General features: G+C 39.9%; 1 protein-coding gene across 3 annotated transcripts; it reads right to left on the bottom strand.

Annotated features, from left to right (window-relative positions):
- Positions 1–31,952: 31,952 nt before the first annotated feature.
- On the bottom strand, positions 31,953–141,442 carry LOC117962641 (noelin-2-like). Of its 3 annotated transcripts, none has more exons than XM_059007006.1 (6): positions 140,823–141,442; positions 60,254–60,403; positions 50,080–50,235; positions 43,512–43,731; positions 39,468–39,574; positions 31,953–32,881 (listed from the first exon to the last, which is right to left on the bottom strand). In XM_059007006.1, the coding sequence occupies exons 1-6, from the start codon at positions 140,877–140,879 to the stop codon at positions 32,204–32,206; spliced, it is 1,368 nt and encodes a 455-aa protein (XP_058862989.1). In that variant the 5' UTR covers positions 140,880–141,442; the 3' UTR covers positions 31,953–32,203. The 3 variants fall into 3 exon arrangements, with proteins under 3 accessions (XP_058862989.1, XP_058862990.1, XP_034771823.2); XM_059007007.1 differs by lacking the exon at positions 140,823–141,442 and adding an exon at positions 116,465–116,489; XM_034915932.2 differs by lacking the exon at positions 140,823–141,442 and adding an exon at positions 87,960–88,465.
- Between the last annotated feature and the right edge of the window lie 2,737 nt (positions 141,443–144,179).

Below are 144,179 nucleotides of genomic sequence, written 5' to 3'. Positions count from 1 at the left end.
GTGAGACGTTGTTGTAAGTGACTCCGCAGCTGATGCATAGTTCACACACCCTAGTCTCTGTGAGTCGCCTTGGATAAAAGCGTCTGATAAAATAAACAAATAAAAATAACGTAGTGTCGTTTTTAATAAAAATACTTGTGACTTCTAGGTAATGTTGCATTTTACTCGCCAAAAATACATTTTACTGTCTAAATTGGAGAGCAAATTACTCAATGACTCAAAAGCCTCATCTGGAGCGCTGGCAGTATGTATAATTGATATTGTTTTTGAGAGTACTGCGCTCTTCCTACACATCTCTGGAGGCAGCCCTGTCTGCAAGCAAGGAGACTTTGCTGCACAGCCTTCAGCCAACAGCCTAGATTTGATTATTCAGACTCCTTATTACTTTACAAACTGCAAAGACATAAAACCAGAGGCTCCTCCGTGCAGCGTATCTGCTGCTTTGCATTTCATTTAGTCAACTCCATCTTTCAGAGAGAATAATTAAAAAACTAGAAACAGGCTGTTGAAATTCAGGTTTAAATTCAAAGGCAATTGTGTTTTTATTTAAATTTTATCTTTAGCTTCAGGAACTCGCAACATTATTTAAATATCCGAGTAATGGAAGTCAGCCAAAATTGTCGACGACGACAACAACAACAACACTAAATTATAAATATTATTACTGTAATACAAAAAACTGACAAGATTACAGTACAGTGTATTTTATAGTTGGCGTGTAGTCGATTAGATGAGAATCGACTACAGAGGGTAGAATGAGGGGTGAGGAGTGGTGAGGGGATGGAATGGGTTACCTAGTCATGTTGCTGAAGGAGACTCTTCTTCACACAGAGAGTGGTGAGGGGATGGAATGGGTTACCTAGTCATGTTGCTGAAGGAGACTCTTCTTCACACAGAGAGTGGTGAGGGGATGGAATGGGTTACCTAGTCATGTTGCTGAAGGAGTCTCTTCTTCACACAGAGAGTGGTGAGGGGATGGAATGGGTTACCTAGTCATGTTGTTGAAGGAGACTCTTCTTCACACAGAGAGTGGTGAGGGGATGGAATGGGTTACCTAGTCATGTTGCTGAAGGAGACTCTTCTTCACACAGAGAGTGGTGAGGGGATGGAATGGGTTACCTAGTCATGTTGTTGAAGGAGACTCTTCTTCACACAGAGAGTGGTGAGGGGATGGAATGGGTTACCAAGCCATGTTGTGGATGCTGAATCATTGCGATTCTTTAAGACCTGAGGAAGTTTTGATATTAATACCATACAAATTACAAATGATTTAATATGCGCTTGCTTCAAAATTGGGCCCTTTGTAACTATGAGCTATAAAAAAAAATACACCTGAAGCAAAAAGAATGTTATAAGCAAAGCAAAAATCATATATATTTTTTGTAATACATTTAACATGCATATCCCTGCAGTGCTGATATTTTCTGAAATAAGTGAAACCCAAGATTCAAAGGGAGGGGACGCACGTCTTCACCGTTCACGCAGCATTAGAGATAAATCACATCAGGGCTGGAATCTCCTTCACCACTTTTAACCAAGCCGCGTAGGTGACCCTGGAATAAGCTGACATATAAAGCAGCAGATTGAGCTTCCTAATCACACTGCAGGATGCATGCACCTACTCCATTTAAATGTTAATTCGGCTGGAGCCAATGCATTTGATTCATTGCTGAGAACCTGTCTGTATCTGTAAAGGCAATAAGAAAGATGGGTGCGTGAATGCATGAATGAATGAAACGACAGCAATACAATGAACTGTGAATTATTGATTATGCAAATGTTTGCTTTACAAGGCTGGACATTGTATAACGTTTGCAAGATACATGTTTTTTTTTTTTTAAGTACTAAAACAATCGTTCACACTCGTCATTTGCCGTGATTCTTTCTCCCAGCCAGAGATTTACAGTACAGTAAAAAAAAAAAAGACTAGAAGAAACTTAAAAAAAAACAAAAAACTGACAAACATTTCGACTGGAAATCTTTCTCAATGTCTTTAAGTTTCATAACGAAACGTTTGTCATTTTTTTAATTAAGTTTCTTTAAATATTATTCCATATATCTTGCTCTTATTGTATTACTTGTATTGTAACACTTGAAATGTATTTGCTTACGATTGTAAGTCGCCCTGGATAAGGGTGTCTGCTAAGAAATAAATAATAATAATAATAATATTACTACAGTTACGGATGAAATACAGTATCTATTTGTAAGGAAACAGTTACTGAAAAGAATATAAGTACTGAACTATGATTGAGATCCAGCTGTGTTGCTGCTATGTGGGCAGTGTATGCTGCTATCAGGGGAAGGCTGTTTTATTGCCTGGGAAAGAGGCGATAAAGTGAACAGAACTGACCTCACCTGAGCCAGCAACTAACCTTTGCACGCAAAGGGGCATAGAGACTGCATAAAGCAGAGGGCACTTGGAGGTGCAATCAAAAAGCGTACCTGAGTCCTCTCCTGATAATTCACCATCCCGTGCCTGCGCTTCTTCCAGAGGATTAGGTCACTGATCACTGCTTCATTTCCGTTTATAGCTAGGTGCTGCATTGTCGTGACTGACGTTAATGTTTAAGCAACATGTGTGTAACTTATTGGAATCAATAACAGGAAACGTGTTGAATGTACCTTAAATCCTTGTTGTGTGCCCTCCTTCCCACACAAATGCATAAATAATTAAGTTTCCCTACAAGGATATACAGCTGTCCTTTACAAACAGGCACAGCTGAGAGCTTTGACAGCTAGTGAAGGACCAAGCCAGAGGGTCTGTTATTATATCTCTGGAGACTACCAGGAAATCAATGCATTTTGAAGGACTGCCACGGTTCTTTTCTGCAGCCTGTCAGTTTTCCTGCGACTTGATTCCCCAGCAATTTCTACACTGTGCTGTTCTCCCGGAAACAACTCCTCTATCATTCTGCAAAGGACCCTTCAGATAATCAAGTACCAGACAGACCTCTCACGATGTAGCTAAGACACTTCTGTATTGGCGAGGAACTGTGGTAATCAACCCCCCTCCCCCAAGCCTCTGCACACCAACGGAAAACAGTTTTGTTAAAATCCTGTAGAGTGTCTACATCTGTCGAAAGTAAGATTGGATAAAAATCTACCCAATCTACCCAGATGCAAACAAGAACCTGCCTCACTCACTCATACACACTGGACCTGTCCCGGTTCTGGTTCCATTCTGCTCATCTTAAGTTCTTAAAGTACCCATCGATCCAGCTCTCGTTGGTGTTGTGCCCAGTGATACTTTCTTAACAAAGTTACAATCTGACACCCTGCCCTTTGCCACCTTGTTGGCAAGATGTCTGATTTGGATGGTCTGGAAGCAAGCTGCCTGCCCTCTCATATACATTGGGTTAGGCATCTTCTATATTTCCTGGAATTGGAAAAAATCAAATACACTCTGAGGTGATCCAGGGAATGTTCTTCAAAGCATGGGAACCTTTCTGTTGTATGTTGACCAACCATGTTGTATGTTGACTCCAATCCCATAATCTGAAACCTAGTCTCCTTAAAACTGTTCCAAGCGACAAGGTGTCTTTGTGTTCCCTCAGCCCAACTTTGTGGTTTTACTGTAGAGGTAGGTATGGTGGTTCAGTGGTTAAATAAAAGGATTTGATACCAGGAGGTTCCCGGTTCAAATCTCGGCTCTGCCACTGACTCACTGTGTGTGGCCCTGAGCAAGTCACTTAACCTTCTCTAAGTGCAAAAGAGCCGGGCTCGTCTGTATTCGTGGATTTTAAGATTTACACTCATCTCACCGACAGGGTACACAATCCGTAACAGCAGTGCAGCATACAACGCTGCCCGTTATGTGGTTTTATTCTCCTGTCTGTTCTCCTCATTGCGATTCTGACTGCTTGGTATGATGCCTAAAGGTTGGTTCATTATCTTTGTGTGTTTTCCTATCCCAGCATTCTCCCTGTGCCCTCTAACTCAGAGACGAGGCCCTTTCCTGTTTTTCAATTTCCAATTCCTTTTTCAGATCAATTCCTAATTCCAATTTCAATTTCCATTCCCTTTTACCCTTTAAAAGAACATCTGGGGTGTTTGCACATGTTTTTTTTTGTAATTAATATCTCCGACAAGGTATTCTGTTGAAGGTTAATCAATTCCAACACATCAGTGATCAAAATTGAACTAGCAGTATTCTGTTAAAATGAGCTTCTCAATGTGGCAACAAATTACTTAAATTGAAGTCACTATTAGTCAATTAAACTGGGTTCAAATGAAAGCAGTCGAACAATTATTAATGTCTCTAAAATATAAATTCCAATTTTTTTTCCTTTGAAAAGGAATTGGAAATAGAATTGGATTTGAAAACCAGGAATTAACCCCAACCCTGCATCTGATGTACTGTATTTAATATGAGGCACACTTCACACAACTTATTAAAACAGATCTTAAGTGTCTGCAATTACTGTGTCTTTACATAGTAGTTACTAAGTAAATACATGCGTACTTACACATCATTACAATGTTATTATGCATGTGCAAATCTTTTTGCATGATATAGTACACAATTGTATCAGAAGAGTTAGGTTTAGAGTTAGGCTTAGAGTTAGGGTTAGGGTAAGGGTTATATCATGCAAACAAATGTACACATTAAGTACATTGTAACCATGCATAATAACATGGTAACTATGTGTAAGTACACATGTACTTGCTAAGTAACTACTCTGTAAATACACAGTAATTCGAGACACTTCATGGAAAGTGTTATCGTTGTTACATTCAATGCACATTGATGACGTGTGGCTCGGATTTTGATATTTATCAAATCATAACGGCTGATTTCTCATTTGTGATTTATGACCAGCTTCTCAGTTCATCCAATTGCCAAGAGCAAAGTATTTGAAACACTTGCATATTCAAAACTGATGTACAAATACAAGCCAAAGAACCTAAATATATCTTAGAAATAATAATATTCCTAGCGTTAATAAGATGCAAGATTTGAAAACTCCTTTCAGTAGGGTTGTATCAGAGGGTCTGATACAACCCTACGTATGTATGTTTTTAATACATGGAGACAGTCCCCCGTCAATCCAGACTCTTTCTTTCTTTTCAAAGTCCCCCATGTAGAGATGCTCTCATTTTACTGTCTCGGTGAAGCGTGCCATGTCAGAACATTGAATAGATAAAACAAATGGGCCATAACTGTAACAACAAGTATGAGGCTTTATATTGTCCTTCACAAATCACACTTAACAGGCTGGAATCACTGGGAGCAGAGACAAACAATTATAATGGCAGTTAATACCTCTTACGCCCTCTAGTCCCGCGGGCGGAACACGGAACTGCACGTAAATATTATATTTCATAACTCATTTTTAATATTATTACAAAAGCAAAAGAGAAAAAAAGCTGACTCGATATCAAAATCGTTGTTTTCCTCCCGTCAAACAGCGAAGGAATTTTTCGAATCCGTCATTTCACCGCTGAGATATCCCATTCGCAATGTGTCTAGTACCCCCATGCATTCAAAACAAAAGCAATCGACTAGCTTGCGTTTTGCTGCTCTGGTCTTACAACCTTGATGACGGTGAAGTCTCCCTGAACACGTTGTAGGGGAGGTCACAAGCTTTCCATTCATACCTTTACTTTGTTTGTAGCCCAATCCATCACAGAGTAATCGATGTGCAAACAAACACGCCCAGCTCTTGAATGAGATAAGGGAAAAAAAAAAAAGCCTTTCAAAGGCAAATGCATGTGGCAATGGATAGCATGTGAGGTGCCAGAAGATACCATCCTTTTTAGAACTTAGTGTATCAATTGACATAAAGATTTACACAATGTTTATTTTTGGAGAGGTTTGGGGACCCTTGGGCTTAGCTTTGTAAAAACTCCTGTAGAATTTGATCCCTTTGTTCAAACAGTTCCAATATGCTACAAGTTGAAAACATGACTATAGAACATAAAAAAATGAAAAGCGTTTGTTGTTTTTTATGTATTTTTTCTGGATATCTCCTTCCAGTGTGGTACTGAGTAAGACTTTTATCACACCTGATTTAGTCTTGATGCCCAAGGGGTTACCTTGAATTCAAGCCCTGAACCATGCCTGTGCTGTCTATACTTTGGAAGATATTGTGATTTATTTAAGGGCACAGCCCCCCAGGCGGAAATTGTCTGTGAGGGGCTGGGGTTTTGACAGGTTAAAACACAGAAATCATTTTAGTGCAATACAGGAATCTCTACAAAATCTGTTCTATTAATATCTTAGGTCAGTTTCAGACGGATGCTCCAGAGGCGTGCCAAACTCAATTGAAATTAAGCACGCATTAGAGCCGCACTTCATTAAATTCGATTAACCAATTGGTTTCATACTGGTGAAACGAAAGCTTATCGCACTTATTCCAAATGTCTTAAATAAAATCACAACACAAACACAATACAAACACAACACAAACACAATACAAACACAACACAAACACAACACAAACACAATACAAACACAACACAAACACAACACAAACACAACACAAACACAATACAAACACAACACAAACACAACACAAACACAATACAAACACAACACAAATACAATACAAATACAACACAAATACAACACAAACACAACACAAACACAATACAAATACAACACAAACACAACACAAACACAACACAAACACAACACAAATACAATACAAATACAACACAAACACAACACAAATACAATACAAATACAACACAAATACAATACAATTACACAGCTAAATTAACCACATTTAACCATTATTTATGTCTCCTTTATTGTAAATAATAATAATAATAATAATAATAATAATAATAATAATAATAATAATAATAATAATACATCTGAATTTAAAAGGTTTTCAGTCTTTAGGGACTGTTTTTACCCTTAAAAAGACCATGATCTATCCACCGCACTACAATCTAGTAAACAACTGGTAAACTAGACAAACAACAAAACATTAAGGCAAGCCTTGATACATCTGTAGCACACAATTTAAACAGTTAAGAGAATCACTAAGCTACTTATTTATTATACCGAATCAACTGCTAAAACATCTTTAGGAATCACACATTTGCCAATCTGCCACCATGCAGGATAAATGCAGTTATTTTTTATGGATACGGTCATACTTGCCAACATTTGGAAACTGTTCAGTGGGACGCTGATCACATCATATAATAGATGTACCCCCCAACTCAACACCACACGACCATCACAACAGTAAAAATAGACATAATGAAGCGTTCTTTCCTTTGTATAAGTTAGTGATCAGCAGATGTGTCAGCTGCACGAAGAGCACAGCGTGTGGTTTTCACTAACTCTACTGTGCAGAATAAATGATTTTTTTTTCTATGGGTAAATATCAGGACTCTCTTCCTATGCATCAGGATGAGGGACATTTGCTAGGAAATCGGGACTGTCCTGACCATACAGGGACTGTTGGCATGTATGTACGGTATCATAAGGCAATAACAAAAACTATCTACGTTACAGCAACTAAAATAATGTTAAAACACACTCATGACAAGTACTTGCATTGTTGCACGTAACCTCATTGATAACTGCACAGAGTGTGACAACAGTAAAGGGAACATAATACAACATGCAGATTTTAACAGCTTAATCTGCAGGAGTTGATTGTTGTTAATCTTGGCCTTTTTTCCACTCTGCTCAGCGGGTGACTCAGTGGGTTCCAGTCTTTGGCTCTGGGGCTGTTTAAAAAAAGCTACAATGGATTTTTAGTGTCCTGTCTTCATTTCTCTTTTCTTTAGTATAGTATGCTCTTCCAGTGATAAAAAATAACAGTTTGAAATACAGTGACTGAATGACGTAGTTGATTTTCATTAGTTAATTTGCCTTGCTACGGTCAGTGCAGCACTAATGTTGGATGACAATGATGGGTGAGTGGAATCCGAGCCTGATCCACTTTGTACAGCCAAACTCTATGATCCGGCTCCAGTGAAACTAAACTCCATTCCTTTTTTTTTTTTTTTTTTTTTCTGTTAAATCATGTTAATACAATGTGCTACTGATCTTATGGTCTGAAGTTCTAAGACTGAGATTTTTTTAAAAGTCAGTTTGCGTAAAAATGACGCAGCATACATTTATCATTTTAAATGATTAAAATTTCCAGAAGAAATCATTGTTCATTCAAAATGTTTTATCGGGGGGGGGGGGGGGGGGGGGGGCAATTTACCCCCCCTCCTGGGATGACAACTGAAAGTGCCAAGGAAATAACCCCATCTCCCCCAACAAATCGCACCCTGCTGACAATTATTGAAATAATCATTGTATTGTTGTTTTATTTCTGTTTAGATTTGCCCGAATGTATAAAAGGATCAAAATAAATGACTCAGATGAAACTAACAGAAGTGTGCGTTCATGTAAATATTTATGCAAACAGGGATATGATTTGCATGGTTTATTTATTTTAGTAATACGCTGTAATACGTATACGGGTATGTGACAGGGTGACTGAGCGGTGACGTCACGGCAGAAGCAGGAAGGAAAAAATACTGACACCAGGGAGTACTGCAGGTAAAAGAAAGAATCGGCTGGCTGACGTTTTTATTAATAACAAAAATAAATAAAATATTTATACAAAAACACTTGCGCTCACAGAGCAAAAATAAAAGGGTTAAACAAAACAAAATCACGAACACAACATAAATAACAAAACCCAGGTCAGGCTGAGCAAATGCCTTCACTGTTCCTGGAGTTTTGAGTTTCGTTTTGTCTTCGCTCTTCAATCGCCGTCTCTCTCCTTCCAACACCCACTCCTCGAGTGCCGAGAGCTGCAGACTCTTATATTCAGGTGACCATCTCCCGATTAGCAACAAAATCAATCACTTAACTAATTCGGGAGATGGCCACCTTCTGCATGAGTTTATCAATTATTGTGGATGGGGTTTCCCATCCACGCTACCAACCAAAATAATCGGCTATGCCGTCAAAATACAAAATAATAAGCCCCGCGGCACTCGCCGTCATATAAATACAAAACAATAAAACAAACAAACAATACAAAATAACACAGGAGCGGAGGGGCACCCCATTCTAAAATAAAAAAAAACAAAACAATGTACAGGGCATCTCGCCCTGTTACAGGGTATAAATAAATAAATAATTAAATACATTAATGTAACGTGTGTTTAGCTAAATCACAGTGCATGTATTTTAAATTCAGTTTGCCTTAGACCTATATTACTCAGAAAAAAATTGAAGCATTTGAACTTGAGAACAATCTTAAAAAGATCTTAACTAATTTCTTACAAACTTTCTTTGCTCCTCCGTGGGCTCTGCCATGATTAATTAGCATTGTGTGGGATACACAATGCTCTTTAGCATATCATTTGTATATCATTTAAGTACATTAGCATTAAATGCAGCTTAGTTCAGTTCGCCGCTGGAGCTCCTTATGAAACCAAGGTGCGGCAGAGGAAGGCGTGCCGCGTCAAAAGAGCGTTGAGGCGAACTTAATTGTTTCAGGTGGCACTCTACTCATGTACTTAATTGGGACTTAGTCAACATTTTGTGCTTGAATTGAGTTCGGCACACCTCTAGAGCGCCCGTCAGTAATTGTCCTTACTTTTTCTAATTTCACAATGAAACTGTATTTGTTTTTTCTCCAATTGTATAACTGTTTTTGTTTTAGACTCTCTTAGTGGTTCTGTTTCTTCAAACTAGCTTTTTTTTTATCTTAGCTTTTACTTATTCTGCAAATGAAACCACATTTTTGTATCTCTTTTTTAATTGGTGTTTGATCGAATTCTGTATTGGACTGCTTTTGCTGTCATGGTTTGATTGTTCCCTTTGTGTGTGTGTGTGTGTGTGTGCGTGTGTGTGCGTGTGTGTTCGCGTGTGTGTGTGTGACGCACTTTGGGATCCTCGTGATGAAAGGCGCTATAAAAAATGTGAATTGTTGCTGTTGTTGGAGAGCTCTGGCTTGTTGATGGCTGTTTAACTTGTCACATTTAAAATAAAAAAGTAAAGTCACTTCGTAACAAATGCACCGCGGGGGCAGGGGGGAGAGGGGCTGACATCTTACCTTCTACAGCAATTTCAGAAAGTTCATGAATTAATAAAGAATCACCTTGAAATGAATGGAAAATAATTGACGGTTTAATTTGCAGCACATGAGACAGCTGTCAGGAAGCCAATCCAGGGTGAATTCTAATTATGAACCGCGAGCGTCTGGGGGCTCATCCATTCACAAAGGCATGTGTTACTCTTTCGAGTTTTATTTTCACCCCTTCCCTGCATGATTTATGTTTCATAAACCCTGAACGAAGCCGGGCCGGCGCTCCGGAAATATCATCATTTTTAATCAGCGGTGTTATGACATTTTTACACTTCATCAATTCAATATTGATACTCAAGCTGTTTGGGTACCTGGAATGGGTGTCAGAGCGTGGGGTGTTATGCACTCGGAGATAATTGCTGGGCATTGCAGACTTGTCACTTGGCAAATCAACCGTTTGAGATTAAGATTAACCTGTTTCATAATGCACAATTTCATTCGGGTTTACACTGTGTTTTCATTGGAACTGCATGAATGAGTTGGCCGAACACAAGTAATTCAAATGGAAGACTACAGGGAAAGTGCATGCCAGTGTATTTAGAGTTATCGGTAACACTTTGCATTAAGTGTCTCTAATGACTGTGTACAGTGCCTTGCGAAAGTATTCGGCCCCCTTGAACTTTGCGACCTTTTGCCACATTTCAGGCTTCAAACATAAAGATATGAAACTGTAATTTTTTGTGAAGAATCAACAACAAGTGGGACACAATCATGAAGTGGAACGAAATTTATTGGATATTTCAAACTTTTTTAACAAATAAAAAACTGAAAAATTGGGCGTGCAAAATTATTCAGCCCCCTTAAGTTAATACTTTGTAGCGCCACCTTTTGCTGCGATTACAGCTGTAAGTCGCTTGGGGTATGTCTCTATCAGTTTTGCACATCGAGAGTCTGAAATTTTTGTCCATTCCTCCTTGCAAAACAGCTCGAGCTCAGTGAGGTTGGATGGAGAGCATTTGTGAACAGCAGTTTTCAGTTCTTTCCACAGATTCTCGATTGGATTCAGGTCTGGACTTTGACTTGGCCATTCTAACACCTGGATATGTTTATTTGTGAACCATTCCATTGTAGATTTTGCTTTATGTTTTGGATCATTGTCTTGTTGGAAGACAAATCTCCGTCCCAGTCTCAGGTCTTTTGCAGACTCCATCAGGTTTTCTTCCAGAATGGTCCTGTATTTGGCTCCATCCATCTTCCCATCAATTTTAACCATCTTCCCTGTCCCTGCTGAAGAAAAGCAGGCCAAAACCATGATGCTGCCACCACCATGTTTGACAGTGGGGATGGTGTGTTCAGGGTGATGAGCTGTGTTGCTTTTACGCCAAACATAACGTTTTGCATTGTTGCCAAAAAGTTCGATTTTGGTTTCATCTGACCAGAGCACCTTCTTCCACATGTTTGGTGTGTCTCCCAGGTGGCTTGTGGCAAACTGTAAACGACACTTTTTATGGATATCTTTAAGAAATGGCTTTCTTCTTGCCACTCTTCCATAAAGGCCAGATTTGTGCAGTATACGACTGATTGTTGTCCTATGGACAGAGTCTCCCACCTCAGCTGTAGATCTCTGCAGTTCATCCAGAGTGATCATGGGCCTCTTGGCTGCATCTCTGATCAGTCTTCTCCTTGTATGAGCTGAAAGTTTAGAGGGACGGCCAGGTCTTGGTAGATTTGCAGTGGTCTGATACTCCTTCCATTTCAATATTATCGCTTGCACAGTGCTCCTTGGGATGTTTAAAGCTTGGGAAATCTTTTTGTATCCAAATCCGGCTTTAAACTTCTCCACAACAGTATCTCGGACCTGCCTGGTGTGTTCCTTGTTCTTCATGATGCTCTCTGCGCTTTAAATGGACCTCTGAGACTATCACAGTGCAGGTGCATTTATACGGAGACTTGATTACACACAGGTGGATTCTATTTATCATCATTAGTCATTTAGGTCAACATTGGATCATTCAGAGATCCTCACTGAACTTCTGGAGAGAGTTTGCTGCACTGAAAGTAAAGGGGCTGAATAATTTTGCACGCCCAATTTTTCAGTTTTTTATTTGTTAAAAAAGTTTGAAATATCCAATAAATTTCGTTCCACTTCATGATTGTGTCCCACTTGTTGTTGATTCTTCACAAAAAATTACAGTTTCATATCTTTATGTTTGAAGCCTGAAATGTGGCAAAAGGTCGCAAAGTTCAAGGGGGCCGAATACTTTTGCAAGGCACTGTATATACATAGTAGTTACTTAGTAAACACAATGTTATTATCTATAGTTACAATGTACTTAACGTGTACATCTTTTTGCACAGGGCAGCAGTGTGGAGTAGTGGTTAAGGCTCTGGACTCTTGACCGGAGGATCATAGGTTCAATCCCAGGTGGCACTTTTTAGGAAAAATGACACATTAAAAACCTGTAATGCTGCAAATAAACTAAATCTAGTGTTCTTTTTTTCATTTGAATCTTATTTTTTCTTTGAGTATTTTATTGTTGCTTTCTGTTATTGTATATAAAAGGGATAGCAAGTGTGGAGTAGTGGTTAGGGCTCTGGACTCTTGACCGTAAGGTTGTGGGTTCAATCCCAGGTGGGGGACACTGCTGCTGTACCCTTGAGCAAGGTACTTTACCTAGATTGCTCCAGTAAAAACCCAACTGTATGTAAAAAATATGTGTAAAAAAGATAATGTAATTGTATGTAAAAATAATATGATATCTTATAACAATTGTAAGTCGCCCTGGATAAGGGCGTCTGCTAAGAAATAAATAATAATAATAAAGTATACACTTGTATCAGAAAAGGGTTAGGAGGTTTAGAGTTAGGTTTACAGTTAGGGTTAAGTTTAGGAATGAGAAAAGCCTCTTGGCTCCTCAAGGCTTTTTGATTATTTACATAAATTCCCAATATGTTACAATTTCAACTTCTAAGAAATCAAACAGAATCTGACACATCCCTAATATCCATCACTTCCAGTCCTACACCATGGAGGTCTGATGTTCTGGTGCTGAGATCCAGTGGCTGGTGGGTGGCCCCTGAGCTCCATCGCCCTGACAGGATGATACAAGGGAGCCGAGCGTCGATTGCGGATGTCAATTTATAAAAATGCAAATGAGAATTGATTCCAGAAAAATGTCACATCGAGTCTCTGAGGTACTCCGTGAACTGGGGCTTCTACAAAGCTTCCAGACACTCACACCTGTCAACGAGGGCTTTGGCTATCCCACTGCTTGACAGTCTCTCAGAGGAGTGAGGCCTTAATTACTCCGCTGAGTGAAAGCTCCCTGTGTCTTAGGGGAATATGTTCACTCGTCGCTCACACAAAAGAAAAGGAAGAAAGGCACGGATAATTAATCTGACCTGCTTAACTGGGATTTGCCTCCAGCTGCTTCTTCCTGGATTAAATCCCCGTCACAACTCACAATGTTATAAATGAATGTGTGTATATATATATATATATATATATATATATATATATATATATATACTGTATATATATATATATATATATACAGTGCCTCTAGAAAGTCTACACCCCCTTTCAAAATGTTCACTTTTTGTAGCCTGGAATTAAAATGTATTTTTTTTTTTTTTTTCATTGATCTACACATCCTACCCCACAACTTCCAAGTGAAAAAAAATATTCTAGAAATTTGTAGAAAATTAATAAAAAAAACAAAAACTGAAATAGCTTGGTTGGATAAGTGTCCACCCCCCTTGTAATAGCAATCCTAAATTAGCTCAGGTGTAACCAATCGCCTTCATAATCACACACCAAGTTAAGTGGCCTCCACCTGTGTTAAATTGTAGTGATTCACATGATTTCAGGATAAATTCAGCAGTTCATGTAGGTTCCCTCTGCTGGGTAGTGCATTTCAAAGCAAAGCAAAGACTCAACCATGAGCACCAAGGAGCTTTTAAAAGAACTCCGGGACAAAGTTGTTGAAAGGCACAGATGGGTGTAAAAAAATATTAAAGGCCTTGAATATCCCTTGTTAAGATGATTATTAAGAAGTGGAAGGTGTATGGCACCACCAAGACCCTGCCTAGATCAGGCCGTCCCTCCAAACTGGATGACCGAGCAAGAAAGAGACTGATCAGAGAGGCTACCAAGAGGTCAATGGCAACTTTGCAAGAGCTACAGACTTTTATGGCCAAGACTGGTCAAAGTGTGCATGTGACAACAATATCCCAAGCACTCCACAAATCTGGCCTGTATTTTACTCAAGAAAGACCACCTTGAATCCCGTTTGAAGGAGGCAAAAAACACTCATGAGATTCTGTAGCCATGTGGCAAAAAGTTTTGTGGTCTGATGAAACTAAAATGGAACTTTTTGGCCTAAATGCAAAGCATTATGTTTGGCGCAAACCCAACACAGCGCATCACCCAAAGAACACCATCCCTACTGTGAAGCATGGTGGTGGCAGCATCATATTATGGGGATGTTTCTCATCGGCAGGGACTGTGGCACTTGCCAGGATAGAGGGGAAAATGAATGGAGCAAAGCACAGTGAAGTCCTTGAGGAAAACCTGCTGCCCTCTGCAAGAAAGCTGAAACTGGGACGGAAGTTCACCTTTCAGCATGACAACGACCCAAAGCACACAGCCAAAGCTACACTGGAGTGGCTAAGGAAAAAAACGGTAAATGTCCTTGAGTGGCCCAGTCAAAGCCCCAACTTAAATCCAATCGAAAATTTGTGGCATTACTTTAAGATTGCTGTCCATCAACGCTCCCCAAGGAACTTGACAGAGTTTTAACAGTTTTGTGTAGAAGAATGGTCAAATATAGCCAAATCTAGGTGTGCAAAGTTGGTAGAGACCTATCCCAACAGACTCACAGCTGTAATTGCTGCCAAAGGTGCTTCCACCAAGTGTTAACTCAGGGGGGGTGGAGACTTATCCAATTGTGATCTTTTAGTTTTGTATTTTTAATATATAATCTTTTTCTCAAGAAAAACTTTTTTCCCCCTTATCCCTTAGCGGTCCATTTATTCAGCGCGTCTCAGGCGCGTCAGGTCCAATTTATTTTCACACGTGCAGTTTATTTTAGACGCGCTGTTTCAAAGTATTTTTTTTCACAGTAAAACAGGTTTAAAAGGCACTGCATATCAACAGGACACTCAGTACTGCATTGTAGCACTAGCTACATGAATGTAGCATAAGTAATTTGCTGCCTGCTGCTCTTAATTGAGTATCAGAATACCTGGCCAGGTTAAGTTAATTCTCTATTCAATTGCTAAATAAGTAATTTTGTCCTTGTTTCTAAAGTGGGCCTTTCAGATTCATAAGGTAAAATTAGGTGAAGCTATATCAATTTACTGTCAGTTTTTGGTAAGGGGTTTATCTCTGCACTGGTCTCTCATTTTAACTGAATGATCTTTTCCTTAATTTCAATATGGAAATTCTAATTGGATTCAGGTGTTTTGTTAATTGCTTTGGCAAAGGGCTTATTGAGCTTGATTTATCATTATGTCTTTAAGTATCTTAATTGGGAGCTCTTTAAATATGGCTATTACTTCCTGGGAACGGTGTGATTCCTTTTTCTGGGGTGATTCTTTTTCGGGTGTGGTTTTTGTGGATGCAGAGTTTTGGAGGAAGGAGCAGGGCTTTGTGAAGAGGAAGGTTGCTGGTCTGTAAAGGAGAGACCAGGAAGCAATGATCTGTGGGTTGTTAGAAACAGTGTATTTTTTCTAATCTGGCATTTTCCAGTTTGAAAGTAACCAGTTATCCAATCTCCTGCCAAATTGAAATGATCCACATCATTCAAATGGTTTATTTTTATCCTAAGAGCAACAACGGTGACTAATCCATTTCTTATCCAAATCATCACTTTTTGTCTCCTTACCTGGTTGGAAACTCCAAGCTCTACAGGACCGAGGAAGAACTGGCTGAGATCCCCTGATGGGGAGGAATCTTATTTTTTGCTGCTGGATTATTTGGGCTGTTCTGACTGTTTGGGATTATCATTCTTGTTTATTTATCGGGGCTTAACGAGTATGAGTGTTAGGATGTACATTACTAAAAGCTTGATCTGTCCTATATGACTGGTATTAATGTGTGTTCTGGTAAACATTTTGACTGGTCCAAATGCTGTCTGATTAAAACCCATGTACACCAAATGTTTGATACATCTGTCTACAAGTATAATATTCCATGCATATTCAATAACATTTTTCCTATTTTCTATGTGTTGTAAACAATCCTGCCTTACCCAGCAATTTTTCGTGGTTCTGTCACGCAATCCTACTGCTTTGGAGAGTTATATTGTTCAGGGTAGTTTATTTGTTTCAGTCACAAAATACTAGTTATTGGACGTTGCTTAAGGATTGGGTTTGTTACAGCATCTCCAGCCCCGCACCACCCCTTTTTCGCTGTATTTTTCACATACCTCTTCATAGTCGTGCATACCGATAAATCATCTCCTGATCACTCGTTTTATCACCAAACTCCTCAATAATGCGATCTAAGTCATTTATTTTATTACTATAACATCTAAAAAAAGCTCTGCAAATGTCTGTCCCCCAAGATCTTGCTCATCTTATTAAATGGAGAAATTTTTAGAACTCTTTCCCAATAGCGTAGTCTTAACCCCAGAGGAATAAAATACTTTTTCATACTCCAAAGCATCCTCAGCGAAAATGAATTGAAAGCTTTTTCCAATTTGAAGCTTACATTTCTGACAGCTGACAGCTCAGAAAGCCGCATTAGTTACAGTAGCAGTTGATGACACTGTTTTTCAAGAAGGGGATATTGTAGTCTGTGGCGTTTTCTTATTGAACTCCATATTAAATCATGGCAACCCAATCTATATTCTGTTAGATATTCCAGAAATATCGGTCACTGCTTTTAAAGAGTGCCACAGCTTCAGAATGACACGTTTACTGCACCAGTACACTTTTTTTTATGTTTGCAATCATTATGAGGTGTTGCTCAAATATTGAGCTTTATTTTTAAGGTGATTACAGTGTTAAGGTGACTTAGTGGACTTAACTGGATTTGTCTTTCATGATTCTTTCAAGACTATGTCAACCAAAAGGGTATGTAGTCTCTATGAACTACTGGCTGTGTGGAGGAATGCGTTTGTGGCAGGGTACTGCCGTGTGGGTGCGTGCATTCGCTGCTGAGTGACAGGCAGGAGATTGAGACGGAGGTTATAGTTGATACGCCCCGCAGGCGAACAGGTTTTATTTACACGTTGTTGTAAGTTACTCTGCAACTGATGCATAATTTACACACCCTAGTCTCGTATCTTTGTGATGGTGGTCCACTATGAAAGGCGCTATATAAAAATAAAGATTATTATTATTATTATAGACATGCAGAACATACAGGAACCCTGTAAACCCTGTAAAAAAAAAAATTAATAAAAGGTGCTGTGAAGACGGCTTGCGCTGCTCCCCAATGCATGGAGGTCTTGCTTATTCACCTCGCTATACTTTATGGGGACATCTCTGAACTCATCTTTACTATTCTAAACACACCCTGACTCCGGCTACTCACTCGGCCATCAATGGTTTCGATGTCTTCTGGTTTACCCTCGCGGCAATCGGAGGCTTTCAGCAAGATGTTTCCCTCTCTTTGTCTGGGTAGAGTGGACGATGTTCAGCCCATTGACTTTGGCTTTGCAGCAGTCCTGAGGTGATTAAATGGAACCTTTTAACACCTGATGTCCCGCTGGAACACACCTACCTGCTGATTAGATTTCACACCTGGTAATCCCACACAGCAGACAGGCTCTCCCAGGAGCGTCAGCTACTTCATGAATTAATTACAGTAAATACACACAATATTTACAATATATACACACAAAAAACCCTCTTGTGTTGCTAGTGTATTTTACCTGTATCTGGTACACCAGAGTGTAACTATTAACCTGTCCCCCTGACAACACTGCCTCTAATAGATGTAAGAACAGTTCCATCCACCGAGTCTATATGGTATTTCTTAGAGGCAGAGTGGTGCGTGATTCATGGTTACATGATTCTGTGAGCTCTACTGAGATGAACTGTAGTGAAATATTCATAGAGAAACTTCAGGGATGACACACCAATCAAAACACATTTTACTAAAGCCCCGAGTCAATAGAGATGCAGTTTTATGCAGCGCAGTATTTCAGTAGTGGTTTCGATTACTGTATACCATGGCTTCGAAGCGCAGGCATTACCGGAGACCATACTAATTTGCTTTACATAACCAAGAATGCTTATCGACCGGAAAGAAAACTTTTTTATTTATTTATTTTTTTTACAGAAGATGGTGGGCTGACAGATCTCTCGGATGACAAACTTCTTCACACTGATTCTAGTAATAAATCTGAAGTAGAACAGCCTGCGCACCCGTTAAACAATTTGATGTAAAATCAAAACCAGACACAGTATTTATAACATTCTTCCTGATATTAGTTCTTTAGGGTTGTGGCTACCACTGGTAATTTTACATATTTTAAGTAGAAGATTGCTAAATTACACTTGAGAACATTTGAAAGGAAAATGGATTTTAAAACAATATATATATATATATATATATATATATATATATTTTGTAGCATACAGTTCTGGTTAAAAAGGGCAGGGTAATTCTCAAGATTATCGTCTGAGGAATTACTTTAAGTGTGAATCCATACTGCTTAGGGATTGCATTGACGATTAAACTGATATGAGGTATTTTATACTGTTATAAGCCATAGTTCATCCACAATCTTATCACACCAATTCAATTAGCGCTGTAGCAGCAACCATGGAAATCAAAAAGACATTTATATTTATTGTGCTTCACTCAACTTTCTTAACTCTTTTCAAGGCAAATATTCAGAGTAGTTTTAATGTTGGCCTTGAAATAGGGCTTATGCTTTACTGCCCTAACACCCCGCTACTCTGTGCTGAGCAGAGAAACAGAAAGGAAGGCTCTTATACTCTCTTAGCAGCCTCCCTCTGCTCTGTATTGGCAGAGAAAGGGAAAGGGAGGCTCTTATACTCTCTTAACAGCCTCCCTCTGCTCTGTGCTGGTGGATCAGGGAAAGAGAAAGGGAGGCTCTTATACTCTCTGAGCAGCCTCCTTCTGCTCTGTGCTGGTGGAGCAGAGAAAGAGAGAGTGTTTAAAAGAGACCTTGAATTTTATCACTTTCAAATATGCCCCTCAACGTACTAAAAAGCATAAACCTTTTATAATCACGATTTGATCACGAGCACATGTAACACAGCCATTGTCCAGCAGACAGACAGTGATGTCAGACGACAGGTTTCAGCGTTTGCAGTGGAAGCTACAATGCGGAAAGATTACTGAGGTTTGAATGCCAGTATTTATCTGAGAGAGCGAGAGCGAGAGCAAGAGAGAGAGAGAGAGTCGGATAGAGAGAGAGCAAGAGCGAGAGTAAGAGAGAGAGATGAGAGAAAGAGGAGAGAGATCACGAGAGAGCGAGAGTGAGAGAGAGCAAGAGTGAGAGAGAGAGAGATCAAGAGAGAGAGTGAGAGAGAGTTGAGAGAAAGAGGAGAAAGAGATCAATAGATCGAGAGAGAGAGGTGCACTACAACAGCTTGGAAATGTCATTAAGTGGCATTTCAGGAGGCTGAGTGGAATGATTCATTCAGGCATCAAGGTTTCAGCGTGGGATGAATGGGGGACAACTGATTGGTCTGAAGCAGAGCTCACCACGCTTCCAATCACAAACCTAATGTCAGAGTGCAGCAGCTGCATCCCCCAGACTGCAACACTCCTCAAAACATTTTTGTTAAATGCGCTTTTGCATTATTCAGTACTGATAAGAAGAGGGTTTTTTTTTATTTTTATTGTACATTCAATGGCTGTTTTTTTCTGGGTTTTTAAATCTCAAAAATCTTAACCCTAACCCTTTACCCTTTTTCAGGTGTCTGCACTCATTCAGAGTGGTTCTTGCTGCAGTTACAAATCATGTATTTAAAAAAAAATATCTGTGTGAATGAATCTGTGTTGAGTTTAGGAGCTGCTCTTCAGTTTCAGTTGCCTGCGATAGATGCAGTGCATGATGAAACACGGGCTAGTCTTTATACAACTAGGGCCAAAAGTTTAGCATCACCCTCTATATAGAATGAACTAATTTTGCTTCATAAAAGTCAAATGAAACCTGCTGAATAATATTAAGTTAGCATATTGAATTACATACTGCTTTGCAGTTTCTCAATATACTTGACATTTAGAAATTGTTTGTGATATGATTTTGTAGTATCTTTGATTACATAATGTTTATGTTTTTAATGATGTCTCCTAAAATTCTAGGTGATGCAAAACTTTTGACCATAGCTGTGGAGGCAAGTGCTAGTTTCCAGAACCATTTGGTTACTACAAGTAGCTATGTAATTCTACTGAGCATGCAACACAGAACACACGCTATACAATATCTGTGTGTAAAAGAAGTAATGAGATTCATCAATAAACAATTTCATGACCGCTAAAACTCATGCAAGCACAAGAGAATTCCTTTGAAAATCTAAGACTTCTTTGTACAGCATAACATCAACAACAAAAATGCACATTTCTATAACGCCTTTCATCACAAGGGTGCCAATTAAAGCACTTCACACACATGAACAATCAAACCGTTCAATTAAAAACCGTCTGATACAGAATTTGATAGAACATAAATAAAAAAAGATACAAAAATGTGGTTTTAATTATAAAATGTAAAAAAACTAAGATAAAAAAAGATTGTAGAAATAAGAGTCTACAACAAAAAAAAGTAATACAATTGGAAAATAATGTACAAAAAAGAAAACGCTGTTTTGATTGTAAAATAGCTTTTCGGTCTTAAGTTTTCCTATTTTGTAAAAATGTGTTTTCAGTCTTGATTTAAAAACAGTCTTATATTTGTCTTGTATGTCCTGTGGCACAGCTGCTCTGATAATCTTGTCTGTCCACCCCTCCATAATTAGATCCAGATGATTGTTTAAAACATGTGCCCTGAAGACACTGTTATGGGAGTCTGCATGGTCTTTACTGATTTACCCTGCAAGAACACAGCTCGGAACACTGAGATGGTTTAGAACGATCGGGAGGTTCCTGGTTCCAATCTGCACTTCACACTATTGGCTTCTGATCTCTATAACATGCAAACTGCATTTACTGCATCACAATGTGCCATTGTTTCCAACCTTGGATACAGAAATACACTATTCTATTATCTGTGTGTAGAATATGGGGTTTTCTCAGTATTCCACGTGTACAAAGTGTTCTGAGAGAAAAGCGTTCAGCTCTAGAGCCCCGAAGTTGTGGAATGATCTGCCACAATTTGTAAGGGAGGCAACATCTCTAACTGCTTTTAAAGTAAGATAAAACGCACATTTTAATAATTTAGCATATTTATTTTAAAGGGAAAATGTATCAGCCTATTTTATACTGTTTCTTTTTTTATTTTTGTAAATGATGTATCTTCTTTTTGTCACTGCTTTTTAAAGTGAGATTAAAAATACATTTCTATTTTGATAATGCAGGTCGTTTAAAGGGGTATTTTATCATCTTCTCTTTGACTGATTCTCAAAATTGTTTTGAATATTATTAATTTTTTGTTGTTGTGTTTTCATCTGCAAAGCGGTTTGAGGCAATTTATCCTGCAAGGCGCTATATAAGAAATAGATTGATTGATTGATGGAGGTCCCTGGTATTGACAGAACGCACACATGCATGCAGTGTGGAGTAGTGGTTAGGGCTCTGGACTCTTGACCGGAGGGTTGTGGGTTCAAACCCAGGTGGGGGACACTGCTGCTGTACCCTTGAGCAAAGTACTTTACCTAGATTGCTCCAGTAAAAAAAAAAACAACTGTATAAATGGGTAATTGTATGTAAAAATAATGTGATCTCTTGTAAAACTGTAAGTCGCCCTGGATAAGGGCGTCTGCTAAGAAATAAATAATAATAATTATAATATTCTCATGTAAAACAGCAGAATCATATATTTAATTCTTCTAGGAAACTGCGTTGAATAGTAGTAACTACTTATATCTTATATCTGTTTCTGCCCTTATAAAAGTTAATGATCTTAAACATTTATCTTTGCTTAAATTAATTATTGACCCTGCTTTACCGCAGCTAACTCTGTTCTGTTGCATGCTTTTTGAACTCCATTATTCTCTGTGCTATCACTATGCGTTACTACTCTTTGTTGGTGTGTTTTTACCACTATACAGTAAACTGCAGTAAACATGTACCTGTATACCATCAATATTTTGTGATAGACACTGCTAACTTTCCCTGCAATGCCTTCCATCTTCCTGAACTCCTCGATCGTTCTATAGGAACAGCCGACGTTGACATAAATACTCTGGCTGGAAATTTCTGCTGTGGTTACCCTGAGCAAATCTATTGATCGCATCCTGAAGACGGAGCAGCTCTCCCTGTTTATTTATCGAATTACCCCAAAAGTGATTTATTCAGGTCACCAAATGGTCCGCCCTGCTCAGCTTTCCAGAGGACAGACCCCTGAAATACAGTACAAGCCCAAGCCATATATCATCATGCTTCAAAGAAGAAATTATTTCTAGCAATTCCTCCTGGCTGCACAATCAATAGCTTGCCATGAGAGCATGACTGGGACGTCAAGCGCTATAAATAAGTATCAGCAAGTATTTGAAAGCTGTTCGGTCCTCATCAGGGCTTGTAGCCCTTAAATAAAGTATCCTGCGGTAAACCATCTCAAAGCATAGCAAAGCATGGTAGAAGAACTGAGAAATTATGGTAAAGAATGGTAAAACGAACATGGATAACCACTGTAAAGCCTTGTGAATATACAGCATAGACATAGGAAAAAGCATGGCAAGCGAAGACAGTTAGCATCCACTTAGGTCCCAAGTTTCATCAACTGGAATGCAGGTCCAGAGTATTTGCTGTGGACAGGCTCAGGACCACTTGGGTGGTCTGCATACACAAGTGTCATTGTAAATTGGATACCACTTAAAAACACGATTATTTGTCCTGGGTCATTTTTACCGAGTAGGACAGCCTTTATGTTATATGTAATTTGATATAATTCTGCTTGGTAGGCCTCAATGTGTTTATTTCTAGAATTGTTTAAATAATATAATGATGTCTGATGCTTCTAGCATATTTCCAGCTGATTTCAAAGATGACAATGGCAATACCAAATAATCTTCAACGGCAGTAAGGGCCTTATAGTAACAATGCAATGCTTCTGTGCCAATGGTAACTGACAAACATACTGCAGAAGTTTCCCTTTGGTAGAATTGGTTCTATTTTGACACATCAGGCTCGTCATCCTTTTGAGAACCACAGCCTCATAGTTCTCTTCGTCAGATGCTGTTTTCTGTGCTGCCATCCAGATTGCAGATGAATGATTCCACAGAGACAGCTGTGCAAGGCCAGCCCACGCTCGGATACTGTATTAAGCTGAATGTTGCTTTTGCAGGCTAATCCCTTTCACTGCAATAAAGGCTTGCAGAAATGAATAAAGACTGCAGAAATCGATAGTGTGTCTTTAGATGGCACCTCTTCAAGTTTTTAAACCCCAGAGATGGATGTGTAAATGCTTGATGGTGATTGATGGGGGTTCATTAGGCTTTGATAAATGCCACACTTGTTCATTTGGAGAAGAAAGCTTTTAAATACTGGTAGAAATCCTTTAGTCGGGACGTGTGTGAGCGGGTCAATATTATGGAAAGACTTAAGGTAGGGAATTACACTTTGAGGTCATTCACTGGAACTCGAACCCGAGTCACTAGGATTTTCTTTAAAGTTAATTTTTTTATTTAAAAGTGTTTTCCCTTATAAAAGTTTCCCATAGTTAAAGCATAGCAAAGAGTAATAAAGCATTGTGAAAGCATGGTAAAGCATAGATAAGCATTGTAAAGCACAGAGGTGTGTGATAAAGCATATTAATAAACACAGCTTATGGTAACTATGCTAAATGCCTGGTTAAAACTTTTAGAAGGGTTTGTAAGCATATTTTTTCTTAGAGCTAGAAAGCTAGAAATATCTTCAGAAAACCCAAGAGCCCTTGAATTAAAATATGTGGTTGCGTATGTCAAATGTCCTTTCTGTTATCAGTATGGTTGCACAGCATGGTGAAAGAGATGAATACTGAAATCAGACTTAAAATAGAGGCATGATAGCTATACAGTGCTCTTGTAACAGTACTGTATTTTAAACAGGTTGAGGCACAACTTGGAATCATCAGAACAAGGTTTATAAGTGCCAGATTTAAATGGATGAATGATTGATGAAAGAAATATGATAGCTAGAAATATATCTCTAATTGCAAATCATATCCCATACGGCGTCGTTTTAAACATCTTCAAAATGTGAGCATTCACCGTGACTTCTACCTATCCCCTGTACAGTAAATTAAAGCAAAATAATTTGGTTTGTTTAAATTCAGAGCACTGTGATTTTATAATAGCCCTGGGAAAGGGGGATTTACTGTACACAGAAGGCAGGAAGACTGTTTGTTTAACCCCAGGGAATAAGTGAGAGTCGTGGGGTAAAGATTATCCGACCGCGGAAGAAAAACAAAAACAAATATTGGCGCGTCATGAAAATCTGCCACTCCGAATGTCATTTAGTAAATTCAAGCAAGTCTCTTTTCTCCCTCTTGGTTCTTAATTAAGTGTCAAGATGCAACAAGTTTTATTGAATGCCCCACAGGAATGGGATTAAAGTAAAGAGGAAAACCCCACTGGCTATAATTCAAATGAACTGCACTGTCTTGGGCACAAGGGAGAATGCAAACTCTACTGCCTCGCTGCCATGTACTGCAGTTAACCGCTGTGTCCTGCATTCAAACCCAGTTTTAAAGTGTGTTTTTACATCCAAGTTGGGCTCAGGATGATCCAGTTTATTGGAAGCACGGTTTTCATGGTCAAATAATGGAGTTGGATTACTTGATGAGCAATGCATTGGATATATTGAAAGGGCACCAGCTCAGTTGACAGATAGCTATACGTGTGACTGCTAGCCTGTCAACCAATCAGAGTGGACTTGGGCGTGACCTTTCAGTGATGGTTCTTCAAAGAAACTGGACGAGTTGGAGCATGTTCAAAGTTTTTCAACGAAATTGGATTGGCTTGGAAGGTGTGTTTTCACTGTCGTACTGGATCCAGTTTCTTTGACTGTGAAAACTCACTAACCCTACAATGATTGTGTTTACTGCAATACATAGTTCTGGGCACTGTTATCAGAAATCAGGCTTTGCTGCCAATCCAGTTTGTTTACTTTCCACAAGAGCAGTTTGAATCGCATCATCACCTTGGAGGTGAAGAGACTATTCAGGTCTGGATGGAACACTGCATATTTTTTTTCCTCCCCTTGAAGGTGTTCTTGTTCGTTTCTGATGGGGGACGTTGTATTTTTTTGAATAGAAATAGAAAAACTCAACCGCAGTAAGAAAAAACCTCATGATATGCTAACAATTATTCATAAGATTAGCTAACCTTATCCCTAATTTGCCATTGGGATTAACTGGTGTTAAATGTTCAAGTTGGCCGCTTCCTAATTGAGCTGCTGATTGAAACGGGATCAGGGATCCATTTCCTGAAGGATTAGTGCTCCGTTCATGAGCTTACTAAGGCCACTAAGCTAATTGGATCATTCCTCAGACTTTACCTGCTGTGCATCGCTAATAAAAGTTTCCATGGCAAAAGCATATCAGTTTAATAAAGCACAGTGAAAGCATGGTGAAGCATAGGCACGCATCAGAAAGCACAGAGAGGTATGGTAAAACACATTAAAAAACAAACCATGGTAAACCAACCCTTATAATGGTTTCCCATAGTAAAAGCACAGCAAAAGCATGGTAAGCATTGTAAAGCAACATATACAAAAAAAAAAAAAAAAAACTATGGGAAATGCATATTATAACAATAATATGCATTTCAATACCAAAACCAAAACGAAAACACATGTATGCTAAACTGCACATATGAGACACACTGTACTGTGCATAGTGAATGAATGCACATAGAGTGGAACACTAGTGCAATTATTTTGTCAGCTCCACTCAGTGAGATGCAGTCTGGGATACAGGCACTTGACACACACCCAGAGCATGTCTCTTTCAAGCTGTGTAAACACTGTCTCAGCACATGCCTTCTCTCTTTAAGCTGTCAGAGAGCAGCTAAGGGCCCCAGGGAAGTAACGTCAAACTTGAAGACGTGTTTCTGTTTTGGCGAAGGCTTTTCAGTCAGCGTTCAGGGCCCCACTGGGCTATTATCTGAGGTTGTTAAACAGGGGTTGCCCTCCCTCCCTCTCCATGCATTTTAAATGACCCGAGTTCGATTCACGTCGCTTTGAAGCAGAGGACAGGATTCATGTTTACTGCTGGCAGACTCGGACAGTGAACAGGGCACATATTTGCTTTACGACTTGGACGGCAACTGCTTGCGATCACTCAGAAACCCACACACAAACTGGGGTGGCAGCCTTCCTATGGAGAGATCATAATTCTGCTGGCAGATTAAAACAGTCATTAAGTCCCTGATTAAAACACTTCACAAGAAAGTTATATAAGCGATTGAAGTATGATTAACTTGGCTGTCCTGGACGCACCCCTGCAGAGTGACTCCATTAAAGCTGCCCAGAGGCTCCCATTGGCCAGTCAGCTTGACAGTGACAGCTATCACAGTAAAATCTAATGTGTGCACAAACCCGGAACGTGAATCATGAACCATACCGAATTTGGAATTTTTACTGAAAACAGGGCGCTAGCTCCATTTACAGTACTGATACACTTTGATGTGTATTTATTTATATGTGTGTTCAGGATTTCAGTAGCTGTTTGGATGCTTATGGAAAATTATGTTTATATCTTAAACAACTTTTGGAGCTTCGGAAAGCTTTTTAAGCGTCATTACTGTATAAAATTGAAGAGGAAAACGGCGCCATATACATCTACTAAATTGAATTATAATTCAGCCTTTTTATAGCATTTAGCTTTTCTTTTTGCAGTGACCCATATGGCCAAGCAGTTCCCTCACATTGTGGAAGAACATGGGCTGGATGCCTTGAGAGAAGATTTCACTGATTACACTATGTAACACAATTTTTGTTCCTGGGTAGTAAGTGTTATTTCCTAATTGCTTATGCCTCAAAAGTATAGAAAATGGCTATTATTCCCCACAAACTTTGCTTTTGTGACCAGGACAGTGATATTTTGAAATTTACCTATTTCCAATGAGAAAACGGGCAAATTTGTGTCTTTTCGTTCACATAAAGTCAGAAAAAAACAACATATGAATCCAAATGAACATGTATTTATACTAAAGTAATACAAAAATGACTACAAAAGATTTAGAAGTGAGTAGTTTTTCGAGATTTACGATTATACTGTAAATCACTTTCACGAATCAGCCCCCAAATGTAGTCTCCCATCATGTTCTCGTTATACTGTCCTTGGTAGCGGCGTTCAAAGTCCAGCATATCCTGGTGGAAGCGCTCGCCTTGCTCCTCCGAGTACGCTCCCATGTTCTCCTTGAATTTATCAAGATGAGCATCAAGGATATGGACTTTGAGGGACATCCTACAGCCCATTGTGCCGTAGTTCTTCACCAGAGTCTCAACCAGCTCCACATAGTTTTTGGCCTTGTGATTGCCCAGGAAGCCCCAAACCACTGCGACAAAGCTGTTCCAAGCCGCTTTCTCCTTACTAGTGAGCTTCTTGGGGAATTCATTGCACTCCAGGATCTTCTTTATCTGTGGTCCAACGAAGACACCGGCTTTGACCTTTGCCTCAGACAGCTTAGGGAAGAAGTCTTGAAGGTACTTGAAGGCTGCCGACTCCTTATCTAGAGCTCTGACAAATTGTTTCATAAGGCCCAATTTGATGTGCAGTGGTGGCATCAGCACCTTCCGGGGGTCCACCAGTGGCTCCCACTTGATGTTGTTCCTCCCCACCGAGAACTCGTTCCGCTGTGGCCAGTCCCGCCTGTGGTAGTGCGCCTTGGTGTCCCTGCTGTCCCAAAGGCAAAGATAGCAGGGAAACTTGGTAAAACCGCCTTGGAGACCCATCAGGAATGCCACCATTTTGAAGTCTCCTATGACCTTGATGCCATCTCAGAAAAATGCAGATACGTATCCACTTAGGCAGTTGGAACTAAACTGAACTGGTGGGCTTAAGGCCCCTGTATTTATACTACTATTTATATTACTGGAAAGTTCTAGAAAGTTCTAGATGTTACTCCAAGTTTACTCAGCACTGAATCTATCTGGAATGTTCTGGAAAATAGGTAAATTTCAAAATATCACTGCCCTGGTCACAAAAGCAAAGTTTGTGGGGAATAATAGACATTTTCTATATTTTTGAGGCATAAGCAATTAGGAAATAACACTTACTACCCAGGAACCAAAAAAAAAAAAAAAAAAAATTGTTACATGGTGTTACCAGCGCACAGACCCTGAAGATCTTCCAACTGAAGAGAAGCTGGACAAGTACTGGGGAAAGGTTGCACAGATGACAACTTGTGCAGACTCATGAAGGCTCTACTCGTCATTCCCCATTCAAATGCCAAGCAGTGAGAGAACATTCGCCATGCTTAGGAAAATTCACACGGTCCAGAGCTGACTCGGGAAAGGACACCACTCAAGGCCTACTTTCCTGCAAACTGAAAACTTAAGGCATTCTATTTTCCATTAAGGTTTTATTGCTTTGATTCTGATGCGGATTTTAATTGCCATGCAGCACAATCTATTTTACAACCAGTTCTGATCAATGATCAGAGAAAAATCTAAGGACAAGAAAGTGTTATTGACAATAACACGCAGTGCACCGCTATTTAAAGTGTTTAACCATATAAACCAGGATAAGGATGGGTGATCTTTAAAGAAAACTATACACAGCAGAGTGTGAAGTAGTGTCGGTGAATCAGTAGGGGGGCACGCTATCTCTCTCGTAAGGGATATCGAAGATCATGTGGCTTTTTTTTTTTTTTTTGCTTTTAATACAGATGTTTAAATCTTGAAATACCTATTTTTAGACAGTGAAATGCTGTGAATTTTTTTTTTTTTACTGTGAAAAAAAAAACAGCCCCAGCTATTCTGGTAATTAGATCTGCCACCCTTAAAATCAACTGAAAGCCATCATTTCTACAGACCACCTTTTTGAGGTGCTGTCAACCAATCACAGTGAAGCATATGCCAAAATTCCAGAACATCCTGTGTACTGATGTCATCCCATGCACAGAACAACCCGTGTCATTAGAATGATCATAAATCAAAACAAAACAGAAATACACATGTACCTATCGCTCTGCAGTCCTCTCGCCCAAACTGCATGGGATGCTATCTCTTACACAATGAGAGACACCCTACACACACCACATATAAACTTATAACAAAGGGCCTCGACGCCTCAGCGATGATGATAGTACATTGTGATAAAGGAGGACCTATACTTTGATGACGAGGCACCCTTAATCAAAGTCATTTCAAAAGCTGAACTTTTGAGAACATGCTGATAGTGGAATTCAATGAACTGTCTCCATCACTCCTCTGAAGCACTGGGGGTTGCGTGGGAATAGTAATGAGAATTATTAACCAGCGTTTGACTGGGTGAAGGTAAAATAAAATACAATAAATGGCTTATACTGTACAACTTGATTCACCCACTTAGCTTCCTCTCTCATTCATTGCTCTCAGTAAATCACAGATGACTCGCACTGTCAATGATTCAAGGCTATTCTTCTGGTAGGGCTCCTCTCTCAATATAGATGTCCTTGCAACCACAGCCCACACTAAAGGATGGTATGCCACCATATTCACACACTGGGGAATGCACCGCTTATTCTTATTTTATTTTTTTTATCTTATTTTTAATTGGTTTTACAGCTAGTTTTCTTTGTAGCTGAGCTTCAAACCGTTGAATCGCGGTAAAGAACGTCTGAGGACAACGAAATATGCATGGCAAAGCATAGGTAGGCATTGTAAAGCTCAGAGAGGTCTTATAAAAACCTGGACAACCATGGTTTGGTTAACAGTGGTAAACTTGTATAAGGGGTCTAACATGGGGATTAAAGTCCTGGTTTAACTTCCTTGACATCACTATTAAACGACACTACGTGGCTGTCATACTGAGCTCTGCAGCTGTCTGTTCAAATACAACCTCAGCTCCCAAGCGTATGTCCGGAGAGGCCTGTGGAGGTAACAGAACAAAATGCACCAGGCCTCCGAAGCGTAGAACTAGCTTGAGTGTTGAATTCGTAATTCCTTGTCGCTTGCTGTTACTGCACAGTTATCCAGAATACACAGCAACAAGGTGGATTCCTTCAGCACACAGGAAAGCTGTTTTGAGTTCTCCCCGTGTTTTTAATCGTTCGCTGTACACGCAAAGTGATTGCAGCTAATACATTCCAGCTCAGCAGTGTCTTCGGATCAAGCATCTTACTGGCTGTGAAGCCTGTCAGTCATTAAAATGCCCATTTGAGACCCATTTAGTGAATGGATGTGTATAGCATGGAGAATGCATGAAATCATTTTGTCTACAATCTCCTAAAGGGGGCAATGACGTTGCAGTGGTTGCATCACACATGTACTGAGAGGCAAAAGTTTACAGAGGTGGGACAAAAAATGACAACCACTTTGCAGTATGTCTTGTAGTAAAGATAGCGACGTCACATACATAAACCTGTATGCACCGCTATGGCCAAAAGTTTAGCATCACCTAGAATTTTAGGATTGAGACATAATGAAAAAAAAAAAAAAAAAAAAGAAAAACCATATGAACAATTTTGATCTTTTATTTAACATGTAAATCAAAGAAACTACAAAACGATATCGTAAAAGTCTACCGGAAGCCATAACAGTAGTACAGTATTTCATGTTAGGTTTCGAAATGTCAAATTTGTCAGTAGTAGAACACTACAAAGTGGTATGTAACCCAATATGTTAACGTAACATAATTCTGCAGGTTTCACTGGACTTTATGAAGCAAAATTAGTTCATTCTATAGGGTGATGCAAAACCTTTGGCCACAGCTGTACAGTTTGCTTGCCTATGGAAGAAGTCAGGATAACAGTATCACCTGCACAGGTAAAATAAAGTCAGGGCATACACACTTTTGTCGAGAATTTGAAGTTTGATTCAGTTCAAACGGTCGTACGTTTGCAGTCCATATGATTCAGAATTCACTGTCAGAAATGGGTGGTTCTTTCATCTGCAAACCATACTCAGTATATAGTGAGTATGTATGTCACATACCATATGTCTGTAGAAGAAAATGTCATTGTAACAGATGGAAATGGCGTCACAGTCAAGTACCAAATTAATTTGTCTTTGAAAAAAATCAGAACATAAGCTGCATTTCTGTAATTTGATACAATACATTCAGGCTTTTGCGGCTCACAAAATTAGAGTAAGTTATCGGAACAATACAGTTTTTAAAATATAACAAATTAAAAATGCTCAATAATTCTCAAATTACAAAGTAGCCTGTTCTGAAATGAGGATAATGGCACTTAATGGTTTAAGATTAGCTGTACTGGTGGCTCTGTACAACACATTATATACTACCTATGGATCCTCAGCTAATGCACTGTCCTTGCACTATTGCACTACTAATATGTCACTGTAGATATAACATTGCAGTAATCCTAACTTGTTGCATCTTATTTCATATTTTAGTAGTATTACTTGCACCTACTGTAAACTATACTGTATTAAAATGTGAGTCTTGCATTGTAACCCTGTTCTGCCCCGTAACACCTGTAAGTCACCTTGGAGAAAGACGTCTGCCAAATAAATTAATATATTAGCTTACTTTAGTGAGTTAAAAAAAAAAGTATTTAAATAACTATTAACTACATAGTAATATTCCTGGTAAGTAATAATTATCTGCGATGTTGGTACAGATTGGGGTCAAAGACTTAGATGTCAGATGCATGTTGAGGAGACATAACGGTATCGCGTTCCGAAACCCTAGAAAATAAAGGAATAAGAAGCTCTTAAATGACAAAGGTAGATGTTTATTTCTTGTCACAAAAAAAAGAGAACCATGCGCACTCACCACAAGAAAAAAAAAAAGTCTTATTTAGTTTCGTAGTTGGCGCTGGCTGTCGTAGTCAGGTTTTTTTTTTTTTTTTGTTTTTGTTACTGTTGTCGATTAATAATAATACTGTTAATATTGAAATATAAAAAAAAATAGACGTGTCTCGTTGGTCAGTCACTCAACCTGGCCAGCCACAATGCCGTCAATTTACAACTCTCCCGAAGTCTTTATAACGTGGAAAAGCGTGACGTTATAGAGGACCTGGTGACCATTGTTCCAAGTGTACAGCACCCTCTCCCGGGGGTTGTAGTCCAACATTGATATGTGCGAGTACTGATTGTGAAAGGGGATGTCCGTGTACTCGTAACTGGATGAATTTGTGTAATAGGCAAAGTAGATCTTAGCCCCCGCCAGGTGGGAGTTAGTCACGTAAAGAGTGCCGCAGATCATGAAGGACTCCCCCGCGCTACGTTTCGGGTACCCTGTGTCCCAGCTCTGCAGGATCTCCAGTGTCTGGGGCTCCAGCCGGCTGATCACGATGTTCCCCGCGTTCTGGTTTGTGGTGTAGACTGCCCACAGGCCGTTCTCGTCGGCCATGAGGTCGATGTCCGAGAAGCCCCCCCAGGAGTAAGGGAAGGTGTTGTTGTAGCCGGCGCTGGCCAGACTCCTCTGGACCAGGATGCTGCGCGAGCGGAATTGGTACTTGATGACGATGTTGCTCTGGTACTTGTTGTAGTAGAGGGAGCCGTTGTACACCAGGTGGCCCGTGCCGGCCCAAGGGTGAGGGAGGAGGTGCTGCACGAAGTTCTGCCCCTTCATGAAGTCGTTCAGGGAGCGATACTCGAGAACCCGCCTGCCTTTGTAGTAACCATCCATGGACCACACCTGGAACGACAGAGATTTCAATTACAGATCTTTCCGTGCCACACCTAGAACGCGCCAGGGAAGAACGCTCAAGAACTTGCTTGATAACTTTGTATCCAAAAAAAAAGGAGAAAAAGAACCACGTCATAAAACGCCACGATGGGAATTGCTTGAGCTTTTTTCCGGTTTATACTAAAAAGAAAAATTAGTAGTGGTTGTACAGTTTGGATTTGTAACACTGGGACCCGTTAGTGCAGAGAATTTACTTTACAGAACCACCCGAAAATGAGGCTCAAGGTGCAACATCTGGAAACAATACCGTTATGGTTAATCATGACAGATTACTAATAAATGAATCAAATGAAATGAATTTACTGTACAATGTTTAAAATACTCATAGTATGAATATAAGTCTGTTCCATCGTTCCTGGCACTGCTCCATGCTTCGTATTTCATAGGGTATTGACGTCATTTATTAGATAAACATCGTATCTAACAGCCTGGAATCGGCTATCCTACAGGTCAGGAGGTTGCCGAACCGTGTCCTGGAGAGCCACAATTCTGCAGGTTTTCTGGATGTCTTTAAATCATCAATAGCTAAAGACCTGGAAAAAATGTTGGTGTTGACCAATGAAGAAAATAATTGGTTCAGTTAAGTAATGTCTGGAATGAAAACCAGAAGACCTTGTGGCTCTCAAAGGACCAGGGTTGGCCACCCCTGCTATAGGTCTTCAGTAGAGCTTAATTGGCAGTCAATGAAAAGTCCTCCTTTGGCGTGCTGGTCCTTTTTTGTGAGCAGTGGTTCCCAACCCTGGTCCTTGGGACCCCCTGTGTCTTCTGGTTTTCATTCCAACTGAGCTCTCAATTATTGAACTAAACTCTTAATTGCACTATTAATTAGCTTAATTTGGCCTTTTTAATTGCTTTCAGCTCTTAAAGCTGGAGATTTCAACTTAACTATAAAATGTTATAAATAACTTGACATCTGCAACTTTTTAGGAGCTAAGAACGATTAAAAAGGCCTAATTAAGCTAATTAGTTCAATTAAATGTTTAATTAAGTAATTGAGAGCTCAGTTGGAATGAAAACCAGAAGACACAGGGGTCCCCTAGGATGGGAGTTGAAAACCACTGCACTAGAGCATTAAATGTGGATGAGACTGCATGTGTACTTGTTAAAATACCTTGAATAAATAACCTTATGCTGCATACAGCTGACCTCTATATTTGACATGCATACTACTGTCAAAGCGTAAGTGGGTAGAGAAAAAACTGTAATGTTTCAAACTTGGAAAACTAATTATTCAAACGCTAAACTATTAACATCCCTACAAGACACAATGGGATGTCATATTTTGTCAAAAGGCTACATCTTTTCTGCATAGCTTTTTTCAACCCCATATAATCTTTACTATGGTATAGCTTTATCTTGACCTGCACAAACAGATTATCGATAAATCAGATCAAGCTTTACAAAGGTGAGGGTCATTGGTGTCGATTGGGCTAATTTACCATTCCAAGTGAAACAAGTGAAGAAACAGCTGCTTGGGTTTGTGAGGATCGCTGCTCTCCACATAGTCAAAGAAAAGCAGAATTCTTCACAAACCCAAGCAGCTGTTTCTTCACTTGATTAATTAGCCCACCCCCCTTGGCTGATTGTCAGCACCTGATTTCTGTGGAGATCCGAATAGCCTGTCCGTGTAGTGGGTTCGGGGGGTGGGGTGTCATTGCAACGGTTTCTGGCTCCACCTTGACGGTTCTGAAAGCAGAGTTGATCCACCCATCCATCAGCAAGGCAATCCTATTACTGTCCAATATTACACACTACTGGCCAGCTGAGACGTGAACTCATCGGAGCTGCCAGCGAGCCATCCTTCTCTGTGACAGCCACCTGCCCTCACTGTCAATCACGGTCCAACGACAAGGAGAGGGAACCATCCATCTCGCTTAAGGGAATATGTAATTGCTTCCAGAGCTCCACATGGCAAAAGCAGGTGCATTGGAGTTATCTGTGCTCGTGTGAATGTGTGGGTGTCTATTCAAGTATGGATTCTTCAATAAATGTTAAGACCCAGGGTTAGTACACATGGCACTAGATCAAAAACCTTCCAGCGATCAACCCCCTTTCAAACACTGATTTATCAATGAATGCCTTATGGGTTCAAAAATACATCTAAAAGAGTATTCATCACATGCAGTTGTACAGCTCTGGCCAAAAGTTTTGCTTCACCCTAATTGTGCTTTCCTAAAGTGGAATTAAACCTGCTGAATAATGTTACATTAACATATTGAATTACACACCGCTTTCTAGTTTTCCATATACTTCATGAAAAACTGACAATATTTGAAAAATGTGACATTTCCAAATCTAACATGAAATACTATACTGCTTTCCGGTAGACTTTTGCAATATAATTTTGTAGATGTTAAATAAAAGATCTAAATTTTGTTCATATAGTTTTTTTGTTTTTTTTTGATGATGTAGGTGATGCAAAACTTTTGGCCATACAGTAGCTGTACATCGACCTGATGCCATCCTAATCTCTTGGGCAGGCAGTCGGAGTAGGGATGGCTTTCCGAGGAGGACAGCAAGGCAGTGGGGGCACCAGCTTCCGACCAACGTGTACTCCTAATTTATTTTGATCAGGTTTTATTTTACTTAATTTAATTGGACAGTCCAGAGCATGCCAAGCATAATTTTATAGTGAAAATTAAACGGGCTGCAAGGTGACTGGCTGGCAAATAAACACAAAGATGTTTGATTGCTTGCTAGGTCTCGCCACGCTCCGCTGTTTAGCCGCACTGCATGGATAGTTTCATTTTTCAGCCACTTTCGCGGAGCTCAGTACAGTAGAACCATTAAAAGGCTGTGCATCACAAGCTTGAAACTAAATTGACAAGTGATTGAGGAAGGTGGCTTTTTTTAACAGTTTGCAGAACGCTTTTCGCTGAGGGCTTGCCATTTATCCATCCAATTTGAATGCCGCCTCTCCACTGTACTGAGACATATTCTAAAATCAAGGGTACAACTTGAGTTACAAAGCTGGAAAAGGATTACAACCGTATTTCTTTCCTGTTACTATTTCAAATAATTTTTTTTGTGAAAAGCAACCACTTTTCTTATTACGTTTATGTGCCATGCTGGTACAGTGTTATTGATTTTTGTGGGGTGTAATTTTCTGTTGAATAGGATGCATACTGCAGTGCAGGTCCGGCAGGAATATATTCAATTCCAGACTTTAGCTGCAGCAGATCCCGCTTGGGAAATATTCAATGGCAATGCAACAGCGACTCTGCAGTTGCAATGCAATGCTTCTGTTCTGAAGGTCACAGGCAACACAAGCGGAGCCCACTGAATTAAATAGAAAGGCAAGGGCTGGACGTCTTACCACTCAGCTAAATCCCTTATAAAAATTTACCATGATGAATTTGCATGGTAATTTTGCACCTATGGTTATACTATGCATTTACCATCATTTACTATCGTTTGCCTTGGGTTTTTTTTTAATATGCATTACCATCTGTCCTTCACAATGCTCACCTTTACCATGCTTTCACTGGGCTTTATTACACTTTGCTATGCTTTTACTGCAGTAAACTTTCATAAGGGAAGCTTTGTATTCGTGAGGGAAGTACGTGTCTTATCAGTATCAATAGCTCATCAACTGCTAGGAGGAGATCCATTACAAATGGGAAGAGGCTGACCTTGGTATCATTCTGGGGATATTTTTATATCAGCATGTTGTGAGCCAACACAGAAGTAATTATTATTTGTTTATTTAGCAGATGCCTTTATCCAAGGTGACTTACAGAGACTCGGGTGTGTGAACTATGCATCAGCTACAGAGTCACTTACAAATACGTCTCACCCGAAAGACGGAGCACAAGGAGGTTAAGTGACTAGCTCAGGGTCACACAACAAGTCAGTGGCTGAGGTGGGATTTGAACAGGGGACCTCCTGGTTACAAGCCCTTTTCTTTAACCACTGGACCACACAGCCTCCTATAATCCACTGTTGATTCATGCCTCCTGGGTCCTACCATCATATCAGGACCACCGCAGTGCAAAATGTAAATTCAAATCCACTGTGTTGCCTTTGCTGGTAATACTGTGGTCTGCCTGTAGTTCTGCTAAGGTCTCTTCAGGGTTATAATGGTATTAAGTGTGATTTTCACTAACTTTTCTGTATTAGCTGGAAGCAGAGAGAAACCCATTGCGTGCTGCTTACAGCAGGGATGAAAATAAGACTCCCATTGCATAGCAGTTCGATCCATTCCTGGTTTTACTATGAGTTTAAGACGACACACCTAGGCTTGTCACCTATACACAGTGGCTAATCAAGCTCGTAGTAAAACCTGGAATGGGTGAAACTGCTATTCAACGGGAGTCATATTTCTATCCCTGCTGTATCTATTTTAAAGGCTGTTTTTGAGTTTTATTGTAACTCACACACTGTAGATTGTGGTTGGCATCCAGGTACCGAACATGGTGTAGCAATCATTTTGAGAACCAAAACGTGAAGCGTTAATGATTGCAATTATGAATCGCATAGCAGAAGCCAAGCAACCAATCACTGTTAATTTGTCAAAATCCCAGAACTTATGATGTCATCCCATGCATAGTTGTACGGCATAGTTCTGAAGTTATATAAAACAACAACAAAAAGAAATATTAATAGTAAAATACAAATAAAATAAATAAATGATCATAATAAAGCAAAAAAAATGTAATTACATTTTTTTTTTTTTAAATTAAAACAAACAAAAACAAATGGAAGTGTCACGGTCTCAGTTAGCTGATCACATGTGTGTGTGTGCAACCGGTCGATTCAATATAATCAGTTCCACTGCTTCCCTCCCTCTCCTGCTCACTAATTCACTCCATGTCTGCTTGTGCCTGCAGGGAAAAAGTTTCTAAAAAAAACTTCAGCAGCAGAATTACATAACAGTTGCAGCTCGAGGAGAGAGAAGAAATTGACCACTTTTCTGTGCTTTAATTAATTCCCCCAGCACCTAGGCAAGCTATGACGTGAATCCCACACAGAGACGAGATTAAGTGCTCCGTGCAATGAGGCCAGGGGATAAATGGTGAAGCGGGTCTCTCCTGCCTCTGCTTAAAGCCATAGAGGCTCTTTCTTTATATTAAAAAGGTGGGTACTTGGAGTCTGCAAATTTAGAAGGGCAAGACCTGTCTTTCTGAGATCTCTCACTGTTTGAAATCGGTGGCAGTGTGGGTTTCGTTTTTCTAAACCAAAAATGTAAATAAAATGAATGTATTTTTGCACCAAATATGTCAGTGCATTTTTTGGCATACTTATCAGCTTTCTATTTAGCTTACAGTGACCTTCTGTACTTTATGGTGGGCTGTCCAATGGATGCTCCCTCCAGTCCAAGGCAGGCTTGAAGTATGGAGACTGAACTGCTCACTCACCCCCTAAGAGAAAATGTGCTCCCTCCAGTCCAGGGCAGACGATGCATGGAGACTGAACTGCTCACTCACCCCCTAAGAGTAAGGGTGCTCCCTCCAGTCCAGGGCAGACGAGGCATGGAGACTGAACTGCTCCCTCCCTTACGCCCCTAAGAGAAAGGATGCTCCCTCCAGTCCAGGGCATGTGGGGAAAGCTCATGCTGTCTGTCCCTGACAACTCACTGCTCTGTGGATAAATCTTGAGAACCACCCTTTCTCTCTCACGCCTACAGAGCTGCCAAGCCAGCAAGAGCACAGCGATTCAAAACAGCTAAATGCAATGCATTAGGCAAACTAGATGGAAACCGCAGGCAAACTACCTCACCAGACAAAGCAAAAATAAATAAATAGTATTGATAATAATAATACTTCTTACAGAACTCTTTGAAGTGCTAATGGCATCCCTGTACTGTGTGTCATTAAATAAGTAAACGATTGAGTGCTGCAGCTGGAAAAAGCTTTTAAAAAGCATGTGACTCTATGTATTCATTGCCTTCAACATGTCCGATGTGGTTGCTGGTTTAATAAAGGTCTGTGGACGGAGTGCCCCTGCCTTATTTGGATTGCTCGGGGCTCGCTGTGATGGCAGCGCTGGTAATTAGAGTGATCATTGGTGCAGACTGTGTAAAAACAAGTCATTAATCCGCGGGCTGGAGCGATCGATTCATCAGTCTGAGAGGTTTGCCACGCTGCACCTTAATGAGAACATAGGGAAGTCGTTAGAGGAAGCTGCTGTCACATTTTGGTATGTTTAAAATACCTTTGTCAAGTGTGTTTGAAAACAAACAGTGGAGGTACTTATAGGCTTTTGATACCATGGTAACTACACTCACTTATCTATATTTAAATATATTAATGTGTTTGTAATGTGTGTTATAAATTACATAGTCATATACTACACACACACACACACACACACACATATACCAGTAGCATTCGAGTTAAGGTGGGAGAAAGCAGTAACCATGGAATTATGGGTAATTAAGATAAGCAAATTTCAGCATTACAAGAGCAAATCAAATTGCATGAAAGTCACAAAAGGCTTCTACATTTCACAGCGTTTTAAAAGTCAGAGCACAGCAACTGCAGGAGTCTTTTGCCGTTTGGGGCTCACAACAGGGCAATGGTCTCTGTTTCCTTACCCGGGTATCTGCACTGGGACTCATGGTGTCAGTCATCCACGATCCGAATCTGGACCCCGACGCTCGGATAGTAATGGGATTACTGACCCCTGTGAGCTTCCCACAGCCTGAGCAAAGAAAAACGAGACAAAACAACGATTAGTATAAAGAACACAGGTGATCAAAACACTGCTGCTGCTGTGGCATACAGAGGCTTTGGTGGTCCAGTGGTTAGAGAAAGGGGCTTGTTACCAGGAGGTTCCCAGTTCAATCCCAGCTCGGCCACTGACTCACTGTGTGTGACCCTGAGCAAGTCACTTAACCTCCTTGTGCTCCGTCCTTCGGATGAGACGTAAAACCTATTGTAAGTGACTCTGCAGTCTCACCCCTTAGTCTCTGTAAGTCGCTTTGGATACAAAATGACTAATTAATAATACTAATTAAAGAAACCCGTTATAGATAGCATGTGATGTAGGGTGCTGTACGATACAAGCTGAGCTCTACTCCACAAGAGGCCAGAACACCTACAGGGTTGCTGGCTTTGAGTGGGTGAAAACGAGCTTCTTACACAGCACCCCCGTGCTGTATGTTTTGCAATAGAGAGTTAATTAAGAATGATTCAAGAATTCAGCTCATTAAAATGTGGCAGAATTTGCAGTTCCAAACAAGCCCTCTGATGCAAACATATTTCAGATGGCTGTATCACAGCAAAGTCATCTTAACGAATGTGTTCTTGTTGTTTGTTTAGAACGACTTTGTATACAGTTTTCTGTTTCAGGCATCACATCCCATGACTAAGACTGGGTCACAGATTTCAAAATAAATACAGCAAACATTTTCCTTATTTTAAGATATCTCAAATCCTTTCCAGAGATCTCTAATTATTTTAAGATATCTTAACATGCCATTTCAGACATCTCTAAATGATCATTTGGCATGCCATAGCTACACTGCATTTAGGAACCTGGCAGCCGGTTTAGTTTGCTTCCAGTAAATTACTGAACACACTGCAGTCAGCTGCATGATTTCTTTAAAATGTCTTCAACACCAGCTGCATTAAAAATCAAAAATATTTCTGCTAAAGATTGCTGTGACCGGTACAAGAAGGGGACATTTCACATGTCTGTTGTTATTTTTACATTTTATTTGTGTTTTTATTTTGTTTCATAATTTCGTAATGGTGAAAAAAAGAAAGTGAAATATTCTACAATTTAGCATTTATTGTTTTTCAGGTAAGCATTTAAATATTTAGGAGCGTGTGTTGTATAATATACATTTTGAATGTGACAATGCTATTATTTTCTACTTTAATAAATGTTACGTTTAATCTTGAAATATCTTAACCGTGAAATACCATGAAAAAAACACAGTCCAACCCATGACTTAAAAAGTCCAAATGTGTCTTATGAATTATTTTCTACAACCACTAGGGGCAGAGTGTTGCAGGGGGGACAGGTTCATGGTTACACTCTGGTGTACCAGCTGAACTTAGAGAGAAGACACATTTGAGAAGCCCTTTGTGTTCAAAAGGGTGGTTTAAACTCCTGAGTTTAACAAAAATCACAGGGATGTGATGAACGAAGCATGAAATCATATCCAAAGGGATTCTCAACAAGAACAACAATACACGTGATATTTTGACCTGTGTCATGTGACAAATACACTCCGCGCCTGATTGTGAAAGGGTTAATTCATCTCTGTATTTTCTCTTACGTCTGGAGAAGTTTTGAACTGCCTCCAGCTTGTTTTTAACACCTGTGATGTTGGCTGCATGTTGTTTTCATCCCAAAGTAGCCATTTGACCGCATAGTGAAAACAGAGATTTGCTGCACTTGAATAATTTATTGGCTGAAACCTTTGGCAACGATGTGCTGAGCCAGCCACTGTAAAATCCTCAAAGGAGCCATTGTCATTGAGGCGCGCACTCAAAGTCAATGGAAAACAGGACTCACCCTCAGTTTCATTTAGCCTGTTTCCCCACAAGACCCCGCAAGCTGTTTAAAATTGCACAACAGCACAAACACAAGAGCTGTTTCAGCGACAGCTTTATCACGAAGCTTCGCGATAAGAAGGTGACTTCTCCATACACCTCAACAAAATGTAAAGACACTATCACAGGGGGAGTCGCACAATCCCTACTGAATGTAATATACTGTTTTCTACAAGCTAAAAGCTAGCATAAATAATAAAATAATAACTGCATCATCTGCTATTAAAGGATTAATAAAAGAAACTGGGGATGACAATAAAGCAAAAGGTCATCTCTGTTTTATTATTCCTTGTAATCTCAATCAAAGCCATCCTACATCTTATAAATATTGTGGCATAGCGGTTATTACAAAGATCTTTCAATGAGATTCCTAGTTGATGTACACAACTCTGTCCATTTCTTTAATACCAGCTCAAGCTGACTACTAAATATACAGCTCTGGCCAAAAGTTTTGCATCACCCTATAGAATTAACTCATTCTGCTTCATAAAGTCGAATGAAACCTGCTGAATAATGTTACGTTAACATATTGCATTGCATACCGCTTTGTCCATGTACTTGAAGAAAAAACTAACAAATTGAAAAATGTGACATTTCGAAATCTAACATGAAATACTGTACTACTATTATGGCATCCAGTTGACTTTTTGCGATATCATTTTGTAGTTTCTTTGATTACATAATGTTAAATAAAAGATCTCAATTATGTTCATATTATATATATATATATATATATATATATATATATATATATATATATATATATATATATATATATATATATATATATAAAAATAAATTATGCCTCAATCCTAAAATTCTCAGTGATGCAGAACTTTTGTCCATAGCTGTATATCGCAGGGTGACCACTGTGGCATTTTTGGCTCACTAGAGGGCGGTCCCCCCCTCTATTGGCTCTGGGCCGGTGGACTGTGCTGCAGCTGTGATATCTACAATGCAGGCATCCAAACATCACAGCATTATTGCTGCACTGTTTTTAGGGTAGCATCCTCCCAGGCTCCCAGGTGAGAACATAAGCCAGTGGGGGAGGGCATATTGTGCTGATCTTAAGACATTAGCAGAATGATGTCACCGTCTGTCTCTGGATCTTCCAAATGAAAAGTTCCTTCAGGGCCGACGGCTCTTCTTTGCTCCAAGATTGACAAGTCGGACATCATTAGCGTCAGCCCAGCCAAGATCTAAACCAGATTAGGTCCTGCTTTCATTTAAAGGAGGTTTGTTATCACGGAACGTTTTGCACAAATGGAGTTTGAAAAATAAACGTAGCCAGTCCCACTCGTGACAAGTTGCTGATATCGGCTGGGGACCCACAGGGAGCTCTGCATTGCTCTGCTGTAGAAGAGGGGAGGAAAGTCCTCTGGGGCTACAGTCATCACCTAATCATGCTTCAGTAATCACAACTGGTCAGGCACCCAACGAGTCCAGGCCTCTATATTTCTGTAGCTTGTTAGCATCTGTTTCTAAGGTTCTGCAGATAAAAATGGGAAGTTGGCTTCACAGTCGCCCACAGATCTTTGGTCCTCCTGATCGGTAAACGCCTTAACCACTGTGCAAAAGGGACAGGTTCGTCTGCATTCATGGTTATAGAGCTTTAAATCTCACAGACACGCTGTGACAGCAAAGCACAACACTGACTGTACTGTTTAATCAGAAAAATTAAAAATGTTCTCAGGGGCACACAATACGAACATTTTTGGTCCGGTAGCCTATTAGTTGCCCAAGTGGACTTGTTAAGTTCTTGTTTTACATGAGGTCACTGTGGGTGAGAGACAGAGCAAGTGCAAAAGAGCAAGAAAACGTTGGGCAGTATTTTCAAAGCGTTTCCTCCGTTCTTTTAATTAACTTTAATTAAGGAGAGAACAAAAATGTTACAAAATGAAAACACATAGAGAGCGCTTAAGAGGACTTGAAATATATAACTTAGTTGTGTGGTTCTAGTCTTGAAAAATAAACACTTAAAAAAAATACTTAAACACTGGAGTAAACCCTTTGAAAATACGTCCCACTTCAACTTTACAACAATAGTTTCTGCTCAGGCTGTGAAGACGGCTCACCCAGTTTCTGCATGCAGGCATGGAGCCTCTCCTCCAGCATCATGACTCTCTGCTGCAGCTCCTCATAGTCATAGGCTCCCATCTCCTCCTGGATGGCCAGAAGGATGAGCGACAGGTTCCTCACATCCTCCTTCAGCTGCACGATCATCCGAACGTCCGACCTGTACTGCTCCAGCACCGGCAGCAGGGGGAGCATCTGGTCCACCTTCACCTTGAGATCCTGAAACACAAAGACACATGGGGACTGAGTGTTGTTTGGGATAGAAAAGGGCTTCATACTAGGAGATGTCTGGTTCAAATCCTGGCTAAGACACTGACTTACTGTGTGTGACCCCGAGCAAGTCACTTAACCTCCTTGTGTTCCGCCCTATGGATGAGATGTAGAACCGAGGTCCTATTGGAAGTGACTCTGCAGCAGCAGTAAGTTATTTCACTGTTATTACCAATTATTGTTCTAATTAAGTAATTTAGGGCACAGTTGGAACAAAAACCAGGAAGGACACAAGCCCTCCAGGACCAGGATTGGACACCCCTGTCCTAGATTCTTAGTTTTCATTCTGTGGACATCTGTGGACTATTCTGTAGGGATTGCCAAAGGTAAAAAAAAAAGTACGTCCTTATAAAAGTTTACCAGGATAAACCCTTATAAAAGTTTATTATTACACAGTACTTTAACCCTGCTTTTCCTGTGTATTTACCATAGTTTCCCCAGGTTTGCCATGTTTATTAATATGCTTTACCATACCTCGCTATTCTTTACCATACCTATGCTTTATTGCACTTTGCTTCACTTTTACCATGGTAAACTTTTCTAAGGGAGTTTCCCCATGCTTTTCCCAATGCACTGGGTTTTATCGTGCTTTGTTTTGTTTATTGCCTTTGCAATGCATTACTACACTCTGCTGTGATTGTGGCTATAGTAGGGTGGCAGCCCAATGTCCCAATATCCATAGACCTTTTCCGGTCTCCTTTCAGAGCAGGCTGGATATTCAACGGGAGAGCTTGCCAACCCTGTACTAGGGTTCTGTTCCCTTTGTGTCTTGTGTCTTGCCACTGATTTTTCCCTCAGTCTTACAGCTGGACAATGTCACTCTGCATCACGTCTATGCGAGGAAGCACACGCTCAACACCAGCAATTAAATGTAATTAAGGTGATGTGCCCAAGACTGAAAAATCGCCTGGAAACCTAACGATGGAGCTGAGCAGCCAACTGCCCAGGGAGCATTTAAAAAAAACGGGTCTTAAAATAGTGCAAATGCAAAATGTGTTTAAAGGTCATGGCAGAGGAGCTAGAACCACCATACTATGAATCCCTTTCAATATCTCCAAAAGCCTGCAGTAATATTTCCTAAATAAAATCACATATCACTTACTGAGCATTAATACAGTGCAGAGAAGACAGGCAGGCATATGCATCCTCTGCAGGAGATGAAAAGGGTATAGCTACGGCACATTGGCTCATAAGATAAGAACGTTCTAAAATATTCATGCAGTATATAACTGTATAGGGGTCTGCATCCTACAGATGTTCTACTGAAAGGCTGCAATAGAAGGTAAGTAAAGCTACAGTGTTCTGTTCCTCTCTTTATGGTTCTTGGAACAGGGTGGAGGCTGGGGGTGAACTGGCTACCCCGGCGCACAGCAAGCGAGCTTCTTAACCACTGTGCAAAAGAACCGAGCTCATCTGCATCCACGGTTATAGCGGTTTAACTCTCCTCTCGCTTCCAATCTGAGGCCAGTATATTCATTTTAATGCTGGTAGAGCAGAATAAACCAGACACTTAAGGAAAAGTAATATGCACACAGGTGCTTCTGCCAACTGCTGATGCTGCAAGATTTTCAACTGAAGCACAGTAGCACAAGGTGTAATCTGATTTCTTATCAATATTCCAGTCTTTTAAAAAGTAATACCTTAATATAAAAAAAAGTTACTCGAAAATGTAATCTGATTACAAGTAATTAGTTACTTTATCAACCCTCACCCTGATCCACCTTGTGTACAGCCTTGCTGTGTATGATCACAACATTGGCGCATTGGCTTGATACTAAATGGGGTTTGCCTCTATTGTAAAAGGCTTATAAAATGCATTTATTCACCATAACAGTGCTGTAGTACAATTCTTGGACACACTTCTAAAATACATGTGCAATGACTACACTGTAGCTACACTGGACTTTTGTTATAGGTTAATGTAGCTGTATTGTGAAGTGCATCCAAACTCTTCATGTCAAAGCTTGCTATGGTCTACAGAGGATATAGAGCATGTACAGCATTAGACACTCACTAGTGCTGAATTTAGAAATACTAAACAAGGCTTAATAAATGACAATCGTGCCTTTCTTGAATGCCTTCAAAAACATCTCCAGGTTGTAGCTGGTGCAGCCTCATCTTGAAAGGCTATGAAGTGTCCTCTAATGAACTGGCTCCGATTAAGACTATTCTCATGTCAGGCAGGTGCGATATTGTGCCGTGTGTATTCAGCTCTCTCCTCTCTGTCACATTAAGGTTGATGCACGATCATTATCCCAAGTATTCCGCAGCATCAGGCATCTGCAACATTAATGAGCAAGCGATTCGTGCTTTTATAAGCGCTTTCCTGCACAGGGCTACACAATAGGAATAGTTTGATGGAGCGCTAACACTTGTCTTTTCGTGGAGTGACTATCTATTTTTTGCAGCTCCTCTTGATTCTGCATCCGTGTGTCAGCTAAAAAGACAAGACACTGAGGTCTATATTGTTAGAGAAATAAAGAGCGCTGTGCTGTGCTGTGCTGTAGGTGAGACTTTTCAATTAAACCAAGGCAGTGAAAAGAAATGTTTACGGTGCAGTGACGGTCAAACCGTTTGTCACTGAATTGTAGAGAACCTTTCTTTAGTATTACTGCAAACAGAATACCACCACTGAATGTTTTATAGTTATGGATGAATTAAACCAAGGTCCTGTCTTAATTCTAATTTTTTTTTTTACGGATTTCACATTTTCCGTGAAATATACCTGTTGCCGTGCAATATGTAGTTCCTCATGAAAATGGAAAGAATAGTGTAAATATACAGATTTTTCATCAATTAAAAATGAATACAGTTAACGTTTGCCATCTGTATGAAGAGGAGTCTCCTTCAGCAACATGACTAGGTAACCCATTCCATCCCCTCACCACTCTCTGTGTGAAGAAGAGTCTCCTTCAGCAACATGACTAGGTAACCCATTCCATCCCCTCACCACTCTGTGTGTGAGGAAGAGTCTCCTTCAACAACATGACTAGGTAACCCATTCCATCCCCTCACCACTCTCTGTGTGCAGAAGAGTCTCCTTCAGCAACATGACTAGGTAACCCATTCCATCCCCTCACCACTCTCTTACCTGGTGATGTTGCTGAAGAGTCTCCTTCAGCAATATGACTAGGTAACCCATTCCATCCCCTCACCACTCTCTGTGTGGAGAAGAGTCTCCTTCAGCAACATGACTAGGTAGCCCATTCCATCCCCTCACCACTCTCTGTGTGAAGAAGAGTCTCCTTCAGCAACATGACTAGGTAACCCATTCCATCCCCTCACCACTCTCTGTGTGAAGAAGAGTCTCCTTCAGCAACATGACTAGGTAACCCATTCCATCCCCTCACCACTCTGTGTGAAGACATGTATCCTACTCTCTGTCCTTAGTTTAGCATCTTAGAAAACTTTGAAAAGCATGGTAAAAGATGGTAAATAGCCATGTTAAAACTGCAAAATTGCCGTGCATATTTACTGTGGTAATCTTTTATAAGGATAAATAAAGAACTACACAGCAGTGTCATTTGACTAAGACTCCATGTCACATCATGATACTGTCCCTGTCTGTAAAGTAAATGGAGGTTTTTGATGATTCCATTCATGCAACCAAAAAGAAAAAAAGGCAGAAGAAGAGAGCAGCCAGTATAACAGGGTCAAGAAAACAGATTTAAAAATCATTCGCAGAACAAAGGGGAGCGTCGCTATTCAGTTTTCACTGTCCAGCATGTCAAGTCTTCATATTAGGGGCATCTAAAAGGCACACTTTTAAAAGGCACACATTGAGATAATAATAATAATAATGAAATGCTCCTGCCTTTCGTGAGCTTTAGTCCCATTTTCCAAGTCATTGTGAAGCTGAATTAATCTAGTTTTACGTGTATCATACAGTATGATCGTCTTTTAGATTGAGGATTCACCTGCTTTGCACCGTGGGTCAAGGAAATGTGCAGCTGCAACAAGAAAGAGACAAACAGCCTCCCCCTGCTCTGTGCTGCTGGAGCAGAGGAAGAGAAAGGGAAGCTCTTATGTTCTCTTAACAGCCTCCCTCTGCTCTGTGCTGGTGGAGCAGAGAAAGAGAAAGGGGGCTATTATATTCTCTTAACAGCCTCCCCCTGCTCTGTGCTGCTGGAGCAGAGAAAGAGAAAGGGAAACTCTTATACTCTCTGAACAGCCTCCCTCTGCTCTGTGCTGGTGGAGCAGAGAACAAGAAAGGGGGGCTCTTATATTCTCTTTACAGCCTCCCTCTGCTTCAGGTCTTCACCAATGATACCAAGAAGCTGCCTAACAATGCTTACTTTGCTTTGCCATGCCTTCACTACCCTTTATTACACTTTGCTTTTACTCTGGTGCATTCTTATAGGGGGATTTGTTTCTGTTATAAAACCCAGTTCTGCCCCTTCAGCACTTTAACTTCTGACCTTTCTTGCAGACAGTCTGAGGAGGCGAGAACGAATGTCTGGAAAGAAACAGGGACAGTGTGTTTTTGACAGCCCGGAGTGTGAAGCAGTGGCTTTTATTTTTAATCTGCACTTCAAGACTCCAGGAGCATTCAATCTTCCCCTGTCCCCTTTATCCATGCGCCAGGCTTGATTTATGGCTTAATTTTAATTATCCACCAAAATGCAATTATAAAAAGGTTCTCGGTTAAGACAAAGGGTCTTATTCCAGACGCTCGTTTGATCACCTTCATTATAAAATGGAGAAAAAGCTACAACCAACTTTTTTTTTCCATTACTGGTATTGCATATGGTTTGGAAGTCGTGGCTTAGAGTGATTACATATAATAGTACTGTAGAAGAATGACAATCAATCAATCAATCAATCAACCTACCAACCAATCAATCAATCTTTATTTTATATAGTGCCTTTCATAGTGGACCACCATCACAAAGCGCTTTACAAGATGCAGTAACAACAAGAAAATCCATAATCCATTAAGTACAGTGGAAAGTGCATAATACATGATAGTAGCATAATACATGAAACAGTAGCAGCAACACAGCAGCTAATCACAGACATCAGGGTTAAAGAGCATGGAAAGCAAGAGAGAACAGGTGGGTCTTGAGAGTTGATTTAAAGCGAGTGACGGTGGGAGCATCACGCACCAAAGCTGGGAGAGAGTTCCAAAGAGTCGGAGCTATGAAGCTAAACGAGCGTTCTCTCCAAGTGTGGTGCACTTATGCTTGGGGATAACAAGCAGTCCAGAGTTGGAGGACCTCAGCTTGCGGGCAAGGACATAGTGGGTCAGCAGGCTGAGGAGGTACTCGGGACCTGTGTGATGAAGGGCATTGTAGGTGAGCAGGAGAGTTTTGAAAATAATCCTGAACTTTAGAGGTAGCCAGTGCAGCTGGGCGAGATGGGGGGTGATGTGATCACGTTTTTTACATCTGGTAAGGATCCTGGCAGCGGCATTCTGGACTAGCTGCAGTCGGTTTATGGTGCGTGCCAGGAGACCACCATATAGAGAGTTGCAGTAGTCGAGTCGAGAGGAGACAAATGCATAACAAAGTGTCGTGGCTTAGAGTGATTACATGAAATGGTACTGTAGAAGGATATATAGACCTGTGACAGAGAGCGAATGAATCCGAGTCAACAATCTCACTCCCGATCTGTGAGGGCACGGTATAATCGAATTTGTCATCACATGGTTTACCCTTCAAACCAAGCTCCACCTTCACAACCATCTAACTAGCAGATTCACCCAGCGCCTGCATTTAGTTAGAGTACAGCGACACCACACAAAAGAGCAATTCAAGTATACCGTGAAGGGTTATTCACAGTGTAATTGTCTGATGCAGTTGGCTAGGCAAATCGTTTAGGATGAGGACAAGGTTCGCTTTGCAAACAGGGAGAAGTCAGACAGCAGTGTGACACTGTTGCTGTGCTATCCACCTGATGTGCTTCCGAGTTAATTCATGATTTACCTTTTCCATGTGTGTTGGGGAGCTGTAACATAGGCAGAGGAAAGGTAATAACCAGGCTAATATGGAATGGCACTCCTCTTGCTGAAGGAGCTACTTCTTTAGCTTACCTGGAACAGTCCTAGGTTGTGATCCTCCCTCTAATAAAGTCCATCATGCATCTTGAAACAGGGAGGTGCCACAGGGTGTCAGGGCAAAAGCTGGGTGTGAACTGGCGACCCCGCGCACTGCAAGCGAGCACCTTAACCACAATGCAAAAGTCATCTGCATTCGTGGTTTCAGAGCCTTTAAACCTCATCTCACCGACCGGAGACCGCAGTGCATCACACAATGCAAAGAAGGTATGGTCAGTTTTAAGGGACACTCTTTGCCATACCTGAAAGGACTTGGGATTCAGAGGTTTCTGGCTGTCAGCTGCCACTTTCAACCTGCTGTCGAGCGCTTTCATCAGAGCCTCTGTGTTCTTCACGTACTGCAGATCCCGGTTTGTTCTCAAGTCAAGCACCTCCATAGACTGGGTGATATTCTGCACCTGGGAGGATAAAACAGAACGTCCGTTAGAGAATGTATAAACCCAAGCTTCATCACGATTCGATCAATGCTTCAGAAGATACTGTACAGCAAATGGTAAAAGATGCATGGTTATACGCATTCGCAAAATACTCTTCCTTAAGAAGAACATAAGAACATAAGAAAGGAGAAACGAGAGGAGGCCATTCGGTCCATCTTGCTCGTTTGGTTGTTAGTAGCTCATTGATCCCAGAATCTCATCAAGCAGCTCCTTGAAGGATCCCAGGGTGTCAGCTTCAACAACATTACTGGGGAGTTGGTTCCAGACCCTCACAATTCTCTGTGTAAAAAAGCGCCTCCTATTTTCTGTTCTGAATGCCCTTTTATCTAATCTCCATTTGTGACCCCTGGTCCTTGTTTCTTTTTTCAGGTCGAAAAAGCCCCTGGGTTGACATTGTCAATACCTTTTAGTATTTTGTTTAATTACGCATGACGTGTGAATGAAATTATCAAAACTATTGGGAATATGTTGAAAAATATATTTCTGTGATGTGGACGACAGCAAATACAGCAAGGAATCAGATTTTGAGTAGCTAGCTGAGGCTGAAAACAGAGCAACAGGCTGACTAATCACTCAGGAATGTTTAACTGAGCTTACAAAATAAAAGCCATGATAATCAATAACCGTTTAATGGATTGATTATTGCTCCATCACTGTAAACCCTACAGCAATCACAGCCCAACGGAAACTTCCGAAGATTTTCTTTCAGTTTAAAAAACATCTGTCTCGTAAAAGTTTATATATTGAAACCGCTCCAATTACTGTAATACTGAGACATGTTGCATTATGTTTGGATGCAATTGTATTTCACATCAAACAATGCCATTCCAGCTCTGTGTTATTCCTTCTCCTTCGGAGATTGCAGTACTTACAGATCTTGTAAACACAAATTAAATGTCGCTTACATGACGGGAGCTTTGTTTTGCGAACATCCCCTGAGTTTTGACTTGTCATCACAAATGTCGCCAAACGAAAACTGATTAATGGTACCAATGATTTTGCCTTTTCTTTTCTGCTTTTATAGAGATAAATAAATAAATGATAAAATAATAAATGGATACAGAGTTATAAAAAGAATGCAATAAGGAAAGCCAGACCTGGATAATAACAGTGTTTAATGCAACTGATCGAAATTAAATGTTATCGCACTAAGTGATTAACTTCTTCCACAATTAACAGTTTTCATGTATTTATTTATAACCCCATTGAGACCGAGGTCTCGAACACAAGAGTGTCCTGGCAAGATGACCAGCAACAGACAGCAGTAATTTCGCATCATCAAAATCAACAGCATCACTGTAAAAGACAATATCATGCATTCAATCTAGGATCAGAAACATTCACACTACGATGATTCTTGGAACCGACTCATTAAGATACATGTAATCTTAGTGGTTGTTCTACGTTTGGGTTATTTATCTGATCAATCCCGGATACTCTGGTCCAGACTATTCCATGCCATAGGGGGCGCTGTGACTAAATGCTGATCAACCAAAACAGGACCTTTTCCAAGGCACTTGATAATTAAGTGCAAGACTAGATCATAATCTGTACTTTGTTATATTTACCGGTAACATCGAGCCTAGGTAACCTGGCTACAAAGCTATTACAGTTTTACACACAAAAGGTACCCAGTGCAATTGCCTTCTACAAATTCAGCGACATCCAGTTTGCAGAAGCCACTAACTGGCAGTGATGGGTTTGAGGGTGGCATTCTAATACAAATCTTGCTGCTTCATTCATTAGTCATGATGTTTGTATGAAGAACCTACAGACATACACCTTCCTCTAAAAGGACGAGTGATTTATTGCAGTATTGTGATCTCCTCTAAAAAATAATAAACACTGAAGAATGCAAGCCCAGTTATAATATTACTAGTGTGGATAAACTGTAAGCAGCGTTGTGTATGAAACTCACATAGTGCAGAGCCTGTTTGCATTGTGTCTGGCTGCGTCTGACAGTGCTTGTAGCTCACAAACAACATAAAAGAAAGAGAAAAATGAGCTGAGCGACTGTAATGGGACTAGACATGCAGGCAAAGCTGCCTTGAGACACGTTAAACCTCTTGACCAGTCAGGGAGAGCATTGATGCGACCTGGATTACGATACAGTGGACTCTCCCTAATCCGAATTAGCCGGGCTCAGACGCTGTTCACATTAAGTCCTAATTTCAATCTGTCTAGCATTAGATACTTGCGTCTCCTCGGATACCAGCAGGAAGCGGGGAGCGCACCCTTTCCAGGTCCGCAGTCTGGTCCCTTGCTCTTGCACCCTGTATCAGGATCCTGTGTGTTTGCGCAGCCAATCCTGAGCCACAGCGTGTCAGGTTTCCTTGGTTATTGCAGCGGTGACGTGAGCATGGGAGCGAAAAGCAGAAGCACTGCAAGTAATCCGGTATGAGGCTCGCCCCACGCTGTCAGAACCACAGCCCTACCCCGTGTGGCACACGCACACACACACACACCAAACCCCCTTTCTGTGCATGGAAAGTCCCTCTGATTGTGCACACACTTTATACACACATGATCACAAGTCCAATAGCGAGGCTCCGAGTGCAAGTGGTGATTTAATACAATAATCGGTGACAGCGGTAGTGCAGTGTAGTCCGGGTTTGATGCTGGCTTAGCGCGACAGCTTCCGAATATTTAGCCGTCTAGAATAACAAATAACAACAGTTAAACAGATAAGACAACACCAAACACTCACGGTACTTTTGGACGTCCTTTACAGGTCTTTCCGTAACCGTAACAAAGGAACAGATTGTTTTGCCACATCCCCTGATACACCCTCAGTCACGCCCCCTTCGGTAGCGAGTGCAATCCCATATCCTCCAATCCATGACTGACACATCATCTATCGCGTTAAGGCGATGACTTCTGGTATTGTGACTCCGCCCCCTTTCTGGATGGCCGGCTTCCAACTGACCCTGGAATGAACTGTCAAACCATCCAGTCCGGGGGAAACTGTTCCTGTTATACCGCGCCCTCACAGGTCGGGAAGGAGATTGTTGACTCAGATTCATTCGCTGTCTGTCACAGTTACCCAACCACATTTGTGAAGCTGAATCATTGAGATGCTTTAAGACTTGACAACATTTTCATATCAATCAGCTACTAGGAACTGGATGAGCATAGATGAGCAAAATGGCCCACTTGTGTTCTTTCATTTGTATTATGTTCGAAGAAAAAGAAAAAAAAAAAAAAAAAAAAAAAAAACAGGGCAGGAGCATCAAAACATTAGCTGGGTCAAATCAGGTCTACTGTTCTCTGAACAACTTCCAATATTCATCACAACTGGATTCTGTAGATGTTAGTCAAAACACACATGCACGTAGAAACGTATCCACACTACCTAAACAATGCACTGTTCGTTTTCAACATGACCCTGCATCATTTCTGCAGGGCAGACAGGGTAGCACGCCATTACATCAGCAAGGAGGCTGATAAAGAAGGAGCAGTCCAAAGGGACAGCTCAACTGCGGGAGAACGATTACAATTAACCTTTGACAAGATCATTACAGTCAGGTAATTGGAGGTCAAAGGGCAGGATTTAACAGGTAATGGAACGAAGCTTTAACACACTGTAATGATTGAAACTTGACTGAAAGGTTTAACTAGTGGAAATTGGTGTTTATTAGTAATCAATGCATCAGGATTGGTGGAGACACTAGGAGAAATATTCGTCTACTTGGCTCTATTTCTTCTTCTTATTTTTATTATGAACCCCTGCTTGTCTCGCTAGAACGGTTTCATGAATATCCAACTGTATTTAATCCAATAAAATGTTACTTAAAGTTCTGTGAAGAGCCCTTTATCTAGACAATATGTGAGGTGCTTCTGACAGTCTCTTACCTATATTATTTTTATAATTTGTTTATTTAGCAGACGCCTTTATCCAAGGCGACTTACAGAGACTAGGGTGTGTGAACTATGCATCAGCTGCAGAGTCACTTACAACTATGTCTCACCCGAATGACGGAGCACAAGGAGGTTAAGTGACTTGCTCAGGGTCACACAGTGAGTCAGTGACTGAGGTGGGATTTGAACCGGGAACCTCCTGCTTACAAGCCATTTTCTTTAACCACTGGACCACACAGCCTCAATTAAATTCGATTTTTTCTCCCTTGCAACGCGCCTGTTGGAATCAGAAGCCCAGTACACAGATCTTAACTTCAGCTTTGCCTGTCTGCTGTCTTTATTAATCTGGCAGCAAAACAGGCCTATTTATTTAAATTAGTTAAAGCTTTGGGGAAAAAAAAATGTTCCATGTTCTACCACGCTGCAGCGAGGTTAAAATCTGCTACCTGCCAATGGATCCAGCTGATTCTGAGATTATGCTTGTTGCTATGATTTCTTCGCAACATCCAGCATAAATAGGTCCGAAAACTGGCGATCAGCAAATCGCAATGTTCCAAATAATGCCACTGCATAGCTGAGCAGATGCAGAGCTAGATCTTAGGGTGTACATTCTGGTTGTATAAACAGAATGATCGTTCGTGGAGTGCTGTGGTTAAAAACTGATTTGTTCCCTTCGCGGGCTCATCCACGTTATTCAGCCATCCTCATTCGTGGAGATCTCCAAGAACGCTCAGGGTGTATCCTTTACATAAGACCACAGGACTATCAAAATGATTCTGATTATGTTTAAAACAGAAAAGCATGGTCAGCAGACAGGCTTGTACATATTACCCACAGGTTTCAACGGTGTGCAAGTTAAAGGATCTCGCAGACTCATCACTTAATAAGTTTGACCTCTTAGCCTAGAAGTTCCCAGCCCAGACTTAAAGTAATTAAGGACGTTCTTAACGAAGAGTACAAATCTCAGCACAGCCTTTCACCCATTCTTTATTCAGAAGAAAAAAGAAATCCCTGTACATTTTTTCAACCCTCCGCTAGCTTTAATTCTAATCAATGAACTTGTTATTATTGAAAGATAACTGTTTGGGATTTATTTTCCCGGATATTCCTTTTAGTGTTCAGAGAGAATAAAAAAAATTAAAAATAAATTAAAAAATAGAGTTCTGAAGCGGCAGGCATTGCTTCATTAAAGTCATTCAAACTGTGGTCTTGTGAACAACTCCTACATATGGGGGGATGAATAATGTTTTAGTATGTCGAGGTTGGCCATGTCTGTAGATATCACTGTTATAATTGGGGGACACTAAATGGTGTAAGAACCTGGTCAGAAGTTTGGATTCTATATTTTGGTTTGTACTGCTTTGTACATTATTAAAGAATTCAACCCATTTGCCAAACATAAAAAACCCTCCGGAGTCTGTTTGTTATTTATAGTAAATCGCTGACAGCATTATCCAAGACACAATCACCATCTCATGGGCATCCATCCCAGTATTGCAGTGCTGCAGAGAGGGAGAGAGAGGGAGATGGTGCTGGGGGAGTCATTCAAGGCAAGCTTCTGCTAGACTCATTACTCACAGTCGGGTGGTCCTGATGTAACTCGGTGGACCCCTCTGGGAGTTCCTGATTTTACGGCCCCCTTCCCCCCCCACCCCCACCCCCACCCCCCACGCAGCGCTAACAAGACCAGGCTAGAACTGTTCAGTGACGCACTGTGCAGAGGATCTGATAAGACTTCAGAAAAAAGTTATTTCAAAAGGATCAGGGGGCGATGATTATTTATTCACTCTCCTCACTCTGCTCAGTGCGATCCGTTTTATTTTTGTATTATGATGTAGGCTCGAGTTGTTGTTTTTTAACATTAAAGCATTTTTTTTTCATCAGCAGTGGAAGAATGCATGCCACCGGCTTTGCAAAGCATTGATTGATCTTCTAAAAACAGAAATAAATTCAAGAGATTCCTGATATTCAAATGCATATTGCTGTATACATACTCCTGGTTACTATGGCTAGGATAACATTTGAGTTATGGCACAGCTATTATTGGTTTTAAAGATGAACCAAACGACAAAATCTGGGATCAAACGTAATAATTTTAGAATTGCTAAAAAATAAGCAAAATCTTCTAATATAAATATCAGAGTTTGTGCTTTGGTATAAAGCTGATATGAAGACAGAGGGCCCTATATTCAAAAATAATGGTTTGTGTGGCTAAGTGTGTAAATACACGTCTCAAAATAAGTGTGCACTTAATAATTTAATAAGGGTAATCTGCTTTGAAAAACTAAATCAATTTATTTTGAATATAGGAATTGTGCACCTAAATGAGAGCACGCACACTAATTAAGCACTTAAAGGAAATCATATAGTGTGCATTTGCACTTTGGCTGAACACAGCAATTTTTCCAATTGCGCACCTCATTCTCGTTAGACGCTTAATTGCCCATTTTAAGCTCCTGTTTGTTTTGAACACAGGGCCCACCCCAAAATGCCATAATTAAAACTTAATTTAAAACAAAAAAAAGTGTGATTATCATATCAAGGGCATAGCTTGTGTTATAAATAACACCCTTGTATTTATTTATTTATTTATTTTTTTGGTCTTGTAAGTGAATTCTTTGTCTACTGTATAAACCATACGGTGCTGTGCCATGCGCTGCCATTACAAATTCTGACCTCTAGTGGTGAAACAATGGAAATGTATTTTTGTTTATGATTGTAAGTCGCCCTGGATAAGGCCGTCTGCTAAGAAATAAATAATAATAATAATAATAATAATAATAATAATAACTGCTGTGCAAACCAGCCAGCACCCTGCCCTGCCACAATAGCAGGTTACATTCTAAAACTTGCGTCATGTTTTGGTACTGTTCCGAAAGTAATGAAGTAACCTTACTCTCTAACTTGTTAGCCCTAGTCCCACACACTTGACTTATTCAGCTGATTTGGTGAATGAATTCCCTCCCCTCTCCAGTTATTGCAAACTCAAATGATTAGTTTCCCCTGGCTTTGCCTGTGCAGCTCAGTGCCAATCTCCAGTAAAATCTCTTCCGATCAAACATCGTTTCCATCTTTTATATCTTCTTTTCCCCCACTCCGGCGCTAATCAGTCCCATTTCCATCCCTCCAGAGGAGAGCCGCCTGGCAAAGTATATTGAAGCCACCCACGGGGGGGGGGGGGGCAGACCAGACCCCTGTATCAATCTTCCAGAATTGAGTGGTTCATTAAATGTCAGCCCCTTTGCTTCATGCCTGCCCTTGAGCAGCTGTTGTAACCTTTACCGGGCTGAGGACTGGGATGTTTTGATCAATCTCTCCATCAGTCTCTGTCCGCAGCCTGTCTGACTCCCAGTAGCGGACATGACGTGAGATGCCTGCTGATTTGAACCAGCGTGGAGCTATTAAGAATTGCGCGGCACTAAAATGGACGACTGCGAACACGAGTCCTGCAAACTGTAAGTCCTCGTTACAGCACAGCCTTGTTCATCACCATTATGGACACAAGTTAGCAATCCACTGGGACTGCATTGCAATAATGCTCTAGTTGTAATTCTCAAGAGCGATCAGGAAGTAATTTCCTATTCGAATATCGGAAAGGGGATCAGAGATGCATTGAGAACAATGTTATATTTCAAAGGTGGCAACATAACTTTTATCACGGGCCGTGTATCCAGAAAACTAGTTTAACCTAATGTGTATAGCGGGACGCACACTACTAAAGAATAATCAGAGTTTAACCCCTAGCTGCAATATTATACATAGGCATATACATATAGGCAAATTCACTTAGAATTACTGTTCATTTTATTTCGTACTGCACGATACACATCACAAACAAAAATATACAAAACAATTAAAAACAAAGCTATATACACACGAATTGCACAATAACACAAAGCAAAATATATACTTGCTGAAGCTGTTTTTATTTTAGCTGACGAGTTGTTGTTCACTTGTAGCAGGTAGCAAAAAGCACAGGGCAGTGACGTCATTTCCCTAGCAACAAGCCTCCTATGTTGGGAATGGGTTCTTTCAATGCAGCTGGGTTTGTGCATTTGAGAAAGGAAGACTTGTGAAATTAGTTGGAGACAAGCCGATGAAAAGCAATTACCCTCTGCAGTACGAATTAAAATGGTGTGTTGCTTTTTAGGCAAAAAATTAGAAAAACCAAGTCAACACACTTAAAAAAAATATTTACGATATACTGAAGTCGGATTAATACACTGGGACACAGTCAGAAAATAAACGGGCCGCATCCGGCAGAAGCAAAAAAAAACAGCATTTGTGTACCTCTAAACCTAAGCCACTTTTTCAGGAAACCTGGTTCCAGGAGACCTAGTTTGAGGCAACTGCTGTTTCAAAACCAAGTCTCCCCTGGTGTGCCGCGCAGTGTCCTGAAACCTAGTCTCCTGAAACCAAGTTCCAAGCCACAAAGTGGCTTTGTGTTCCCTCAGCTTTAGTATTCTGGTGTTCAGTTTTAAACAACTTAAAATGTGCATTTTATTATGCATACTTATAGTACTAATAATTTATGCATTAAGAACACTTTCATCTATTATTATCTACTATTAAAAAGCAACAAAAAAAGCCTAGAAATTTAAGGATTGAGACATATATATATGAACATAATTTAGATGTTTTATTTAACATTATGTTACCAAAGAAACTACAAAATGATATCACAAAAAGTCTACCAGAAGCCATAATTGGTAGTAGAGTACTTCATGCTAGGTTTAGAAATGTCACATTTTTTCAATTGTTGTCACAATATGGAAAACTACAAAGCGATATGCAATTCAATATGTCAACGTAACATTATTCAGCAGGTTTCATTCGACTTTATGAAGGAAAATGAGTTCATTCTACAGGGTGATGCAAAACTTTTGGCCACAGCTGTACTTTGACATGGCTGTTGAACAGGACGTGTTGCCTTGCAGAGTTTTACACTGATTGACAGCTTGTTTGTGATCTAGGGGATGTGAGCTGGACAGTAATTTCTCCCTCAGGAAGGCAAGGACATCGCTTATGTAATAATCACAGCGAGCTTGATCCCTAGATGAGTTTGTGATGTCATTACATCGGGGTGGGGGGCGGCATCGTTTGATGGTCACTGGTAATTGATTTAACTCTTTGATGCCTGCCATTTGTTTTCGGGGCTGCTGCTGACATGATTGTATAGGAGTAGACTACGGGAGGTTAAGGTATGTCAACATATGCTCAATGAATGCTTTGTGCATGATCCAGGGTCCCCAATTATATATTCCAACAACACAACGCGGAGATATATTTGCATGCCACATTTATATTTTATATTAAACCATGTAAAAAGCTCATTTACAACACTGCGGCAAGTTAGATCGTTTTTTTTTTTTATTCCTGAGTTAATTAAGCGATGCCTGAAGAGATACTTGAAGCGACAACAAAAAAAAAAAATGAAAAGTCACTTTCAGGCAATCACTAGGTAGCTAATTGGAAAAACAACGCAAAATGTGAAAGCATGAAGACTCCAACGACAGCAGCACTGGTTTATCACTGCAGTGTGGAAATGACAATTTGACTGTGACAGTACAGCCCATTTACCTTAACGTTTTCAAATGTTTCAGGTGTCAGTATGTGTGGAGTGCAGCGGTGTGGAGTAGTGGTTAGGGCTCTGGACTCTTGACCGGAGGGTCGTGGGTTCGATCCTAGGTGGGGGACACTGCTGCTGTACCCTTGAGCAAGGTACTTTACCTAGATTGCTCCAGTAAAAACCCAACTGTATAAATGGGTAATTGTAGGTAAAAATAATGTGATATCTTGTAACAATTGTAAGTCGTCCTGGATAAGGTCGTCTGCTAAGAAATAAATAATAATAATAATAAAGTGTTTAAGTCAAACAAGGCGTCATGTAATCAATGTAATGTATCTGTAATATATACATAGATAGATAGATAGATAATTAAACAGTCTTGCTAATATTAATGGGACATCATTCCACCTGATACAAACTAATAATACAAAGACATTTCAGATGGTATTGAATGATCGTTCGTGGTATAAGCCCCGATATGTAAGGAAATATTCCTAAGGTCTTTCATTGCCACCTGGTTAAAACCATGCCGACGCTCCCAGGCGTTCTCACCTTCTCCATGAGCTGTCGGAGCTGCTTGCTGCGCGGGTCTCGCGTGCACACGCTCTGCGCGGGGGCCACCACCGTGCAAATACACTTCCCATCCGGGTCCTGTGCTGAGCTGTAGATCTGCCAGCCTTCCTCCGGGCTGGGGAACAGGGTCTGCAATACGCAGGGAGGGAGAGAGACTCGTCAACTACACAATCAGTCAATCAATCAATCAGTCAATCAGTCATTCGATCATTGCAACTGGGGTTTCCAAAGCACTGCTTCAAACCACCGCTGTGCGCGACAGCTATAGCCAAAAGTTTTGCATCGCCTGAAATTTTAGGGTTGAGATGTAATTTGTTTTTAAAAACGTAGATGAACATCATCTTTCATGTAATCAAAGAAATTATAAAATTATATTGCAAAGGTCTACCAGAAGCCTATATATATATATATATATATATATATATATATATATATATATATATATATATATATATATACCATCATCAAAAAGCCTAGAAGTACCTCCACTGTTTGTTTTCAAACACACTTTCCCTTGACAAAGTTATGTTAAACACACCGAAATGTTGGAAAGTTGGCTCTTTTGTGAAAAAAAAACCTTTCAGATAGATAGATAAATAAATAAATAGATGGAGCTAGATAGATAGATACTAACTAAATTGCTTTATTAATGTGACTTGTGTTCATGATAAATCAAATTAAAACCACAATGTCACTGTGTGCCCACAAATGAATTACATTAAGAATAGGTTATGCTGGATTGCATGCTTTATTAAATGGAAACCAATGTCCGATATAGTGGACAAAGTCAATGGGCCAGGTCTCCAAGGGCAGTATCGAAGGAGTTGATAATGTCTCCATCCCTCTGGGCACAGTAGAGTTAAACAATCGAAAGAGAAACGCTTCCCTTCTCCTGCTCATAAAGAACCTCATTCCAATCTAATTAGAGATGCTGCATTGTCCCTCCACACATAATTCAAGCCAGCAGCTTCCTCATGTAGGGTGTTTAAATATTTATGGGCTTTATTCAACGACTGAAGCACAGAGACATCCATCTTCATCTGGCAATTCAAATTCAGCAACACTTACAGCTTGGTGGACCAAAACAAAGAAAAGGGGGTCCTTTGAAAGTAACGAACAGTACTCACTGTGCTTCCTGCTGTTAGCTTGGGAGTTGTGCAAATTGTCTTTATGACAGCAGCTTAAATTCAGCTGGGCAAATTCATTGCTTTATTTTTATTTTTTGATAGACAACTTTCCAAAATGTAACTGCATGGCCCGCCATATTAAAATACAGCTACAGCCAAAGGCTTTGCATCACACTATAGAATTAATTAATTTTGCTTCATACATAAGAACATAAAGTTTACAAACGAGAGGAGGCCATTCGGCCCATCTTGCTCCTTTGGTTGTTAGTAGCTTATTGATCCCAGGATCTCATCAAGCAGCTTCTTGAAGGATCCCAGGGTGTCAGCTTCAACAACATTACTGGGGAGTTGGTTCCAGACCCTCAAAATTCTCTGTGTAAAAAAGTGCCTCCTATTTTCTGTTCTGAATGCCCCTTTATCTAATCTCCATTTGTGACCCCTGGTCCTTGTTTCTTTTTTCAGTCGAATGAAACCTGCTGAATAATGTTATGTTAACATATTGAATTACATACCATTTTGTAGTTTTCCCTATACTTAATGAGTAAATGTCAGAAATTTACAAATGTGACATTTCAAAATCTAACATGAAATACTGCTGTACTACTATTATGGCTTTCTGGTAGACTTTTGCAATCTCATTTTGTAGTTTATTTGATTACATGATGTTAAATAAAATATCTACATTGATTTTTTTTTAAATGATGTTTTAATCCTAAAATTCTAGGTGATGGAACACCTTTGGTCATAGCTGCAGAGCTTCACTGTATTAATGTCCGACAAACATGGTTTGAAAGGGCAGCAATTTAATGAAATGGAATTCTGTTGTAACTGTATTTAGGTGGGTTTTCAACATGCGCTCTGTTCCTTATATTTTCAATCCAAACTTCCAGCCAATTGAGGGCATGCCCTGCAATATCAATAGTACCCAGCTTTGACCTTCCATCTACCCTTCACTGATTGAATGTCACCGCGTGGAAAGCTGTTAAGCATGCACTTCAAAGGTGCAGTGGTTTAAAAAAATCCATTTCGCTGACCCTGTCAGCTTCTGCAACAATGTCACTGCTACCCCTGTCACTGTGGAGCTGAACTTCATTTAGTTCTTCAAAAAGTACTGCCCTATGTTTTTTTTCTTAATTTATTGAATTTCTATGATCATGGGCAGCTGGATCCCACAAAAAATAAGTATTGATTTTCTTATTATTACATTTTTATTCCAGTTTCTAAAAGCATACTGCCGTACATGCTGTACATAGGAAACTTGGTGTTTTTGAAAAGTACTATAGTATATTTTTCATGAAGGATGTTTTTAACTGAATATGAAAGTTCTTTAACCCCAATCCTCATTAACTGCAGCTCCCCCCTCCCCCCCTCCAGCATTATACCAGGAATAGATAACTCAGACATTTAAATGAAGGGCTTTTGAATAGAGTTGTTTTTTTAGTATGTTGCTTTAATAATCCATTGGCCAAACTCAAAGAACACTTGAATGTTAGTGCTTACATAAGTGTACCAAATTAATTATATCACAGTGTTGTTTCTGAGTATGGGTGTACTTTATGTCTGTAATCCATGCAAAAATGAGATAACACAGACAAACATTCGAAAAACAATTATACATGCATTTTAAAGAGTGTCTCAATAGAAATGAACTACTTGAGTATAATAAAAGAGAACAGAAGGCTGAGAGAGTACCACTAATAAAGACATATTCTAAAATGTTACCCAGCATTTCAAAAATAGTTCATAATTCAAAACAAAAATGAACAAAATCTTTTCAAAAGTGCCGGAAGTGGCTTTTAGCAAGTTTGCAAATATACTGTAGCTTGCATTTTGTTCCACAGTAAACATAAATGGATCATACACACATTAAAAGGACATGTAAATATGTTTGCAAAGATAAAAGTGAAATTGCAAATAGAGAAAATACATATTCAGCGTTAAGAAACCTTGTATATGCTATATTTTGCCAAAAATGTTACAAAATTTGAAGCAGAGACAGATACAGCATTATATAACATAATAACATGAATTTGTAGTTTTAGAAGAAATAGTGTGGAGTACTGTTAGGGCTCTGGACTCTTGACCGGAGGGTTGTGGGTTCAATCCCAGGTGGGGGACATTGCTGTTGTACCCTTGAGCAAGGTAATTTACCTAGATTGCTCCAGTAAAAACCCAACTGTATAAATGGGTAATTGTATGTAAAAATAATGTGATATCTTGTAACAATTGTAAGTCGCCCTGGATACGGGTGCCTGCTAAGAAATAAATAGATAATGTACAATACAGAATCAAGAGATATAAATGGATACCATGATGCCTGAAGGTTTATATAGAAAGGAATAGTAGATTGTTACACCATTACACTATGTAGTAAATGACATTACAATCAAATTACTAGATGTAATAGATTTAAATAGGAAAAAAGTGTGTGTAGTTACCATGGCATCAAAAGCCTGTAAGGACCTCCACTGTTTGTTTTCAAGCACACTTTCCTCAACAAACATACGTTGGGAAGCTGGGTATTTTGAGCAAAAATCTAATTATATATATATATATATATATATATATATATATATATATATATATATATATATATATATATATATATATATATATACCTTAAGATATTGCAAGAGGAAGAAAAACCTCTCTATATTCACATTTTAGTTACCTTTTTAAAATGCCATAATTGTGCAGCAAGACTTCTGCATGCTGTAACAGATGGTACATATAAATGTGCTTTGTGCCGAGGGCATTCGGGACTCGGAAACCTTGTAGCAGAGATGATTGTATTGAAATGTATAAGTTAGGGAGCGCTTGCTTGCTGACCATGTCTAATCAAGCAACGCTGGAGGGCTGTAACCAGCAGGAGGTCTACTTTAAAACATTTCTTCTTTTTTTTTAACAGTGCAATGCACATACTGGTATTAAGCGGGGTTTTCTCCATACTTAAAAGCCTACAGCTATGGTCAAGTTTGCATCAACACGCTGCCTCTCGCATGGCAAATCGACGATGTAATTTTGTGATTTAGACTGGACAGAAAAAAAAAAAAAGTTTTGTATTAATTAAATCACATATGTGAGCGTGTGTATGCAAATTATGCTTTACTTATCTTGCTCAGGTATTATTTGTGATATTATAGCAGACGCTGTTATCCAAAGCGAATTACAGAGACTATGGGATGAACTACGCATGAAGAATTGCTGCTGCAGTCATTTACAACATGACCTCGGTTTTACATCTCATCCGACTAATGTACTGAAAAATTTGAATACACTTTGATCAATTATAGACACACAACCGATAGTGTCATTGTCATTACTATTATTATTATTATTATTATTATTATTATTATTATTATTATTATTATTATTATTATTATTATTATTATCGTTTATTAATATAGGTTTATACTTTTATATGGGGGCGACATTTAGTATGGAGGAGAAATCCCCCCCCCCCCCCCCCCCCCTTTCTTCAGTTTGCAGCTCTGGTTGAAGCTGCAGTGTGCATTGTGCTGTATATGTGAGCAGAAAGCCAAGACTGTCTGTCTGACATTTATAATGTCAGGGGATTTAACATCGCATGCTTCTTGTCCATTCGCCAGAAGCGTTTTTCTTTCTTTCATTCATTTTTTTCAGAAACAGCAATGCTCTGAAATTGCACATGCAGCTTTATAGGTTACAACATTACTGTATAGTCGTCACATTATAATGGCCGTCAGTTAATATCCCTGTGCAGTTTGTAAATGATCACAAACCGTTCACCATTTATACTCAGAAAATCGGCAAACGCTAAATACAAACCAGTACTGTACATGTCTAAATATATTTTACTTGTTTAGCGGCCGAGCATGGCGAGTGTGTTCGTGTGAAACTCTGACCGGCGTGTGATTACGACGTTTTATAAGATTCAGCACCACGGACAGCAGCCACTCCGAAATCGACAGCAGTTGTATTGCGTTCCAGAGACCTGAACAGACTCCACTCTCTCCATTGTGATAGTCTATCATACAGTATATCAAACTTTTAATAAATATTATTATTATTATTATTATTATTATTATTATTATTATTATTATTATTATTATTGATGATGATGATGATGATTGCTTTACGACAAGCTGCAAGTATTGTGATGTGCGGTACTGCGCATGATTTGGTCAGGCTGCTGGCGCTGTAGCCTGGTTAATTAAATGCATTGGCTACAATAACGGCTGCTAAACAACTGCCTCCCTCCCACATAAACACATTAAGGAACGCCGTAAGAGGAGAACAGTTCTGTCGATAAAGATAAGTCACCCTGACAAGACCGGCGATTTGTCAATTGCTGTCTCTAAACCCACCCACTAAATACAAGAAATTAACCAATAACTCAATAAAAAAAATACAGAGTGAGGATGGGATCCTGGGGGCGGGGTTACTTAATTTCCTTAAACGAGATAAATGCACAAAACAGAGACAAATATAAAACAGTCTGCATACAATATTCTGCCAACCATTGTGGTAATAATACAGTCCTGGAGTCATTGTGCAAGTGTGTTAATATTGTCTTGCAGCCAGAATTCTGTTTGCCCCTGCTCTAAAGTAGCACTCTGTGCATTATATACAGTGAGTAACACATTATACTGTTGCTTTTACAAAGTTATTGTGTATAAACATTCAACAGTACTGCTGTGCATTCCGATAGGACTACTGTTACCACAACTGCAGCAGGGGAACCTTAAACAAATTAAACTAATGAAACAGGTGGGGCATCACAATTGACGTGTCCATTTCTACAAGTCGAGAAAAGAATAAGAGGGCGCCTGGGGTCTAATTTTTCACGATTAAATCAAACCGAACTGGCACAGTTGTCTCTTCTGCAGAGGCTGTGCGGAGATTATAAATTAGCACTCCTCACCACGCTGTCTCGTCACATTCGCCGCTAGTAAAAGCGCTGACACGCGACGCCGTGATATATTGAGCTATCGGAGCTTTGTGGTCGTCAGCCTAGCTCTCCCGGCACATTCCCTCCCGCCCATCCCTCCCATTCATTAGACCTTGCTCTGGTTGTTACTGCTTAAGAAGTCGTACGGAGACACTGCTTTTTTTTTGTGAAATAACAAAGTGATCCTCTTTAATGGGGGGTCGGGGGTGTTGCAGAAACAATATGACGTTATGCAGCAAATTTGCGCCTAATAATTAATTCAATCAAAACATATGGTAGCGCTCATAAGAAACCAAGTCTCCAAGTGGATTTACATTTCTGACTTGAAAAATATGTTAGTCTTGTTTTTAGTGCATTATTTTTCTCATGAATAAAATGACATCCAGAACCTCCAATGAGAAGCCTCGTTGTTAAAAGTATGGTTTTTCAACTACGGGCTGTGGTGTTGCGGTCTTAAAACGACACCTTCAAAATATTTAATAAGACACACCTGAGCTTGTTACCTAAACACCGTGGAAGCTCGTAGCAAAACCTGGAATGTGCGAAACTGCCATGCAATAGGAGTCTAATTTCCATTCCCCTGCACTAAAATATGATCCCTTGTTCAATCGCTGAGCTGCTTTGTGACTTTGTGGTTTAGGGTTGGACGATGATGGCATTTTCATGGTGATCTTACACCATTATTTGCAACTCGTATGCTCTTTTTCTTTTTTCCCCCTCAGTCTGCTTTTCACTTGTTAGCTTTTTAAAATAAACCTACTGTTGACCCACACTACATGGGCACTGAATTCAAGTACTATAATTTTCCAATGCTGACAACAGGGAGAAGAACAAAACATCTCTTTAGCAGCGCGCTGATCGCTTTTACCTCGAGTTGACTTTCAGAACACATTCATTGCCAATGGTACAATTATCCACAACTGGTAAACAGTGAACAGGGCTGAATTTAGAAATACTAAAAGAAACGTAATACATTCAACGAGGATCTTTTTCAACTAGAATGCATTTAAAGGCACTGAAAAGACTTTAACAGTAGTTGATTAACACATTTAATACAATAATCTAAATACAGACCCTCTCGAACGCTGTCTTCATCCTGCTGCGTTTATTTAAAGAACCACAACATACAAAATAAATACAGTTAAATGAAGTTTGCAAAAAAAATAATAATTCAGCAATACCCCCAGCGAGTGTCATCGAAAATCAGGTTTATAAAAGTTTAGGGTGGCTGTACAGTGATGGAAATAAGACTCCTATTGCATAGCAGTTTCTGACCCGTTCCAGGTTCTCTTACGTGCTCCATTAGTCACAGTGTATAGGTAACAAGCTCAGGTGTGTCTTATTAAACTCAGAGTAAAACCCAGAACGGATCAAATTGCAATGCAATGGGAGTCTTATTGCCATCCCTGCTGTATTAAGATCTGACAATGTTTAGATCATTAAAGTTGACCGGACTGTCTTTTACCGACATGGTATCGTTGCACTGGTACCGTATCGGTGTTGGTGGAGGGATGTGAATCAATTGTGTATGAGGAAGGGTAAGAGTCTGGTTTATTTAGAGTCTGCTGATTGGTTTGTCGATGACATAATGAGAGGGCAGACAAGCCTTCCTCCAGAACTGAAGTTATAAACTTTTATTAATAGCAATAGCCCTTAAATATTACAACATTTACAGCACTGAATTACAAGAAAGCATTTTTTGTCTTTCTCCAAAGAAAGGCACAAACATGACACTCCACTGACAGTGGTTGGCTAGTTCCCTGGAGATATCAATGCCATAATAGAATAAATATCAGCCAAAAATAAAATGGTGCCTCACATTCTTCTGTGTATTAATTGTTCTCATGCACATTTAGCGGAAAGCGTCCATATAGTTTTGTTTTTTAATGATGTCTCAATTAAATAACATTATAGGTTATGTAAAACTTTTGGCCATAGCTGTACTGTACTCTAGTATTTCCACCAGAATACATAAATGGCTGTCTTTGCTCAGACTGACTGAAACGACCTTGAGCGTCTTATAACTAGTATCAACCTGCTCCCCAGTCACACCTGGTTGGGACTGTGATAACACCCAAAAAAACATTGGCTACAATTGTAACTGTAATGCTGCTTTTAATTAACAAAATCCTAGAAGGATATTCTCAGTGACAGTGCCACTTGCTGGGCAAGACCGTCCGAGCGAGCGTCATCGAATCTGTGACCTATTTCTGTTTCATTTTCTTCTCATGGGTACAGATGTGATTTGCCCCCTGGACACACTGGCAGACTGCACCAGCACTTTTAACCCACATCAAGACTGACTCCGCTTTCGCCAGCGGGCTTGTGACTCATTAGTGAGCCAGAGAGTGGTCCAAAATCTTGAAATATAAATTTTCAAAACATCGCTTATTCCTATAGAAACTACAGATACAGCAAAGGTTACTTCTAAACACTACAGTGTGTTCTGTACCACTTTAAGGTCATTTTTAGTGGCGGTCGTAATTCAGGGATTTCAATATATTGTAACACACCTGGTATAGAGTAGGCATAGCTGCACTGCCGTCTACAACACAGCCAAAAGCTTTGCATCACCTAGAAATTTAGGATTGAGACATAATTAAAAAAAAAAAAAAAAAAAAAAAAATCTATGAACATAATTTCGATCTTTTATTTAACACCATGCAATCAAAGAAACTACAAAATGATATAGTAAATGTCTACCGGAAGCCATAATAGTGGTACAATATTTCATGTTGGATTTACATTTTTCAATTTGTCAGTTTGTAATGCTGACATTTGCATATTTCCCGATTAGCATTACAAGAGCCAATCAAAATGCGTGAAAGCACAATGCAGGCGGAGCTCAGTTGCATACAAACACCAGATTTAGCTGGCCAGTTAAATATTTAGCTAAATATTAAATCTTAAGTGATTTAAGATTTAGTTAAATATTTAGCTAAATGTTAAATCTTGTAACTAGATTTATAAATTATATCTGAATGTACACATTTAAAAAATATTGATTTATTTTCACAACATTTATAAATGTGAAGAAAGAATACAAGATTTAAGTTAAATCTGGGTAAAAATATTAAGGTTTTTTTTTTTTTTTTTTTTTTTTACACATGACACCCCATATTCCCTTGTGAAACTAGAGTAATTAATTGTAATTACAACGCATAGAAACTGATAAACTAGTTATCTTAAATTGCGCTTTAATTAAGCTGCTTAACTCAAAGTGCTTATTTGAAAGTATACTTGTGTAATTGTTACTAAACAATTCTAGTCCAGACTTAGCTGTAATTGTTATTAGAAGAATTGCAATTGAGCAAAGTTTTGTTTTACATTTTAACAATAAATGTTGGTGTTTGATGAGTTATTTTCGCCTGTGAGCGGTAGACGCAGGGACACCGTGTAGGTGAGCTGAGGGAACGGTGAGCAGAGTGACGTCATCGCCTTCTAGCAGAGCCGCGCAGCCTGTGCTGAGATTGAGACAGAGGAGTTAATGCACTGTGTTAGAATGAGATGCTGAACCTATACTGGATGTTAGGAAAGCAATAGGCTTCCACTTGTACTGTAGTTTAAATGCATTATTGAGAAACGACACATATAGAAGCATATACATTCAAGGGATAAGTGTTTACTTGTTGATTTTCTAAGTTTTTCCTTTCTGTACCATTAGTATTATTATCTAATAAACTGCTATGATATTTTAACCTACCTTGTTGTGGTTGAGGGTGTTTTGTGTGTTGACTGTAATTCCTCGATCTTATACACGTCATTAAATAAAATGATTATGACAAGGTCTTAATTAACGTGAATGAATATTCAGATTATTTAACAGATAACTAATAGGTTGTCTGTGTTTAGTCGACCTAATATGGTAATGGTCATATAGTATGAATTCAAGTTGATTAACATACATTAATTTGAACTATTGTCATTATTCAAATCAATGATTTTTTAAAAATTGAATTATTAAACTAATGTAATTAGCCCCACAACATTCACACTGAAACAAGCAGTGAAGAAACAGTTGCTTGGATTTGTGTGGATTGCTGTTTTCCAGAGCAAGCTGGCAAACCCAAATGAACAATGCATAAGTAAGACCTCACCTCGAATATTGTGTTCAGTTCTGGTCACCTCATTACAAATAGGATATTGCTGCTCTAGAAAGAGTGCAAAGAAGAGCAACCAGAATTATCCCGGGTTTAAAAGGCATGTCGTATGCAGACAGGCTAAAAGAAATGAATCTATTCAGTCTTGAACAAAGAAGACTACATGGTGATCTGATTCAAGCATTCAAAATCCTAAAAGGTATAGACAATGTCGACCCAGGGGACTTTTTTGACCTGAAAAAAGAAACAAGGACCAGGGGTCACAAATGGAGATTAGATAAAGGGGCATTCAGAACAGAAAATAGGAGGCACTTTTTTACACAGAGAATTGTGAGGGTCTGGAACCAACTCCCCAGTAATGTTGTTGAAGCTGACACCCTGGGATCCTTCAAGAAGCTGCTTGATGAGATTCTGGGATCAATAAGCTACTAACAACCAAACGAGCAAGATGGGCTGAATGGCCTCCTCTCGTTTGTAAACTTTCTTATGTTCTTATTGAGACCAGCTAGTGGCAGGCAAAACGACTTCAGGACACTCGGCTTTGAACTGTACACACTGCCTGTGCTTCTTTCAAACCCGAGGAAATAAGACGTGTATACAGTAGCAAACAGCAATGAGATACTACAGATAAGGGCTGCCTTAACATATCGAAAAGTGTTGAGTGGGAACTGGTGCGCAATCTCATTTGTTCATCAAGTTGCTGTTCTTGACTTGGCTTTTTGAAACCTCAGCGGGGATGCTGAACAAGTTGCTCTTTAAAGACATGTAACTTCCTAACACTTTCTGTATCAACAGGGCTCTTGAGGGCCTCCGTGTGCTGGGCAGTAAATCCGACTTTGGTATCTCCAACAGGCCCAGAAAGCATTCGTGACTGCAGCAGCTGCAGTTGCTGATGATGCATCGTTCGCCCCCTAGTTTGTGTGGTCCAGTGGTTAAAGAAAAGGGCTTGTAACCAGGAGATCCCTGGTTCAAATCCCACCTCAACCACTGACTCATTGTGTGACCCTGAGCAAGTCACTGAACCTCCTTGTGCTCCGTCTTTTGGGTGAGACGTAGTTGTAAGTGACTCTGCAGCTGATGCATAGTTCACACACCCTAGTCTCTGTAAGTCGCCTTGGATAAAGGCATCTGCTAAATAACTAACTATTATTATTATTAAATTATACATTTCAAGCAGGGTAGAGAGAATAGTGCACAGCCTGCCCTGGGATCCCTTATTCTATTTTTGTGCTTCATTTTTTTTTGTATTGAATTTTATAACAATATAACAATAACCGATGGAAAACAAGCTTATCCCGAGATAAAAAGAAATAAAAGAGAAAGAAAAAAGGGAGAAAGAGAAAGGAAGGAGATAAGGGAAGACCTTTTTTAATTTTGAAATCATTTTTAATAGCAATAAGATTCTGAACCCCCCCCCCCCCCCTCTCCTTTTTTATCGATGTTAGCACTCCTGCACACTGTGGGAACACATTCCATACTCGCGTTGACTGATGTTTTCTTTCATTTATACTTGTTTTATTAGGATTATTTAAAGAAGGTTATTTTCTGGCGGTGTGCCCATGTAATTACCTTTAAGAAGTATTTGTCGGCAGGTATTAAATAAATCAATTTATTAACCTGTATATTTTAAAGCAAGAAAAGCTGTCCTTCCCTCACCTTTGCAACTGAGTGACAATCAACAACAATCCACTTCTGCACCGAGTGTTTTAAAAGCCGCTTGGAAGCAGATTTTCTTCTTAATCAGGGCGCTGACGTAAACTCACGTTGAAAATATGTTGAAAAAACTAGCACATTGAAAAAACTAGCAAATGCAACTGATTCGTCACGTAAATGTGACCCTTTCCTTAAACTCAAGAGCCACTGTACGGCTGTGGATCCTGGGATATGTATTTCTTTGTCATGTTTAACCAGAGATTACATTTTGCCCAAGACTACAATCCCAACAAACCACTGCAGAGACGACGCATTTCTAAGGAAAGTGAAATATTTATTTCATATAATCAAACATATAAAAGAAAGGTAAGACCAATAATCTCTTAAAGAATAAAAGAGTTTCAGTTTGATCACGACAGGTTCTATATTAAATAACGCTGTCCGATTAATTGATTGATACTCAATAATTGGGGAAACAGAGGGAACACCTTGTTTAGTGTTGAGTAATTAACATGTTTTATTCCATTTAATTAATACCTAACAACTTAATATTTCTTCATTACGATCATCGGCACTGATTTATTCTGCAGAAATCTGCTTCAGAACCGCCCATTGAAGAACGTAATACCAGTAATACTGTCCCCTTCTGTGTCTACAGCCCTGCTGTTTCTGAGACAGTGTTAAACGCCAGCAGCAACGCTATTTAAATGATTCAAAACTGTAAAGAAAAACAAACAACTTCACACATTTTCTTTTATAAATTGTGGATGAGACATTTGGGTCAAATCGTGGGCTGATTTTGAATTTTTAAAGAGCAGCGCTTTGGCTTCTCTGGGTTTAGACATCACTGTAACGAAACATGACAGGTCGAAGAAGTGCAAGAAAAGGCAGGCATGTGAGGTCATTGCAGCCAGCACACCAGCTGCAATTCCTGTACCGTGTATCTCTTAACTATCCCGCTCAGCATCACATTACACGGGTACGTTTGCACAGGTTCCACTGCTTCGCCCCTGCTTTCCCTGTGCTCTTACAGTACACTGGTTAACCTGGCTGTACATTGACGTATTCATTACTACACTTGTGAATTGCAGTTACTTTTAGAAGTACCGTACTGAAAGAGACCAACGTTTCGACTAGAAGTCTTTAGCAGTGCATTCTGATGGAAACGCTTGGCATTTAACTGTGCTTCCTGTAGTGTTTCTAAATTCAGCACTATTTACGGGTGATATCGTGGGATGCTGTGCTATAAGAAGGCATGGGATGCATTCCATCTTAATTACGGAGAGCAAGGATGGAAGTAAGAGCAGTATCAATAGCTCCACATTAAAAGGTCCCAGGCTGCATTGTAAGATTAATTTATCATGAACTAAAATCACTAAAAGTTTGTAAAATGCCATGTGGGGCCAATTATAATAGCAGTATACAGTATTTAGCATTGTTTCCCCCTCAACACTTGAGCGATGGTCTCATGCAATATCTCCAGTGGCTCATTGAGTACATGGTTCAAAAAACAACATAACGGTTTGAAATGTCGAGTTCCTTAGACAAATGTACAATATATTGTGATCTCGACATAACACATTTATATTCTTTTTCTGCCCTTACTGTCCTTAATGATCCACGGTATTGTACCCCTCCATTATAATTGTAAGACAGTTTGCAGTCTTGCTGCCCTGTCGAATTAGCACAGCAATGGCTGCTCGCGGTAGACCTAAACCCTACTGAGCGGCTTTTATATGCTGTGCTTCTAAACACGGTTTAATGGCATTCGGTTTGAGACAGTATTGCTTTCATCTGTATTGGCAGCCCATTAATCAACGGGTCCTCTCTGCAACAGACGGTACTCTCCCGTGTAAGAAATGTCTTATAAATCAGCAAGGTATCCGTTTCGGACTAAATTGTCTATTTTTCATGCTCACAATGTGAACTAGAACGCAGAGATTGAATAATGATTTTTTTTTGGTTTGTTCTCTTTTAGACAGCAACAAAGCTTTGTAAAAAAAAGTTCTAGCCACGTTTGTAAGATCCCTCTTCTCATCTCTTATTAGCACGAGCAATCAATAGGGCTGTATTATTTTCACGGTAAAAAAATGGCTTATTTCACGGTCTAAAATTAGGTATTTTAAGCTATTTCATGAACTTATTATTTATTAAAAGCAGAAAAATAGCATTGTCACATTCCAAAGTGATCAATTTCTCTAGAGTTATTATACAACAAATGTTCTTAAATATTTAAATGCTTACCTAAAAACAGCAATAGCTAAATTATAAAACTTTTTTTTTTAGGTCTGCCTCTTAAAGACATTCTGTTTTCACCATCAGTGAATTATCAAACAAAATAAAAACATAAATGCATGTAAAAATAACCAGAGACACGTGAAATGTACTGGACAGAGCGATCTTTAGAAATATTTCTGATCTCTGATGTAGCTGGTGTCTTTTACCGGAAGCAAACTAAACTGGCTGCCAGTTCCTAAATGTGGTGTAGCAGACTGTGAGTCAATAAGGCAAACGTTTGCTGTATTTATTTAAACTATTGTTTCAGAAATCTGCAGGAATTTTCACTGGGAACTACATATTACACGGCAATGTGTTCATTTAACAGAAACCGTGAAATCTGTTAACCATTTAAAAAAAAAATAACAGAACCTTGGCAACCCCCGCTCCCCCGCTCCCCCCTCCTCCTTATTTTTTCCTTTTGAGATCTTTGCTTGTATCGTTTTAGTTCCGCCTGGAGCATTCAAAGACAGCTCTATAGAAGTAAAAGTTGCCTCTACTGTACAGTGCTTCCGGGTACTAAATGACTTCCTGTGCTGTAGTTCCGTTTCCTTCCAATGGTGTAGCTGCAATCAGGCCATGTGACACACAGCACAGGAAGTGATGAGATACCAGGAAGAAACATATTTCGGTCTGCAGAATTTTACCAAAAGATCATTGCCACAAGAAAAGAAGGGTGATAACACTGCTATATAAACTGATCAATAATGTTTGGCATTCCTTTTAGTGTTTTGGAAGAGAAGGTTTCCCTTGGTAGATTTGTATTCAGCAGCTTTATTACACTGATCTCTGTTTGTCTACGGCAGGGGTGTCCAGAGTTGTCCCGAGTTGTCCCTTCCACTCCTGGTCTTTGTTCCAACCCTGTTCTAGATTATGTAATTGAACCAATGAAACCTCCAGACCCTAAAGTGGTTCATTATCTCATCCAACCTGTTAAACCTGAAGTGGAATGGTCCTGCAGGACAGTGATTGATTGGGCACCGCTGTTCTACAGTCATATTTAAGTTGTAGGTTTACTGTTTTAAAAAAAAAAAAAAAAAAACTTTTTTTTTTGTTTCAGCTTTCCAGGTTTGTTTGACTGAGCTGTTTTATATAGAACTGGCTGATGGGAAAGAAAAAAACAAAAGAAAAAAAACAGGTGGGTTCACAAAAGGATTAAATAACAAGCTGGAATGGTTGAAGAAGCCCATGCATGGTAACGAGTAGAGATATCATCTCACAGAATTGCTCTGAGGTTCCCCTGTCCGGGCTGTTTGCTGTGCTCTGATAGACGCTGAGATCAGGAAGACCGAGAGCCACAGCCCCGAAGCATCATCCATGATCTGTTACTGCCTGCCACACACAACGCACACATCACACACACACTCAGCCACTGCCCATCTGCCCTTGTGACTCTAATCCTGTATTTATAGATGTATGTATCTGTGTGGCACACAGTCACCCCATGGGCGGTGAATGTACTTTGACAGACTTTAATATTAAAGCTAACGAGATATATATATGTATGTATGTGTATATATATTATATATATATATATATATATATATATATATTAGACACACACACACACACACACACACACACTCAGCTATGGCCAAAAGTAAATGGAAAACTACAAAGCGCCCTGCAATTCAGTATGTTAACGTAACATTATTGAGCAGGTTTCATTCGACTTTATGTAGCAAAATTAGCTAATTCTATAGAGTGATGCAAAACTTTTGGTCATAGCTATATATGTGTGTGTGCTATCTCTGGGAAGTCCCAAGTACTGACCCTTAAAAAGTTTACCATGGTATTTTTGCAGTTTTACCATACATTCCTATAGTTATACTATGCATTTGCCAGTTTGCTGTTGTTTGCCATGTTTATTATTATGCTTCACCATACCTCGCTATTCTTTACAATGCTTACCTATATTTTACCATGCTTTCACTAAACTTGATTCCACTTTGCTATGGTTTTTACAATGGGGAATGTTTAGAAGGGGATGCACATTTTTGTAACATTCCTCCCAAAATAATAACTTTGCAAACAATTAAATCTAAAGGCGAGTAAAAAAAAAAAATCAATAAAAGGCTTCCTTAATTCTAACAGGAGATCGCAGCACTGTGGCCGCTTATTCAGCGTCTGGTGAATGTTAGTGTAGTGTGAGCGTGCTGTATTTCAAATGTGTGCTGGGACTCAATGACTGGTGATAACTCTTGCAGCACACAGGGCGGGAGGGAGGAAAGGAATTGCATTGATCTGAGAAGCACTCTGCTGTACGTGACACCACAGTCACTGCCCTCAATCTTATTAACATCATGATGGAAAACGTTACCAGAGATTCATGCCACGTTTAGGCTGAGGCAATGCAACTGCAGGTCAGGGAGGGGACTGGTATACATCCAGCTTCTACTGATGTGAACAGCTTGCCCTCTCAGCCTCGAGAGAGAGAGACAGAGAGTGTGTGACAAACCCTGCCAAGACCTTTGTGTTAAATTACAAATGCGAGAGGCGGAAAAAATAAATAATAAATAGAGTAGGCTGCAGAAAATTTGTTCAGTTTTTTTGCAAACTTTGACCCTGGTTATAGTGTTGCATCATACAAGATTTGAGCAGCAATAGTAATGTGCTGGATGATAAGAGAAAACCAGGATGTTCTTGAACAACAGTCAAGAAAAAGTTTTATTTATTTAATCCATCAAAACTAACTTTAAAACAAACAAAAAAATCTTCTTCAATTCTTTTTACATAACTCGCAACTTAAAAATGGTGAGTTAAAACTGTGAATAGGGGCCAAACAATGTTATATTAAGTATATTCTTCTAGAGTTTAATCTTTGGTATACAAAAACTGCTCCCTCACCCCCTAAGAGAAAGGGTGCTCCCTCCAGTCCAGAGCAGGCTTGAGGAATGGAGACTCAACTGCTCCCTCCCTCACCCTAAGAGAAAGGGTGCTCTCTCCAGTCCAGAGCAGGCTTGAGGCATGGAGACTGCACTGCTCCCTCCCTCACCCCCTAAGAGAAAGGGTGCTCCCTCCAGTCCAGAGCAGGCTTGAGGCATGGAGACTGAACTGCTCCCTCCCTCCCTCACCCCCCTAAGAGAAAGGGTGCTCCCTCCAGTCCAGAGCAGGCTTGAGGCATGGAGACTGAACTGCTCCCTCCCTCACCCCCTAAGAGAAAGGGTGCTCCCTTCAGTCCAGAGCAGGCTTGAGGCATGGAGACTCAACTGCTCCCTCCCTCACCCCCTAAGAGAAAGGGTGCTCCCTCCAGTCCAGAGCAGGCTTGAGGCATGGAGACTCAACTGCTCCCTCTCTCCCTCACCCCCATAAGAGAAAAGGTGCTCCCTCCAGTCCAGAGCAGACTGCAGGTGCGTGCGTCTGTCTGTCCTTTCTTTCTTTCTTTTGTTCCCCAGTCTCCAGTGCTGCCAATGCAGCTCCATTCAAGGGAATCTAAATTCGTTGTAAAAGGAAAACACAATGGATTTGGTTGTGTGCAATGCATGTCTTTTGAAATCAGATCCTCTTTAAAAAAATAAAGTGAGAGCAGATCAAACAACGTACATGACATCCCTGGGACTGGAGCAAACCTTTGATGTCAAAGAAGAGATTTCAATGAAGACGTCTGAAACTTTTTCTGACTGAAAAGCTGCAGTGCTGTATTTAACACTAACATATACAGTAGAACTTGTCATATCCGATCCTGTAAGATATGAGAACCTCTATTACTGTAACTGATGGACCTCTGGCTTGTGTCATTTTCACATGCTGCTACCAAATGAAAGGCACTGGAGGAAAAGTGATCAATGCACTTTGTATGATGGGTCTAAATCAGTAAATTCAAGCTCTTAGCAGGACAGAATGGATTCAGGTGCAGATAAAAAAAAAATAATACTTTACAAATTTATTTTTTATTCCTTCTTTTTATCTTTTTCACTAAATCACTCCTTTTTAATGCCCTGCCTGTTAAATATTTAAAAACTAAATGGCATGTCTCTGAGACAGTGATAAAGTATACATGAGTTTTCGAAGGCGCAGTATCCCCCAGGAAAGTTACTTTTTTCAATCTTTTATAGAATTAACCTTTAAACAATGTATACGTAACGGGGTGAAGAAAGAACGGTGAAGCAAGAATGCCGCGGGAAAATATATTTAAGAATAAGCTTGCATGAGGAAGCACAGAGAAGTATGGAAAAATAACACTTAAAATAATTTCATCAGCCTGTAGCCCATTGGGATAAACTACAGCTGGGTTTTTTTTTTTAAGAGCATTTTACAGCCCTGGAGAGTCTTCCAGGATTACATCAACCACCCCCATGGTTATCCCGGGGCTAAAACTTACACCTGTGACTTATTCATATGTTGATCAAACCATTGCTGCAGAGTCACTTACAATAGGACCTCAGTTTTACATCTCATCCGCAGGACAGAGCACAAGGAGGTTAAGTGATTTGCTCAGAGTCAGCGGCTGAGCTGGGAACTGGGAACCTCCTGGTATCAAGCCCTTTTCTTTAACCACTGGACCATCAAGCCTTGTGTGTATAAAGGAAGGAACTCCTCTGGGTTCGAACCCAGTCCCACAAGAAGGACCAGCCCAGCATGCTCGGGAGTTAGCCCACTGCAGCACCCGTCTCCAGATTAACAAAGGAGTAGGAAACTTAAAATGAGAGAAATCGAGAGACAAGTCGGCACATAGGATTCGATACACAACAAATAATAAGATTGTGAAAATATACTCCAGATTAAACAACAATATTTCATTTTTACCAACATTTCCACCTTCGAGCAAGACTCACTGTGAATACGGTTGCAGAATCCCAGTGCATAGCAGTTTAATCCATTGCTGGTTTCACTGAGTTTAATCAAACACACATGAGCTTGTTACCTATACGCTGTGGCTAATCAAGCTTGTAGTTAAACCTGGAATGGGGGTGAAACTGCTAAGCAATGGGAGTCTGATTGCCATGCCTGTATGGTGTATTTGTTGAGGTTCTCTTTGTCTTGTTTATCTGGACTGATCAGCTTTGCTTTAATCCTGCTACTCATCCCCCTGCTCTCTTATCCATTCTGTGTCGTATTTATAAAGGATGAGGCTGATCTGATTGCAGTGTCCACAGGAGATGTAGCTTGACCTGCAATCTGCGCTTATGTGCTGCTGTGATAATCCTGGCTGACTTTTTTTTCTTTTTACTGTAACATGGCTGGAAATAATCCTTTCTTTCATTTAATATTGTGAAGGAATATGCAAGCTTGAAAAACACCATGCTCATCCGAGCACTAATGTACAGCTACGGGCAAAAGTTTTGCATCACCGTATAGCAGTGGTATTCAAATACATTCTCTAATGGGCCAGATAAGGCAGTGTCCAAATCTGGGGGGAGGAGGGGGCACAGGGCGCCATGATGTGCGTACAGGTGGGGGGTTGTTTAAATGGTCATGAAAATCTGACTATCCAATCACACTTTACATACAGTATCAGAACGCTGCAACACTACACTTGCACCAATCAGCTAACACATCTCAGAAACAACCACTCCCAATGAACAATGTCTGATCACCATTTAATCATACAAATACAAAGCACATTTTTCTGACAATTTTTAAACATCTTGCAAACAAATCCCACTGTAATGCTATTAAAACAGCATGCTAGTTATTTTAATTTGATTAGAACTAGAAATTTTGACACTCGCTCGTACCGGCTTCGTTTTCAGAAAAGTACAGCGCAGCAAGCATTCAAGTTTAATAGTTTTGTTGTCTCTCTTATTTTCTCTCGCAGTTTGTTGTTTTGTCTGTGTGTCTCTCGCTGTCTGGGGCTGTTGATGCGGAACCACTTTTTACCTCACAAATGTGTTTAAAATAAAAAGCAGAATCGTGGTTCTTTAGCTCAGTGGTTCTCAAACAGTTTTTGGTGGCCGCATTAATACTAAAATTATCATATGAAAAATAAAGAAAATAGAAACATATGCACTTCTAAAGTTTTTCATTTATTTCCTTTTGTTCTGTATACCTCCTAATCCTGGAACTGCGTTTCGATTGAGATCCAGTCTCCTTATCTGCAGGCGGATTGTGAATTGTCTCACAGGGGATTGCTGTGAGGACCTGGCCTCTGCTCTCCATACAAACCACTCAACCCTGAGAGAGCTGGAGCTGGAATGGAATGACCTGGGGGATGCAGGAGTGAAACTTCTGTCTGCTGCACTGAAGGATCCAAACTGTAAATTAAAGAAATTGGGGTAAGTAAACACTGGGTGTTTGTGTGGATATTACATTACTGACAGGGAAGGATGGCAACTTCACTCCTCTACGCCTCTCCTCTTCTGATCTCTCATCTCTTCTCTCCTCTTCCACTCCTCTCCTCCTCTAATAGCATTCCCCCACTCCTTTCCCATAGTTATACACACATACAGGGCTGTTCCTCACATGACCGATTCATGTGTCATGCATATTGAGTCCCTGAAATGTGATCTTGATGATCTTGTAACCATTTTAATGTGAAAGTGATTAAAACCATTAGAATAGAGGTATGATGGGATACCAAGGCCCAATCGATGAGCGCAGACCACAAGCCACTCGTTCCTGAACCTCTCGGAGTTCAAAGGTCACCTCTGCAGAGAGTTACGGATAAATGGCGGATAATTAAATTACAGCAGCCCTTATTGACAGGAAAAGGAAATAAATAAAAAGGCTTGAAAACGACGACAAGCTGGTTACAAGGTTTATTTAGACGGTATTAGCAGAGGCAAGTGCATTGCAGTGTTCCTGGTGCTGATGCATTAGTGTAAAATCGATATGCTTTGACAGACAGCAGTTTCTTTTAAAGGGCCAATGGAATCATGTTTGAGATTTACAGCTATGGCCAAAGGTTTTTGCTTCATAAAGTTGAATGAAACCTGCTGAATAGTGTGACTTTAACATATTGAAATACATACCGCTTTGTAGTTTCCTGTAAAACGAAAAACCGACAAAAATTGAAAAATGTGACATTTTGAAAGTTAACTGTACTACTATTGCGGTAGACTTTTTTTTTTTTTACTCCTTTTTATAGTTTTTTTTTTCTTCTGGGCACTTAAAAAAAAATGTAAAACAGGCCTTGTTCATAGTCAAGTTTGTTAAAATGCCCTGAAGGTAATTTTAGTGTTTGGGGGGGTATACGCTTAGCTAGGGGCAGAGGTTATGGGGCGTAAGCTTTCCCCTCAAAACCTGCAGAATGCCCATAGTGTTTTCAGATGGTACTATAGTCCCTTTTTCTTACAGCAGTACTGTGATACAGTCCACAGTATGAGAATGCCAAGCTTATATTTCTGGAAACTAGAGAGCGAGAGTGAGAGAGATCCTGCCACTTGTGTCATCAATCTGAGTGGCGGTGTTAGTTTGTTATTGGATTGGCGTAGAGTAAAGAGCGCCACCTGGAGAAATGTGATGGAACTGCAGTTTGTTTTTTCACCAGCATTTGAACAGCGCTGCGCTTGTTGTAAGTTCTGCACCTTAGTATGAAATAGCCTGAAGGAAAGTGATTTAAAATTCTTATCCACTCCTAAACATCAACACATGAAACACATGAGTTTTTTTTTTCCCCCCACAGGTTAAATAAATATCCCTGTGATACTAACACAAAGTACCACAACAGTCCAAACTTAATTTCCTCCAGAAACTGAAATATTGATAAAAAAAAGCAAGGGGAGTCAACATGTCGAGATGAAATCAAAGGCAGTGTGGGAAAGTGGGTTGCAGTGCGCAGGTGCAGGAGTGATGCGGAGATCAATGAATGACAGACAACGATAATCCAAAGTGCAACAGTGTTTATTAATAATCCTGGTCTGGTGACCACAACTAATAATCCCAGGCATTACACAGCAATGTGTATGGCAATGTTCTAAATAACGGTTTGCAGTCCCAAATAATAACACAGTCAATTTACACACGCAAATACACACATGATCGCAAGTCCCGAGTGAGTGTGCGTGTTGTGAATTAGAATTTAATACGTGAACAATGGTGCAGTGTTGTCCAGGTTTGTGCTGGCCTTAAGCGACAGCTCCTGGATTGCATTTAGCCGTCTAATAATTACAAATCAAGCACAATATTAGCGACGTCAAAAACAAACAAACACTCACGATATTATCACGCTCCTTTCCTGTTTCGTCTGTAACCATAACAAAGAAACAGACCACTTCACTACGTCCCCGTATATATCGTCAATCATGTCCCCTTGGTTAACGATTGCAACCGCTCTTTCAATCCGCGGCTGCCACATCGCTTCCCTTCCGGGTCGAGGACTTGGTGTACCGTAGCTCCGCTCCCTTTCTAGATGGCCAACTTCCACCTAACCCTGGGAATGAATTGTCTGGCCATCCAGTCCAGGGCACTCTGTTCCCTTTACACAGCACCCTCACAGGTCGGGAGGGAGATTCATCACCAAGAATCATTCTGTCTCTATCACAGACAGAGTCACGCTGTTCAATTGCTCGAAGAAGATCAGTAACAGAGATCAAGCCGGTGTTACATAACTCACTCTTGAGTCCCCTTCAAACAGGGACATGGAATTGTTCACAGCCTTCTGGTTCAGTTGTCATGACATCATAACAAACCCAAAGAGCTCCGTGCCCCGTGGAGTTCTCTGCTCTTCCCTTAGAGAGTTCAAGAAAATACACACACACACACGCACAAATATATGACCCAGCAAAAGTCTATACATGATATAGCAAAAGCCATAATAGTAGCAGGCTCTAGAGCATTTTACATTACAATTTCAAAATGTCAAATTTTTCAATTTGTCATTTTTTTCGTTAAGTACATGGAAAACTACAGTACGGCATGTAATTCAATACGTTAGCGTAACACGGTTAGGGAACTCTCGTCTGGCCGGTTCAAATTGGAACCACTCCACTGACACATGGCCCCCATCTCCTGCACACCTGACTGATTATTATTATTTATTTATTTAGCAGAAGCCTTTATCCAAGGCGACTTACAGAGATTAGGGTGTGGGAACTATGCATCAGCTGCAGAGTCACTTACAATTACGTCTCACCCGAAAGACGGAGCACAAGGAGGTTAAGTGACTTGCTCAGGGTCACACAATGAGTCAGTGGCTGAGGTGGGATTTGAACCAGGGACCTCCTGGTTACAAGCCCTTTTCTTTAACCACTAGACCACACAGCCTCCTGTTGAGTTGTCATCTTGATGCAATGAAAAGAGCATTAGGAACTTCCTCTATTACCAACTGCTGCTTTAAGAACTACTTTACGTACATTCACTAGAGCGCCTGTAGCTTGTTACACCGCAGACAGCCAAGAATGGATTTAATATGCCATGGTCTAATTGGGTACAGGGGGATGCTGCTGGGGATACCAAAGGGTCAGAGCTATTTTTAAGAGCCAGATTGCCCAAGTTAGCGGCAGCTCTGAGACCTAGGGATATTACTTTAGGACTGTCTAGCCCTTATGTTAAAATGATGCTGATACTTATGACGTCTACTGCAATATGAAATCAACTGCAAACAGTTACCATTGTCTGTTGGTTCATATCGACATACTTTTATTGAAACACTGATACAGGTATGTTAGAAATGCATGGGAAACATACAGAAACGTACAGTGATGTTATATTCAGCAAATCCCAAAAGCTGGACTGTTCCTATATTCATGTTTTGCTCTAATCTGTTTTGCTCTAATCTGTGTTGGTAACCTCTAATGTTATTCTGCTGTAGTTTATTCAATACACAAAGCACCTTGATAAATCTTGCTTTTGGAGATGTCTTTTCTCCTATGCCAGCCTGCTGTTAAAATTTTATTTTTGAGAAGCAGAGGAGGTTCAAAGCGTCCTGTTTCTTCTGAGTATCCAAACTTGTTTTTTTTTTTGTTTTTTTTTACAAGCTTCTTTCAGTGACTGGCGAGTACACTCATAAAAACACATCCAGGATGGAAATAAGACTCCCATTGCATAGCAGTTTGAGCCATTCCTGATTATGCTGTGAGCTTAAGACACATCTGAGTTTGTTACCGATACACTCTGGCTAATCAAGGTCATAGTAAAACCTGGAATGGGGTGAAACTGCTATGAAATAGGAGTCTTATTTCTAACCCTAATATAACATGTATCCCACTGTACCTGGTCTCTGCAGCTCATTTAAAAAGAGTGGCAGGTCTAAAACTCTGTTTAAATATTAAATTACAAGCAAACCTAATGTGTTTAATTATACTTACTTTTAAAGATAATAAAAGCTATATTTAACAGACTCTCTCTCTCTCTCTCTCTCTCTCTCTCTCTCTCTCTCTCTCTCTCTGCTGTTGATTTCATCAAAGTCCCCTTTAAAGAATTTAAATTCAGGCAGTGCAATAAATACTCATGCTGCAATTACATCATCAGGCCACCTGGTGTCACTGTGTATGAAGTTACATTCATATCAGACGTGCCTGTTTATAATTAAACAACAACAACAAAGAAATTCTATCAAAACTGGTGACTGTTACAGGTACGGTCATTGTTTCTTTTAAGCCATGTGCTTTCCTCCCACATCCTTATTCTCGATTCGACCATTAAATCTGCAGAGTGCAGACTTCCCCAAAGCTCACTTAAAACCAGCCTAAAATCATCATTAGAAACCTCTTGTTCGCTCAAGGGCTAACGTTCTGCTTGTATTTTCAGTCAGCCCCGCATATGGTGATTGCAGCCTGGCAATAACGCAGAGTGCATTTCCATGAAAACATTTTGTTTAAGAGTACAAGTAATCCCTATAAAAAGATATCATCTTGGATCAGCCGTCCTTTAAATACCAGTCGTGAGCAGAGATTATGCTGTACTGGACATCCAGAACTACAAAAAGAAAAAATTAATGCAAAATAATACGGAGGTCACATCAGTCAATCCCCACATACTGTTCCTACAGTATTAGTTCACAACCAGAGTGCAAATCTTTGAACAGCTCTGCATGATACTTAGTGTTTTTGCTTTCAAATCTATCTATTTAAAAAAAAAAAAAATGCAATTTGCAAAAGCTTACCAGCGGGATACCAATGGTTTACCAGGGGATGCCAAAACTAGAAGCGATTCCAAAACACTAAATATTAAAAAGAAACTTAATCAAATTAAATAAAAAAAAACAAGTTTTTGACTGTAAGTTCTTTCCCAATGCCTTCAACGTTGAAATTTGGGTTTGCATATTTATATGCCGTGGTAAGCAGACTCCATCCCCCCCCGATAGTCAAAATGCTTTCATTTAGTATTGAAGTGTAACGGTTATGGACGACCACACAATTACCAGCAATGGCAACACAATGGAGATGAAAGGAATACTGAGCAATGATACGGCAGCACTCACTGTCTGTGGTACTGCAGTGGGATACCCCAGTGTGCAGTCCTACCACATTGCCAAAATATGAAAATGTTACCGTTTTAGTACTGATAGTGCATGCTGTATTCTTACCACAGATTTGATGATTTTCGTAAGAAAACATCCATTCCCATGTAATATGGAGTTCCCCGTGAAAATTCACATTTCTGTAAGACTAGTGTAAATATACATATTTTTTTTTATCACTTAAAAATAAATACTGCAAACGTTTGTCTTATTGACTCACTGCCTGATACACTGCATTTAGGAACCTGGCAGCCGGTTTAGTTGGCTTCTTCAACGATAAAAAGACAGCAGCTGCATCAAAGATCGGAAATATTTCTACTAAAGATCGCTCTGTCCAGTACAAGAAAGGGGACATTTCACGTGTTTGTTGTTATTTTTACATTTATGTTTTTATTTTGTTTGATAATGGTGAAAATAGAGGAATGTTTGTTTTTGTAGTATAATAATAACTCTAGAGAAAATGATTGATTTTGAATGTGACAACGCTGTTTTTTTTCTGCTTTAATAAATATCATGTTTAATAATGAAATAGCTTGAAAAAGACCTGTTTTTAGACAATGAAATGCTGTGAAAGAAGCCAAAAATACTATTTTATTATAAGCTTAAGTCATTTCACATACCAAGGAATGGTCATATACTGTTATCACTTGCTCAATAGATTTGTGTGAAGGATAGTATTATAGCTACAAAAAGAAGAAGATGAGAACTGATATCAGTGGAATCCATACAGAATGTCTTCTTCATAATCGTGGGAGGTTAAAAATGTGTATAAAATAATCAATTTAGCAGATTGTGCCCAAACACAACTTGAAAGGTTAGGAGTCTATGACACAAATCTGAAGAAGATTTGTGAAAATTCAAGGTGGTTATCGTGTTCAGAGAGACAGACAGACACATAGGTATGGTCGGTGCAAAATCGTTTGAATGAAAACCCTAAAAATGTATTGACCCACACGCCTTTCACATCGAGAGCCTGGTTTAAATATGGCTCAGATCCCAAGTGGTGAACAGAACAATCACTGTGGAACAGGGACCAAGAATCAGACTGATATGGAGACTGTCCCCCTTCCTCACCCTGGAGAAAGAGTGTTCCTCCAGTCCAGGGCAGGCTTGAGACACGGAGACTGAACTGCTCCCTCCCTCACCACCTAAGAGAAAGGGTGCTCCCTCCAGTCCAGGGCAGGCTTGATGCATGGAGACTGAATTGCTCCCTCCCTCACCCCCTAAAGCTTGTGATAATGACACTATGTACGCTGGAAAGGGAATAGCAATGCCTAATATGTGGATGTTTTTTCAGCTTCAGAAATGATTTTAGCAAATGTATTTATTTATTTATTTGTATTTCGCTGTCTTGCAATATAATTGTGCAAAACTGCCCATTTCCTACAGGTTCTAAAGTCTATATTTTATCTCTGCACCAATGCCATTTCTCTTGGATCCGATCAATAATTGTATGTTCCTGTATGTGCTTGTAAAATGCTAATATACTAGAACAGTGTTAACAGAACGATGCAGTGAAAGTTACAGTAATATGAAATAACAGAATCCTATTTTGGTTCTGTGAAATATTTTGTATTAATAACGTACTAGACCTGCATTATGTCACAGATAATGTAATAGTAATAATAATAATAATAATAATAATAATAATAATAATAATAATAATAATAATAATAATAAGTACCAGAACATAAAACTAACATTTAAAGAGTCGAAATTACTGGAAAAAATATATGCAGCCGAGTAACAGAGAGTAACCATGGTCAGAGCATCCCAGCCATTTAGATCTGAATTAAAACACAGTGTCATTTCAGAAGTGAGAGCTAGAATTGACACCATGAAGTTCCTACAGTGAGAGAGGCTTGACAGTTCTGCAGTACTGATATTAGACACAGGGCACTCGGCAATACTGATAATCAGTCCTCCTTATAGTTTCATCTCTGCTCCCTGGCCACGACTGCCAGCACCCTTCTAGCTATAACACCCACCCCCACATTTAGGAGGGGTCAGAATCTGCCCTGCATCAGCCCTGGGCATGCTAACAACACTCCAGTTAAAAGAACATAAACATAAGTCAATAAATAAAAGTCAAGATTAAAAAAGGAGAATGCAGCAAACCTGAAAGCAACAATCCCAGCACACACGAACAGCACGCATGTTCTTATAACGAAAAAAGCTAGAACAAGATTGAAGACATCCACTTTTTTTATTTTTAAAATGGTCCCGTAGCACCGCAAGAGATTTGGGGAACACTCACGATTTTATCTGAGGTCCCGCCACGGGATATCATGGTCCCATTGAGCCCCACCAGGGAAGGCAGCGTCTGTGACATCCAGTTGGTGACCATGGCCATTGTACTGAGCACGGCTCCGATCTTAAGCAGAGGCACAGTCATTTCGAACCGCGCTCCCTTCTGCCCAGGGCCCCTTCCGGCCCCAACCGCACTCCGGAAAATTCCAGCCTGAGGGCACGAGGCTACCCCCTCTCCTGAAAAAACCCACAAGTCAGAGCGAGAAAGAGAATCTCTGAAACCGAGGAGCGGGTTTAGTCCAGTAGCATTCTGCTGCTTGCTCCTCCTGTGTGTGCGCCTGCCTGCTTCCCTCTCACTCACTCCAGCACAGACTGAGCTGGTTTGTGTGCGTCTCTCTCTCTTTATAAGCTGAGGAATTGAAAAGCAGCATCTACGCACATACACTTGCACATACTTTCACTGCACATCATCTTGCTTTATGCCTCTCTTCCTACTCTCTCTCTCTCTCTCTCTCTCTCTCTCTCTGATCTCGCATCGCTGGAGTGCCATCATGTGATCTTTGGACACTAGCCAAGGCTAGCCCTGGTGGGAGGGAACTTCACTTTTAACTAATTGCTCCCAGTCCTCTGGGACAGAGGCTGAGCAATCGAGCCCGATTCCGATTACAGTATTAATAATCTTGCACTGGAAGAGGCACACTTCACCTTCGTGTTTGAACTTGGAATACAAAATATAAACACACAAGTATAAATGTTAATCATTCAGCCTGTTTACATCTAGAGATCTTGTCAGGTAAAATGGACAGTCTAGACAAAATTAAACCACCACACAATTTGTGATTGAATTGCTCCCTCACCCCCCCTAAGAGAAAGGGTGCTCCCTCCAGTCCAGGGCAGGCTTGAGGCACAGAGACTGAACTGCTCCCTCCCTCTCTCACCCCCCTAAGAGAAAGGATGCTCCCTCCAGTCCAGGACAGGCTTGAGGCACAGAGACTGAACTGCTCCCTCCCTCTCTCACCCCCCTAAGAGAAAGGGTGCTCCCTCCAGTCCAGGGCAGGCTTGAGGCACAGAGACTGAACTGCTCCCTCCCTCTCTCACACCCCTAAGAGAAAGTGTGCTCCTTCCAGTCCAGGGCAGGCTTGAGGCACAGAGACTGAACTACTCCCCCCCTCACCCTCTAAGAGAAAGGGAGCTCCCTCCAGTCCAGGGGGGGCCTCAAATTCCGGTCAGGTTTGATGATTTTTTATGTGATTGGACTTTGTGAGGAACTTGCCTCTGCTTGTGCTGCCGCAGCTCTGTGACTAAATCGAGAGGACGCTCTTTCTTTCAGTCTCCTGAATTGTCAATCAAGTGCCTTTCATGAGCACCAAAATAAATCCCAATGCTGGAATTTCTCATTATCGGCTTTCCTAGCTAGTCTAACACTTACTCGGTTTGCTCTGAACCCTGTTCGCTGTGTTTTCTTCATCCTCTTTAGAAGAATTCTCTCAATTTATTCATAGTCAGTTCTGAACATGTGGGGTTAGCGGGGGCACTGTTGTTTTTCTTCAGCTGCTGGTGTATTTGCTCTGGCGTTTCTATAGAAATTGTTTCTCCTGGGATTTCATTCCAGTGAAGTTTCAATAATAAGACCTGCAAGTTTCACAGTGGAAATGAACTTACTATGAAGCATGATATACAGCAGGACAAGATATGTATTTATTCAGTCCTGTGCTATACCATGATTCATAGTAAGATATGTATTTATTCAGTCCTGTGCTATACCATGATTCATAGTAAGTTCTAAACTGAAAACTCACTATTTTAATAATTAGCTACAACGTTTTGGGTTCCGTCCTTTTTCATATAGTATGAGAGACTGATGTTGTTTAAGTTATAGAGCTGTTTGCTATATATATATATATATATATATATATATATACACACACACACACACACACACACACACACACACACACACACACATACAGTGCTGTGCAAAAGTCTTAGACATGTTGCATTTTTTTACTCTGATGCATTATGAGCATCAACAATTTACTCAAAGCCTCCACTAGTGTTTTCTACTATTATAACAACCTTGACTTGCATAAAGAAGGAAAAACATTGAGTGTAGGCTATGTGGTCTAGTGGTTAAAAAAAAGGGCTTGTAACCAGGAGGTCCCCGGTTCAAATCCCACCTCAGCCACTGACTCATTGTGTGACCCTGAGCAAGTCACTTCACCTCCTTGTGCTCCGTCTTTCGGGTGAGACGTAGTTGTAAGTGACTCTGCAGCTGATGCATAGTTCACACACCCTAGTCTCTCTAAGTCGCCTTAGATAAAGGCGTCTGCTAAATAAACAAATAGAAATAGCTTGCATCACTCGATTTTCAAGGTGTGGTATCTGAAGCATAATCAACAAGTACAGAGAAACATCATCTGTAATTGACAAACCCAGGACTGGAAGACCCAAAAAGTAGTCTAACAAGGATGAGCAATACTTGAAGATAATATCCTTAAGGAATAGAAAGAAGACGAGCGTTTAATTGACAACAGAACTGGCAGAAGGCACAGGTGTCGTTGTCCATCAAATCAACAGTATGAAGGTCACTCTTGAAATCAGGACTTAAGGGATGTGTTGCAGTAAGAATACCTCCGTTAAGAAAGGGGAACAAAAGGCTAAAATATACACAAGAACACAGAAATTGGACTATGGAACAATGCTTTGGGCTGTTGATGGATAGACAACGACACCTGTGCCTTCTGCCAGTTCTGTTGTCAATTCAAATTCATATTCAAACTGGCTTTATTAGCATGACAGGAGTGATCCAATGTTGCCAAAGCATTTCAACACAAATATGACATAAAATAAAATGTTAATGACACACAATATCAATCCCTCCCCCGCCCCTCCCTCCTTCTTAACAGAAAGTAAACAATATAACCCCTCCACCCCCTGTCTAATTTAAGAATAAACAGTGCAGTTCTATTGAGTGTCTCCACACTGTCCCTCAGGCTGGGACACACGTCCTGGGCTGCTCGCTCTGCTGTCAGAGCCTCCTCTCCCAGCAGGAACCGCAGTTTCTTAGGGTCAGGCAGGTGTGGAAACTAGGTCAACTGACTCGAGAATTTAGGGAGGTATCTGTCCCTTATTTGGCAGTAATTGTAGCAGGACAGCAGGAAGCGTGCCTCTGTTTCGACTTCTCCCAGCTCACAGTGACTGCACAGCCTGCTTGGTCTGGCCAGCCAGCTCTTTTTATGGCGGCCTGTTTCGACAGCCATGCTGTGGTCACTGAGTCTGTACTTCGTTAGGGTTTGTCTTTGTTTGGGATCTTTTACCTTGATATTGTGCCAGGCTGAAGTCCCTGTTCAGGGCCCGATAGCATTCCAATTTGTTAATTAATTTTGTTTCATTATGCCGATGCTCAATGTATGTCATTTTATTATTGTGATCAATGGGTTTAAATGTTATTGCTGTCATTTTGTCATTGGCTATGTTGCCAGGCTGGTGTTTCTTTGCTAGTTGTCTCAGGGGGTCCCTCTCTGAGCAGAGCTGGTTGCTCTGGGATGCTTTGTGCTCGTAGGAGTGTGGCTCAGCCTGGCTCAGATGAACCCAGAATTTGGCTGCTCTTTTTTCAATGGGTAGCAGTAAGGGGAAGCGACCGAGTTCAGCCCGACACGCATGGTTGGGGGAGTTTCTCCCAACCATGTAAAATGTATATGTAAAATGTTTTTACAAAATTCTAAATGGAAAGTTTCAATTGGACTTTTATCCCATGTTTTGTAAATTTGTCAATTCAACGCTTGTCTTCTTTCTATTCCTTAAGGATATTATCTTCAAGTATTGCTCATCTAATGCACATTGTAGCTATTATCTTTTTTATTATAATATATCATTTTATTTGTATGTTTGGAAGAAAATAAGCTCTTATATAAAAGTTTACTTTGGTCAAAGCATTGCAAAGTGTAATAAAGCCTAGAGAAAGCAGGGTAAACTTTATGAAACCCAGAGAGGTATGGTAAAACATATTAGACGCCATGTCCATGCTAAACGTAACACTGCAAAATTATCATGCAAACGTACTGTGGTGAAGGAGTGGTCACACAGCCTTCTTGAATTTTGAATTCTCATAATGACTGCTCACAATTTGTTTTGCCTTCCAGCCAGATCGCGATACAAGCTGGCAAACAGAATCACAGTCACTGTGTGGAGGCTGAAAGGTCTTCCTTAGACTGGAGCACGGAGGTTGACCTCTGTTATAGCTTCACATGGCATTATAATAGCATGGTAATTCAACTTTTATAACATGACTCTAAGGCATTGGGAAGGGGCTTGGACATAGCGCCGACAGGAGGCGTGAAGAATCCTGTTTTATAATCTGAAAAATGAGGCCACAGCAATCCCAGCTTTAGGGTTGAGAAGGAAAAAAAAGAAAGACAGAGCAAGCAGGTAAAAAATGTATCAAACTGAGGATTAGGGCCAAATACAATCCGAAACGTATTTAGGAGGCAAGGCGTGTGCAGTAAACGTTTGGTGGAGATCGTTGCAAAATGAAGGCAGTTACTGTGTTCACCATGCAGAGTGTGACAGACAGACGGACGCAATCAGCGCATAAGGGAGAATCATTCAAGCAAGACTGCAATAAGTGTTGCTATGACAGCATTATGTCCAGGGTAATGTGAGTTTCATATTATTCTGAGGGCAGTGCAGTGTTTTGTTATTTTGTACTTATGTTTCAATTGCCAATAGGAATGATCCAAGATTATATGCCTTTTTTTATATAAAAGCTATCCGTATTTAATGGTTTATACACAGCTACTCCCCCATAGGATCAGGCAGGCAGGCAGGCAGGCAACTCCCAATACAGGAAAAAGGTATAGGACTAGAAAGTGGTACATCGTCAGAATGTGGTACATTGTCAGAATGTGGTACATTGTCAGAATGTGGTACACGTACCAAAAACTTGACCCGTGTAACTTCTGAAAACGGTACGCTGTCCGTGCTGTGATTGACTGCTGCACAAATCACCATGAACAAGGCAGACTGTAGTTCACCCACGAAATCATGTGTTAATTTTAGATAACCCAATGTGTTGCTCATCAGTTAAAGTCACATAAATTTGGTCAATTGTGAAAAAAAATTATATTAAAAAGAACTTTCTGAGCCAAACTCAGATTGTACCCTCTTTCAGATGGGCGTTTCCTTGTTTTCTGAGCTAAAATCATTTGTGCAAGCCCAGGCAAGTGCAGTACACGGTGTACCACTTTTTAACGCATACCACAAAATAACACAACACCAGTATAGACATACAGCTTTTACCTTTAAGATGATGTTTTTGTCTTATTCTAACTGCTTGAAAGGAGCATGTGCTTTTACTGAGAATCACTTTGACTCCTGTCCATAGATGCAGTACTCTGTAATATGTGTAAAATGAGATTCAATCAGATGAACATTGCCATGGCAAATGAGCTGATTTCTAATTTAATAATAATATTGCCTCTAAACATCCCATTACCAGTCACAGTTATGCTACTTAAGCTTCTCCGGAACAGTGCATATTGATGCACTTGGCTGTAACGTTAGAACTGAAACACATCAACAAATATTTACTCGCCCATTTTCTAGTTCCGTGGCTGAAGCAGAAAGATCTCACATCGCAAAGTTCAAACTGAAACAGTGCTTAAGCCACAGTGCCCCCTTGTGGTCTTTGCTCAAATCATAAGTAAGTGTGCTGCTTCAAGTCCCAGCAAATTCATATCAAGCACGCCGTAATTTTTTTATAACTCAGCCACTCTGCATAGGACCTCCTTAAAATCACCAGGGTCACCTTGGAAATGAGAGGTATATATATATCAAGGGTCCTATCCTAGTTAAATACATTTAAATACATTTCAAATACAGATTGAAAATTGTAATTTGATTTAAAAAAAAAAATGCAAGAATATTGACACACAGCAAATTACATTGATTAAACTGTACATACAGCTCTGGCCAAAAGTTTTGCATCCCCCTATAGAATTAATTAATTTTGCTTCATAGAGTCGAATGAAACCTGCTGAATAATGTTAACATATATGAATTACAGACCGCTTTGCAGTTTTCCCTATACTGACAAAAATTGAAAAATGTGACATTTCGAAATGCATGAAATACTGTACTACTATTAGGCTTCCAGTTTTGCAATATCATTTTGTAGTTTCTTTGATTACATGAGGTTAAATGAAAGATCTTGATTATGTTCATATAGGTTTTTGTTGTTGTTTTTTTTAATTATATCTCAATCCTAAAATTCTAGGTGATGCAAAACTTCTGGCTATAGCTGTGCAGTCGTGTTCAATTATAGATGTAATTCATTGGTTTTATTTTAAACGGCACGCATTGCTTTTAACCTGCAGACGTGCTGATGTCATGGAGGTAAGCTACCAGTGAAACCAGCACCGGACCCTGACCGTACAGGGCAGCAGAGGCAAAACTGTTAAGAAACTTAAGTCAAGTAGACAAAGATTGTCGTACAAAAGCTACTTGAACTATTTCTGTGGGGGGGGGGTGGGAATGTGCACAGACCTATGAAACTTGTAATGAATTGGCATCTCAGCCCACTGAATTGAATGAAAAGACACGGGCTGAACCGCAAACCATACGGCTCAAAGACAAAAGTCTTACCGTTCAGCTACAGAGCAAGCTCTGCGGTGGAGAGGCGAGCCCAGGCTGAGTTCAGGCCACTGGAGGATGTGCAGGACACCCTGGTGCACCCTGGGATAGAGCCTACTTGTGTCAATGTGGCCAAGTCAATGTGCCCTTTACTGCCCTGGGTAGGTTCCCATAATTATGTAATGCATATTTTCTTAATGTTAAATATATTGGCCAGCAAAGGGTTAAACCATGTCCATCAATTGGTTTCCCTGTGGCATTGCACCCCTGGGATGCCACTGAGGCGCAGCAAAGCCATAGGAATAACTGGCAGGCTCTTCTAGAACAGCTGGTCACTCTAACGCTGTGCGAACACAAAGCCACTTTTTAAGGAACAGCGTCTTGAAAGTGTTTCCAGCCAGGAGACCTAGTTTGAGGCAACTCTGCTGTATCAAACCTCAAGTCTAGTCTAGAAATCTAGTCTTCTAAAATCCAAAGTTCCCAGCCACAAAATGACAAAGCCAGATTAAAAAATATCCACAGGGGGCCGAGTTGTTAGCGTAACTCGGCCAGGTAGAAGCTGTAACCCGGCTCGGTCATGCGTGTTGGAAATTGTCAACCTCCACTCAGTCTTTAATTTATTTACACATGGATTCCGGGCACGGGCACAGCCATCCAATCACAGCCCTCCGATCTACATATGCATTATCCCTCATGAATTATGTAGAACCACATACAAAATAAAGCCTCTGGCGCGCATAAACTGCTGAGCAGTCAAGTCTCCTGGCGGGTCAGTAAAAAAAGACAGCTGTGTAAGAACGCGAGGCGATCAAGTGACAAAGATTATGTACAAACAAAATGGGTCACGTTAATATTATAGTGCATCTTGGTGCATATTAAAAAGAAAGATAAACAAACAAACAAACAATACCGAATAATCGTATATTCTTTTCTTTCTTTTTTTTCTATTTTCATATGCACCATATCATGTATTTCATAAGAAAGAAAGAATTATGAATTCTGTCACGTTTGTTGCCTTTCAAATTTCTCAGCGGTCTGCTTGAGTGCTTTCTGAACAGAAGGAGACGTCTTCTCCAGTGCTTGTAGTTACAAGCCTGCGGATTACTGGTAATGTCTTTCTGCCACTGAAGCTGTTCAGGGGGCAGCGAGCCTCTAATCAACACCAGCGTTAAAAAGATTTCAGAGCAGTCTTCTCCACAGAGGGCAGACTCACAAACACACAGACCAGACAAGCAGCGAATGTCATCATATTTTCGACTCACTCTCTGTCCTCGGAGCTGATGCAGCACCTGGCAGTAATAAATTCACTCAAGTGTTGAGATCAAACTGCTCTTTAGCTAATTTGATTTCCGAGACATCGCCTCACAACGCCTAATACCCCCAGCCCAGAGGGGAAAGCGCACGGTTTGCTCAGACCTGACAAACCTGATGATTTAGACCGGAAGAACTGTTGCAAACAAAAACTCCACCCCTTCCATTTCACGGATACCTGCTGATATCCATGGAGTGTGAGTGAGGAGAGTGGTTGCGTGATCGCTACAAACCGGCATTCTGTACAATTTGTGGGTACCAACCAAATCCCTATTGAAATGAATGGTGTGGTACCCTCTGCAATCCGGAACCTGTATATTCTGGAATCCGGTATGATGTTTAAATCGCTTCAGTCTAAAATCCATGCGCAATACGGCACCGGGTCATGGCGATTTTTCACTATGGTTTGCCTTTTTTTTTTTTTTTTTAATATATTCTTTACTATACCTCTCTGTGCTTTACAATGCTTCCCTATGCTTTACCAGACCTCTCTGTGCTTTACAATGCTTCCCTGAGCTTTACCATACCTCTCTGTGCTTTACAATGCTTCCCTATGCTTTACCAGACCTCTCTGTGCTTTACAATGCTTCCCTATGCTTTACCACACCTCTCTGTGCTTTACAATGCTTCCCTATGCTTTACCACACCTCTCTGTGCTTTACAATGCTTCCCTATGCTTTACCACACCTCTCTGTGCTTTACAATGCTTCCCTATGCTTTACCACACCTCTCTGTGCTTTACAATGCTTCCCTATGCTTTACCACACCTCTCTGTGCTTTACAATGCTTCCCTATGCTTTACCAGACCTCTCTGTGCTTTACAATGCTTGCCTATGCTTTACCAGACCTCTCTGTGCTTTACAATGCTTCCCTATGCTTTACCAGACCTCTCTGTGCTTTACAATGCTTGCCTATGCTTTACCAGACCTCTCTGTGCTTTACAATGCTTCCCTATGCTTTACCAGACCTCTCTGTGCTTTACAATGCTTCCCTATGCTTTACCACACCTCTCTGTGCTTTACAATGCTTCCCTGTGCTTTACCAGACCTCTCTGTGCTTTACAATGCTTCCCTATGCTTTACCACACCTCTTTGTGCTTTACAATGCTTCCATATGCTTTACCACACCTCTCTGTGCTTTACAATGCTTCCCTATGCTTTACCACACCTCTCTGTGCTTTACAATGCTTCCCTATGCTTTACCAGACCTCTCTGTGCTTTACAATGCTTCCCTGTGCTTTACCAGACCTCTCTGTGCTTTACAATGCTTCCCTATGCTTTACCAGACCTCTCTGTGCTTTACAATGCTTCCCTATGCTTTACCATACCTCTCTGTGCTTTACAATGCTTCCCTATGCTTTACCAGACCTCTGTGCTTTACAATGCTTCCCTATGCTTTACCACACCTCTCTGTGCTTTACAATGCTTCCCTATGCTTTACCAGACCTCTCTGTGCTTTACAATGCTTCCCTATGCTTTATCACAACTCTCTGTGCTTCACAACGCTTACCTGTGCTTTACCATGCTTTCACTGTTATGCTTTATCTACACTTTGCCATGCTTATAAAACTTTATAAAGGAAGTAACTGCTCCAACCAAATAAAACACTCGCCAGGCTGCACAGCTTTACAAAACTGCACCAGTCAAGTGATTTAAATAAATAAATAAATACATGAATGAATAAATACATTGATGTGCAGCTGCAGCCCATGCCCACGCTGTACTGGCACTCTCAGAATGAGCTGAACAGATGGCCTAGCCATTCCAATTAGCAAAGCTGGCACGATGTTTACTGAGAACCTTGCTGCATGCCGACACCAGTCCAGGCCCTTCACTGACTCTTTGGATCTCTTACAGAACGCCTCATTTCACACTTTAAGCCCTGTTGTCTCAAACCCCTTGGGGCTGTGTTCCACTGGGGGCACATAAAGCATAGTGAAAGCACATCACCCATGTTCAGTCAGGAAAACGCATGCGATAAGAGACCATATTTATTAAAGCTTGCACAACAAATACTACGTCACACACATTTCCATTACATCTTTGACCTCGCCCTTCGAGGTACCCGTGACCATAATGTAGCTTGCTGACAGTGGAGAGGCTGACTGTGGGGAAGCCATGAACAGGGGGGCAGGATAGCTGCCCTCCCCCGTTAGACGAAGCCGAAAAGCAGGTGGAGGCTGGGGAGGAGGAGGCGCACTCTGGCGCACAGTGGAGACGTAATGGATCAAGGTATATACAGCCCTTTCTGGCTGATCATTGGACGAGTTTTTTTTATCGAATGACGAATGAGATACTTGCCATTCAACTGACGAATGTTCTGGAAATGAAGGTGCATAATATGCTTGCTGTTTACGATTTTAATCTAGCTTAAAAAGTGAGTTCCCTGCTTGAACCACCACTTTGCTAAATGAATGCATTGTGGAAGGGGCAATTTGCCTGCCATTTGCAACTTAACACAATGACCCAAATGGTTTGTCTGGCTGTATTTATTACTCCCAACCTGCTACATGTCCAAAATTTAAACTGCAAGGCATATGTTTTTTTTTTAGTTTTTTTTTTTTTTTTTTTTTAAGTAAAGTAAAAGGATATATACCGTAGCTTGCTTTTCATTTTGTATTCTCTTTAATTAAACACTGTCTGCTTCATTTCCCCCAAAACTAATCTACTCAATAATCCAACACAGCTTAATCAGAACAAAACAAATCTGTAAGACTGCATACAACTTTAATTACTGCCTCCCCATATGCTTCATTAAACTTCAAAAATCCATTATTACACTACAGCTTTGCAAAGTGTCTTTTAACTAATTAAAACACATATTAAAAACCACAGGGCTTTTGCGAAGGGGTTAAGCTTAGTCGCTCGATATTGTAGTATAAATGCGGTCCAATTAACAGAGCCCTGTAAACTGGATATCACCGAGTCCCTGTAGGGGTGTATTGTATTTTTCCATTATTGAATACAGCAGGGATTAAACATCAGGATAGATAATGATTATACCTGAAAAGGATTCCTCCAAAAGTCAAGCAAAGTCATTCATTATTCAGCCTTTTAGTTATTTTCTCGCAGCTTAACACAGTACAGCTCTGGCCAAAAGTTTTTCATCACCTAGAATTTTTGGATTGAGACAATTAAAAAAAACAACTATATGAACATAATTTAGATATTTTATTTAACATCATGTAATCCAAGAAACTACACAACGATATCGCAAAAGTCTACCGGAAGCCATAATAGTAGCACAGTAGTAATTTAATTCAGGTCTTTCGGGAAGTCCAGCTGTTAATGTTTCATAACTACTGGAGCGACAAACAACCAGGAAACAGTTTTGAGTCCTCAACAACTTTTATAAAAGTTTTATAAAAAAATAAAAATAAAATAAAAAACCACCAAGCGCTAAGGGCCCTCCTGCAAAGATCTGCAAACTCAACACAACCACGCTTCAAACCAGCGAGCCCCTGACTGCATGACTCATTGCTGGCTGAGCCTCCTGGCCTCTTCCGTTGTGAGCCTGCCTGTCTGCAAAGTGGATCTGTGCTGAATAACTGTGTGTGTTTGTTCTGGATTGCCAGGGTCAGCGCATGAGCCCACATTAGCGCTCTGCAACGCTGAGGCTTTTGTTTTCTTGCCATTAATGGCTCGGTATGGTATGTTTAAAAGCCGCCGCTTGCAACACCGCTCTTTAAAAGCGAAAGGGGGCGAGGGGGCGGGGGGGATCATAATGAGGTATGTTCCAGCTTGTTATTTCGAAAAGTTCACGCGTTGCAGATAAAAGCAAAACAAATCCATGTTCTGCCTGTTTCCTGTCCAGTTTCTTTCAAAGTGCTGTAGGTTGCTGACTAATGGATAGAGAATAGAAAGCATCTCTTTTCATCCTCCTCGGATATCACCCCTTTGAAATGTCTGTGTGCATTTCTGAGGGACTTTAACAGGAGCCTGAACTTTACAATATATCTATATATATATATGTATATATATATATATCTTGGATGCAGTGACAATACAAGGCTATATATTATCCAGAGGTCTCTTAGCAGACCGCAGCATTACCTAAAATAAAGGGATTGGTCTGATATGGCTTTGGCATTATAATTGGATGTATTGCTTTATAGCAGGGTTTCTCAAACCAGGTCCTCGGGACCCCTTGTGTCTGCTGGTTTTCATTCCAACTTAGCTCTCAATCTCTTAACTAAATCCTTCATAGAACTAATAATTTGCTTAATTAGACCTTCAAACTTGTTTTCAGCTCTTAAACAGTTGCAGAGTTCAAGTTAGTCATAAAAATGTTACAGCTAGCTTGAAATTGGCAGCTGTTTAAGAGCTGATAACAAGTAAAAAGGTCTCATTAATACATTATCAGTTCAAGTAAGGGTATAGGTAGGTAACTAAATCTCCAGTTTGCCAGCTTTGTAAATAAAACCACCCCTTCAATCACTGTTACAAGGATGACAATAAGACTCTCATCGCATAGCAGTCTGATCCACTCCTGGTTTTACTATGAGTTTAATAAGACACACCTGAGCTTGTTACCTACACACTACGACTTATCAAGCTCGTAGTAAAACCTGGAATGGGTGAAACTGCTGTGCAACGGGAGTCTTGTTTCAACCCATGTGTTATTTTATAAAACAGACAAGACTTGTAAATGTTTAGCATGGAAAATGTCCGTGGTATATTTGCCGTTTCCCATTACTCTATCTGTGGCTAGGACGACAAAAACATTTTCTATGTCTACTGTCTATATCACCTGACAGAAAAAAAAAAAACTTGGAGCAAATGCAAGATTCTTAATGTTACCAGAGAGACAACCTGTGGTATCTTTTGGTACTGCTGTCGGGTATGAAAATATAGTAAGCCAGTTTTATAAAGTTTCTGAAGCTGTTTTTTTATGTTCGTGCAGTTTGGGTTCAAGCTACTCAGACGATGTGAAATGTTTTTTATTATATCAAGAGATGATACGACATAATAACTTATGATCCCCCTTTTGAAGGAATTGGAATTGACATTTTAGAGACGTAATTGTTGCGATTGTTCAACTGTTTTAATTTTAAGCCAATTTCATTGACAAACAGCGACTTCAACTGAAGTAATTTGTTGCCACCGCGAGAAGCTCACTTTAACAGCATATGACTAACTGCAATTTTGATCAATGATGTGTTGGAATTGATTTAAAGGGAATTGGAAATTGATTTTTAAAAAGGAATTGTAAATAAAAAACAGGAATTGACCCCGGTCGCTCCTGTTCATCAGATTAGTCGCTCCGCTGCTGGTGTTGTTCAAACCTGAAGATTATGTTTAAACACAGCGAGGCAAAGGTCAGCATGCAGCTACCGACACCAACAACAAGACATGAAACCAACAAGCAGAGGAGAACTTGAAGCATATACGGGAGCTGCTGTAACTCAAGGTCAGCACATTACAGTAGGTCTATATACAAAAATGCTACCCGTCTTCCTTAATTATAAGATCAGTAGAATATTTTGTCGCTTATGTTCATTTATGCGTTCAGTATAGTAAATATTAGTGAGGATACATTGAAGGCTAAACTAAAGCAGACACCCATATTAAAGCGTAAAACTGGGCATGTTTTTTTGGATGCAGTCGTTGAAAACTGCCCTAGAAATGCAGGTGTTTTCAATGGACTATGGATATTTCCAACACAGCGCAACGACCAGGCTTGCAAATCAGTACATCAAGTGAAATGGCTTGTCTTGCAAATCTAATACACTCTCCACTTATGTTTTTATAGGGCTGCAATATCAGATTGTGTCACAAGAGGGCAGCAAAGTACAACGAAAGAACAGCCACATAATGCACTATAAATGAAACTGCTGGTAAATTTAAAAGATATAGCAGAAATATATATATATATATATATATATATATATATATATATATATATATATATATATATATATATATATATATTGCAATATATCTCTTGCAAAAGATTTCTGTTAATTGAATTTAATTCCCTTTTGACCTACTGAGAACAAAGGCCCATAAATAAATAAATTCTTACATTTTAGGAAACAGTACCAGAAAAACAAGAACAGCAGGGATATTGGACCACATTTTAATACCCTTACTGAGCTTTCAAAGTGGATTGGTTGTCAAGAGAATCAGGCAGATCAAGCCATGCTGGTAGGGTAACTTATTCCTGTAACAGGCAGTGTTGTGTGATGCCGTTATGGATTCTGTCTCCAGTCGGTGAGACGAGAGATGAGGTTAAAAGCCCTAGAATCACGAATGCAGACGTGAATAATGAACTGTAATAGTGCCCAGGTGTTCAGTCTGTTTCCAGACTGTTTAATTTCTCTCCCCCAAAAGTAATCCGATTTTTTTTCTGAAAGCCCTGTGCACGCGCATATGCCTCATAATCTCCGAGTTCAAATTGATAACCCTTCAATTTGCTCGGTGAAGCACTCGTGAAAAAGTGCTCAGTAAGATGAGCAGTAGAAACGTGTGAATAAAGCGCCAGTGCAGTCTGCAAGGTCTATAGGAGACGAGGAGAATGTGTTAGAAACTCAAGATAGTTCTTCTACCATGTAGAGTGTGACAGACAGACACGATCAGTGGATGTTGGGCCGCAGTTTAAACAAGGAACCTTATATGTCCACAACACTGCCTGATGCACTCTTCCCCCTTTGATCTTTAACCTCAGGATCGACCACAGCCAACCTGTGAGATCCGGGTCACAGAACCAAAATAACAGGGCGGAGGCTGGGCCACACACACTGCAAACGGGCGTCTTATCCTCTGTGCACAAGAGCCAGACTCGTCTGCATTCACTGCGACAGAGCTTCATCCCATCTCACTGACAGCAGTCAGAATTCACAAGGGCAATGCATCACGCAACGCTGCCCGTTAAACTTGAAAGCTGTCTCCTTTTCACAGGTACCTGTCTCATCAAAGCAACATTTCAAGACAGAACAGATACAGCTCTGAAGAAACCAGTAGAGCTTGTATAAAACGATTCAATTACTTTTTATTTAAATTAGTTTTTTCTTCTGCAGTATTACCAAGACCCGATCTACCTAAAAACGGCTTGTGAAAAAGTATGAAAGTGCAGTCATAAAACAACACTGTTACAGCCCAGCTGGATCGGCAACCAGAAGTCTTGCTTGCATTGCTCAGGTAAATATCAAGGAGCTCTTGAGTGAGCTAGAGTCAATTTCTCCGGATGGATTATTCCTTAACTACAACACAGGGTTAATCTTCTGAGGGTAATGCAACCTCTCATTAGCCACAAACTTCCTGAGACACAGGGTAAGGAATCTCATCTCAAAGGGTGACCCAAAAAGAGAAAGCTAACCAAGGCTTTCAAAAATCCATTCCTTCCCCTCTTACGGGTCACATGATCACTGTTTATTAATTTTATTTTACTTAAAACACCATAGATTCCCGGTACCTAATTACTTCCTTTTAATTTTGGTCACGTTCTGGAGGGAATCTGACCTAGAACCAAGCCCCCATCATGGCTGATCACTTAACAATGCTGACATCTGCCTAAGACATGTACTTACATCACAACCGCTCACACCCAGCCCTTGCCTTTCCATTCAGTTCAACAGGCTTCATTCCAACAGGAAGTGATTAGGTGCCAGGAAGCCACAGCCAGCTCATCCAATCACGTGTCAGTTTCATCAAGCTATTGTGATGGACGTGTTTTTGTGTGTGTTCAAGGCGCTGGTTCAGCCTTATTGAGTGTAAAGACATCTATGTGTATATAAACCAGAGGTCACAAAACATCACTTAGCGTATAACATTACACAGCAAAACAGATACAAACCACAGTGTTCAAAACGCAACCTCTATCACTCTATAGCAGTGCTTCTGAAAGCCTATATCATGTACTCTATACACTGCTTTTAACACTGTGCAAAATGCAATGTTCTCCAGTTCAGCACACCTCAGTGACACTATGTTAGAATATAAAGAAGCAGAGAAACAGTCCTTACGTGTGCGCGGGGCGCTTATGGTCACTGGGGGATTCTGGGACTTCGGAAGTTCCAAAGGCAGGCTGGGAATTTCGTTTAAAAACAAATGACAATGCTGTCACATCCTGCGGCTGTCACCCCATACAATGTGTGTGGGAGGAACTTAATTTATATCGAAAACAGTTGAGCCACATTGGATAAAAACGCAAACAGCAAAACAGCCAGTGGATGCTAATTGCAAGGCTGGGAAATGGCATCTCCCTTGAGGGGAATGAGAGCTACAACACTTTACAGCACAGTACATGTATTTATTTACACCCACAGACACCCCTGGGGATTCTTAAATCAGCTGGCTGGAAGATCTGTGGGGCTGTGAGTGAAAGGGAATGTTTCAGTCGTGAAGGAACGTGGCTCTGACAAGTCTGTCTCGGAGAAGCTTTCTTGTGCTGCATTTGTGTGGGAAATAATACGACAGAACCTTCCCAGATCAACGGGCAAACTTCCATCGCTGCAACACTGCATCGCATTGTCTATTATCGGCCGCCAGAATTTATTACTGTCTGCTCCATTAAAAACTAAAGAAGGCGTAAAAGAAATATTGATTATTATTTATTTTTATTTTTTTCCCCTCGCCTTGTTGCTTAGGTCGTTGGTAGAAAATGTACAGTGCACCAATTCCATTGCTCTTCTTGGTAACTGCTTCATTCATCTCGCCCTGCTTCGGTTTACAGCTCTTACAAATGAGCCATCAATCCCTAGACCTGTTTCCACATGGTCAGTCTCAATGGAAGTGGCACTACAGTCAGCACTCACATATCCGACCTTGTAAAATTGTGACTTCAGTGACGGTTAAAACGAGTGTGACGCATATCTGATTATTGGACTCTTGACCGGAGGGTCAACTGTATAAATGGGTAATTGTATGTAAAAATAACGTGATATCTTGTAACAATTGTAAGTTGCCCTGGTTTTTCATTAATCCCAAGGTTTTTCAGCAGGGGTCTCACTGGTGTTGACATGTCTGTGGAGGAGTTAGAGAACACATTGAAATGACTTTGATAGTAAATGACCTTGACTGGATTTGATCTGTTATAAGACACTGGTACCTAAAAGAGAGGTTGCATGGAATGACAATCCTGAATATTTTCAAATAATAAAAGACAACGCTTCAGGGCTAGGTTGATTTTAATAAGAGGTATGAGAAAAGTCTTTACATTGAACGAATTGTGGATGTCTCTGCTGTTGTTGAAATGTGTTTTTTCTACCACAAATTACAGTTTAGATTCATCAGAACCATGAGGGCAAATGATTGCAACTTCTCAATCTGGAACGGTAGCACTCCCTCTACTAAAAGAAACACAAATAGAAAAACGGTGATTACAGTATTGGCAAATCATCAACACACAAAGAGCTTGCCCAATCAAAAACGCTCGAGACCCAACAGAATGACCCTTCTTCCTTTCTGCACACTTGTCTTTCCAGTTGAAGATAAGCCTCCCAATTAGGCCTTAAAACACTCCATCGATGCCTGTCCAGGATCCTCAAGCTGACAACCAATGAGAATGCGCCTCCTGGGGCTGGAATGTTCCTCGGTTCCCATGGAGACAACTCCGGATGAAACCTCTTAGTGCAGAAAACTTAAGTCTGAATTTTAAGAAGTGCCTTGGCTGCGGCCAATAAACATTCACTGCTCAAGGGTCTGGTGACAAATTCAGCTACGACTGCAGCAGTAAGCAGGAAAGAAGCTTTAACACTGGAGAATCTGCCGATAGACACCCAGCTCCTAGTCCTTTTGTTGCTTACCTGCAACTGCCCCCCAAACACATGATCTTCAGTTTTGTATTGAGGGGCAAGTGTAACGCAAGGGCAGCTCCCATACCCGCCATTGGCAAGCTGACACCACAGTTGGGAACACTTATATTTTGACATAATGTAACAAAGCTTGTTATAGATTGATGGTACCCCTATTACCCATTAAGTGCCATTGTCCTCGTTTGAGCACAGGCTACTTTGTAATTTTTTTGCAGCATTTTTAACTGGCATCTGCCTGTTATTTTAAGGTTCTCTTCAACTGTATTGTTATGATAACTTAATCTATTTTTGTTAACCGCAAAAGTCTAAATGTAACTCTGCAAATACAGCCCTTCGGATGCTTTTATGACTCCTCAATATAAAATAAGAGGCTGAAGCCTACAAATTATATATCTCTCTGTGTTTTCCTCCCCACAGTGACAATAGAGCTCCATTTTCTGTGTGTTGAGCTTCATAGCCGGTGTGAAATTTCACTGCTCTGATTACGGGCACGTCTAACTTGACTGCCCTCAAAATAGGGATGCAGCAGTTTGCAGCCAAAACTGAGGATTTACATTTTTTTTTCTGTGAAGAAATACCGACTTGAAATGTATCAAATCACATAAATTCAGCTTGTGCTCTGGCTTTTTCAAAGAAAAATTAATTTAGAGTTGCTTAACTGTAAGGCTTTTGCATATTTCTGTTGCCCCTTTAAAGCTCTATTCACACTTACACTTTTATACCGGCATCGTTGTTGAACAGTATCGCAGCGCCTGTTCACATCTGAGAGCAGCTTAATCCAACACCGCTCCACTGACCCTCAATAGAAAATCTTCTCCCGAGCTCTCTATATCCCACAACCCTTTGCCCGCAGTGAGACGGAGTATCTTGATGTCATACAGAATATCTTCGATGTAAGCGAAGCAACATAAGACAGTTTAAATGTGGACAGGTACATCGCAACACTATCGGTCTTGTACTGGTGTTGAAAAGTGAGAGTTAGGACAGAAAGTGGTATCGTATCGGTATATTCTGAACTAGAACAAATTTTACTAGTATCGTTCCTATACAAGTGTGAACAGGGCTTAAGTGACCAGTGACCCCAGAGGCTTGTGGGAGCAGATAATGGCAATGCACCACAGGGCAGGCCTGACCCAAAGCATCTTCGGATCTTTGTACCTTCTGAGCTGGCTGGACAAGTGCGGGTTTACCCCCAGAAGACACTTTACGATACCAAAGACATCCCGATGGTATCACTAATATACACTGCAGTAGCATGGCGCCACATCAGAAGCAGACAGGCGGATCAATCGATTGTGTTGATATTTACTTGCTTTCTTTTATTTATCCTGTATTATTGTAAAGAGCCTTTGATGCTGCACTACGTGAAAGGAGCTACAGAAATGGAATTGGTTGATGATGGTAATGATGGGATCTGCCACGGCTTGGGCTACGCTATCTTGTGTTAAAATAAAAAACGTCTGGGGCTCCCGAGTGGCACATCCAGTGTTCCACGTGGAAAGCAGGATGCGCCCTATAGCCTGGAGATCGCTGGTTCGAGTCCAAGTTATGCCATCGCGATCATGGCTGGGAGTTCCCAGGGGGCGGCGCACAATTGGCCGAGCGCCGCCCGGGAGGGGAGGGTTCAGGTCGGCAGGGTAATCCTTGGTTTACCGCGCACCAGCGACTCCTGTAGCTGACAGCGCGCCTGCGGGTCTGCTGTAAAAGCCACTCAGATCTGTGTTGTCCTCTGGCACTATGGGTCTGGAGGCTTTACTGTAGACCTGCAGGGTGAAAAAAGACGGCTTGGCAGGACACGTTTCGGAGGACACGCTGTTTCCCGAGTCGGCGCGGGGGTTGCAGCAAATAATAATTAGGCATTCCAAATTGGGGAGAAAACTGGGGTAAAAATCATTGGCGACGACTAAATTAAAAAAAAAAAAAAAAAACACCCGATAATTACGTCCCGTCATCAAGACCAAACCTGATTTATCCTCTTGTCTTTCATCGGCCAGTACAAATAATGCAAGCCTGCTCTTTTTTTTTCTTCTTCTTTTTTTAAAAAAAGGTTTGATCTCATCTGTCTTAAAAGCCTGGGCTTATCACTGTAAACCCCCTCACTGGCATTCCATACTAGGTCTTTCCCACGAACTAATTGAAAATTGATTTTTTTTATTTATTTATTTATTTTTTTTTTTAAGGGGGTTACCGGCGTCAAAATGTTTGAGGCGGCACTAGCCTGTTTAAGTGTTTTGCTGCTGTGTTATATGAGGTTCAGCTGCATCCACTCGGGCTTGCCAGCTTTGTAAATCTTCTGGATTGCAGAGCATTTGCAGAGGAATTGTCTGCAGGTAAGCACCTCGGTGCTGTAATTACTGTTTTAAGCGTCGTTCTAAAGATCGACGCTCCACCAGTGCCCTGATCTTGACCTGTCCCTTCTGTTGTTCAGCTAGGAGGTGGTTATTTATTTATTGATTCGTTTATTTATTCATACGCTAGAACCTCAGATTTACAGGTCCCGCACTTGCAGACAGACTAGTCACCTCTTGCGTTGATAACAAAAGAATTCTTGGGCGATGAAAGGAGTTTCTTCAGTGAACAGCTGAATGAACTAATTTTGCTTCATAAAGTCGAATGAAACCTGCTGAATATTGTTAGGTTAACATATTGAATTGCATACCGCTTTGTAGTTTTCCATATGCTTAACGCAAAAACTGACAAATTTTAAATCTAACATAAGGAGGTTGTGTGGTCCAGTGGTTAAAGAAATGGGCTTGTAACCAGGAGGTCCCCGGTTCAAATCCCACCTCAGCTACTGACTCATTGTGTGACCCTGAGCAAGTCACTTAACCTCCTTGTGCTCCGTCCTTTTTAGTTGTAGGTGACTCTGCAGCTGATGCATAGTTCACACACCCTAGTCTCTGTAAATTGCCTTGGATAAAGGCGTCTGCTAAATAAACTAATAATTAAATAAAATACTGTAGTACTATTATGGCTTCCGCTAGACTTTTGCGATATCATTTTGTAGTTTTTTTTGGTTACATGATGTTAAATAAAATATCTAAATTATGTTCATATAGGTTTTTTTTTATTTTAATTATGTCTCAATCCTAAAATTCTAGGTGATGCCAAACTTTTGGCCAGAGCTGTATCTGCAAGAAGGTTAAAGTACAAAAACGAATCAAAAAGGATTCTGACTTTAGAACAGGCCTTTCAGATGGCAGCTAAACATTTTCTCTCCAGATCTGTGACAAAAAAAAAAAATCCATATGCGTCTCGCCCCCAGCCAGCCAAATACAATAATACAGAAGAGCTAATAATTACCAAATCCTTTCTCCCTCTGAGGCAGCCATGCACGTCCTCGGTGATTAAAAATCTATAAACAGCTTCAACTGTCTCTCTGCACTACTCCCCTCTAATGCAAATCAAAAATCCATCTCCTTTGGATGAAGTGGGGGACTGACATTAATAGAGACCATTGATCTCCGGGAAGGAGAAAGAGTGTGGGCTGGGCCAAGCTACAGGAGGCACGCTGTTTCACAGTAGAAGAAGCATCAAATACTGCTCTGGTTTTAAAACCAGACTGAAAAGATCTGCCCTTGCTTTTTGATATAATGAACTAATTAGTTATACTGACTTGATCTCCCTCAGGAAATTTACCAGCCGTAGTAATTTTGCACAGCGCTATCCAGTTTCCCCATGCACCCCTGCCCTGCTTATATTGTGTGCATTTCCTGCGTTTTATAATGCTTATTTGAGGTTTTCGCTGTGCTTTGCAACAGTTACTGTGCATGTGGTGTGATAGTCCATCTTCGTTTGTGAATTGTAAATCAGGGTTGAGAAATATGGCCATCGCTGTTCAAACTTTGTCCACGTTCCAGCTCATCTTGTCTACAGATGCCATCCCAGTTCAACAGAACACAGGCACAGTGCTAACGTTAAAAATAAACGAAAGCCCTGCTTAACGGTAGTTCAAGTGCAAGACCCATTTCTGTGATTCTGTGACATGACAACGTTTTGCATAAGGCATCTCTTGTTATAAGAGGCATCAATTTTCACAGTAAAATACATGCGTACTTGAACTGTAATTGATCAACCACATGTAATTACAATTACGCAGGTGCTCAGGTTAAATTACAATTCCATTGTAACTGCAATTAATTACGAATCAATTTCCTACTTTCACCTGAAGAAGAGACCTTTGAGGTCTTGAAAGCTTGTGATGAATTAGTCCAATAAAAAAGGTATCACTTCCCCTTTTCTGCCCAACAATTACAAATAGAATCCCAAGTCTACTTTCACTTTTTTTTACACAAAAGAACATTTCAACTTGCATTTCAAAGCATCGCTTCAACATAAAAAGTCAACAAGAATCAAAACATAACAATAACTACAGCATATTATTACACACTAATCTACATTTTTATAACATTATTTTAACAGAGGCATTTATGTTCTGCAGCCACATCAGTGTTGCACAAAAGTACCCCACCAGGGAAAAAAGATCCCCAGAAATAAAGTGTACCTCCAAACACTTTACATTTATCTCTGAGCATAACAAAATAACAGCAGTATTAAAATACATTTTAAATAAAGGAAAATGAAGGGGTTATACTTAAACAATGTTAACCAGATTGCCGAGCCAAGCAGCTGCTGCCTTCATCAATATGATTATTTAAAATAAATATATGCAAGTATCTTACCTATGTTGTTTGAGAGCTGATGGTTTTGCCATATGAAGTGTAAACTTCAACACTAACCATAAAGAAGCCAATCACATACAGCTAAAAGCAACTTTGTGTGACTTCTGCCTTGCCAGGCTGTGTGGTCCAGTGGTTAAAGAAAAGGGCTTGTAACCACGAGGTCCCTGGTTCAAATCCCACCTCAGCCACTTACTCACTGTGTGACCCTGAGCAAGTCACTTAACCTCCTTGTGCTCTGTCTTTCGGGTGAGATGTAATTGTAAGTGATTCTGCAGCTGATGCATAGTTCACACACCCTAGTCTCTGTGAGTCGTCTTTGATAAAGTCGTCTGCTAAATAAACTAATAATAATTTAGTTTTGGGCATGGTCTCCATTTATCACCTCAATTACATGCACAAGAAAAATACAGCATCAAGCAAACTAAACAGGCCATTGTATTTTTATTAATAGAAAAAAAAAAAGTTTAAAAAAAAATCACAGCCAGGGCAGTTAAATGGATACCAAACTTTTATTGCCTGTTGTCCTCTCTCGGGATTAATACATCAGAGCAGAGCAGATATTTATTACCATAGTAGTTGCCAAAATGTAAAAAGATGTATAGCTCAAGTTCTGTTGAATATCTTTATCAGAACTGTCCCTTGAAGAAACTACTTTCGATGCACAAAGCGGCGCCTGTTGTTTTTTTTTCCAGCAGATCCATCAGCAAATGCTTGGAAGTGTCAAATTTGATGGAAACTGAAGTCACCACAATGCTGCCGTGTGTAAGGGAGTGCAGGTTCTGAGTAACCTGAGCTTGTTACCTCTACACTGTGGCTAATCAAGCTCGCCGTAAAGCCTGGAATGGGTGAAACTGCTATGCAATAGGAGTCTCATTTCCAACCCTGCACTGCCTGCGGTAAACTGAAAACTCATTTTTATTTACAAATAATAATATGAAGCAGTGAGACATTGTGTAATGAAACTCACTAAAACAGCGTTTGATCCACTCCTGGTTTCACTATGATGCTAGTAAGACACACCTGAGCTTGTTACCTGTACACTGGGGCTAATCAATCTCATAGTAAAACCTGAAAATGTCTCATTTCCATCCCTGTGTGGTATAAACAAAGAGTGAAAAAAAAACAATGGGATGAACCCAGATAAACGTACGTGTAAAATACCTATAAATTTGACAAGGTAAAAATATTCAACCAGTCGCCACCTTAAAAAAATATTAACAAATCATCTATTTGATAATGTCTGGTGCTCTGTTTGTGAACGTACTGCTTTGTAACACTTTGTTTTTTGATAACTGTATTTCAAAACTACTTGAATTTTTTTAAAACTATTTATCAATGTTTTAAAACGGGGGTCTCCAATTCTGGTTCTGGAGGGCCAGTGTCCCTCCTGGTTTTGTACCAACAGTACTCTGAATTACTTAATTGGACCAATGAAGTGCTTATTAGATTAATTAAAGTAGGGTACAGTTTGAACAAAAACCAGGAGGGACACCGGCCCTCCAGGACCAGGATTGGAGACCCCTGTTCTAAAACATGTTACTCTAATTCAGGGCTTCCCAATCCTGCTCCCTGTGTCTTCTGGTTTTCATTCCAAATGAGCCCTCAGTTACTTATCTAGACCCTTAATTGAACTGATCATTCGCTTAATTAGACTTTTTTTAATTGTTCTGGGATTCTAAAAAAATTCCAGAGTTCAAGTTACTTAATAAATGTTACAGCTAACTTGAAATCTGCAACTGTTTAAGAGCTGAAAACAAGTAAAAAAAAAAGGTCTAATTAAGCCAATGATCAGTTCAGTTAAGGGTCTAGTTAAGTAATTGAGAGCTCAGTTGGAATGAAAACCAGCAGCCACAGGGGGTCCCCAGGACCAGGGTTGGGAAGCCCATTATTCCTTCTATCTGAAGCTGCATGCTTCCCAATTACTTTCCATTTCAATTCAAACAGCTTAATACCATTTAATTATTGACAATGCTAGTTTGCTACTAGTTACACTTCAAACACAAAGTCATCACTATTTTTTGTTCATTTTGAAGGGTGCAACTAGTTGATTAACTGGTCCCTAGATCAGGTGTGGCCACTCCTGGTCTTTGTTCCAACCCTGTTCTGAATTGTACACTTGAACCAACTAAACCTCCATCCAGACTCTGAAGCAGATCATTAGATCATCTTCCTTGTTAAATTATTATTAGTGGAATGGCCCTCCAGGACCATGATGGGACACCTCTGCCCTAGAAAAATATATTCAAAATGAAGCATGTACTAGATTTGAATTGCTATGAAGTTGCAATATTGTTGCAATATTCCCATCAACCCCATCATACAGTTCTGAAGTTCTACTGAAGGGTATAGGTGAAGCCATCATGAAAACACAGCACAGTGGACTGCAATTTAATAGTGTAAAAAAAGTGGTCAGGATGTCAAAAAAAAAATTAAATAAACACAATACACACGCCTTACTTAAACAGTTGTAGCAACATATAGGAACATGTAACTACACACACACACAAAAAAAAAAAAAAAATTGGATATCCCCTTTAAGAAAACCTGTGCACTCGCATACAGAGGGTCCTCACAACTGCTTTATATCTGCACGTTATCAGAAACATTAGAGAGTTCATTGGATCACAGCCAGATGCAATCCCGACTGTCTACAGGAGGCAAGGTTGGTGAAGATTGGTGCAACATCAAGGAAGTTACCATAGTTACCACGTAGCGTGTGACAGACAGACATACGGACGGGCGTGCAGACCCTACAGCTATGGCCAAGTTCTGCATCACCCTATAGAATGAACTAATTTTGCTTCATAGAGTCGAATGAAACCTGCTGAATAATGTTACGTTAACATGTTGAATTACACACCGCTTTGTGGTTTTCCATATACTTAACGAAAAACTGAAAAATTGAAAAATGTCGAAATCTCATATGAAATACTACTGTACTACTGTTATGGCTTAAGGTAGACTTTTTGAGTTATCATTTTGTAGTTTTTTGATTACATGATGTTAAATAAAACATCAAAATTATGTTCATATAGTTTCTTTTTGTTTTAATTATGTCTCAATTCTAGGTGATGCAAATCTTTTGGCCACAACTGTAAACCTGGTTTCAGTAATTAGTTATCCAGTTATCCACAGGAATCGTTGGGAATCAGCTGACTTAAATTATAAAGAATTACAACAGCATTGCTGTGTTACAAGGTATAATTACTAGCACGCATTTGTTTGCAAAAAGAAAAATTGCTTTGGCTTGTGAGTCAGGGGGGCAGGAACCATCAACGCAAACGCTAAATTGCAATTCCCTCATTGTTTAAGATAATAATTATAATTAAAATCCACTTCAGAAAGAAATTATAAAAGCCTGCAGCGCCAAGCCTGCCGCGACCCAGAGAGACCCACCTGGTTTGTTCGAACAGCCCAATAAGGGAATACTAGGGGAAAAGAATAGAGAATTCAGCTGAGGGTGCCATTCTCTTACACTACGCTGAATAACGAAGAAGTGCGAGCAGTGATCTGTGCTAATCACTTGCTCCATCCTCCTCTCTGATTGTAGGGTTTAGCTGCAGTGAGAGAGTGCCCGGTGAAACCTCAGCTCTGGAGCTCTGTAATTGCATTGTTATTACATCCCACACACATGAATGGATGCGGGCTGGCAGGGGAGTGGGGGGGCAGGACACTATGAAAGAACCTGTTGAAACGCGAACGCCGTCACTGAACGGCAGACAGGCAGATCCGGTGTGGGCTTGAGGGACCTATAAAATCATATTCTTTTATGTCAGACCTTTCCATTACTGCAATCCAAGACAACCTGATAACACAGCCAGCAAATAAGAACCTAGGAAGTTTAGCTTATGGAACTGTCTGGCACTGTAGCACAAGGGCTCAATATTGAGGATTGAGACGTACGACAAATACTAAATAGATGAACATAATTTAGATATTTTATTTATTTCTTAGCAGACGCCCTTATCCAGGGCGACTTACAATTGTTACAAGATACTTCATTATACACTATTTCATGTTATATAGATATCACAATTTTTTTTACATACAATTACCCATTTATACAGTTGGGTTTTTACTGGAGCAATCTAGGTAAAGTACCTTGCTCAAGGGTACAGCAGCAGTGTCCCCCACCTGGGATTGAACCCACAACCCTCCGGTCAAGAGTCCAGAGCCCTAACCACTACTCCATCATGCAATCAAAGAAACTACAAAATGATATCGCAAAAGTCTACCGGAAACCATAATAGTAGTACAGTGGTATTTCATGTTAGATTTCGAATTGTCACATTTTTCGATTTGTATTTATTTTTCGTATATGGAAAACTACAAAGCGGCATGTAATTCAATATGTTAATATATCAATTGACTTTATGAAGCAAAATTTGTTCATTCTATAGGCATTGCCAATATTCATTGATTTATAGACCATTTCCGCATATAGGTATTCATGACAGCACTTCTGAAATTGTCTTTTTACCTAAATCAGAATAAACTTATCAACATAATAACAGAGTTGCACAGACCTTGAATATCTCTAATCTTGGACTACCGAACGCTAACTTAGATAAATGAGTCCAAGATTAGTGCCAGTTCTGTGAAACCAGCTTTATAATATCTGGGACAGTATTTTGTGTTTTTAAAAAACAGGTAGTTAATCAAACTGAACCAAACGGACACAAAATGTGTAAATCTAAAAAGCTCTATTTTTAATAGGGGACACTAATAAGTGCAGAACATCTGTACTTAACCTACCACACTGCTCCTTCCTGGTGCATTCTACCTTAAACCCCTTGGAAAACAAGATGCAAATCTTATTGGTTCCCACCCAGATCAAATAATAATGAACTGAAGTGAATTGGGTATGATGAAGACAGCTGTTCTGCAGTATTTGCACCTTCAGAGGCTTTTCAAAGTTAATAACATACTGTATATTAGAAATGAAAAAAGCTCAACAGCATGATGACAACGGGAACTTAGCAGCATAGAACCAACGAGGAGAGCAGAATGTTGTTGGGTTTTTTTAGTACCCCTTTAGGGAACACACTTCTAAATACCAACACCCTCCAACCCTGCAGATTTTGCCCCCGTTAGTTCCTGATCTGTCAGCGTCACTTGCTTAGAAGAAATAGACTGGATAGAGACTGAAACAGGGAGCATTTTACATCAGCCTGATTGAAACATACAGACCGTTTTAGCTGATAACGAGCATTTCTGATTCAGACAGGGCTACAGTTTGCTTTTCGTTTCAAGGTGCGCTGCGTGAAATACCTCAGGCAGTCTACTTCCTCTCTAAGCCCTCAGCAGAGTACCCAGACTGCAATTTATAACCAACAGAAGGGGCCCGGTTTACCCATCCTCTGCACAATTAGACCACTTTTCAATGCAGTGCTAAATTGCAACAAGCTTCATTAGTGCCATTAAGTGAAAATCAGATTTGCAGGAAATTATTCTCATTAATTGAATTTGCACTAGTATTGGCTATTTTGTTATCATGTTAACGTGTGGCTGAACTAATTATGCACTAATATAGTCTATTATGGGCCTCATATTGCTGGGTGATATTCATGACCTGTTCTGTATGCCCATAATCCTCCAACAGGAATCTGGGTCACAATTATTACAGTCATTATCATTAGCATCATTTCAGCCAGCATCATCCTTAATGTCCTGGAATCAATTTAATAATAATAATAATAATAATAATAATAATAATAATAATAATAATAATAATAATAATAGTGGCAGGTAGCTCATTTTCACAAAAAAGAGCAGTTCAGCATAGATGTCATAAACCACAAGACGAAATACATTATTATATACTACCAGTAATTCATATGCATTGCCTGTACAAGCCATCCGTTATGTTTCATAATACATTTTATATATAGTGGTGTAGCGTCCCAGCCAAGGCTGGTCTGCCCCCTTTAAAGATGACCCAGAAACTTGCAGTTTAAGTGCTTTTGCACACTTATTATTTACAATAACCAAAAATAAAATCCACAAACGTAACTCCACCAAGTCCTAAACTTTACACTAGACCAATTGGTCCACCAAACCTCCCGAGCTAAGAAGGGACAAGCTAAGCTCGTTTACTCAACAAAACCCACAGTCCTTTATTCTTTCTTTTTTTACCTTCACTTCTCCATACAGCAAATCTCTCTCCAACCCCCATCAAAGAACAAACCAACTGTGGCCTTTTTATTACCCCAGCTGATCTGCCTTTACCAGTTACCTGATCTTCCCATACTAATAATCAGGCCTCTGGCTTCACTTTGCCCTTTTCAAAGATGGTGCCTTCTCCCTCATACCCAGGGTCCGTATTACAGAACAAGTTCCTAACTTTCTTTCCTATCGTATCTTTCATTGCTTGTCTGAATAGAGCAGGTTACAGCTCGAGCTTCAGGTAACTCTGTCACCAGAATATACATGTTTTTAAATTACGGCGTCTAAAACCGATTCAGTTGTGACAAAGAAACGTGAGGCTCTAAATTTTACTCGGGAAGAGAATAAGGTTTTCGCAGAAATAATACAATTAAATCCAGTTAAAAACAATAAATACCGCAATTTTTACAAAAACATCAAAATAAGCAATTACTCAATTTCAGTCATAAACACCATTTTATTTTAATTAGGAATGACAGCACACAACAATATCGCACAAGCTAAAGGAAAGCTAAAAAATAAGAACAGGGCAGCAGTGTGGAGTAGTGGTTAGGGCTCTGGACTCTTGACCGGAGGGTTGTGGGTTCAATCCCCAGTGGGGGACACTGCTGTTGTACCCTTGAGCAAGGTACTTTACCTAGATTGCTCCAGTAAAAACCCAACTGTATAAATGGGTAATTGTATGTAAAAATAATGTGATATCTGTAAAATGTGAAATAATGTGATATGTTGTAACAATTGTAAGTCGCCCTGGATAAGGGCGTCTGCTAAGAAATAAATAATAATAATAATAACAGCACTATGATGTTCGTGCCTCCGGTGTGAAAGAAAGTGTGTAATAGGATTGTGTACATTAAAGAGACCTAACTTGTATTTTTCGAGTTACATTACATATAAGCCGCTGGTTATAATTTAATAGAGCGTCTCGTCGTGTAATACAATAACACGACAGAATCAACACAGAACACTTTATATCTTACTCCTCAGTAAAGTTTCAAATATCCGTTATCATAATTATCCTAATCACAGAAAGTAACTTGTGAGCGCGTCTAACTCGAACTCCATGCTGTCCCGTACATTAACACAATGAACCTCCTTCTCTCACGGGACGTGGAGCCAGATCTAGATGTTACATGTAGCTTACTGTAAAAGGTACACATCCCAAAATATACTAACGGATCGTTATGGTTCACTATAGAATATGCTGTATATAATAAGACCTAAATGCCCAGAAATATTTGTGCAATACAAAACTTAATATCTAAAGCATAACAACAATAATACATGTGCATCGTTTTCATGCATGGTTTGTTGACATGATGACTTCATAATAGAATGCTTATTCCAAGGTTCCAAAGTGCCTAATTTGAAAATGAATTCACTGTATTTTTGCTTTCTGACAGGAGTTTGAAAAGCCTAGCAAACAAGTCTAAGCCCCCACAGCTAGTTACCATTTTCCTTAAGTCTGTTAATCTGCTTTTAATATATTAAACATTGAAATTACCAGAGGCATTTTCATTGAAGTAGAGATGATTTCGCACTTACAGTACTGTATAGTCAATTTTATAATTGTACATGTCTCAATTATTTACAGTAATGAAAAATTGTTATTGAAAATTGTTCTAAAAGTAAAAACACCACAGCAACCCACGCGCTCTCTCCTAATTACAAGCAAACCTAATGTATTTAATTGTACTTACTTTTAAAGATAATAAAAGCTATATTTAACAGACTCCCTCTCTCTCTCTCTCTCTCTCTCTCTCTCTCTCTCTCTCTCTCTCTCTCTCTCTCTCTCTCTCTCTCTCTCTCTCTCTCTCGGCTTTGCAATGCTTACCTATGCTTTACCATGCTTTATTTCACTGCTATGCTTTTATAAGGTTCATAAGGGTTATTACCAGACAAATGAATCAACACTAAAGATTCCCATTGATCTATTTTCTCGTCCTGCCTCTGTGGTTTTTTCTAATGTATTAGTTGGATAGTGCTCAATGATTTTGTGTGTGGTAGTGTGCTCTTATTCATCTCTCACGGGCAACACTGTCTCCTGATCTCTAATTTATACAGCAGTGATTCACCGAACGAGGACGGCGTGTTGACTTAACGATATTGCCCTAATTAAGCACAATCTGTTCAGCGTTTAATCAGCCTGAAATCTTCGTGCTTTTAGGAAAACGCAATCAAAGAGAATGGGAGTGGAGACGGGGGAAAAAAAAACGTAATTATTCTTGAGTTATTCATTGAAACTGGATATAATGGTGTTTGCTGGAGGGCGAATGGATATTTACAATTCTCGTTTTGTTTGGGTCTAGTCTTGTGGGCGAGACGGCTCTGAGAAAGGAAATGGAAAGAAAAAAAGGCACAGAAACACGCATTCGCTTCAAGCCACACACAGCCTTTTAAAAAAAAATGCCCCCCCCCCCCCCCAACTCAAAAAAAGCACAAGATTTAGATTTTGACCTCGGAATCTAACCAGCAAGGCCAGGGCTGGCCACTGGTTCTGGAACTGGGATTGGGAAAGATTACAGAAAGCTTAGCAGCAGCAGGGTCAGGCCTGATCCAAATCACTTCATAGAATTATATATCGCATATTGGCAATCAACCAATCACAGTGCAGTACTTGCCAAAATTCTAGTACCTCTTATGCTGTGTACAGATGTCAACCCGTGCATAGAACACCACTCCTAATTCCAGTGATCAAAAATCAATACAAAAAAACACAGTTGACAGTTGATTTTGGACTGAACCATTTAGTGGACAGGAATGACATTAAAATCCGCGGACCAGTGAACAACCTGCAAAATCAAACGTATATGTAAGATTGAATTTGAGTTGGCTGGTTCCTGGCCTCAGTGCGCGGTGGGTGATGTAAGAAAACTGAAGATTATCGTTATCAACATATGATTGCATGTCCACTGCATTCATTGATAGGCTCTTAATTCAAGTTGCAAATGATATCATTTTAAATTAACCAGTGTTGTTGTTTTCTTTTTCTTTTATTGATTCGAAACGTCATTTTAATAATTTAGGTCAGATTAATCAATGTCCAAAATGTTCTTGAGGGAAAGGGTTACCCCGAACCTCAGCCCACCCCCCTTTTTAAAAGAGAAAAAAAAGAGAAAAATGACTTTTTTTATATTCATCTGGAAATCAGTCCTAAAAACAAAGATGTTTAACCTGCCACATTTTAATTGTACTCAAGTGCTGAAGATTCAATATCCATTAATGCTAGAAAAGAAACTAATAAAGTGAGCGAAACGTTATGACAAGAAGCCTTTGTCGATGTCTTTGTGTTAAGAATACAAAGACATTGACAAAGGATTCCTGTCATGACTTTTGTCTAAACTGTACTAATGTACACCCTATGACTGGGTGTTGAACAGTATGCGTCAGTGCACAAGTGTAGTTACAAAAAACGATATGAACATAATTTAGATATTTTCTTTAACATCATGTAATCAATGAAAACTACAAAATGATTTTGCAAAAGTCTACCGAAAGCCATAATAGTAGTACAGTATTTCATGTTAGATTTTGAAATGTCAATTTTTTCTATTTTCATGGTATATGGAAAACTACAAACTGGTATGTAATTCAATATGTTAACATATCATTCGACTTTATGAAGCAAATGTGTTAATTCTTTATGCATTGCCAATAGTCATCTATAGACCATTTGCACATACAGGTATTCATGACAGCATTTCGGGACTTTACCTGAATTTGAATAAGCTTATCAACAGAGTTTTATTATTCAGCAGGTTTCATTCGACTTTATGAAGCAAAATGAGTTAATTCTACAGGGTGATGCCAAACTGTTGGCCAGTGCTGTAGTCCAGCTAGTACAAGAACCCCCCTCTGCTCTGTGCTGTCGGAAGATTATCTCCTGTGCAGTACAGTGAGTATAACAGCCTCCCTCTGCTCTTTACTTGAGAATGACAGTGTCATCCAACAGAGGCTTAACACAGTACACCCCACCCCCCATCGGCTTGTGCATTAAACCATTACTTAATTGCCTCTGAGTCGTTAGGAACTTAAGTGAGAAAACTATTATTTTAACTGCTGCAGGGAACAAAGGGAAAAAAAGATATAATGCAAGCGGCAGGGAATGAAGGAGCCAGCTGCAGCTTGGAAGCTTGTTGCAGACACAACCCTGCCAGCAGGATGCCAGACGCAAGTGTTTCTAGTTTTTTGGCAGATGTTCAGGGATGAAAACAGAAAGCTCTGCCTTGCATGGCTAGGAGGCTTGTGATTTAATCAAGGCGCTGGTGTTGTTAACTCAGCGTCTCCATATCGCCCCCTACAGCAGGGGTCCTTTAATGCAGGGTCTGGTTGTTACAACTCCAAGAGCTTATAAACAGTATAAATACAGCTCTGGCCAAAAGTTTTGCATCACCCCGTAGGAACTGATTTTGCTTCATAAAGTCGGACAAAACCTGCTTAATAATGTTACGTTTAACATATTGAAATACATACTGGTTTGTAGTTTTTCATATACTTAACGAAAAACTGACAACAATTTAAAAAAAAAGCAAAATTTTGAACATGAAATACTACTGCACTACTATTATGGCTTCCAGTAGACTTTTGCAATATCATTTTGTAGTTTATTTGATTTCATGTCTGAATCCTAAAATTCTAGGTGATGCAAAACTTATGGCCATAGCTGTAGAGACTTTTAATTTCAAAAAGGATACCCCCACCCCCCCTCTCCAAAAAGAAAATAGGCAAACACAGCATGAATGATTACACTATGTAACACAATTTTTGTTCCTGGGTAGTAAGTGTTATTTCCCAATTGCTTATGCCTCAAAAGTATAGAAAATGGCTATTATTCCCCACAAACTTTGCTTTTGTGACCAGGACAGTGATATTTTGAAATTTACCTATTTCCAATGAGAAAACGGGCGAATTTGTGTCTTTTCGTTCACATAAAGTCAGAAAAAAACAACATATGAATCCAAATTAACATGTATTTATACTAAAGTTATTATTATTATTATTATTTATTTCTTAGCAGACGCCCTTATCCAGGGCGACTTACAATCGTAAGCAAAAACATTTCAAGCGTTACAATACAAGTAATACAAAAAGTAAAGTAATACAAAAATGACTACAAAAGATTTAGAAGTGAGTAGTTTTTCGAGATTTACGATTATACTGTAAATCACTTTCACGAATCAGCCCCCAAATGTAGTCTCCCATCATGTTCTCGTTATACTGTCCTTGGTAGCGGCGTTCAAAGTCCAGTATATCCTGGTGGAAGCGCTCGCCTTGCTCCTCCGAGTACGCTCCCATGTTCTCCTTGAATTTATCAAGATGAGCATCAAGGATATGGACTTTGAGGGACATCCTACAGCCCATTGTGCCGTAGTTCTTCACCAGAGTCTCAACCAGCTCCACATAGTTTTCGGCCTTGTGATTGCCCAGGAAGCCCCGAACCACTGCGACAAAGCTGTTCCAAGCCGCTTTCTCCTTACTAGTGAGCTTCTTGGGGAATTCATTGCACTCCAGGATCTTCTTTATCTGTGGTCCGACGAAGACATCGGCTTTGACCTTTGCCTCGGACAGCTTAGGGAAGAAGTCTTGAGGGTACTTGAAGGCTGCCGACTCCTTATCTAGAGCTCTGACAAATTGTTTCATAAGGCCCAATTTGATGTGCAGTGGTGGCATCAGCACCTTCCGGGGGTTCCAGCCGTACTCATCATACTTCAAGGCGTCCAGCAAGGTCTTGATGCTGTTGTAATCCTCTTTGAGGTGCACCGAGTGAGCCAGGGGAAGAGACGGGTACTTATTACCATTATGGAGCAGCACGGCTTTGAGGCTCCTGGATGAGCTGTCAATGAAGGACAGTATAACGAGAACATGATGGGAGACTACATTTGGGGGCTGATTCGTGAAAGTGATTTACAGTATAATCGACTTTATGTGAACGAAAAGACACAAATTCGCCCGTTTTCTCATTGGAAATAGGTAAATTTCAAAATATCACTCCTGGTCACAAAAGCAAAGTTTGTGGGGAATAATAGCCATTTTCTATACTTTTGAGGCATAAACAATTAGGAAATAACACTTACTACCCAGGAACCAAAAAAAAAAAAAAAAATTGTTACACGGTGTTATTAATGATATTCCAGTCTCATTTCAGGTGTCATTTCTAGGCAGCTAGCCTCGGTGAGTGATCATTATTGCTTTAGGGGGTTGACCCTCGGAAAGACACTAAACAGAGCATGCCACTTTCATATTGCATAAAATTCCTGGAAAAAATAAACTAATTACTTTTCGAAAGGGATGGCTGAGCCGGCTGCAAAAGGATGGATTAATAACCATTGACAATACATGAAAGCTTGCCCGGGCTCTTTGGTTTTGCAGAGTTGCGAGATGCTGTGTTGAATATCAGCTAAACATTTCCTTTCATTTCTCCTTGCCTGTTTGATCACTGCTGCAGAGTTAATGAACGGGAGGGAGGGATAAACAGGACGTATGAGAGTTTGGCAGCAAGTGCAGTTTTCTAATGGACTAAGACTCTGATTTGGCTACATTTGCATGCACAATTGTATCACAGTGAATGCCTTTTGAATATGCACATCTACAACAGCAGCTAGGCTAGGGGCTGCTTGCAATCTCCTGTACTATATTTTCACATCAGAGTATTGTATTCAAATGCCCAGCAGGTGGCGTTGGTGTGTATACAGAGTGCAATGGAAGCAGCCCAGACATTCGGCATGCTGTGATTGCGGTTGCAATCTCGCGAGACTCGATTCGTAGCTGGAAGTGGAATGCATTAGACGAGCGTGTGAACAGCAGAACACTTAAATGCCCCCAAAAAGAATATAATTTTTTTTGTAAATTCTTTAGCGGCACGGCTAAGTGAGGTTGCAGCTTTGTAGAGCAATACTAAAAGCACACAGTGACATTCAGGACGCGATAGATATCCATTGCCTCATCATGCCTTGGAGCCTTTCCTTGTGCACAACGTAAATGAAATACAACTGTTCAACCTGTTTTTACAAGTAAACATTTCTCAATTGCAGTATGTAACTGGATTACAGCGTTACAAGCTACTTTTCGATTTGTTTGCTCTAAACATTTTTTTGTAAGCACGTTGTAGCAAGGACTGTGGTTAAAGATTTTTTTGGTCACTTAAATAGATAAACAGGTGTTGATGCTGGCTTTGTTTTATTAAGGTATTTAGCATAATAGCAACTGAATACAAGGGTTATTGTTCAGTGGCTTTCAGCACCCCTGTTATAAATGTTGTTCAAGCGCCACTGTTCTGAGGCACAGGTTTTAGCACTTCTAGAATACAGAACTCTAAAGACATACGCTACGATTCACTTGTGGCAGCAGCTCCTTACCCTCCCACTCACTGTAACACAACGTACAGTAACTCTGCACATTAACATCCAGGCGTTACTGGATCAATTAGATAATCAAGAACTATCCCTCCAGAACTAATGAAACGCTTAGCAGACCTGTCCTGTCCAACAAGTGCCAGTGGCTGATATTAACAGTGCTATGGTGGGTGTTTCATTTCTTTTCCCCGAGCCCTTGTGTCTTGTGTGCTCATAAAAAAAAATAAAAATCATATTGGTGGCAGTCACCGCACAGGAGTTTACAGCGAGGACACGATCTGTCACTTTTAATTTGTTCTGCACCATACACCAGTGCACTGTGATAATAATGGGGTTAGCAGGATCTTTTTTTTCCTGTTTCTTTTTAAAGGGAACAATCTCTTGGCAAGTGCAATGCAGTCTGCTAACCTTCAAAAGAGACGTCCCGTCAAATTTAGGTCGAAGTTGAGACTCTGCGTTGATGCAGAGCTGCGCTGGAGACAACAGCAGTCTGATTTAATACCGGGTCATGACAAATTGAGCTTACTCTCCCTTTTCCTTCTCTACCTTGTTTACAACCTGTTCAGACCCCTATAGAGGAGGATATAGCACAGACGATGAAAAGGCTGCAGGGTGGGAACAATGGGTGTATTGCACTGGTCTGGAAGTTAAAGAAATTTGGTGGGCTCAACTTAACCGTCCGTGGACATCAATAAATCAATTGACTTTCGAATTGCCCGAAGGTTAAAGGTTAGGTTTCTGCCAGGAGTCTCACTTTTTTTTTAAACCGAAAGAGAATCTTCTTAAGTTTCTGTTGGGCTGTGATTGCTGTAGGCTTCACAGTAGAGGTGCAATAATCAATCCATTGAACCAGTGGTCTTCAAAAAAATGTCATATGGACCGCACAGATTCTTTAGCACATTAACCTTTAACCTTTTAAAGATAACATTGTAAATCCAAAGCTTGCCTTAACATGTGGACGAGCGGAACTGTGCCAGTTGCTCCTTGACCTTCTGCCTGCTGTATTTATAATCAGTCACTGCAATCCTTGTAAGACTGTCTTAATGTTCATGTGTCAGTTTGTTTCTCTGTTTTGATTTCACAGTGTTCATTGTGGAAAAAACAAAAAATGATAGCACTTTCTGAACACATTGGCCGTGAATATCAAAAGTGTCTTCCGACAGTCCGAAACTCGCTGTCTCCGTCTGTTTTAACCCGACTCTTATCCCGAACGTTGGTTCCATCACTTTTTTGCTGTTTTCCGACAGGTGGAATGGACGCAATTTACATAAAGGTGGCGGAATAGCTATTCAGTTTTTAAACGAGAAACCTATATGCTAATGACGCAAATGACAGTTTTTTACGTAATTTTAGGATTTCAGTCAATGGACAGGTGGGATTGAAAAGTATTAAAGGCAGAGAAACACAAAACAGACGTGTTTCAGGAGATACGGAGAAAGAAAAGAAGATCCATTTAATAGAACACAATAATAAAGCAAGTACGTCAAGGACAAAGAGAACAGAGAGTAAAGTTAGAGAATGAATTTTAATGTAGCCACATTTTTTAAATGTATACTGTATTAAATTGTATTTTCGGTTATGGAGGATATTTTATGCCAGAATGAAAAATAAATAAGTAAATACATAAATAAATTAATACATAAATAAATATAGAATTAAATAAATTAAATCAATTAAATAAATAAATAAATAAATATAGAAATTTCTTTCTTTCTATATTTGTATATTTATTTATGTATTTGTTTATCATTTTGGCATAGCAGCTACATGATCCCTTTCATCCTCTAAAATTGCAGCAATCTCTAGCAGCACATTGGGCTCCATCAGCACAGTAGTCAGTCACTGCACACATATCAGACCCTATTATTATTATTTTTTTTAGACGGAGCCTGTTTGAAATAGGTTCCCATCTCCATTAGGACTCTGAAACAGGCGGAACCACTTTAGACGGAAAATACTAAATTCAACCACAGCCCTTTTTGTTGTTAATTAGGTTCACACTTCATTTGCATAGCATTCCTCAAACTGTTGGATTTTTAGATTTTAGATTTTTGCTCGGAACAAGTCGGAAAGTTAAAACCCCGCCACAAAAGCCCTCCCCGACGGTCAGAAAAGCTTTGATATTCAGAAGCAATGTTCCAAAAATGATGAACCCTGTTTGAGCTCAGCTTTCAAAATGCAACCTGACTGAAGTTCAACTATTTCATGTTCCACCGTTGCTTGGTCTGCTCCCAGGTCTGTGAAACAAGGCGACGCTGATGAAACACTTGCGTGGAAAGGGTTCTCAATAAAACTGAAAAGTTCCTTCAGGCCCATGACATCTTCGAATCTTGTTTGAAATTCCACCTGTAGTTCTTCCAAGAGAATTATCAAAAAAATCTGAATGATAATGTTTCAGTAGGTCTGTCTGACGTGACAATGGAAAATGCACAAATGAAGCACGTCTTAAGTCAGGAATGAAGAATGAGTTTATCTTGCACTGAAATGCTGTTATTACACAGAATCACTTGGATTTTTTTGTCTGCCTTGTAACTAAAGGTTCAAAACACTGAGGGAGCTTGTAATGTCAGCCAAAAATGCCAGATGTATTAGCCAGTCTGGATTCTCCAGTATTTTCTCCTCTTTTCCTTTACTTTCAAGGAAGTCATGAATCAGGAGGAGCAGGCTTAAAAAGCGTTCCAGTTCCCTTCCCCGTGTCAGCCACCTCACTTCTCTGTGCATAACCAGATCGCCATACTCCGCTTCATAAGCTCAACTACTTCCTGAAATTGCAGATGGTTTAATGCTTTTGCAACAACGAAGCATTATTAAAGGGCCAAACTTAGGGGCTTGAGGGGCCGCTGAAAGAAGACCACTGCATTAAACGGTTATCGATTGCCTTGGCTTTTATTTTGTGAGCCTCAAACATTCATGATCGATGAATCACCCCGGTGCTGATTGGAGCCTCAGGTAGTGAGCTAGCTACCCATAGTCCCTTTCTGTACTCAATGAAGGCTCGCACAGCGTAGCTCTCGCAGGGTAGCTCACACAGGGTAGTGCTGCGTGCGCAACTCGTAATTTATGTTGTGCTTCATTCACCCTCGCCGATACCACGTGACGATAAACAGGGTATGGGAGGGGGAGAACACTGAACACAGTGATTACCCTGCGAGAATTAATTGGTGATCCACGGCCAATACCCCACAAACCTTAGGTTTAGGGTTAGGTTATTGTTACGAAACAAACTTCGTTTTAGTACGTAAATTAATCACCCTTATCATGTGATCAGGCTGTAGCATATAATGATGATGTCTGTTACGAATTGCGCACGCAGCACTACCCTGTGTGAGCTACCCTGCAAGAGCTACGCTGTGGGAGGCTTCGTTCTGCAGCACTACCCCTCTCTCTGTTCTTGCCTTTGTCCAGATCACAGTCTACCCAGAATCCCTTTCCTTGTAATTGCTGTTGTCCATATCAGTCTACCCAGAATCCCTTTCCTTGTAATTGCTGTTGTCCATATCAGACTACCCAGAATCCCTTTCCGTGTAATTGCTGTTGTCCATATTAGTCTACCCAGAATCCCTTTCCGTGTAATTGCTGTTGTCCATATTAGTCTACCCAGAATCCCTTTCCTTGTAATTGCTGTTGTCCATATCACAGTTCAAGGTTTCTGCCAGAGTAACGTTGCAGAGAATAATGTTTCACTGAATAAGGAGGTCTCGGTTTATCTTTCAACACACATTGCGTTACCCTGTCCTCACAATCGGCTACACAAGCCACAGACAGTCAGATAAAAGCACAGCACAATATGAGTTAACGTCCGGTATTCAGTGCCAGCTCTAAAATCCATTCAGATTACATTTGCTTTTGATAACATTTCTGATATCACTGCACACTGTTTAACTGCCATGTGCTTACTTACTGAGCGTTCAGCTCTACAGAGCTAGAATGTACAGCTGTGGCCAGACATTTTGCATCACCCTATAGAATTAACTGATTCTGCTTCATAAAGCTGAATGAAACCTGCTGAATAATGTCACGTTAACATATTGAATTACTTACTGCTTTGTAGTTTACAATATCCTAAACAAAAAAAGGGACGCAAATGGAAAAATGTGACATTTCGAAATCTAACATGAAATACCGTACTACTATTATGGCTTCTGGTAGACTTCATTTTGTAGCTTAATTGATTACATGATGTTAAATAAAAGATTTTAAACGATGTTCATGCAGTTTTTTCTTTTAATATTGTGTCTCAATCCTAAAATTCTAGGTGATGCTAAACAGGGGTGCCCAATCCTGGTCCTGGAGGGCCGATGTCCCTCCTGGCTTTTGTTGCAACTGTGCCCTAAATTACTTAATTGGACCAATCAAGCCCTTATTAGAAGCTCAATTGGTCAAATTAATCAATTTAGTGTACAGTTTGAACAATAACCAGGAGGGCATCGGCCCTCGAGGACCAGGACTGGGCACCCCTGATCTAAACCTTTGGCCATAGCTGCACATATAAGGGATGGTTACAAGATGTTGCATGCAATGGGGTACCTTGATTTGAACAAAATGACCCCATAAAGGTGTGCAATCTGGACACAAGAAAGCTGACGCGAAATGGTTACATGCAAAGACAAGACTAACATACTGTGCATATCTATCCATACCACACAACAGACTTAAAACTTAAAATACCCATTCATACACCAGACTTAAAACAAAACTACAGGCATGTCAGACGAGTACTTGGATGGTTTAAAAGAAGATCGACCGCATTTCTTGTGGCTCAAATCCAAAACGATCAATAGGCAGCACATTCCAAGCCATCAAAAATGCATTGCATTTTTTTCAAAACACAATAAATGATCATGCATTTGCATTTGTTGAATGCAAGCTGGCGTGCGTCAAGGCTAAAAAAAAGACATAAGATACAGAGCAAAATCAGGTGCTGATCAAAACCTGGAGCAGCATGAAAAGGGCTGGTCTTCAGACGCAACACTAATACGATTCTTGACATGCAGAGCGCTCATTCTCAATTGCCTTCTGCAAATATGCCACTGCAGTCTACAGAATGCATTACCAGTCTGCAAATATTTGCATTGCTGGGAATCATTTATTTATATATATAAAAAAATAATCAACACTGGGATCTTAACACCGTCTTTATAAGAACTTTCTCTAGGCCTAGGAACATATGAAGACCAGATGAAGATCAGAAAATGGGGACCCTGGTGCGTTTCCAGCTGTCCGTCACACACTGCATGGTGAACACGACAAACTTTTTGGATTGTGCCCCAATCTTCACTAAACCTTTATCATACACCCTTTATAAAAGTTTGCTGCTGTATGTTTTTGCAGTTTCCCTCATTCTTTTCCCATGGTTGTACTCTTCATTTATTATATTTTCCCTTGGTTTGCCATGTTTATCAATATGCTTTACCATACCTAGCTATTCTTTACAAAGCTCGCCTATGCTTTACTATGCTTTCACTGTGCTATATTACACTTTGCTATGCTCTGAGCATGGAACATTGTTATAAGGGACTCCTAGCTTCATTTGTATGTTTGAAATTGCGTTTGGCTATAATCCAATCAACTCTTGATTTTATATTTTATATCAGTATTTGTAACCTCTCGGGTACTGTACGATTATTATATGACTACGAGGATCCTCTGTATGTGTGTGTAATGATTGTGTGTAAGTAAGGAAAGACTGATTTCAGGACCAGCCTTTGAGCTGTTCTAGATTACTTTGGAGACTAAAGGAGTTTTAATAAATCAACATGCAATTTACGCCGAGTTGAAACCGCCGTTAAAACATTTGGCCACTGGTGGCGCTGTGTGCTATGCGAAAGTTGGCAAGTGAATGTAGATGTGAAAGGGGTTTTAAGTCATGTCTACATTAGGAACTACAGTAAGGGGTATTTTCAAAGTGATACGTTAACACCTGTTCAGTTTACAAAACTCGAATTTATTTCCGTTATATAAAAACAGCAGGAACTGCTTTGAAAGTGTGGTCTGTGAGCTGCCACCGCACTTAAAATTGGGCAGAACGTCAACATTTTCAACAGGTAAACGCTTCCTGCTTGCCACTCATGAACAGCGAAGAACCCAGGCAAAAAACAGAGATAGGAAACGTTCCATGGAATTTATTAGATCTGCTCACAAGTTTGCTTGCTGGCCATGTCATGAGAAAGGCATACTGTAGCAACATATAAAAAAAAATAGATCACTTTTAATATTCATTTCCCCTTTCCCTAGTATCAGATTGTACCATACACCTCTGACAAAAATCATCAAACAAGTGATCTTTGAAGCACACATTCCCCGTGCCAAGCATGTGAAAGAGACATCACAGGAATCAGCACCAGGAGAAAGTCAGTCACTGTCATAGTGTGTGGAATAACCATCAATGTGTGTAAAAAGCAATGCCGAGTGGTTCACACAGAGGTTTAATTTAAGTGTTAGACTGAGTTAGATCATATGACCCTAAAGTGATTCTGCAGAGGTTATAGACTAAAATGTGACATACATACTGTACTGTACACACAACACACCCACACACACACACACATGTTTACATTCCTATATTTGTAGGGACTTCTCATTGACTCTCACTATATTTTTATTTACTATTTCGAACTCCAGTCAGACAAAACTCCACACAGGGTAAAAGTCGACAACAAACTAAATATTTTGGCACTTTTTTTTTTTTTTTTAAGGCATATTTAAATCTTAAAAAGGTGTTTTACACGTCCCCACAACGTCCCCACTTTGTAAACGTTTTTTCAGGAGTTACTATCTTTGTGGGGACATTTTCTCAAATTTTGTCTGCACATTGATAGTAATACCTGCCCCCACACAGACCCACACACACACACACACACACACACACGCACACGCACACGCACACACACACACACAGAGTTCTGGCCAAAAGTTTTTCACCCTATACAATTACCTCATTTTTGCTAAAGTCCAATGCAACCTGCTGAACAATGTTATGTTAACATATTGAATTAGTAGTTTTCCATATACTTAATGAAAAACTGACAAAATTAGAAAAATGTGACATTTCAAAATGTAACATGAAATACTGCTGTACTGCTGTTATCATGGTGTCTGCAGCTATCAGCTGAGCAAATGTAAGACCTTTTTAAAACTTTTTAAGACCAAGCTTTAGAAAACGTACGACCCATTTTCACAGCAAACACACCAAATGTAAATACTAAAATTGTGACCAGTTCAAATACCATCTAACGATTATTTATTCAAGCTGTACAAATTGTAAAAGACTCAAACCTTTTGATGATTGTACAATAAGGACAGTACCAATGCAGTGATAATAACAGTTGATGACAAGGGAGTTACTGATCTTTCTTTAATCAATAGAGCAGCAGTTCATTCCAGCTGATCAACAAACAGAACGGAGATCAGAACAGATTATTTATAAACAGAACAGATTATTTATGAAATTTTAAATGACATCAACAGCATACGCAGCTTAGCTAACGTTGTTTTCCAACAGAATGCTGTCTTTCACCAACATTCCACTTAGATTAGTGTTTTTATATATGAATATCTAAAAAAAAAAAAAAAAAAAAAAAACTACAAATGATAGAACAAAAGTACAAAGGAAGAACATGTTCCTTTTTTTTTTTGCAATCTATGAAATGATTAAATGGACGTGTTTTATTATCCGGTTTAAAAAATGGTTAAAGAATCTAATATAGGTAAAAGTGAAATAAAGTAAATAAGAAACGTAATTTCCTTATGACTAAATACTGCCAATACATTTTTCTGTTTGAAAAAAACTCAAAAACCAAAATCTTTACCAAGTATTCAACCCTGCAATCCGATAGGTTTGCGCGGAGTCAAGTGACTTCCGCATAGCAACCGGTAGCCTTTGGAAAAACAAAACCGTTGTCAAGCTGTGTAACATACGACAGGTAGACATGGCTAATTATGTTGACAACCTACGTGCCCCCAAAAAATAATAGATACAAACTAAATTGAGGTGTTTTGGGTTTAAAGCAATGCCCATACAACCTGAGGGCCGATTTCTGGGTCATAATAATAATAATAATAATAATAATAGCTAGGACTTAACCAAAAAAATCGAATGTCTTTATTTTATGAAATCTTACAATTATTATTATTTGTTTATTTAGCAGACACCTTTATCCAAGGCGACTTACAGAGACTAGGGTGTGTGAACTATGCATCAGCTGCAGAGTCACTTACAACTACGTCTCACCCGAAAGACGGAGCACAAGGAGGTGAAGTGACTTGCTCAGGGTCACAGTGAGTCAGTGGCTGAGGTGGGATTTGAACCGAGGACCTCCTGGTTACAAGCCCTTTTCTTTAACCACTCGACCACACAGCCTCCTATGTAGCCTTCATGTAGTGGTGGTTGTGGCATCCAACAACCACACAACTCTGGCATTGTATTAAAAAATAGGTGGTAACCACTCTTCAATTAATAAAGAAAACAGCGTCTTTCTGGGTTTGTTTTCAGTGGCTCAGAAGTTGCTATGCGGTTACTATGTGCGTGCGCACCAGGGTTGCCAGATTTCTGACAGAAAAATAGCGACCTCGTTCTTCAAAACATGCCCAAACAAGTCTAAAACAGCCGCAACCCATGTTAGAGTATGGGCGTTTATACAAATTCAAACCCGTGACTCTAAAAAAAACAAGCCCAATCCCATTTATTATAATTTGGTGTGCACCAAATGGCCCGGATGTCCGCGCAAACCTACACAAAATACATTTTCAAGGATGGGAGGACGTAATTGAGTGAAATTGTGTGAGAAATAAATGTATGGGGAAAATTCTAAATGATGCACAGGTAGCCTGTGGACATTCACCGTCTGCTGTTCCCTTTATTACAGTACCAATGGGGGAGCCCACCGAAACGCCTACTCTTGAAAAATACCTGCTGATGACACTTCTGCACGCTGAGCTAACAGGACGACTAGTAAAGCCTCTGGCTAATGTTGGTCTTGAGAGGTAATTACATAACCAAGGGACAGACTCTCCTAATCCATAAACTCATTAGCAAGGCAGTTCGAAATGGCAAAAACTGATTGCATAACAGTGTGAGTCTGCTGTATACAACGGCACGGATTTAAGAAGCTTCTCAGCAACTGAGAAGGTTGTAAAATCTATTTGCTTACAATACAATACAATACAATACAATACAAATGTTTTTTTATATAGCACCCTCCCTTCAAACCATGGGACTCCAGACCTATGGTCAAAAGTTTTGCATCACTCTATAGAATCAACAAATTTTGCTTCATGAAGTCGAATGAAACCTGCTGAATAATGTCACATTAACATATTGCATTACATACCGCTTGGTAGTTGTCCATGTACTTCACAAAAAAACGGACACAAATGGAAAAATGTGGCATTTCGAAATCTAACATGAAATACTTTACTGCTATTATGGCTTCCGGTAGACTTTTGCAATATAATTTTGTAGTTTATTTGATTACATGATGTTCAATAAAATACCTAAATTACGTTAATATAGTTTTTGTTTTTTTAAATTCTCAATCCTAAAATTCTAGGTGACGCTTGGCCACAGTGGTGCAACATTAAAAACAAAACAAGAGTGCTCATATGTACAATACACTCCGGCTGTAACCAGTTATATACAAGCACATTGAAAAAAGTTTTCAATTTAGACTGAAACTAATCCACTGTTTCAACTTGCCTAATGTCAGCCGGAATTGAGTGAGGAGCCCAACAGCAATAAGCTCTGTCTCCAGCTGATTTGCTTACCTCTTATTATCACAAGCAATGTTGTCACTGGCCCCCCTTTTTCTTCTGTTTCTTTATGCTTCAGTTTGGAATCAACACCTCCTGGTACCAAATCACATGACAGTGCTGGAAATAAGACTCCCATTGCACAGCAGTATGATCCATTGCTGATTTTACTCTGAGTTTAATAAGACACACCTGAACTTGTTACCTTCACACCGGGGCTGGCCAAGCACATATTAAAAGCTGGAATGGGTGAAACTGCTCTGCAACAGGAGTCTTATTTTCATCCCTGTCTTCAAGACGTTGCAGTTCAAACTCACTACAATCAATGCAAAGTGACCAACAATACCAGAGAGCAGCAGATTATCTATAATGTTGTGTAATTCCCAGCGCAATAAAAGAGGGGGCAGTAATAATGTTAGTAAAGCTAGTGCGATTAGGCTAAGAAAACAGATTTTAAAGTAGCAATTCGCAAAAAAATACTTCATTTTTCTGTTTTATTTGTAGGGAAGATAGCTTTTGTTTTTTCTCAAAACAATGGTGCAAAGTGTAGGCTGGAAGTGCAGACCTTGTTGCAATCAAAGAGAAAAACCGCTCGCTGAAAGCACCTGATCTCCATGTCGAAGCCTCTCCCAGTGCTTTCAAACTTCGAAGGCAGCCGTGTGAAGAGCGAAGGCTGTATGCATTTGAGCTTCTTGTAGATTTAACCCTGAACCTCAGAGTTTTTAAGTCTGACAAGCCTCTAAAAGGCAGTTCAACTTGAAAACAACCTTAAAAAAAACACACCCTTAACTTCAGACAGCTAATCATAAAAAATACAGCACATCCAAAAAGAAGCTTAGTTATAAATGAGACAAATGTTGACACAGTGTGATCAGCATCTTTTCTATCCAGCACAGAGCAGAGTGAGGCTCTTATATATTTCCTGTGCAGGAAACCGCCTAACTCCTGCTCAGAGCAGTAGGGGGCATTATACCCACTGCACTGCACATAAAGCACATTAGGAATGAAAACTTCAGCTGTACAATTATCCGAGGTGAAGTGAAATAAGCACCAAAGCTGATGAAATGCCAGAATAATCCCTTTTACAACACAAACCCCCCTTTCACTTTATTATACTGTAAGTAATGCAGATGTAAGCTCGCTAAAGCAATGTCATAACGAGCTTCGGGGTTAGCTATGACTAAAGCAGGTAGGTGCTTCAGGTCGATGTTCTTGGATAATTACTGCTTGAATTTTAACGTGGCCCGCGGTGGGTTTTCCTAATTAATTCAGGAAAGCTTGAAGGTACAAAGAGGAAAAAGAACCACATATTTATTTGCAACATTGGAGTCTCATATTTGATCTCCGAGGGCCTACTGCTGTGTAGGTAAGTTGGGATGCAACTGCTGTGCCGCTTTCCTCTGTCTTGCACTGGAAAGGTCTTTAAAAGCCTACTGTACAGTATATCAGGGTGCCCTGCGGTTCTCCCAGTGACGGCACGACCGCGTCACTTCAGGCTGATTAATGCAAACAGGCGCTTGCGGGTTTGAATCCTGGTCCAGTTGAGTTGATATGTTAGGAAGCCCACAGGGAGCTCTGTGCTTTCCTTTACATTCCTACGGGTCAGGGAGGGGGGGAATGGATTCAGCAACATTTACTCAGGGATGGGACTCCTATTGCATAGCAGTTTCACCCATTCCAGGTTTTACTACCAGCTTGATTAGCCATATAGGTAACAAGCTCAGGTGTGTCTTATTAAACTCATAGTGAAACCAGGAGTGGATCAACGGGCAAATGGGAGTCTTATTTCCAGGAATGGTTTGCTATGCATTAGGAGTCTCATTGACATGCCTGTTTACTGGGGAGAGACTAGCCAGGCTGAGTTCAGTGGCAGTCCAGTAGCTTAGTATCTTGGCAGGATAGCTGCCTCCCCGTTAGACGAAGCCAAAGAGCAGGTGGAAGCTGTGGGGGAGGGGAGGTGAACCTATTGGATTGAGGTTCGATATAAATCCTTTCCATTCCGATCATTGGACATATTGTTTATCAAAACATTTTTTCTGGCTCCCCCCAACAGTTCTGCAAATATGAATCTCTCCTGAAACTAATTGGAGTGGTTATTAATGTGTTTGTTATAACACTGATTTAAAAATAAATAAATAAATAAAAAATTAGCAACCCTTAATAAATGGCTCTGTGTCAAAATCACTTATAGATTCCGATACAGAATTGTTTTTGTTTTGCCAAAGCTCCAATTACATTCCATTCTCTGAGACTTTTAACCAGAGAATCTATAAACAACCTGCCCACAGCTTTAAGCTTTAGAAAAACTAAAGAGGATACAAGATAAAAAATAAAAAATAAAACAGAAAGGTTATTAAACACCTCGCTGTGTGTTCCAATTTGGAAAGTGTCCACAGTTCCCAGGAGAGATTTAATTCAGAGATCCCGAGCCTTTTAATCTTCTTAATTCCCAATTCTAACAACTTGCAGCATGAGACAGTGAAACAACCAGTGAAATTTAAGGGATTTTTGCCCTTGCTGAAGAAAAACGATCTCTTGCCAACAGCTGACAGAGTACAGCTGTGCAGCTCTGGCTAAAAGTTTTGTATCACCCTACAGAATGAACTCATTTTGCTTCATAAAGTCAAATGAAACCCGCCGAATAATGTTATGTTAACATATTGAATTACATCCCGCTTTGTAGTTTTCCATATACTTCATGAAAAACTGACAAAAATTTAAAAATCTAGCATGAAATACTGTGCTATTATTATGGTTTCCGGTAGACTTTTGCGATATCGTTTTGTAGTTTCTTTGATCACATGATGTATATTAGCTGTATATTATAAGAACATAAGAAGAACATAAGAAAGTTTACAAACAAGAGGAGGCCATTCGGCCCATCTTGCTCGTTTGGTTGTTAGTAGCTTATTGATCCCAGAATCTCATCAAGTAGCTTCTTGAAGGATTCCAGGGTGTCAGCTTCAACAACATTACTGGGGAGTTGGTTCCAGACCCCCACAATTCTCTGTGTAAAAAAAGATTATGGAGGCATGGGCAGAGCAGAGTAAAGCTGGGCACACTTTATTTAAAGGGGAACTTTATTTGTAGCCGTCACAAGGCTGGCTGAGTGGTGACACGTCAGACCCGGAAGAAAACACACAGACAGACGGTGGTGATGAGTGAAACTGAGTGCAATGGCTGCACTCAGTGTTTAATAACCAATAAATAAAAAGGTTGAACAAACAGAAAACAGGACACGGCACTTGCGGCCAAAATAAACAGGTAAACAAAACGAACTAACACACAAAACAAGTGGACGAACATGAACAAGTACCGTGCTGGCACTTTCAGCACGCTGTAGCAGTTGTTATCTAAACTCTAGCTTTTATTTCTCCTTCTCTCTCACCAGTTCTCCACTCACGAACACACAACCCCGAGTGAATGAAACGTGCATCTATTTATACTGTTGTGCTGGGATTCAATTACTAATTAATTATTCACTTGAATCCCAGCACGTGAATTAATTAAGTGTACTCCCGTGACCACACATTACATTTTAACCAGCACATGAAGTGATTTGTGCCATCCTCGGGCCTAAATACAAATCTACATTTTTAAATCACTCGTGTTACACAGACCCATTTATATCCTGTGTACCAATGACTATACACCAACATTTACACACGCAACATACAACATATAACACAAACTACACACAAGGGGGCGTGGCCACATTGCCACAGTAGCTTATTAACTGTTAACAACCACCTTACAAACATTTTCACAAATGCTGTCCATTTTTGGTTACTAGTTAGTTGGTTTATAGGAACCTGTTTATAAACTAATAAAAAAGGACCACCTAAAAAACATTTGCAATATCATTTAGTAGTTTCTTTGATTACATGGTGTTAAGTAAAATATATAAATTGTGTTCATACAGTTTTTTTGTAGGCAGAATCAGATGCCACATGTGCTATATGGATTTTAGATTTCAATCTCAATAAAGAAGAATCAAAGTCAACATGGACTTTTTTTTTTCTTGGTCTTGAGAAATCACATGAAATTGAGGCCTTTCGCCTTTTTCATAGTTCTTCTAACCTCATCTTTTGTGAGTATGATTGATTCCCCGCTGGCAGACCAAGTTCGACAAGAGACAGAAAGCCCAATTCACAACGCTTTCACCCACGAGTTATTTTAAATGCATTATTTGAGGAAAGTTCAAGATGTTCATCAAACACTCCTGGGGTTTTTGTTGTCTTTTTTAACAACACTGAGCGAAATCCCTGCAATGGGTTGGACTGGTGTATTCTGGTCAGAGCTGGTGGTTTGCTTGTTTTCAGCTGGTCGTACTGGTTCAGGAGACTTGGTGTTGGTTTAAGAGCTGGTTAAACTGGTCCAAGTGGAAAGAAAAAAATGAAAATCTCTTTACTGTGAAGTGCGAAAGTTAACTGCTTGTTGTCTACACTACTGTATTTCAGTCAGGAAACTCATGCGAGAGATTATTTAATAAAACAGACTAGACAACACTTCTACATTATGATGATCCAAATATAATGTACTTCAGGTGGGACAAAAATCCTTCAGCTGAGGCAGGAGGCTGTGTGGTCCAGTGGTTAAAGAAAAGGGCTTGTAACCATGAGGTCCCCGGTTCAAATCCCACCTCAGCCACTGACTGACTCACTGTGTGACCCTGAGCAAGTCACTTAACCTCCTAGTGCTCTGTCTTTTGGGTGAGACGTAATTGTAAGTGACTCTGCAGCTTATGTATAGTTCACACACCCTAGTCTCTGTAAATCGCCTTGGATAAAGGCGTCTGCTAAAAGAATAATTAGGTAATACGTTGCCCAGAGTAAACTACCAGGATAGATCATTCAAAAGGTTAATCAATTTAGCAGTATTTTTGCACACTTGTTGTTACCTTATTTTGTATTCATTTATGTATTCTTATTTAACACAGCACTGAAACAGTTTTGATACTGAGATGTAAACGTGTGAAAAAGCACAAATCTGTTCAGAGATATTAAAACAGCAAAAGGTTTAAACATTCAACTACCATGTAAACAATTGATCAGATCAGCGAACACACACTCTCCTTCTGTCGGTTCTTTAAACGCTATTAGGCATAGTCTTACGGCGCTCCATATAGTCTTGTATCGTTCGAAACAAAATGCACACCTGCAAATGTGCCTTCTTTAATTGATGTAGTTGGGGGAAGGTGACGTTAGCATTTCCATTTCCACAGAAAAATTAACAATTATACTTATATTAAAAAAAATGTTAGTTTTGTTTATGTATTTGAAGAACAAAAGTGGGTTGCAATGAGGGGAAAATGCGACTTATTTCCATTAGGTAAGCGATTTCATTTCACTTGTTTTGCGTTTTCTCGCCGGCTGAGGCCGGGTCTTCGAGGAGGGAACCTTTACAAAAATATAACAGTTGTAGTTGTGAAAACACTGACAATGGTGTACAGTCCCAAAAACCTAAGGAGACGCTATACGGTTGGAATCATTATAAAGAATAAATAATTAGAACGGGCACTCAACAATGGACAGACTTTGGGATTTTCCATTAAATGTTTGTAGAAAAAAAAACACACGTTATATTCAACAATAACACGAACTTGCATACAGGGTGTGTACAGGCAGAATTGGACTGTAACGCCAAATCACCACCAAATACAGTACGTCACTACATTTGAATTTGAAAAAATCAGCTTTGGACCATTTAGGAAAACAATCTACGTAGTCAACAGTTAGCAGCTGCAAAAACAGCGAACAATCTACCTCCTTAAATTAAAAGTGTTAATAATGTCTAATCCCCTCTACGAGAGTACCGACACAAAAGTGGTTCACCTTGGAGGGTTCTTTGAACCGCGCAGTGCGTGTTACAAAGCCGGCTGCAATCAAATGTTCCATTTAAAACTAGAGTCTTGTATCCTAATAAAAGCAGCACAACGGACACTGTTCAAACCAAACACGTTACACAGATCGTCCTACGACAGTAGGCGAAATACTACAGACTCGCTCTGTTGCTTATTTCATGCCCTCCAAAAAAGTCCAAAATCCTGTCAAGTCTTGGGCTGCCACCTCAGATGTACAAACAACGGGACCTCTTTTACACGTTTAAACTTTCAGTCTGTGCCCGCCTACTCGTGTAACCCACGATTTAAGTTAATGGGTAAGACTTTTAAAAAATAATTAATTTCACCACCCTACAGTCCAGTGCTGCAGACATGAAGGGGATACGCGTATAGGCGTCTCACACGCGTGGGGCTGCATGTTTTGAACGAGGAAAGAAATTCAAATGTGTTTCCAGCCTATCATCCTCGCTACATACATAATAAATAATCTCAGTACTGCCTTGCTTTTGACTGTGCCTGTCACGGTGGCGTCAGGAAGAGAATATTTTCTTGCCTGAACATAAAATTAATCAAAACCTATTGACTTTTCTACAATGTTGCAGGAACGTTTGACTGGACTCAGGCAGATATCGATCGTGCATCAGATTTGCCAAAAAAAAAAAAACATCATAATAATAATAATAATAATAATAATAATAATAATAATAATAATAATAATAATAATAATAAAGGCACTATATGAATATCAGTACTCTACCTCTACTCAGTTCCAAATAGAACCATGTTTTATCAGTTAGAACTACTTCTTAATAAATAAGAGCCATCGTTTGTTTAAGTTCTGTATACACATTCACGATAGCATGCTGCCGTCTGAACATGGTTAGTTTGCCGTGGAGTCCCCATATACTGTATATTGCCCACATGCGTAACCAGATTGTATTGTGGTTTATACAGTGTAAACACCCTCAGAATATCGTATCGCGTTTTGTTACCATCACAAACGGTGTCCTCAAACACCTAGTTACTTCAGCAACACTCAAATTAGCAAAGAATGACTGTTCAGGGCAGTTAAGTCCAAGTCCCGTCTATGTAAAACGTTTACTTTATTTATTTATTTATTTATTTATTTATTTATTTATTTATTTTACCTCTCTTGCCGGCGGTTCTTCTGGATGCGTTCATCGTTGTTATGAAAATATAGTTTTCTGTTTGTTTGTTTCAAAATCAACATTTAAAATCAACCAGTATACGTCTAATAATCTAACAAGAAATAAAAAAAAGACACTTTCATTTTAACAGCGTTTTAATCTTGTATACGCGGTCAGATTGTTATCTAATAATAATAATAATAATAATAATAATAATAATAATAATAATAATGTCTCACCTCACTTGGTCTGATTCCTAACATCAGCAGTAGGAAGATGGCACTAAATAGATGCATCCTTTAAATACCGGTTCACAAATCACCTTTCGAGTAGTTTTTCTCGGTTTAAACAACCTCTATCGGATCCATTGATCTTGAAGCGGCTTTCTTCATTGTACGTGGAATTTGCACAGGTTTAAGGTCTCAACGCCGGTACAGTCCCTTCGTCTCGAGCCTAGAACACGGGCACCGCCGCTGCCACAGTCGCAGAGCAGGATGAGCGTCCTTATCTAGCTCCTGCTTTTTTTGTTGTTGTTAATTTTCTACGTCCTCAGTCCGTCGCCAAAGACCCTAACGGATCATGATTACAAAATAATGCGTCTCTTTTTTTTTTTTTTTTTTTTAAACGCAGTATTTTCTTCTGCTCTGGATTTGTTTTATATAGCAAAAACGACAACGGGATCAAATCAAAGGTAAGATGGGGTTGTTAAAGAAAGTGATCATTGACAGTCGACCGGCGCTGTCTTTGCATAATCTCGCCGCTAGTGGATGCAAATGTAGCAGCGTGGGTTTACTCGGTGCATGAAAAAGCCTGTCTGACCATTTCCAGTTCCCACAGAAGATTAATGTTATCCTCACCTGAACGTCCCACCGTTTGTTTTCAATAGGAATAATGGAGTCTGCTCGAGTGAAAATCGGCAGTATCGCAGTTACAGGCCAATGAAATACCCCAATGCAAAACTAAAACAGTAGCCTATTAATTACAATTATTACCTTATGCAATGTAAATTACAAAGAAGACCTACGTCAAAATTGTATTATACGGATTTCCTCTGATAAATATTTGCGCACTATGCATTTTTCATTCGGATGTATGCAGTGATGCACTAGGCGCATAGTATATGCATAGCATATACGCACCACTCCTGGTTTTGTAAGCGTTTTGAAGCGTTTTATTTTTTCCTAAGATTGTGAGCTTTGCCATTGTCAATGTAGTGAAATAATAATAATAATAATAATAATAATAATAATAATAATAATAATAATTATTATTATTATTATTATTATTATTATTATTATTATTATTATTTTTGTTTTATTTAGGGGGTGAAATGCATCCCATATCCCTAATTTATTCTCAAACAGGTGCAACTCTCCAGCAAAGTTCTGGAATGGGTTCATTAGAACCTTTCTAGAACGTGTCAGATTCTGAGTTTACTCTCAGCAAATACAACCCTCTTATCTGTTAAGCGGAAACCCCGTATTATACAAGATGGGTTCTTTTTAGAACTTCAACACAATTCTGATTCTATACAGGATGCCCAACCAGATTTTAGTAGTACAGCTATGGCCAAAACTTTTGCATCACTTTAACTCATTTTGCATGTAGCACAAGCATCCTGACTGCAGCGCGTGAAAGCACGCCTGTATGAAGGATGCTGCATCTTTCTTAAGGCTAGGTTAGTAGTAACAGTATTCAAACAGGAGAAACGCAGGTCAGCCAGCATGGATTGTTCAATAGTGTGTTACCAAGAGTATCTGTAAGTCAGCAAAATGCATGCATGCGCCCACTATAGCTTTGCATAAATAATAAATACATACTGCATGCATGCATACATAAATACAAAGGGATTAATACATTTTGTATACATTTTGCAGAATAGAATTTGAATTCTATAGGGATCTTGTCTGAGGTGTGCCGAATTATTCACTTGGAGCAGGAGGGCTGTGTTTGATAAATCGAAACCTTTTGCATAATAGGAACTGTAACTAATGACTGTCAGAAAGGCAAAGCTTAGCTGTTGCGTGCAGCGCGGCGCATAATTCCTGTTTCATTGTGAAGTCAAACACCCCAAGCTGTCTGGCAATGGCTTAATTACAGCTTTGATCAGGATAAATCGGAATAAAACCGCTGCCCGGATCTCTAAATGAGCTGACTCAATGAGCCAATCCGCTCTGTAGCAGGACAATTCATTTTATCACTTGACTAATTTTTACCGGCTTCCAGTTTTATTATTATTTTTTATCAATTAATTTTTTTTCTTGGGATGTAACCAGTCATGTATTGTGAGCCATTCTCTCTCCTCTCATGTTCTCGCTCTGTGCTCCCAACAGATTTTGGTAAAGAGGGTTATTTCAGTTTTAATAAAAACTACTCGCCTATTTTTTTTTTTTTTTATTCCCTTTGATCATATCAGCTTTTATGAACTTGGCTGGCTGGTGCGGGGCTGTTATCAAAATCAGCTGGCAGAAAAGGCATCACAGAATTAAAGGTGTCTCTACCGCTTCTCATTTGGGGAATATGGTGTTTATCCACTTTTCATTTAAGCAATGAAGTGTTTACTTGCTCCTGCTGTCCTGTGATCAGCAAATCCTGGCTATTCCAAGGTTTAAAGCTAAGGCACGTTCCAATTTGTTATATGAAGTGACTCGGGTGCATGTATTGATGGACAGAATCTCTTCCTGATTAACCCTTTAACCCACAATTCTGCACGACCTCCACACCTGACCTGTAATCTAAAGACATCTCTGCACACCCTTAGTGCCTACCACGCCACTGCCCGACGTGGACACCAAACAGGATGGTTTGCCCACTTAATTTTAGCACCACTGCACTGGTAAGGGGTACCTCAGTTCTCTTCTGTGTTATTGCTTTCGCAAAGCAAGACCACCAATGGAAACAAAATTAGGATGGGAGGCACAAGCTGAGACCACCAGACTGAGACGCAGTTGAAACCACGATCTGAAGGGACGGAGAAGTAAATTAGCCTGATTGTGGATTTAGATCACCGGTAATAGATCACGTTCCGTCATGTAATATTCCCTGCTTGTTTGAGATCCCTTGTGAAGCTCAAAGACGTATCCAGAGACGGGTTTAGCATAAAGAGCAATCACATGTATTGGGTCGAGGTTAATGGGTTCCTCAGGGAACTCCTTGCTATTTAAACACATGCCCAGCCCCTGGCAATGACACTGCTTGTATTACTGCAGAATGGGGTTTCCATAGCCTTCCACCAGTCCCCAGCTTGTTTTGTTATTAGGTTTACCCTAGTTTGCCATGCTTATGAATGTGTGTTGCTATACCTCGCTATTCTTCACAATGCTTACCTATGCTTCACCGTGCTTTCACTGTGATTTCATTGCACCTTGCTACGCTTTCACTATGGTAAACTTGTTTTAGGGTATATATGTGAATGTGAAATCAAATAATCTAATAGTTGTTTGTTCTCGTGAGCTTTACGTCTATGCCAGGCTTGGAAACGCCATAGCAATTACCATACGAATTTCTTTTATACAGCGTCCTTCGTGTGCAAGCATCCCAGGACGCATTACAAAAACAAACATCAAGCCAAAAGAGCTCCAAACTGCTCGGTAGTG

This window comes from Acipenser ruthenus, chromosome 34 (assembly GCF_902713425.1).
Source record: "Acipenser ruthenus chromosome 34, fAciRut3.2 maternal haplotype, whole genome shotgun sequence".
NCBI classification, from domain to species: domain Eukaryota; kingdom Metazoa; phylum Chordata; class Actinopteri; order Acipenseriformes; family Acipenseridae; genus Acipenser; species Acipenser ruthenus.
The sequence above is the reverse complement of the archived record's forward strand: the minus strand, read 5'-3'. Positions and strand labels throughout refer to the sequence as shown.

Bases quoted from the DNA above. Each gene is read 5' to 3' on its own strand.
- LOC117962641 (XM_034915932.2), bottom strand. From the start codon at position 88,097: ATGACTGTGCCTCTGCTTAAGATCGGAGCCGTGCTCAGTACAATGGCC. The intron at 43,732-50,079 runs GTATGGCAAAGA...TTTGTGTTTCAG, and splicing joins TGAATCCCAAGTCCTTTCAG to GATCTCAAGGTGAAGGTGGA. The intron at 32,882-39,467 runs GTAAGGAAACAG...CTGTCGTTCCAG, and splicing joins GTCCCAGTGCAGATACCCGG to GTGTGGTCCATGGATGGTTA.